Source organism: Pinus tabuliformis, chromosome 9 (assembly GCF_031772625.1).
Source record: "Pinus tabuliformis cultivar Carrire ecotype Pingquan chromosome 9, CPIR1, whole genome shotgun sequence".
Lineage (NCBI taxonomy): Eukaryota > Viridiplantae > Streptophyta > Pinopsida > Pinales > Pinaceae > Pinus > Pinus tabuliformis.
The window spans coordinates 1,404,823,644-1,404,967,822 of NC_142307.1; the positions used below are offsets into that span (position 1 = coordinate 1,404,823,644).

The 144,179-nt window shown below is 36.6% G+C and overlaps 2 protein-coding genes and 1 long non-coding RNA gene across 4 annotated transcripts; 1 reads left to right on the plus strand and 2 right to left on the minus strand.

The window, feature by feature from the left end:
* Positions 1–3,063: 3,063 nt before the first annotated feature.
* On the minus strand, positions 3,064–61,914 carry LOC149153809 (uncharacterized). Of its 2 annotated transcripts, XR_016263693.1 has the most exons (7): positions 61,575–61,894; positions 61,407–61,475; positions 61,118–61,209; positions 40,503–40,829; positions 39,892–39,938; positions 10,878–10,920; positions 3,209–3,223 (listed from the first exon to the last, which is right to left on the minus strand). It is a non-coding gene; the product is annotated as an uncharacterized LOC149153809 (long non-coding RNA). The 2 variants fall into 2 exon arrangements; XR_016263692.1 differs by lacking the exon at positions 10,878–10,920 and having other exon boundaries at positions 3,064–3,223; positions 61,575–61,914.
* Positions 61,915–67,831: 5,917 nt separating this feature from the next.
* LOC149153810 (uncharacterized) lies at positions 67,832–68,838 on the minus strand. Its single transcript, XM_089443935.1, has 3 exons — positions 68,681–68,838; positions 68,544–68,593; positions 67,832–68,076 (listed from the first exon to the last, which is right to left on the minus strand). Exons 1-3 carry the CDS (start codon positions 68,731–68,733, stop codon positions 67,832–67,834), a joined length of 348 nt encoding a protein of 115 aa, XP_089300061.1. The 5' UTR covers positions 68,734–68,838.
* A 39,146-nt stretch (positions 68,839–107,984) lies between these two features.
* Positions 107,985–111,449, plus strand: LOC149153811 (uncharacterized). The gene is made up of 4 exons (XM_089443936.1): positions 107,985–108,315; positions 108,523–109,575; positions 109,773–111,169; positions 111,411–111,449. Exons 1-4 carry the CDS (start codon positions 107,985–107,987, stop codon positions 111,447–111,449), a joined length of 2,820 nt encoding a protein of 939 aa, XP_089300062.1.
* The last annotated feature ends 32,730 nt before the right edge of the window (positions 111,450–144,179 follow it).

The window sequence follows — 144,179 nt, forward strand, 5'->3', positions numbered from 1 at the left end:
GAATGCGAACAAATTGTCAAACATCTGATGATATAACATATATTAATACAACTTGCATGCGCCTTGTACCAAATGATCCAACATTTCCCTATTTATTTTACAAAAACAAGGATGTTGCAATGCATAACAAGACAATGTTAATGCTCATGCCTGGCAATGAAATTTTAATTAATGCAATTGATGAAAATGAGGAGAATAACGGCAATTTTCCAAGACATCAACATACAGCTAATTTGCCTTCACAACTTGTGATAAAGTTGAACATGTTAGTTGAAATGTATGCTTGCAATTATGATGCACCAGATGGGCTAGTAAATGGTGCAGATGGAATAGTTAAATCATATACCCATATAGATAAGGTCGATGTTCTATGGATTAAGTTCCATGACCCTAATATTGGTCATCGACAATCTAGAAAACTGGCTTATTTGTATACTTCAGACATAGCACATAATTGGACACCAATATTGCGAATATCAAAAGCAATGCTTATCACACCAAAGATGGCTCATTTGAAGATACGGAAACAATTCCCAATTCAACTTGCATGTGCACGCACAATACATAGATCACAGGGCTTAACCTTGGATAGGCTTGCATTCGACCCTACTGGAATACAAGTGCATGGCTTAGTATACACAGCACTATCACGTGTCAGAAACATAGAATCATTGTATTTTCTTAATGCTCTTAGAAGCAATAATTTTAAGGTTAAGCAGAAAGTAAATTGTGAAATGCAACGTTTGCAAAGCACTGCAAAATGGCAATTAAAATATGACTATTCATCAATACAATCATTGCGATCCATCTCTATTCTTTCATTGAACACTCGTAATCTTCATGCACATCTTAATGACATATGCAATGATTATGACACAATGCAATCTGATATCTTATGCTTACAAGAAACATATATGTCATTGTGTATGCAAAATGAGTACTTCAAAAATTTCAATTGCATCTCAAGTTGCATTAAGCATGGACTAATGATACTGATAAAAAAACATATCATTATCCTTGAACATATCCATTTTGAAGAGAAACTTGTAGAAGCATTGTTGGCAAAAATAAAAGTTCACGGATCACAAATTGCAGTACTCAATATATATGCATCACCACATGCAAATTTGAACAATATTTTGAATGTCATTGCAAAATCTTTATGCCACTTAGATCTAAACAATATCATAATTATATTGGGGGACTTCAATATTGATATGGTACATTGCAATCAAAAAACAAAAGAGCTAGAAAGCTACATGAAAAACTACAATCTTCATTTTCTTATTAACAAAACTAATAACATGCATAAATCATTCATTGACCATGTTTGGGCAAATCTAACTAATATAAAATATAAAATTTTCATATTAGATACATATTGGTCTGATCATGATACAATATCTCTTGTCCTTCAGCTATGATATACACATGAAACACTTTACAAAATTGCAAATTTTGATACTTTTGAAATATGTCATTGTTTTTGCCATTTCTATTTTACTAAAGCATATTAGCATATTCTCTTTGTAATAAACCAAATAATAAGACCATATATATTATGCATCCTATTGTACATTTACATATATGACCTCATATATTCTTGAATGCAAATTGTGCCAATGAAACCCTTTTCAATTAAGCAAAACAAGCACCCTATTGTAAATTTACACATATGACTTCATATATTCTTGAATGCAGATTGTACTAGTAAAACCCTTTTCAATTAAACAAAACGAACGAGAAAAAAGAACAAGAACATGGAACATGAAGCAAGAAAGTATATTCTTCTTGCTTTTTCTTTTATATGGTTTTTATGTTCTTGTTCACTTTTTACTTTTATATGTTTTTTTAAATTGAACTAAATATATGCTACTATTCTATAACATGGCATAACTCTTGAAAAAGGAAAAGAGAAAACACGTCAAGAAGAACAAAAATTGTTTGGTGACACCAAAGAACAAGCTGAGCAAGAACCTACCAAAGAGTATGCCCATAAGTATCTCCATCATTTCTTTTATTTCAATTTTACTTGTCACAAATTACTTACATTGATGCAGTTAAAATATTTTGTATAACTAATTAGATACAAATAATTTTTAAACATGACATATGTTTTCGTATTTGGAAAATCAAACTTAAAATATGTTTTTGTTCTGTAATTGCAACAGAATAGAAATGACTGAAGAGATAGAGAGCATAAGCCAAATAGAAAATGCAAGCCAACCACTTGTTTTAAAAAGGTATGTCTATGACAACTATACAAATATGCTAATTTGTATTTACAATATTAATGCTTACTATATATGCATTCTGTTTTTACATATGTATAATTAAATGTATATAAACTAGAAAATGTTGGAGAAGTGAAGAAAGCACCACTAGTCAGTCCTTTCAGACAACGCAACAACAATATATGTACAAGAAGATTTTGTATAACTAATTAAATACAAATAATTTTTAAACATGGCATATGTTTTTGTATTTGGAAAATCAAACTCAAAATATGTTCCTATTCTGTAATTGCAACAGGATAGCAACAAGCATAGGCCAAATAGACAATGCAAGCCAACCACTTGTTTTAAAAAGGTATGTCTATGACAACTATACAAATATGCTAATTTGTATTTACAATATTAATGTTTACTATATATGCATTCTGTTTTTACATATGTATAATTAAATGTATATAAATTAGAAAATGTTGGAGAAGTGAAGAAAGCACTAGTAGTAAGTCCTCCCAGACAATGCAGCAACAATATATGTACAGGTTAGATATCATAAACTTTTTATTCATTGCTTATGCAAAATACATGCGATAATATCCAGATCATATTGAAATATGCAATTACTTTTTTTAGTGCAAGTGAAACAGAAACAACAAAAGTTGATTCAACAAATCTACGAAATGATACATTAAAAAGGTATGCATATGAAATGCAACATTGTAATCTATTTATACTTCTACAGTTTATAGAAAAAACATAGCATTGTAGAAATGTTTATAGAAGTATCTAACTAAGCAATTTTTATAGGCAAAAACAGATACTCCTGGTTAAAGTATCAATTGAAGACCTGAACAGTCGTAGAATTGGACAGTTATTTGTTGGAGACATAATGGTTGTGTATAGCACATTTCTTGATAAAGTAAACAAATCACGTCAAATATTACGCGCCGATTTGACAGATGCTAAAGGAATGATGACTATAACATTAACTGTACCTGCACATTTAGTTGAGCGACATGAACAAAAATTTTTGCAAGGCAACAGCATATCAATTACAAATTTCAGAATATTGCCTAAAACTATTTATGATCGCGGTGACTGTGACAAAATAATTTCACTCAATGAATCAAGTATCATAGAAATTGTGCCTGAGGTTTGCAAAGAATATTGTTTCATTCCAGATACAACCATTAAGCATTTTGCAAACAAAAAAGAAATGTACCCAATTGGTACAATTGGTGCAGCCGTTACACTTGCCAAATGGGTTGGATTGCATTACATACTCCATATCAAAGATGGAGATTCTGAAAATGACAATGCAATAGTATGTATTTGCATATTACTTATTCATAATTTTTAATAGATAACATGCATTACTTCATTATATAATTATTGTAATTTGTCTCTTGCAGTTGCAATTGTTTGACACATACGAACAATATTTTATTTCAATGGAACAACAATTGCAAAAAGGAGAGTTCCCCCTGATTATTTTCAAGAATATAACAAAAAGGACAGACGCAAAAGAAAAAATATTCAAAACAACAAAGTCAACATTCATAACTGAACTTAACACAGATGCAGTAAAGAATCTCAGAAAACTAACTACATCTACTTATGTTGTAAGTATAACAATAATGATCTTTTTACTAACTTTGTATTTCATATGTAATAATGTACATTAACATTTGAATATTTTATAAATAGGTCGAAGGTATCCTGATGGCAGCAAATTCATATTCAACTCCTTTTGAACCTGTTTGTGCTATTTGTAACTCTCCAATTAGTTCATCCATACTGATAACCAATGGGACAATCTATTGTTCACAATGCAATAATAATTTCCCTTTCGTCTACAAGCATTGTATAAATGTTGTAATAGAATCTATTACGAATAACATTGTGCATTGCATTATCAGACAGCCTTTACTACATGACTTACTTCCTGATTTAAAACCAATGTCGTATGAAGCATATCTGGAACAAAAAGCTACCACTGTATACATGTTACGTGACCTCAAAATTCACAGCAAGTTCACACTGAATGAAGATAGTGAACTATTACATGTCGGCTGACAAATGGAAGGTACATCAACATATGCCTTAACATCTTTTCTTTCAAATATGTCCTCTGTTCAATTCATAATGTTATCATTTTATTTTAACTAATTATTTGTTGCACAGATCACAAAAACCAGCAACATGGCAACTATTGGAATCCAATAGCTTGTTCAATGTGATTGACTGCCTTCACGTACACAGCAAATGCAAAAGTCATATGAATATGTTTCTTCATATTATGGTCTTATTCTAATAGAACTATTTAACTTGCAGTTTCCACTCATTTACCAAGAAAATGTACTTATGGCACAATACTCTTGTACAATATTTTTTGATTATCATAATGTTCCATAATTTCTGCTGATTATCTAAAAGAAATTGTTCTATTTTTGTCCTACTTCTACCCATAATTTTTACAAAAGTCTCTCTGAAATTCTGAAATTCATTACTCTAGTTTTGAGCATTCACTGCTCCTTTCTTAGTATGCAATAAGTAGATATCCTATATGCTATGAATACTTCTCTTTTATTTCCAAGGATATGCCACTCATGGTACAATACCAATGGCTTTTGATTATACTATGACTGCAAGTATCAATGCATGGGCAGCTGCTATAGCTATGCATGGAGAAAACCTTATTTGCAACAGTCAATTGTATCTCCAACTGAAGTGAGAAGCAACTTTGTAATGTTATCTTATTTCTTGAATATTTGATTTCCTATCAGGGTTTACATTCATAACATGTCTGGAAAATGTCCAACTAAGGTGAGAAGCAACCTTGTAATGTTATCTTATTTCTTGAATATTTGATTTCCTATCTTGTAATAATTGATTCTTACTGCTAGTATTGCCATTTACTTCATGATGTTTATTTTTCATCTTATAATTTATTATCTGCATTTTATGGGAAATTGTAACTCATGAACTCAGGAGTTCTATGCTATCAGAAATTACTGCCCTCTACCCAAGTCAGTGGACACACTATTGGTATATCATGACAGAAATTTAGTTGGGGTTTCCATGTTCAGATCTGCGTTTGCATCAACAGTGTAACTGATTCAAATAGTAAAATCTAGTTGGATGGGCGAACAATAATTCCAATAGATTATTGCATCGGTGAAATAGTTTATTGTGCAATCAGTGATTCAATAATTGCTCACTGTTGATAACTTAGAGCGTTCGTGCAACCCTTACTTTGTAAGGCTGCTAATCGTTCTCCATTTTTATCTCTAACGTAATGGGGCTTGATCTTAGCCCTCTCTCGATGGGGGTGTGGGAATTCCTTGGCCTCACCATTGCAATTAACTTAAACTCTTTTGTTTTCTTCATGAACGAGGTCATATGGCTGACTGTCATTTCCTTTTTTCTGTGCGAGGATTTGTGAAGACCGTTTAAAACCCAGTCACGTGGATTATCTACGTCACGCCAACCCTGACTAGATGAAGTTTCAAGATTGAAATTTTTGCTCTCCCATAGAGTTGTCCTTAATGAATCTGTTTTTTTCATAAATTTTCCATTTGGGTTTTTTCCTCTATTCTTCCAAGTATCTCTCATTTCCTGCGATATTTTCCCTTGTTAAGTGCTCATAAAATGCCCCGGTACTTTTTTTTGCCTTTCAATCTGAGAATTTCTGTGGTCAATAAAATTAATCTGAAGTAATGAGTACTTTCCTCCTTTTATGTCACCCGTTTGAGAGTGGTTCCAGCATTGAGATTCCAACACTTCCACATGTTTGAAAGAAATCTCAATTACATTTCTTTGTTGGGAATTCCTCTATTCCTTTGTTTTTACTTGTTTCCTGAGATATTTTATTTTGAAGAAAAAACATATAAATTTCTTTATAGAACAATTCAATAAATGAATATCAATATATACTCCGATGGACACATTTGTCCCTACTTAATATTCCACTAGTGGAGCTGCTAAATAACCTACCTACCTATTATCCAGCCCACTTGGGAGCACCCACGGTGCCAGATTATAGGTTCCACAAAGGGAAACCTAAAGAGGCGGACCCCATCAAGCTTTGTTCGTAGTCTTTTTACTACGATGTCGTCTTTCCTGAGTTCATATTTCACCTCTCCCTCCCTTGTCCCGTTCGTAGTTTGATGGGAGGTAGTCTATCACAAAGACAGAAATAGAGGTGGGAGCATAACTATCAAATGCAACGGGGAACAAACATTTATGCAAACTGAAACAGAGGTGGGAGAATAGCTGCCAAAGGCAACGGGGACAAACATTTATGCAAACTAACTTGTTGGACTGTCCTTCTTTACAATTCCTGGACTGTCCCGCTTTACAATTCCTCGGTAGGGTAGCTTCAAGGAAAAGTTCACTTTATGCAAACTGGAACAGAGGTGGGAGGATAACTGTCAAAGGCAACTGGGTACAAACATTTATGCAAATTGCCTTGCTTTACAATTCCTCGATAGGGTAGCTTCGAGGAAAAATTATGGTTATCACCTTCTACCTTTCAAATTCGCTCCATACCAATAACCTTTCGGTAATTATCCAAGATATACCAGAAAATCCAGATAGGCTTTTTCCCACAGGATGTGCAACATAACTATTTGGGATGTGTCTCTGAGCTGAACTGTTTTAAGTTGCAACTATGTTACTGTTTACTCTGTATTATAATCTGTTGCAGCATTTCACTACAATCAGTATGTATTTGCAATTTTGATCAGTATGGTGGCATGTATGTTGAATCATAGAGTTTGATTTTGCTAGTTGATTCAAAGTGATACTTGATCATTAGCAAGTGTCATGATCTTTGTTTACAGGGTTCTTAGCCTTTCAATGTTGGTCTTGCCTTTCATGTTTATTTCATGTTTGTAGGATAAGTTATTTATGTTCCTAATCCTTTTCATATTTGTTAATACTGGATTTTCTATTATCTCACATGGAGTAATCTATACTACCATTATCTCCTGTGAGAGTCATTGTTATAATATCTTCATGTAAACTGATATTGTTATTATTTCTTCCTGTAACTTTTTTTTTGGCCTTTTCATTTCCATGTTTTAGTCACTTTTATCAGTCAAGCAAGCAAAGGAACTCAGGATGAATCTCTGGCAGATCGTAAGTAATTCGAAAGGCAAAAGAGCTTTTGATGTTTTATTTATTTTTTGTTGGTTTCTAGGGATTTTATTACGTGAGGCATTGTGATAGCATTATAATAACAAATCTTTTTGAAAATTTGATTGGATTTGATTAAATATTTATCCGTCCTAAAAAAATTTTCTTTTAAAGAAAACCTTGAGGGTTTAATTTTTTAAAAAAACTCATTTTATGGGCAAGATTTTAACGTCATGTCTTCAATGACATTGAGATGCAGGCAGTTCGATTTTTGGAATGAACTTGTATATAGAGCAAAAGAATGGTGTTTGTACTTATTTGCACGACAGACCCATGTTTGAAAGTATTGAGTGGGACTTGACATAATAATTAGAGCACCTTTGGACCCTCCCAACCATCTTCCAGTAGCGCTTATAAAATGGGTATAATTCAATGTTTTAATAGCAAGCAAGCAAATTGACTTGTTGCATCATGTTCTTTTAACTGTAGCCAAGTGTCATGCATGCTTTGGTATATTGATTTTATCAGTCACATTGTGGGCTTTAATGTTTGCAGATTGTTGTGGGCAGCTTTGGTAATGAAATGCTCACAAATGAAGCTGGAGAAGTTACAAGGTAGCTATTACTCATTTTTGGCTTTCATGTAACATTAAACAAATGGAGCAAATGGAGAAGTTACAAGGTAGCTATTAATATTTTTGGCTTTTATGTAATACTAAACAAATGTCAGAAACAAGGTTCTGAAATGTGACTGACTACGAGGATTAAAAATTAGTATCATCATAAAATGGGAAACAAATAAATAACACATTTGAAATTGTATTGTTTGTGCAGCCATTCCCAGGTTATGTTCACTGGGACAATTAGATTATTAAAATCTAGGATTAAGCCAGTGTAAGTCGAAGACGAACTGAAAATTGTTTCATTTGTAATCAGTATTTTTACTATTTGCTTTGAAATTTGATGCTCTTGATATTAAATGGTAGCAATATTTGTGGTTTTTTTTGCATGTCATGTATGTTTTTTATGGAATGGCCCCTGATTTGAGAAAGGAAGAGCTTGCAAAGCGATGAGTGTTTCTTTACTTACAAGTTAAAGTGTAGTTTTGTTGCTTCACTTTTTGGCAAATGCAGACTTGCAAATCTGATATCTCCAGAGTCTCTATATTTCATATAATGTCCTTGAGATGCTTAAATTCTGCAGGCACTGCTGGGTACATAATGCTTGCCTTCCAAATGTCTCTCCCTACCCATTTGGAATCGTGTTTAGCTTGTCTTTTAATAAAAGATAAAATAATCTTCCATGCACTTTAGATTTACTTGAAGTGCTTTGCCTTAGGTAGCTCTTCCTTTCTTTCTTTGCCTATGGCCTTCAGTCTAGCAAGCCCCAAAAAGGCTCGTTCCACGAGGTTCTACAAACTACACCAACCATCAACAAACTAAATTTTATGACACCTTTGCTAATTGTCAAAAGTTCATCATGCTTTCTGCCAGCTAAGCCATTTTTACACAAAGACATCCATTACCCACTATCTTTCAATATTTTCAACTAATTGCCTCTTGCTTACCGTTAAATATTCCCAAAAACTCAGTTCCATTCACACTTAAAACCAGCTTGCAAACACCTTGAACTTTTCTATAAATTGGCAAAAGCAATGCCCAACTTCTCACTTGCCTGGAAGACATAACTTCTTTCTGCACCTATATATTGACATACATCTCTCTGCTTCATATAACATAGCCTCAATCTGAATACCATTTCTGATCAATGTAGTAACAAGCTACATGGAATCCATTAGCATAACCGAACTTACTCAACTGGCAGCGTTGTTTCTTTTAGCGCTTGTTCTCATGACTCTTCTGATTATGGACATCCTAAAAGTAGAAGCACAAAGGAAAAGGAAACCAAGAAACAACCACTAACAATAACATCTCGAATAGGAACCCCAACTATCAATCATGGGGAGCATAGGAATCTACGACAAGTCCTCGGCTATTAGACTATCCATCCAGTGCTTCTGCCTCTACAACATCCATGCCAGGTAATAGAAATCCTCAGAAAATTTCTACATAGTCATCAGCTTTTACCTTAACACAAGTAAATTTATCATGCATTGCACATGGGGGCCAGAACTGCCAGAAAATCATGTAGAATTAGCTAAAGAATCTGTAGGCTGGAGATGCTATTACTGTTGGATTTGGTGTAGTTTATGCTGGTGCAAAATTTGTCATTACTGTAATGAATATTGCCTTGAAGCCTATTAAGAAAAATAATGCCTATCCAACTGTTAATCATATGATGTTGTCCACTGCAACTTCTGATTGATATTATATCACAATCAACTTAACAATTGCAAGGCTGAACTGTTGCATTTGGTGTAGTTTATGCTGCTGCAAAATTTGTCATTACTGTAATGAATATTGCCTTCAAGGTTACCATTGCAACTTCTGATTGATCTTATGTCACAATCAACTTAACAATGGCCAGGCTAGAAAAACCATGGATGAGATTGTTTACTACAACAGAACCAAGAAGTTGAAGCCTATTGGACTGAACCGCTAAACCTGACTGAAAGTCACTACTGTATCTTACACTCTAAAATTGTCCATAGAAGAAATTGTTAACTACAACAGAACCGAGAAGTTGGAGCCTATTGGACTCAACTGCTAAACCTGACAACCGATGTCCTTTATTGTTTTTCCAAGCAGTTAATTGGGTAGATGAAAGTTAGTGAAGGTAGTTGTAACTTTGAAAAAACATCTAATCTAGTCATTTATGATTGGCAGCCAATGAAACTTTTGCAATCTAACACCAGGATTTTATTCGCGATTTGCCTCTGATGTCAGATAGATCATTTAATTCATGATTTTCTTTTGGTGTCACATACATCATTCCTGCACCGATTGCTGACATTCCAAAATTTTGTCAATTTGCATATCGAGTTCCGCAAATCTACAAATCTGATCTAAAAAAACAGTCATTTATCAAGAACCACCCCCAATCTGACAACTCTACCAGTTGGTAGATGTCTCTGGACCAGCTTTTCAAGAAAGCTTCTGCATCTCCCAACTTCTAAAATAGAAACACCCTCGATTTGACAGCTCTACCAGTTGGTAGATGTCTCTGGAGCTTTTCAGCTTTTCGAGAAAGCTTCTGCAATTGTACTGTTCGACTATGGTATGTCTTCTGATCTGTCTCTAGAATTAAATTCTGTTTTCTTTTGATATTTGCATCTATACTGATGTTCAAATTGAATTTTGTACGATTCAGGTCTGCTACATCTACTTTCCTCCTTTATCAATATGTCAACATCAGAAAGAGAATTAATATGTCAACATCAGAAAGAGAATTCTGCTTTGCAAATGAACAGTTCGATCTTCAGGTACATTTTCTTTCAAAATAATTGTCTCTATCTCAACTTAATGCAATGCATACATGTTCATTGTATATGTCTCGCACTAAGCATCTGCCACTGACATATTTTAGTGTGATTGTATAACAGCTACATTACCTGGAATAAAAGCTCTCTCATCAACTCATAAGCACAACATGCCCTGAAACAAAGAACAAGTCAACTATCTTCAGATCTCATGGAGCATCATTTCTGTACGGAAGAAGCAATATGTAGCACTTAATGCTACTCTAAATCTATTTTTGTGATATGTAACACTTAATGCTACTCTAAATCTACTTTTGCTTCTCCTACATGGACTAGTTATACTATTTTCTAGTGTCGGAGGTGGAGAAAGTTCACTACCTCCTGATATTGTGAAAATTGTGAAAGACATATCTAAACTATTGCATTTTCTTAAACCAAAGTTTCCATAAGTACAAATATAAATTATATTTTAAATACCATTTCTTTCAAATATTATTCGCTATAAAAATTTGAGGCCTTATTGCGCAGTTGCCTGAAGGATCTTTTTTAACCAAAGTTCATATTAGCATTAACCAAAGAATTATCGGTTTTAACCAAAGTTCATATGCACATTTCTATTTTAGATTAGCATTAGTCCATTTTACGTTAGCATTAGTCCATAACATAAAATGTTATTACATTTTTCATGAAAAGGAATTTAGATTGCTTTGAAATTATAGACTATGTCTGAATTTTGGATTGCTTTAAAAGCTGTCTTTAGCTTGATACGTTACAATTTGTCTTTACCTCTATACATTACAGTTTCAAAGCAGTGAACTACTACAGCTTTTGAAGTCCAGTTTAATTTGATAGCCTTTGAGGTCCATCTTTATTTGATAGGTATGGTCGTGACATTTTTTGGGCTCAAAGAATTTCTTGGGCTTACACAATCTTGCGGTTTAACATTGTTTAGGATTTCTCTGCACCGTTTTCGCACCGTTTTTGCAGTAATCCTTCAAATGTATATGCATTTCACTTCTGTTAACTACTGATTTCATTGGTGATGCAATGTTTTGCATATATAGACTGCTTGGTATCTGCTCAAAAATGTTAATGGCATATTATGAATTTTGATTTTATAGCTTGAATTGTGCAGCTATTTGTCATTGAGGTGTTAGTTGTGCAAGCATGCAAGCTTCCCGCCTTAATTTCGCTATGCTTGATAGTGTTATGCACGTTCTTTCTTAGACGGCTTGCCCATAAAACAACTATTCTTACAGCTGGATTTTATTTTAAAATCAACATAAATTCTTACAACTGGATTTTATTTTAAAAAGAAATAAATTCTTACAACTGGATTTTAAAAGCAACATAAATTCATACCACTGAATTTTATTTTATAAGCAACAAAAATCTGATTGCTGGATCACCAGTTCACTGATTGTACCTCACAAGATAAATATAAACTACCACAAATCAAGAATACATTTCCTTTTTTGAATTAACTATTCTTGGTTATGTCCTTGGAACTGAAAAGAACTAACTTGGAACAGTGCACATGTTTTTTGAGTACTCTCCAGGCGAGCAGGAACATGGAAAATATGTATAGTCATAGAGAAGACAAGATATACCTATGAAGCCCTGTAAAAGCCATAAGCGAAGCATAACCTAAATTCGTATATGGCAATGTTCATGCTTCTAACACCTTGGCAGGGACTACCACTACGACAATCGCTCCCTTGTTTATATATGAAGATCTTATCATTTCCATTTAGTGGTTTTTTTTAGTACAAAATGGTCACCAGAATGCTGGGCTACTTAAGCCACAATAGGAGTTGCCTCAATGGAATTCACGTCGACAATTGAAAACCCAAAACCTCACAAGTACAGAGTGCAATGGATATTTGCTTGAAAGTTGAAACTACGAAAACCACATTGAATATGCGGACAAGTTTTAGATATATATATATATATAGAAAGAGTTACAGGCATGGTTGGTCGGAGGCTACGCGGTGAAGAAATTGACGTGGAATTATGCTACTAGATTCACGTGAAATAAATGTGTCCCAACAATTTGGATTAATACGCAGTTTTGTTGGTTTTTACATTATCATAATATATTAAAGATGTGAAGGGCCCTCATTTTCAGAGTAATGTCATAAACTAGATTAGGTCATTGTTTTGAGGCTTCTGCGATTAGTGCTTTGTGTGTGGTTTTCTTCCGGAGTTCTCGCATCCATAATTGTTTGAATCGACGTTTTGAGCCATCCACCGTGGCTCATCATCAGGATAGATCAGTAATTGTGTAAGACAGATCTCATTGGAATGAATAAATAGGGTTAAGAGATGTAAAGGGAATGGAAGCCGACCCTGTCATAATTGTTTTATAATGTTTGGATTTAATTTAATTATATAATAATAAAAGTAAAAAGATTTAAATTGAAATATTTAATTATATAATAAGAATTTTAATTGTTTTCAATTTATTGAGAATAAAAATAAATTATTAGGTTCTGACTAGTTTCCTCTAATTGGGAAGCTGGCATAGCATCTTTTTGTGTCACTCTACTTTTTCTCACATTTAACAGTTTTTTAGTTTGATATATTTATATTTATTTAGGGAGTTGTTTTTAGTGCGATTTTTTGAATTTTCCGGTGCTGGAATCAGGCGTATGTGTTATTTAAACTGGTTTTTTTACTGTATATATGGATTCAACACCCTGAAAAATCCCTAGGGCACTACGATTGTGCAGGGGTTACCCATCAAACTTGTGATGGTTTTTGATTGTATATATGGATTCAACACCCTAAAAAACCATTAGGTCACTACGATTGTGCAGGGGTTACCCATCAAACTTATGATTTCAATAAATTCCTGCCGGATTTTAGAGAATATATATGGATTCAACACCTTGAAAAACCCCAAGGGCACTACGATTGTGCAGGAGTTACCCATCAAACTTGTGATTTCAATAAATTTATGCCTGCTTTTAGAGAAATTACACTGGAAAAACCCACCAAAAAAGCTTCCAAAAAGTGGCACTAAAGACAACGTGTTTATTTAGACCTGTCTACCGAGGTCATAATTTTGCCCATAAATTTATTTTTGGCTTCTTCTTTTTTGCAAAAATCTCACCAGAAGAGTGTTTGAATTTTTTTATGGTGGAAATGAATTCAGCATCATCAAAATCTCTAGGTAGCCAAAATCTTAAAAGTTATAGTTGTAATTCAAATTTCCCAAAATTTTTGCCAAATTTTACCTAAATCATGCCAAAATTTCCACTATTTTCCAAGCAAAATTGTAACCCCCTTAACTTAAGGTACATGATGATCTATTGACTTTTTTATTTTTTAATTAACAGCGTAGATTTATTCTCAAGGGAATATGTTCAGCATATGCTTAGTCTTAATGCTTATCAAGGATTATAGTCTGTTACAGAGTTTGTTAGGTTGCATTGACTTTTAATAAATTTAAAAAATTAGATTTGTACCATGGTGGCTCCTTGCCCACCAATTTCCTAGGGATTTGGGATTATTCCAATGATTTGAAATTATTCCAATTCTAATAAGTTCATATTCTAATTAGATTGGGAAATTAATATATAAGCAAATTTTATTTAGCAAAATGGTTCATTTTACATTAAGATGTGTAATTCCTTTTTTTCAAGTTAAAGTTGATCCATAATCTTTTTTATACATAGTTAATTAGGTAAATGTGTACATTGATAAGGCATTCTTCATGTTGCAATAATTTTTTTTGTTATATTTATAAAGTCTTCGGCTATATTATTATTATTATCCGATTTTAAGATCACAACACACCAAATTGGTGTATGGGACCCTTTTGTTTGTGGGACAAGGGACCCACCTCTGTGCAGCGATTTGACTTCTAAGTCTACAAAGGCATACATACTCTACCCCTCTAATTTTGAACCTGTGATCTCTTAAGAGGAAACACATGCTCTTAACCCTTAGACTCACTCAAGTTGCATCATTAGACAAATGAAGAGTCCAAAAAACATTTTAATGTATGTGATAATCAAATTGAACAATACATTATCTATAATGTGCCCAATTGATTAATATTTTTAATGTAATTATATTATAGTATATATATAAAAACATTGAGCGTCCATCAAATATACTTTCCACGTCCGAATTGATTAATATTTTTAATGTAATTATATTATAGTATATATATAAAAACATTGAGCGTCCATCAAATATACTTTCCACGTCATATTTAATAATAACGGCACGTGGAAGTCACTCGGAGAGATAATGTGAAAGGGCTATCCCCTGGAATGAGACACGTTATAACATAAAAGAGGCCAACCACATGTAGAAAGAGAATCTTATCATATCTAGCTTTACGAGATTCGTTAAACATGGTTGGTGGACATTATTCAAACTCATTTATAATTTTGGAGGCTTGCTAATTCCCGAATAAATGTTAATGGAAAGAATAATCTAATGGCTTTGTTAGTTGTCTTGGTTGTGATTGGTTTTTAAATATGATAATTTTTTTTATGTTTAATATTTTAATATTTTTGTTATATTTTTTATTTGAATTGTTTTTAGTGTGATTGTTTAGAAGTTTTTTTAGTTTAATTTCTCTAAAATTTGACAATAATTTATTGAAATCACAAGTTTGATGGGTAATCCTTGCACAATGGAAGTGCCCTAAGGATTTATCAGGGTGTTGAGTCAAAAACCCAGTTTAAATAACACAAATCTATTAAATTAAGGCTTATGTGATCCATATCCAATTTTTGAGACAAGTTTTCGGCGATAATCACATCGAAATTCATTTGTGGACGCGTTTCGAACCAGGAAATTAATTTGTGGACACGTTTCGAACCAACAAGTGTGGTTCATCATTAGGTAGTGATGATGAACCACACTTGCTGGTTCGAAACGCGTCCACAAATGAATTTCGATGTGATTATCGCCAAAACCTGTCTCAAAAACACAAATCTAGATTTCACCTCAAATTTTTCAGCTGATTTTTGACACCTGAAAGTCCAAAAAATTGTAATAAAAACAACTCCCTTTTTATTTATATTTATATAAATAATCATTTTTAAATATATATATTTAAATATTTAAAAATAGAGTTTAATGTTTTATTTTAGATATTCAAATTTATTTATTATTTTTATAAATAAAAATTGTTATTATAATCAATAATACATATATAATAATTTAATAATATTAAATATTTATTAATAAATAATTTTTTATTTCGTTATTATAATAAGTAATATATATATATATATATATATATATATAATTTTAATATTATTAATAAATAATTAAATATTTATAATTAACGGCTAATTTTATAACAGCTAGTTTTTTTATTGGAATTTAAAAAAAAATATATTAATTTATTAATTAAATAAGTAGGTTCTAATGGCTAATTCTGGACTCTAATGCATCCTTGCTATTTATTCATTAGGATATATGGATGAACCACATTAGCTGGTTCCAAACGTCATCCTTACTATATTATTTTTATTAGTTATTAATTGATTTATGTTCAAAACTCTAAGTATAATAGTTGAGTATTTTATTAAGATAGTTTTTGTGTGAAGTTTATAGGTACAAAAAAATCTAGCCATGTTAAAGATTAGAATGGCATTTTATCTATTTAGATGTCCCTTGGTTGCAATTTCTTAGCCAAAGTCTAGGTTATGTTTCATAGCGAGAGGCTAGTCTCAGAAGTCACAAACAAACTAGTAGACCACAAGTTATGTTTAGACCAACTTAGATCCATATTAATTCTAGATCTTCGGAGCGTCAAGAGGGATCAAATCTCTTTGCATCTTAAGATATTTCTATCTCAGGGGATTTTATCTCTTTCGTCTCTTGGTATATCCAGAGTTAAGATGGATCTAGGTTAGTTTAATTTCCCCCTTTAAATAGGGTATATTCCACATGAATACCATTTGTAATACCATGGGTTCTCATAAACCTGTTACCGAAAACTTAACCAAGTCAAGTTTACCTCAACAACTCAACAAAAAATAATAATAATAACATAGAATTCTTATTTTAAGATAAGATTTATTTTATTTTATTTTGGTGGAGTTAAAATGTTTACATTAATCTTTTTATTTATTTTATTTTTATTTTTATGTATTTTGACCGAGTCAAAATATTTACATGACAGGGCATTACAACATCTCTTGCATACTGGGTTGGAGAGCGCCTCTCGATGCAACTAGTGCAGTGATATAAATTAAATGGTCGGTAAACATGGATAGGGTTTAGTTCATGGTGGGTTGGAGAGCGCCTCTCGATGCAACTAGTGTAGTGATATAAATTAAATGGTCGGTAAAAGTGGATAGGGTTTAGTTCATGGTAAGCATCAAAACACATACTTCATAATACATCTTACATTGCCAAGATTTAAAAAAAAAATCATTAAAATTAACTAAATTATATTAATATTATTTACAAAAAGAATTAATATATAAATGAAAGATATATACATTAAAAACACATGTAATAATATTCTTAACCATGGAAATACTCCCCCACTTTACCATAGAGATTCTTAATTTGTAAATAGTATTTGTTACAATACTATGGGTCAATACATGGCTATCAATACCACATGCACAAAAAAAATATAACTCATTTCGCTTATCAATATCACATGCCTAAAAAATTATAACTCATTTCATATGACATCTATTTTTTTAATTAATTAATTTAATTAAAGGGGAAGAAAGGGCATAACTACCTTTTAGATAAATCTTAGTTTTTTATTCCCTCGGATGAGATGATGTGCATAAAAGAAAGGGGGGGTGAGATACCACATCCTCACCTGGCTAATGGGCCATGAATCAGCAGTCATCATGCAAAAGATAATATAGAGGGAATGTCATTAGGAGGAGATGAGTAGGTTAGCCAAGAAGTTTAAGTGTGCGATGAGAGTTATGGAAGATGTTTTAAGCATGATGTTGGGTACAGGGAATGTTTCGAGATTGCATCTGAGGGAATTGAGGGTTGAAATCCATTGACAGGAGGTTAGCCTAGGGAGGAAAACACTTGCGAAGGGTAGTGGAATGTTGGCAGAACGAGTAGTTGTGCTACTAAAGAAATTACAACAACCTAACTGCGAGTGTTTCTGGTGGAGAGAAGGTGGAAACTACAAGCCTCAAGGAACGACAACAACCGAAGTGAGACAAACCTAAGTCAATTAACAGTCACCATTGTAGTTGAATCTAGTCCCACACTCTAGTGGACACTGCAATTCACTGAGAAAACAAGAAGATCCTTTAGCTTCCTTTGCCAAATTGGGAAAATTTTGAATTTTTAAAGGCTTACACTGAGCAGGAGAATTTATGGCGACATCACTACTAGTGTTTTATAGCTCGTTACCCTCCTCGCTAGATTTTATGTTGGATTTGTTCATGTTTTGTGATGTATGCAGAGTGGTATATTCTTTTGTTTCTAATTTCTGTTAATATTCGTAGTAGTTGTTTCCTTTATGAATCCTGGGGAATTTGTTATGCTGGGAGTGTTTTTTCTAGGGTGGTATATTGGGTGTGGATTTTATTTTTCTATGTTCTCACTCAGTCCTGTGATATCTTTTCGGCTCGGGAAGGTTTAATTAGCCACCTAAAAGGGCTAACCCTGCCTTAGTCTCTCTCAGTTCCTCCTCGTGTTTCTTGTTTAAGTGGTGTCTCTCGGGCAGCTTTCTAATGGGTTGAGCACGCTTGGGGTTGACGGGATTTTGTGGCAAGGGCGGGGGAAATTTCACATTGGCCTTGATATTGTAACAATCCCGGAAGGGTGGGTGTCTGATAAAGTTAATAAAGGAAAAATAATAACCAAGGTTATGGGACATGTATTCTAAGCTGGGGCAAAACATAGTGATCGAGATCACTTGTGATTAATTAATGGCTATGGAAATTGGCAAAGGCAATGACAAAGGATTTGGAAAGGTATGAGGCATTAATTGGCATTTTATTTATGAAAATAATGGTAAATAGGAAAAAATGAAGGTGAAAGGTCACATGTTGCATGTGAGGAGGAAATTGAAGGAAAATAATGGAAAATTGAAGAAAATAGAGGCTTCAATGATAAAAAGGCTTATGAGATCAGTTCACAGTTTTTTTTTTCAGTGTTGGTTTTTTGTCAGTTTTAGCTTAGAGCTCTCTCTTTTATTCTCTCTCTCATACTCTTTGACACTTAGAGTTTTCTTCGAGCACTCTTGGAGGAGTGTGGGATACTTGGGATTTGGAGCAAGGAATCAAAGGAAAAGAAGGGAAGCGAAAGAGGACAGCAGGATCAGCAGCTATAACGGGTTTTGCTTGCAGGTATCGAATTGCATGTCTGATTTCCTTGCTAGTTTTGGCATGCATGGCACATGCATGTGGTTTCTTGGTTATGATTTGTCGTTGGCATGGAGGATTGCCTGGATTGATAGTAGTTTTTCCTAGCCTTGCCATTTTATGGATAGTCATGGTGTTGTGGGTTTCTTTCCTTTTGTTTTCTGGTTGGTTCTCATGCTCCTTATGGTTGTGGGTTGAGTTACTAGTTACTGGAGCCTTGGTTGGAAAAATTCTATGGAAACCCTATAACAACTTGGGTTGAGTTACTAGTCTTGGAAGCCTTGGTTGGACAAATGATTTCGAGCCCTTGGTGGGTTGAGTTACTAGTCCTAGAAGCCCTGGCTGGACAAACGCTTTAGAGCCTGACAACTGTTATGGGTTGAGTTACTAGTCCTGGAAGCCTTGGTTGGAACAACTGCTCTGGAGCCTTAGATAGCTTGGGTAGAGACCGATTTGGTGATGGTTAATGATGTTCGACTGTGAGGTGGAATCATTGGTTTAGGGTTGAGGTGGTTTTGCCTCTAGAAGCCCTGGTTTGGTTTTGTTTGATTTGTTTCATGAGATCCCACATTCATGCTTGGAATATGGCGTGAGGGTGATTGGTTGAAAGAGAGATTTGGTAAGTCCCTGACTTGGTTGGTACGTGGAAGTCCCTGACTTGGTTGGATTTTCATATGTTAATAAGAGTTCATTTTCCTTTGGTATTTTCATGAGAAAATGTGCTTGTCATTATGTGGCTTTAATAGTTGTTTCATCATTGATATATCTATGGTTATTTGTTGGTTATGAGCATGTTTTATGATAATCTTTATGTATGGCTCTCATCATGTTTTGGTTAGTAGATGAAATAATAATGAATGAATGACCTAATAGATAACAATGCAGCTATTTGGAGGAGATATCAATCCTCCTTGACAATTCTCAGATAAGTATGAGATCCCTATGTTCATATTTGTTGTTATGACCTATAGATTTCATGTTTACGATATGTTTAACGAAATGTCTGTCAAGGCTAGTAGGGGTCGGATCAAGTTCTTGGTCAAATGTTTGCATTCGTAACCTTATCTTAGTGTCAATTATCTTTTTTGGAAGTTCCCTTGATGTTTTGGGTAGTGGCCTAAGTCTTGGCCTTGAAAAAGTGGCACGGAATATGGGGTCGTTAGCACAGAATTGCTTGAAAAAGGCCATAGTCTCATGCATGCCTTGTTGTGGGAGAAATTGGAGGGTCTTAGTCACATGAATGGATTTTCATGGGAGTGACTTGGGGTCTAGATCAACAAAACATCAAGTTGTCTCAGGGGTTTGGCACCTGGAAGGGTTGGTTGTCTCCTGAAGGTTTTGTATCTCTTGATGAAGGTCAGATTCGTCTTGTCTTGTCAGTTCCACTTCCTTAATTGTACTTGGGGAGTTGAATCACATCATAGTAACTCTTCATCACATGTTTACCCCAGTGGACTAGTTCGCTTGGGTAAATGTGGGAGGAAGGTGTGACAGAGTGGTATCATAGCATGGTTTTGTTCTCCTTGGGTGATGTCTAGTTTCCGTTCTCCTTGGATTAATGTGTTTTCATGTGTACATGTTGGTTGCATATGTGTCTTTATTCTTGTGGTCTATGTGTTTGTTATGTATGCATGGTACTGGTCATTGTTTTCGTTGTGATGTCATGCAAAAGATGATGATGTTTTTGTTAAGATGTGTTGTCATGAATGTATGTCGATTGTGTATGTATTGTTATGCATGTGTGTCATCCATATGTTTGTTATGCATAGTACCTAATCAGTGTTATAATTATGGTATTATGCATGGTAACTGGATGACAATTAAGATGATGTCTATATACTGTGATGATTATGATTATACATGTATTGTGCTAATCTGGTTGATCTTGCAGATGAGAGATCCTCCCCTGAACTACACTGAGGTATGTTGGTTTGTTTATAATTTGGTTTAGCTGACATGATATACCTTGCAGGAAGAGAAGATCAAAGATGACTAGAAATATGGTAGACTATAGCTCACGAGATTCTCCCTATATATCAAATGAGCAGCATGGTGAGGGATATTCTCCTAACATAACAGACACTCTGAGAAGTTTGAAGGCAAAAATAAGAAGTTGCAAAGAAGATAATGACTAAATCATTCAATCACAAGAGATACTTTCTAGGGCACAGGAGAAACAATTATAGGTCATTGTGGTGATTCTTCAGATATTTTCAGGCTTGCAGAAATAAGAACCACTTAGAATCAGTCATGGGTAGGAGGATAGGACTAATGGAGCATATGGTAGCAGGTCACATGGTGGGCACAGGTTGGATAGAGATGACATAGTTAGAGATGGCAGATTCTTGGATACACCTGATAGACGAGGTAGTGGACATGGGTTTTACTGTATTTCTGGTTCAGACAAGTATCATGGTCATCATCATTATCATCCTTATAGGATGAGTGATAGAGGATATTTTCCGGATGAGTTCAAGAAAGAAAAGGCACCTACATTTGATGGGGAAATGAAGAAGTCACAAGATGCATAAGCGTGGTTGCTTGGGATGAATAAGTTCTTCAAATTGAATGATTACTCAAATAACATGAAAGTCAAAACAACTACATTCAGTATTAAAGGTAAAGCAGACATCTGGTGGGAAGATGTAAATAATGTCATAGGTATTCATGAAGATGGGTTGACTTGGAGTGAGTTTGAGGGAATTTTCAAGAAGAATTATATATTAGAGAGATATTATGATGACAGGGAAAAGGAGTTCTATGAGTTGAAGATGGGATCTATGACTGATGAGGAGTACATTAACAGATTCTTGGAGTTGTTGAGGTATGTGCCTTATCTTAAGGAGGAGAAAGTGAATATTCAAAGATTCATCAGTGGGTTGTTGGTAGCATTCAAGGACAGGATTGAGTTTGATGAGCCTAGATCATTGGAGGAAGCCATTAGGAAGCTAAAGCATTGTTATGAGAAATCAAAGCACAGATATGAGACTAAGTAGGTTTGGAAAGGTAATGAGAAGAATAAAGGAAAATGGGATAAGAAGTGAACAAGACCTCAGGACACAGGTAAAAAAGAGAATGTAGCACGACCTAAGAAGTTTAATGCATCTTACAGAAGACATGGATTTCAGACTCAGGAGTAGAACAAGGGTGATGGTAGGAAGCCCTTGCAATGTTGGACTTCTAGAGGAGAGATTCACAGAAGAGATTGTCCACAACATCACGGTGGTAGACCGTAGTGTTGATCCCCAAACTTGCATCTTTCCTATACACCTTTCTAGACTTTTTCCATTTACCAGGACCTCCTAAGCTGTCAACATCATTGCATATTGAGTTTAAAAGAGCACATAAAGTGGTTTCCTAACTATGTTTTGTGTCTGCTGTTTGAATTAGATTTTTTCTCATTGAGCTGCGGAATCTTGTCACTTTCTGCAGCCAGTTCAACTTTCCGCGGCCTTTTTGTTAAAGTCTATATTGCAGGTGTCTTCAGGCAAATCGAGCCACATGGGCAAGTTGGAAATGACGTGGACATGGACCGAGTCCTATTGGCTCAGTCAAATTCATCAAAGAAGGCAATAGTCAACGGTGGTCAAGCGGTGGTCAACAGAAGAGTCCTACGGTGACAGAACTCTGTTTCTAAGCACGTGAAGACTTGCGTGGTCGTTCCTAGATCTCTGGGGACATATCAACACCTGTGGACTACTCCATAAGCCGAATCCAACAGCCACCCTCAATAGATTTAATCATCACGGCAGCCATGATGCTAGATCCATGGACATTTTCATTCACATGTCCTCTATCAACGCAGTTTCTAGGAAATTAGTTATGTAACCTTCTGTTATAAATAATGTGTTCCCATACGCATAATAGTTAGTCTTTGTAATGTAATTTTGCTGTTAAGAAAGCCCACTGTGTCGTGACACTGTTTCATTGTTCTGACTGTATTTTGAATATATGAGAAGACTTTGTTTATAAGCATAATTCGTGGTTGATAGCTATTGCCCGAGGTTGTGCAAAGTGCCCCTGCACACGCCGAGGTTTTGTTTCATACTGTTGTACATTTTCACGATGTGTTTCTTTACGTTCATTATGCCATAATTATTCATTTGTATATATTGTATTTCTTATGGTATTAACGTGTCATTTCTATCCATAATTTTACATGCTTTATTCTATTGTTAACTGATCAGTGTATTTGTTCCAGATTACAGTAGGCAGCCCGAGCATTTGCATATAGTTTCCACGATGACTAATGACATGGAATCAGTCTTGTCTTTCTGCTTATTTATTTTTCTTAGTTTTTTTAATTCCAGCACTGTTTTGTTTATTTCAGTTATGTTCATTGGCTTTATTAGTTAGATTAGATATTAAATTACTCATATCATTGTCAGTTACCTCCGAAAGCCGTAGCGAGACTAATGGTGAGGGATTGAAGTATGAGTGTGTAATTTGATATTAGTTTATTTTTCTATTAGATATTAAATTGCTCATGTCATTATCAGTTACCTCCGAAATCCATAGCGAGACTAATGGTGAGGGATTGAAGTATGAGTGTGTAATTTGATATTAGTTTATTTTTCTGCAAATTAGATATTAAATTGCTCATGTCATTATCAGTTACCTTCGAAAGCCATAGCGAGACTAATGGTGAGGGATTGAAGTATGAGTGTGTAATTTGATATTAGTTTATTTTTCTTCAAATTAGATATTAAATTGCTCAGGTCATTATCAGTTACCTCCAAAAGAAATGGCGAGACTAATGGTGAGGGATTGAAGTATGAGTGTGTAATTTGATATTAGTTTATGTTTCTGCAAATTAGATATTAAATTTCTCATGTCATTATCAATTACCTCCGAAAGCCATAGCGAGACTAATGGTGAGGGATTGAAGTATGAGTGTGTAATTTGATATTAGTTTATTTTTCTGCAAATTAGAAATCAGATTGCTCAAGTTGTTTATGATTACCTCCGAAAGCCATAGCGAGACTAATGGTGAGGGGTCAGAATATGAGTTGATGTAATTTGACTTTAGCTTTACTTTGCTTGCAATTTTTGGATTTCTTTGAGTACAGTTTCTTTTGTATTTAGACAGCAGCAAGGATAAGGGTTTCATGATCAATAGTTCACTGTTTGTTTAATTAGAATAGTGGTACATTTTCATTCTCTTTTAGGAATTAATTTCATCATTGCATGTTTTAAAACCTTTTTGAAAAGTTTGAAGTTTTGGAAATTATTTTAAAGGACATCATTGCCTTGAACATTTATATCCATACTTGTCTTTTAGAATTTCCATCTCACATTAGGAAATCAACGAAGATAAACCCAAAAACAAAATAAAAACCAAAAACGACAAAAAGTAAGAAATAGGTTATCTTGCACATATAGTGCGTCGCACTTCAATAGTTTACGACTCCCGGATTCACAATTAATATAGCAATTTAGGACACTCTAAATTGACCAAACACGTAGACCTACAGTGCTCAGGAGGCACAAACAGTGGGGGATGTTGGACAGAGTATTCCTCATATTTATGCAGTGTTGGATAACAAGCAGGCAAATCACCATGCATCTATTATCGAGATGGACGGTAAGATTTGTGATCAAGTTGTTTCTATTTTGATTGACCTTGGATCTAATTATAGTTATGTTAATCCTAACCTTGTGGATAAATGTGGTTTGAATAAAGAAGTGCATGCAGAGTCTTGGTTAGTGTAGTTGGTTGCAGGTACTAAGAAGAGAGTTCATCACTGGGTAATATCTTTTGCATTTTAGTTGAATGGCATGTCTACATTAGCACAATAAAATGTGCTTCCATTTGGATCATACAGTATGTTGTTGGGTATGGATTGGTTGTATCTTCATATGACCAAGGTGGATTGTTATGACAAGGCTATTGAGTGCTTGGATGATAATGGAGAACCGATAATTTTGCAGGGTGAGAAGAAGGAAAAATCAATTAGAGTGGTTACAACTATGCAAGCCAAGCGTAGTCGCAGAAAATGGTGTGTGTTATTTGCAATGCATATTTCTAGTGACAAAGGTAAGGAAGTTGAGGACGCAAATGTCTTGAGAAGGTACCCGGTTTTACAACTTTTTCAAGATGTATTTCCTACAAAGATTTTAGAGATGCAACCTCACAGAGAAGTAGATTTTTCTATTGAGTTGGTACCAGGGGATGCACCAACATCAAATGATTGGAATCTGGATTAGGAGCAAAAATTTGCTCAAAAATAAAAGTGCTCAGAATTGCTCAAAACCTAAATGAATGTGTTTGTCTCAGCGATACGATCCAAACACAACTCGTTTCACTCAAAACGGAGCTCGTATGAGAAGATAGAGACTTATGTCCACTTTGCCAAATAGAAGAATTTTGGGTACGAGGTTGACTGGGATGTTGACTAGGCATCCATTCAGCCTAGTCAGCAAAAATAATATTCCAGGGAATATTCCCAAAATATTCCCATAGGTATCTCAATTGGGTTGTGACAAGTGTCGACATTGGATTGGTCAAAGGAATTTTGGAGGACCAATGAGAGATTGACACGTGGCAAGCGCAGATGCCACCACATGCTCTCTCAAAGGTCGGTTAAAATTATAGTTGGCAGGACGGGGAATCGAACTCTTAACCTCACCTAGACAAGCGCAATGCCTCACCGTATACCACAATGTGTTACTTAACATATAAGGGTTGCGCTTTTTATTTAAGAATTAAACTTTGGCACTTAAGGAAAGAGAGGGCTAGCCCCAAAGGCCAGCCCTCTACAAATATGACCATACCCCGTAACCAAGAACCATTACCAGTGCTAAGTGGAGATTAGTTTTAATTAAACACATGTTTATCCATTAATTAATGGTGGTTTAACTTGGCGAAATTTTGGCAGGTCTGATAAATTCGGCATTTGCTCCATTTTTAGCGGGGTTAACTGGAGTTTCTCCAGATTTGGTGGAGTTCTCCAAGGGAAAATTGAAGAGACTATAAGTTCTTCAATTTTCGAACAATTTTGGCTTAGAAAGAGTCATTCCTAGATGATTTGGATGCTCTAAACACAATGGAATAGGTTGCAGAGAAAGAAAGGCACTTCTGTACGTGTTTTTTCTACGTTGAAGTTTAAGGAAGCCTAGGGCCACCTAGAGAGGAGGTCAAGCCTAGATCAGTTGAAGTCCAATTTCAGATCTTGGAAAGTCATTTTTGGGGTTTTTGGGTTTTTTGAATCCAATGGAACAGGTTGCAAATCCATTGGAGTATTGTAGGTGCATGTAATCATATATTTGGCCATTAATCCAAAGAGGGCCTAGCCATTGAAGTAGGTCTAAGGAGATGTAGCCCAAGAGGGGTGAACTCCTTTATCAGCTTTGTGTTATGAGTTTGTTGTGTTTTATTTCTCTGCAATTTACTTGTTGTATATGTGTTTTAAACAGCTAATTAATCTCATAAATTGCTCATAAAAGACACTCAACACTTGACACATAATTCCTCACATTTTGGTTAATTTGAGATGATCCTAAACACATTTTTTAATATTGATGAGGGAGCTTGCATAGCATTAAAAAGTTTGCCCAAAATTCAAATCAAGTTGGTATCAGAGCATTGTTAGCTCATTTTAACCCTGAGATGGTTTGCCAAGGTTAGCTAGAAAATTAGCTATTGGTTTTGTATTTGTGCAAGGAGAATTTAACTGTGTGAAAGTTTATGTGTGTAAGCTGAAGAAGGGAGATTCTTCTTTGTTGAGAAACTTTTTGAAGCTTTATGAAGATTTTTGATGCATTACAAGTGTAATGGCGGCTTCAACAAGTGATGTTTCTAATCCATCTTCCTTAGCAAGACTCTTTGATGAAGAGATGTTGCATGAGATTATCATTATGAGAGATTTGGTGCAAGAGTTGTATGAAGATAGGAAGGAGGACACTATACTTCAAGAGGAGTTGCTGGCCATGAAGGAGGAAAAGAAAGAGCTTCTTGAAAAGATGCATGAGATGGAGATTCAACTCCATGATGCCAAGGAAACCCTAGCCAAGTATGTGCATGAAAATGAGGTATGCAATTCAAGTTTATCTTCAATTTCCTCTAAAAATGAATTTTTGTGTGCTTTTGAAAGACACGCTAGAGGAATAGGGTCCAAATTATTGATGAAGATGGGCTATGGAGGTAAAGAGTTAGGAAAACATGCACAAGGCATAGTTGAGCCAATTGTTGTTGAGGAAAGGCTAGGTATTTGGGTCTTGGTTATGGACAACATGATGGAGAATGCTCCAAAGCCAAGGAGGCACATGAAGGTGTTCCAAGAAGGACTTTAATTACATGTTCATTACCTCAATCTTGTGAAGTTTGTGTTCATGAGGAATGCAAAAGTTTTATATCCACTTTGTAAGAAGATGCTCATAAGCATGCAACTAGTGGAAATGGCAAACAAGAGGATGTTGAAAGCTCTAAGGTCATTGAAACCATTGTTGGTATTCCAAAGAGAGCCACTACCTCATCAAATTCACCTCCTCAAGAAGGTGACAAAGGTGAATGTGCAAGGTATAAATCTTCCTTTAATCAAGTTTCTTTTGATTATGATAAACATGGTAAATATTCACATAAGATTTGGATAAAATTTACATGTTCCTTTTGTGGTTTGAATAACCATATTGTTTTGAGGTGTTGGAAGAGGATATCCATACACAGGAAACTTTCAAAACAAAAGAGACAGAAAGCCAAAGGTCCATTGGATAATGGAAACCATGTTGAAAAGAAGATGCAATTATTTTGCACTCATTGCCATAAGTAGGGTCATCTTGTAGACAAGTGTTGGACTTTGCATCCAACAAGTCATCCACGACATTTGAAGAAGGTGGAGAGAGATTTTGGAAAGAATGGAAAAGAGGATTCCATAATTGATGTGGGTCAGGATGATACACATGATGAAGTGTAGCTGAAAGAAGCGCCATTGAAATGGTTTGGAAAGAGATGGTTAGATTTCTTAACCAATTAAGGCCTTGCATTTCTTTTGATAATTGATGCAAATCTTGCCTTATTGATGCATTTCCTTGTTATTTGGATGCATTTCTTTTCTCCTGAAAGTATGTTGCATATTGCATGAAGCAAGATGTTGGAAAAGTAGAGTTATGTTGACTCACTTAGATGTAGAAAAGATGGCAATTTGCAACTACAAATTTGCATGCATGTTGCATTCTTGAACTTGCATGTTTACACCAGGAAGGTGTTCGAAAGTGGAGTATGTTGACTCACTTTATTGTAGCAAATTTGGTCATTTCAACTCTTTAAGTACTCGTACATACCAATGGGATTCTTGTACTTGTGAGAGAGTTGAGAATTGTTATACATGCATGAGAGTTTGTGTGTGTGAATAGTGGAATTTTGTATAGTTTCATTATGCTTGAACATGCATGAGTGATTGACTTGTGTTGGTTGATTGCTTCGTTAACATTTATGTTGTCAACTTGAGAATGTTTATGATTTGCACATGCATGAGTGTCGGCTTATGTGGTCAATTAATTGTTACGTGTATATTATGTTGACTTGGAAGAGTTGATTTTGTCTCCAAAAATGAAAGGGAGATGTGACGAATCATTTCATGAGAATGTGGAATTCTTGTTGTAAATCATCAAGTTGTTGTACATGCTTTTGCTTGACTTGAAAGTTAGTTGCTTTGAAGAAGCATATTTTTTCGACTTGTGTTTAGTCGATGGTTTATGCACCAATATTTAAGAGTACATGGCGATGTTCACATGATGTGACATTTTTTGCTTTGAAGAAGCAAAAGGAAGAGATCGTCAAGTTATATTCTTGCATAAGTGTTTTTCAAGGTTAATGGTGTTTCTTGTGACAAGATCTCGTGGGATTTTGGAAGGTCCGCGCTTGAGCAAGAGGCTTATGATTAGGCTTCATTCTCAAATCATGACATGAGCAGAAAGTTAATACTGGACGATGATGGAATCAAGAAGCGAAAGTGGACAAAAATGCCAAAAAAAATTGTAGCCATTGTAGACCATTTAATGTGTTGACGCCAAGAAGCGAAAGAGATGGCGAATGCATTCTTCTAGATGTGGAATTTGGAACCGTGGAAGTAAAAGAATGGTCATTTCTTTTCTTGTTATCACTGATATTGGAACTCATTGTTGTAGTTCACTCAGACGAACTTAACTTGGAAAAGTGGTTTCCAAGGAGAAGCTTGCATCGAATGCATTTGTTGCAAAGGAGGAACATGATTCTCAGTGGAAACGAAATCAGTCAGCTTTCCAAGCACCGAGGGATCGGTTTGGTACAACACAGTGTTAAATCAGCAAGCATCCAGCAAGTGTTGGATTGGGTCAGTAGCAAAAGAAGAACATTGGTTGAAGTGCCAAGCCATTTGCAAGGCAAGGCATGTCAGTGAACCCAAGTGGTTCTCATGGAGATTTTTCCAAGTAGAATCAATTGATAGAACTTGGGAAGGAGAATAGTATTCAGCTCTCATTAGATAACAAGCTTTTGTGGGTCCAAAATCCTGTCAGTGGGAAGGAGTGATCAGAATCTGGATTAGGGGCAAAAATTTGCTCAAAAATCAAAGTGCTCAGAATTGCTTAAAACCATGAACGACGCATCCGTCTCGGCAATACGATCCCAACACAACTCGGTTCACTCAAAACAGATTTCATATGAGAAAGATAGAGACTTTTGTCCACTTTGCCAAAAAGAAGAATTTTGGGTACAAGGCTGACTAGGATGTTGACTAAGCATCCGTTCAACCTAGTCAGCAAAAAGAATATTCTAGGGAATATTCCTTGGAATATTCCCACAGGTAGCTCAATTGGGTTGTGACAAGTGTTGGCATCGTATTTGTCAAAGGCATTTTGGAGGACCAATGAGAGGTTGACACATGGCAAGCCCGGAGGCCGCCACGTACCCTCTCAAAGGTCGAGTAAAATTATAGTTGGCAGGCCAGGGAATCAAAATCATGACCTCGCCCACATAAGTGCAATGACTTACCGCTATACCACAATGTGTTACTTAACATATATGGGTTGCACTTTTTATTTAAATAATTAAACTTTGGCACTTGGGGAAAGAGAGAGCCAGCCCTCTCCGCATATGACCATACCTCATAACCAAGAACCAGCGCCAGCACTAAGTGGATATTAGTGTTAATTAAACACATCATGTTTATCCATTAATTAATGGTGGTTTAACTTGGCGGAAGTTTGGCAGGTCCGATAAATTTGGCATTTGCTCCATTTTTGGCAGGGTTAACTGGAGTTTCTCCATATTTGGTGGAGTTTTCCTAGGGAAAAATAAAGAGACCATAACTTCTTCAATTTTTTACCAATTTTGGCTCAGAAAGAGTCATTCCTAGATTATTTGGATGCTCTGAACACAATGGAACAGGTTGCAGAGACAGAAAGGCACTTTTGTATGTGATTTTTCTACATTTAAGTTTAAGGAAGCCTAGGGCCACCGGAGAGGAGGTCAAGCGTAGATTAGTTGAAGTCCAATTGCAGAGCTTGGAAAGTCATTTTTGGGCTTTTTGGGTCTTCTGAATCCAATGGAGTAGGTTTCAAATCCATTGGAGCATTGTAGGTGCATGTAATCAGATATTTGACCATTAATCCAAAGAGGGTCTAGCCATTGAAGCAGGTCCAAGGAGATGTAGCCCAGGAGGGGTGAACTCCTTTCTCAGCTTTGTGTTATGAGTTTGTTGTGTTTTATTTCTCTACACTTTACTTGTTGTATATGTGTTTGAAATGGCTAATTAATCTCATAAATTTCTCATAAAAGACACTCAACACTTGACACATAATTCCTCACATTTTGGTTAATTTGAGTTGATCCTAAACACATTTTTTAACAATGATGAGGGAGCTTGCATAGAATTAATAAGTTTGCCTAGCATTCAGATCATCAAAGGCGCCATACATGATGAGCGCACCAGAGTTAGTAGAGTTGAAGATGCAGTTAAAGGAAATGCTTGACAAGGGATACATTAGGCCAAGTGTGTCGCCTTGGGTTGCACCAGTGTTGTTTGTGAAGAAGAAGGAGGGTACTCTCAGGTTATGCATTGATTAAAAACATTTGAACAAATTTACCATCAAGAACAGGTATCTATTGCCAAGGATTGATGATTTGTTTGACTAGTTGAAGGGAGCAGCAGTGTTCTCGAATATTGATCTGAGATCAGGATACCTTCAGGTACACATTAAGGAAGAAGACATCTACAAGACTTATTTCCATACCAGGTTTGGGCATTATGACTTGTTGTAGTTCCATTTGGTTTTACTAATGCTTTAGCTAATTTTATGTGCTTGACGAAAGTGTGTTGCGTCCTTATCTAGACAAGTTAGGTATTGTATTCATTAATGATATATTGGTATATTCCAAGAATGAGAAAGAACATGTTGAACACTTAGAAACAGTATTGAGATTGCTAAGAGAGCATCAGTTGTATGTAAAGCTTAGTAAATGCAATTTCTTTTAGACATAGGTACATTACTTGAGACGTGTTATTTCCAAGGAAGGCATAGCAGTGGATCCGAAAAAGATGAGAGCTATCATGGAATAGGAAACTCCTAGAAATGTGGATGAGGTAAGATCATTCATGGGGTTAGAAGGTTATTATAGGAGGTTCATCAAGAACTTCTCTTGGATTGCCTATCCTATTACATCATTGTAGAGGAAAGGTAAAATATTTGAATGGACAAAGGAATGTGCAGCCAGTTGTGAGCAATTGATATAGTTGTTGACAAATGCTCTAGTTTTAAAGATTGCAATTCCGAACAAAGAATTTGTGGTATGTATGGATGCTTACAAGAGAGGACTTGGTGGATTCATGATGCATGAAGGATAGGTATTGTGATATGAATCAAGGAAACTGAACGAGCACGAGAAGAATTATCCAACACATGATCTTGAGTTGGTAGTGATCATCCATGCATTGAAGATGTGGAGACACTATCTTCTTGGTAGAAGGTTTGTATTGATGAGCGAGCACAGTGGACTGAGGTATCTATTTGACCAACCAAACTTGAATGTTAGACAAGCTATATGGTTGGCCTTGATCAATGAGTTCGAATTTGAGATCAGGTATATTAAAGGTAAAGAGAACAAGGTTGAAGATGCTCTTAGAAAGAGAGTGCAAGTAAATCATATAGCAGCTATGAGTTCTTATGGGACATACTTACAAGATCAGTTTTTACAGGAAATATAGCAGGATGGCGGGTACATGGGGCTTGTGCACAGGTTATAATAGGGTACAGGTGATTAGGATGTGGACTACCATCTCATAGCAGATGATTTGGTCAGATTTAGGGACAAGATATATGTGTCAGAAAATAGCGATCTCAAGAAGCTTATCTTGAGGGAATTTCATGCTAAGCCATATTCAAGTCACCCAAGATATCAGAAGATATTGATAGTGGAAAATAAGTTCTAGTATTGGATGAATTTGAAGAAGGAAGTGGCAGAGTTTGTGGCTAGATGCTTGGATTGTCAACAGGTAAAGGAAAAATGTAAGCACCCAAGTGGATTACTACAGCCAATTCTGATTCCATAGTGGAAATGGGAGGTCATTTCCATGTATTTAATTATAGTTTTTTCAAGGACATGTAGACAACATGATTCGATTATGATTGTGGTGGAAAAGTTGACAAAGGTAGCGCACTTCATTCCAGTGAACTCTACCTATTCATCTAATGATGTAGCACGGATCTTCATCTGAGATGTAATGAGGCTGCGTGGAGTTCCAAGGAATATTGTGTCATATAGGGATGCTAAATTCACTTCTAGATTCTAGAAGGAGTTGTTTGCAGGTTTGGGCACAAAGTTGGCCTTCAGCACAACTTATCATCCGTAGACAAATAGAGAGTGTCAACATGATATTGGAGGAGATGTTGAGGATGTATGTGATGCCTCAACAGAGGAGATGGGAGGAGTACCAACCATTGGTTGATATTTCTTACAACAATGGGTATCAGCAGTCACTGAGGATGAGTCTGTTCGAGGAACTGTATGGTTGAAATTGTAATACTCCCACCAATTGGAGTGATCTAGTGAATAGGGTGTTGATAGGACCGAACATGTTGGTAGAGATGGAATAGGAAATGCAGGTAATCAAGAAGAATCTAAAGGGAGTGCATGATAGATATAAGAGTTATGTAGATCAGAACATGATGTTTAAGGAGTTTCAGGTTGGGGAAGAAGTGTACTTGTGCATCAAGCCCAAGAAGAGTTCCTTGAGGACTGGATCATGTGTGAAGTTGGCACCTCGGTATTGTGGACCTTTCAAGATTCTTGAGAGGATTGGACAAGTAGCCTATCAACTTGCACTGCCTCCAACAGTGAAAGTCCATGATGTTTTCCATGTGTCATTTCTTAAGAAGTATGTTAAAGATGTTGATCACGTGATTGACTAGTATGTATTGCAAGTGGAGCCAGAAGGATAATTCCAGCCAGAACCTTAGTGAATTTTGCAGAGAAATATGTTCATGCTTCAGAACCGAGCAATCGAGCAGATTAAAGTGCATTGGAAGCACTTTGGGCCGGATGAAGCTACATAGGAGATGGATGATTATATGCAAGCTATGTCTCCTTCTCTATTCGCTAGTTGAGCGGATGTCTTTTGGTATACGTTTTGGTGTGGTGTTTTGGTATATGTATATATGTATATGTATATATGTATATTTATGTAAATACCTCCATGAGCTATGTTATAAATTTCCAATAAGCAGTATGGTTTTCATGTCGTTATGATTGTCATGTTGTTTATGTTGGTTTGTTTCTCAGCAGGTTGATCATTGTCAATACTGCAACAAGTTAAGTTATAAATCTCCATGGGCAGTATGTTTTGCTTTTCAGTAGTCTTGTTGGTTGTAGGTATCATTGAACACCGAGGACGGTGTTCCCAAAAGGGGGAGGGTTATGTAAGAACCCTGGTCAAAAATCCATGTAATAAAGTTAATAAAGGAAAATTATCAACCAAGGTCATGGGACACGTATTCCAAGCTGAATGTTGGGAAAAACATAGTGATGGGGATCACTTTTGATTAATTAATAGATATGGAAATTGGCAAAGGACATGGAAAAGGCTTTGGAAAGGCGTGAGACATTAATTCGCATTTTATTTATGAGAATAAAGGAAAATAGGAGAAAAGGAAGGTGAAAGGTCACAGGTTGATGGTGAGGAGGAAATTGAAGAAAAATAATGGAAAATTGAAGAAAATAGAGGCCTCAATGATAAAAAGGTTTATGAGGATTAGTTCATAGTTTTTTTTTATTGTTGGCTTTTTGTTAGTTTTAGGTTGGAGCTCCCTCTTCTATTATGTCTTCCATAATCTTGGACACTTAGAGTTTTCTTGTAGCACTCTTGGAGGAGTGCATCATACTTGGGATTTGGATCAAGAAGGCAAAGGAAAAGTAGGCAAGTGCAAGGGGATAATGGGATCAACATCTACAGAGGTTTTTTCTTTCAAGTATTGAATTGGATGTATGATTTCCTTACTAGTTTTGGCATGCATGGCACATGTATGTGGTTTCTTGGTTATGATCTATCATTAGCATGCAAGATTGCCTGGATTAACAATGGTTTTTCCTAGCCTTGCCTTTTTTGGATAGCCATGGTGTTGTGGGTTTCTTTCCTCTCTCTTTTTTGGTTTGTTTTCATGCTCCTTACGGTTGTGGATTGAGTTACTAGTTCTTGGATCCTTCTTTGGACAAACGCTCTTGAAGCCATGTAATAGCTTGGGTTGAGTTACTAGTCCTTGAAGCCTTGGTTTGACAAACACTTTGGATCCCTTGCTGGGTTGAGTTACTAGTCCTAGAAGCCCTGGTTGGAAAAACACTCGGGAGCCCGACAACAGTTGTGGGTTGAATTACTATTCTTGAAAGCCTTGGTTGGAAAAAATGCTCTGGAGCCCTGGACAGCTTGGGTAGAGACCGACCTGGTGATGATTAGTGATGTCCAACCATGAGGTGGAATCATTGGTTGAGGGTTGAGGTGGTTTTTCCTCTGGAAGCCCTAGTTTGGTTTTGTTTGATTTGTTTCATGATATCCCACATTCATGCTTGGAATATGAGGAATGGATGATTGGTTGAAAGAGAGATTTAGTTCAGCTCAATCTATGGTCAGGTGGTACGTGGAAGTCCCTGACTTGGTTAGATTTGTAAATGTTGAAAAGAGCTCCTTTTCCTTTAATATTTTCATGAGAAACTATGCTTGTCATTATGTGGTTTTAATATTTGTTTCATCATTGATATATCTCTGTTATTTGTTGGTTATGAGCATGTTTTATGATAATCTTGATGTATGGATCTCATCATGTTTTGGTTAGTATATGAAATAATAATGAATGAATGCCCTAATAGATAACAATGCAGTTATTGGGAGGAGATATCAATCCTCCCTGAAGATTCTCAAATAATTATGAGATCCCAATGTTCATAATTGTTGCTATGACCTATAGATTTCATGTTTACGATATATTTGATTAAATTCTTGTCAGGGCTAGTAGGGTTCAGATCAAGTTCTTGGTCAAGTGTTTACATTAGTAACCTTATCTTAGTGTCAATTATCTTTTCTAGAAGTTCCATGAAATTCTAAGCAGTACCCTGAGTCTTGGCCCTGAAAAAGTGGCACAGAATTTTGGGTCGTTGGCATAGAACTGCTTGAAAAAGGCCACAGTCGCATGCATTCCTTGTTGTGGGAGTGAATGGAGGGTCTCAGTCACATGCATTTACCAAGAGTTTATATATAATTTAGAAAGAGGTTGGATGTTTTCATATATTTTGTGAATAATTTGAAAAGAGATTTGCAAATTCATTTACCAAGTTATATCTTAAATCAATACCACCGGATCATATGATGAAAATAAGACATTCCTAAATCAACTTTTAAAATGCCTAAAGAGCATTATGAATTCTTGGTCATGCCTTTTAGGTTTACTAATACTCATTTTAATTTTCAAAGACTTATGAACAAATTCCTTTGACCCCATTCTAGAACATTCATGTTTGTTTCCTTTATTGATATACTTATTGATAGTAAATCATGGAAAGACCAAATTAAACATGTGATTAAATTCCTATAAATTCTCACCCCCGAGGGTATAAATCAGTTGGCAATAGAGTCTATGGTAAAGGCATTCCTTGCAACATCATTCGTACAAAGCGTCAAGTATCCCTATGTGCCACTTGAGGGGTTGCATTGGTATGCCTAGAGGTTATAGTGGTAGTAGTAGAGATCTACCTTGTGTCATGAAAGTACAAGCTCGAGCCATTTGTTGATTTTACTAGTGTACAAAAAAAAAGTCCTACAAATGCTCAAGAACAATCAATTGTATGTAAAAGGATCCAAATGTGTTTTCAGGAAGCAGGTAAAATATTTAGGTCGTGTTGTTTCAAAGGAAGTGGTTAAGGTGAATGTTCAAAATACCCAAGCTATTATAAAATGGCCTATTCCTAAGAACTGCAAGGGTCTTAGAGGATTTTGGGGACTTGCAAGATATCATTGGAATTTTTTTAAGAATTACATGTGCATTATATGCCCACTAACATCTCTCTTGAATAAAAATTGATTTGTATGGAATGACAAGTCTACTTTGACTTTCTCTCTTTTAAAGGATTCTGTGTCTTATACACTAGTACTAAAAAACACCTGATTTTACTAAATTATTCATAGTCTAATGTGATGAATCATGAAAAGGAATTAGAATCACCATTGACACAAGAAGGGATACCATCGGATTTATAAAGTAAGCAACTTAATGGAAAGGAGTTAGTAAAATATACATATAAAAAATAAATAGAAACAATTTTACATGCGTTACAAAAATGACAACATTATCTCTTATTAGGAAGGCACTTTAAAGTCAAGATGAACAATGATAGCCTAAAGTATTTTTTTGGAGTAAAAATTGTCATCAAAAAAGAAACAATATGGATAGTAAAAGCAAGGGTTAGATTTTGTTAATATACACAAAGGAAAAGGGAAATGTGGTAATAAAAAGATTTTCTAGAATAAAAGAATCCTCAAGTTTATATTCGATTACATCTTTTATTTTTGAGTGGTTAGATGGAGCTTGCCATGAATGGAAAAATGACAATAGTACTAATAGAAATGTTGGAATGTGTCACTTTGGAAGGTAATAATGTCTAGGTCATGATCGAAGAAAATGTGATCTTATGTAAAAGAAATGTATCCCACATTCATCATTGAGTAAAATTCTCTTGTAATAATTTAACATATAGTTAAGTGAAATTACATTATCCCACATGTATTTTTGGGATGTAATTCCTCCATATCTCTTGGTATGTAATAGAGGTTAGGGAATACCATGAAACACAACATAAGAATATCAAAGTATTATCTTTGTAAAGGGTGAAGTATTTGTGGAGGTGCTCTCCATGTAAGATTGGATATTTTTGAAGATAATAAAGATGTTATTATCTTCCCATGGTGGTTATTTGATTGGGGTTTTACCACATATATCTGGTGTGCTCTTTCTTTTGTCTCTTGTATATTTTCTTATATTTATTAATTGTTGTTCTATATGTAGGAGGTTAGAATTGTAAGATTTTGTGTTTGATTTATATTGTTGCACTGTTATTCATATTCTCTATATTCTAACATGGTATTAGAGTTGGTTACTATTTTCTAACTCCTTCAATAATTATACAACAAGATTCTCTTCAAAAAAATTAGTACACAAAATATATGTGGTAAAACCCTAATTCGGAAATCATCCATGGAAAGGTAATAGCATATTTATTATCTTCATAAATCTCCAATCTTACATAGAGTGCACCTCCACAAATATCGCACCCTTTACAAAGATAATACTTTGATATTCTCATGTTTTGTTTCATGGGACTCCCTAACCTTATGTTGAACATGAACAATATCTTCCAGGAACTTCAACATTACTAGAACCTACTACTAAAGTTGTTTACCATCTCCAATAAAAACTTTATGTGATGTGTGATTGTGAATGTCAGAAGAAAAAAATAGTGAAGCAATACAAGCATATGATTAGAAGCACTAGAACCCATAATCCATTCCACATAAGAAGATGCACTTGGTTTACCTCATATTTTTTTTATTGAAAGCCTGTGATTGTTGTGTGCTTGGTAAACATCAAATGAAAATGTTCGATAAAGGTAAAGCTTGGCGTGCTAAAGAAAAATTTCAATTAGTGCATAGTGATATTTGTGGGCCTCTTGAAAATCCTTCTTTGTCTCATGCAATCTATTTTCTTACTTTTATTGATGATTATAGTATAAACTCTTGGGTTTATTTTTTGAAACATAAAAGTGAAACCTTTGGTAAATTTCAGGAATTTAAACCCATGGTTGAAAATGAATTAGATAAAAGTATTAAGATATTGAGAATTGATAATGGGGGGGGGATTCACTAAAAGGGAATTTATTGCATATTTATCTAAACATGGTAGTCAACATCAAAAGATTGGTCCTTGTACACTTCAACGAAATGGAGTAGTTGAAAGGAAAAATGGAACTTTGTTTGAAATGGCTAGATGTATGTTTTATTCTAAATGATTACATAAAAGTTTTTGGGTTGAAGCTATTTGTTGTGCTAACTATATTTTAAATCGATTTTTTGCTACAAAAATTTTGCAGTTACTCCTCACAGGAAATGGAATGGAAGAAAACCCAATATAAGTAACTTTTATATATTTGGTAGCAAATGTTGGGCCCATATTCTTGATGATAGAGGAAAAAAATAGAGCCCAAGTCTCACAAATGCATTTTCATTGGTTGTAATGAGTAAGGAAAACTTTGTGGATGTGATATTTATCATAGTTTATAAAAAGAGGCGAATATTGGTTCAATGTCCATTTTAAGGTAGGTGAATCCTTTAATCTTGTCATGGAAAAGTATGCCAACTCTGCAAATAATTCCTTACTAAAAAAAGTTATTTGTGAAATTTTATAATTAAGTTATTTACATTAAATAAATATTTATGAAAAAATAGTAAATATAAATCCCAAGCGCGTATCAAATTTAAAGGGGAGGGTTATATTTCAAATTGAAGGATTAACTTCATTTTAACCTACGACCTTACTTGAAAAAGATTTGTTCTATAGGTTTTTTGTCTTAGTCTGTGTAGATTCCTATACAGACAAACACTAAAATCTAGATGATGAACTATGATTTTCGGATCAGAGTGCAAATAATGTGATGGATGGGGGTCCCACTCCTACCCGTCTCTATTTAATAAAATAAAATAAAAATAAAAACTTCATTTTAACTCTTCAAAGTTTTTAAAATAAGTTATTCTTTCATATGCAAATGAAAAATAATTTAAATTTCACATATAAAATTATTATTTTATAATAATTCATTGTAAAAAAACACTCTTAATTTATCATTTTCCAAATGTAACTCCTTAATTATCAAATTAAATTCTAACAATTTGACACAACTAAATTCATATAATGATAATATTTTTACATATAGACATAAAATACTCATTTAAATATATTACTCAAGATATTGGACTCTACATATTACCATTAAAGCATGCACTTACTATTTATTTATTTTTGTAAAAAAAATGGCAAAATATACTCAAGAGGTTTATGTATTTGTTAAGTGAAATGATAAATTATTGTGGCAAATATTCAAATCTCTAAATCACTAATGACATGGAAAATATAAAATTAATTATGTAAAATCAAGCTCATTGTGAGGTTACAAAATTTTATTCCATAATTGCAAACATTTTCATGACATCGTTTTCTTTATAATTTTTGAACTAAAACTTAAGAAGTTTTGTACCTTGTATACTTGAATGGACATACAATAAAAATATTTAAAGTTGCTTTGGTGTTACCTTCACATTTCAAAGCTATAAAAGGATTTCGATGGTAGCTAAACAACCTGCACCTAATATGTTTTACAATAAAAAATCACATGAGGAAAATATCAATTTGTCAAATCCTGCTTTATAGTATTTTTACAAACATATATTACAATGAAAATGAATTAAATTAAGTTCTTGTTGAAGGGAGAATCTGAGGGGATCTTCAATTAAAATAAGTTCTTGCCATGCAAAGGAAGACAAGTAAGTAGATCATATGTATAAAATGAAAATGAATATATCCCAGTCGTAAATCCAAGTGAATTAATTAAATTAAGCTCCCAACATGCAAAAGAATACATGCAAGATTATCTTCAGTCAAATTTCTTTTCACCATGCACAAAAAGACAAGTAAGTGGATCTATAGAATATGGGTAGATATTGCCTCACCATATGTCATGGAGTTACACTAGTATTAAATCAAAGATTAACAATTCATGTAATTTTACCAACCTCTTTAACAATAGGATTCAACAACTCTACCTCATTTCTACAAATATTGATGGTTTAACTATAAAATGAAGCTTATAAATAATTAAATATTAGCATGTAAGCAGAAACATAAAGAGTGGATGAGAATATACCCAATGTTGTATTCATGCGAGGGCCAACCAAAGAGACAAACTATTGTATCGAGATCGACGCTCATTCTTCAATTTCTCATTGCTTATGTCTCATGGTTTTCATGCTCTTCAAATGTCTCAAAAAATGAAGATTTGATTGACATTTATTGAACCTATGGGTTTTGTTGGTATGACATCAAAACCAAAAAAGTGGAAGAGAACACACCAATATCAACCCTAATTTTTAATTCCTTGTTGGTTATATGTCTTATGACTTTCATGCTCCTCGAATGCCTCAACAAATGAATATTGATGTACATGTTGAACTGGTTAGTTGTGATGGAAAACCTGTGAGCCATTAGAAACAAAAAAAGGGTAAGAGAACTTATTCCAATTAGTATTTGATCCTCCATGTCCACTATGAAGTTTTAGTTTTAATAAATAGGTTATACATGCATGCATGAACTACAAGAAAATAAGATTGATTGTACATGATAATAATTCTATTTTTTGTCTGTGGGGCAGCGTAATTGGTGATCAAAGTAATGTGAGTCGTGAGAAAAATAAGAGATCCAAGATTCAGATCCCCTAGGTTGTGACCCGGTTTATTTTGAATTGACATGATATAATGAAAATTGTAAACATTCCCAATTTTCTTGAATTGTTTCAATGGATAATAGAAGAAAAAACTCATAAACATAGTGATAAGTAGAATATTTATGAAAATTTTCCTTACCCTTCAATTGAGAAAATTTAAAATATTTTTCATTTCAAATTTAACAAACTTCTTTTCATTCTAATTTTATTTGTAAAAATTCCATGCCCTTCTATGACAAGTAAAATAGATGAATAACATGGGCCACTCAATACCATGGACTTGAAAACTATGCATGGTTTAACCTTTAATTATTGTTCATCACAACAAATACCATGGGCCACCCAAAAAGCATGGTTTAACCTTTAAACAGTATTCATCACATCAAATACCATGGAATAATACCATGGTCCACCCAATACCATGGACTTGAAAACTATATATGGTGAAACTTTTCCCTCTTTCCTCGAAAATAGGGGAATGTGATTCTGAATTTCTCTTGCCACCTTAAAAATAGGTGAATATGATTCCTTACTTTTTTTCTTTTTGAATATAGGTGAATATGATATGTTATGAGATATATTGTGTGACTATTTATACCTTAAAAATGTAATAGGGTTTTGAAATATGACAAACTATGAGATATTTAAATAATATAAAATATTAGCCAATCTCAAAATATTATCTTGAAAATTCACCTTTTGGTGACATTTCACCACTAAAATGTACCTTGATAGTGATCATTTTGAAGCCCATAACTTGTTTGATCCATCTACCCCATGTGTCATCATTAGTCGAGATGTTCATTTTAATGAACTTTCTCCTTCCCATGGGCCTTTTACACTCATGTTACCTTAAATTTCCTTCATCTCATGGTACTTCCATATCAATTGCCCCTTCTTCTAGCTCTATGCCTAATCTTGATCCTAGTTCACCTACCTCTTCAAGTGATCCTCTTGAATGTTTCAAAGATAATAGAGTGATTCCTAACACTATCCCTCTGCTTGTTTGGGCCCAAAAAAACTCTTGAATGCAGAGATTTTGGTATCGTTATTCCTTTTAATACTTGTCGAACTAGATATGGCTTCGTTGTTATGACTAAAGTTTTGGATACAAATATTCCTTCCACTTATACTCAAGCTAAGGACAAACCCGAATGGGAAAAAACAATGGATGTAGAGTATAACTCATTAATGACGAACAAGAGTTGGACTCTTGTTCCTCTTCCTCTTGGACAAAATTTAATTGGCTATAAATGGATATATAAGACGAAGTTTACTTAAAATGGACATATTGAAAAACATAAAGCTTAGTTAGGGGCAAGAGATTTATCTCAGCAAGAAAGTGTTGATTATATTGAAACTTTTGCTCCAGTTACTAGCATGAACACTATAAAAACTATTATTTCTCTTACCGCATCTTATCAATGGAAACTACACCAAATGGATATCAAAATAAATGGTGATCTTCTCCTTGATGACATTTATATGCAACAACCACCTAGTTTATCACTACTGAAACTTTAATTTTGGCATGCAAATTAAATAAGTCTTCATACAGTCTTAAGAAAGAACCTAGAGCTTGGTATGAGAAAAATGATATTTTCTGAAGAACGGTTTGAAACGATGTATATCTTATCTGAATATGTATTTAAAGCACTTAGATGATGAATTCATCACTATTGTATTATATGTGGATGATCTTATCCTTACTTGCAGCTAGCTTACATCTATACAAGAATTTAAGAATAAACTTAAGAATCAATTTGAAATGACAGATTTAGGCATTGTGCACTATTTTTTGGGTCTTCAAATTTGGCATATGTCCAATGGTATATTTCTTTCATAGCACAAGTATGGGATGGATTTACTAGACTATTTTTGTATGAGTGACTGTAAGCCTTCACTAACGTCATTTTAGTTTGGTGTAAACTTAACTATTGATTGTACTACTCCTCTTGTTGATGCTACTCTTTACCATCAACTTGTGGGAAGTTTATTATATTTGACACACAAAAAATGTGATATTTCTTTTTTCGTTAATATGGTTTTAATATTTATGCATAAGCCTCATGAAATTCATTGGCATACAACAAAGAGAATTTTCAGATATGTACAAGGGACAATGAATTATGGTGTTTTTCAATTCGAGTGGGGCTATGATTTATCTTCTTGGTTATACAAATTATAGTTTTTTAGGTGACAATCCAAATAAACGATCTACTACAAGGTACATCTTTCAACTTGGTTCAGATCCGATTTCATGGTCCACTAAGAGGTTGATAACTCTTTCTATATTTTCTTTTGAAACAAAGCACAAGGAGAATAGGAAGAGCTAAATAATTAGTTTGGTCACCACATGTTTTCATTGAGCTTGGACTAGTTCATAAATCAAATGTAGAGTTAAAATGTGAAAATCAGATTGCAATTCAAATTGCATATAATCTAATGTATCATTCCAAAACTAAATGTATTGACGTAGATACTCACTACATTCAAGATCATGTTGTGGATGTTGTTATTTCTTTGGTTCTTTTCCCACAGAACAAAAAGTGATCAATATAGCCACCAAATCCATGATGGAGGCAAAGTTTGTGCAACTTCAAAAGTTGTTGGGAATGTGGGAAGTTATCATCAAGGGTGAGTGTTGATGTAATGTCAACTTCCTCCCTAAAGTTCCATCTCTTTAGACATCATTAAGGGGGAGCATTGGAATGTGTCCCTTTGGAAAGTAGTAATGTCTAGGTTATGTCAAAAGAAATGATAATCTTATGTAAAATAGGTATATCCCACTTTCATGCTAAAGTAAAATATCCTTGTAATCATGTAGTATATAAAGAGGTGAAATTGCATTATCCTACATATATTATTGGGATGTAATTCCTCTATCTCTTGGTATATAATAGAGGTTATGGATTCCCATGAAACATAACATAAGAATATCAAATTATTATCTTTGTAAAGTTTGAAGTATTTGTGAATGTGCTCTCTATGTAAGATTCGATATCTCTAAAGGTCATGAAAAATGTCATTACCTTAACGTGGATGTTTCCCCAATTGGGGTTTTACCATGTATATATGGTGTGCTCTTTGTTTTGACTCTCGTCTCTTTTATCATTTGATTAAATATCATTTTGTGCATTGGTGGTTAGATTAGAAAAGTTTCATATTTGTTTTATATTGTTGTACGATTATTCGTATTCTCAATACTCTAACAGAAAATACAATGTATAAAGGTAAAAAAAAAATCATGCCCTCAATCAATGTTTAAGCAACAACTATTACGATATTCCCATTACTCTCCATTGGTAGGACATTAAGGGTTCCTTAAAACATATCAAAGTAAAAAAAAGGGGAAGGAATTAAGAAATGTATTCAAAAAATTGTAAAAGAATGTTAGGTTTGCTAAATAAATAAATGAGAGAAAATAAAATCTCCAAGGTTTTTTTAGCCATTAGGCATACCCAATCAAATATGAGAAGATAAGTTATTGGATTTCATTACAAGTTTACCAATATGTAAATGTAGGATGTATTTTTTGTGGTCATGTATAGACTCACAAAATATTCACATTTTTGTTAAATTCAAAGTACATATATAACAATCCAAGTGGCAGAAGTGTTCATGAAGGTAATTAATAGATTTTGTGTATTCCCCAAAGTAATAGTAAGTGGCAGAGATCTAAAATTCCTAGAAATTTTTGGAAAGAATTATGGAGGGTGAATGGACAACATTAATTATGAGTTCAATATATCATCCACAAACATATGATCAAATAGGAAGAGTTAAAAAAAGTTCATAGGGTTATCTATGATGTTAGTCTTGAAACAAGTGATCTCAATGGATGAAGTAGATTCCTATAACATAATGGTGGTATGATACCACCTATCGAACATATACAAAAGTGTCCCCATTTGAGACCTTTTATGGATATACAACTCCTAGTATCTCATATTTTTTGCAAGAGGATTCCAAAGTAAATGAAATAGAGTCACATATGGAGAAGACTAAATAAATTTTGACAATTCTTAAGGAAAACCTTCAAATGGCACAAAATAGGATGAAGTAGAAAGCATATCAACATCCTAATGAAAGACAAGTTGAGGAGGGTAATTACACATTTTTGAAACTACAACCTTCTAAGAATATAAACTCAAGCAAAAGAAGAATAAAAAATTAGATACAAAACTTTATAGACCCTATAATATTATTCAAAAGATTGGACAAGTGGCATATGAACTAGATCTACCTCCTTCTCGCATTCATAAGTTTTTTCATATATCTTTCATGAAAATAGTTATGGGATAAACTATGCCATATCCAACATAAATTCTAGAATTAGATGATTCTTGAACTATAAAAAAGTTACAGATAGGCATTCTCTATCTCTTCAAAATAGAACTATTACAGATTTGTTAATCAAGTGGAAGAATATGCCTCTAGAAGAGCGATATGGTAAAATTAGTTCATGAATACTCACCCTCAATTACAAGCTTCGATGAAAAATATTTTTAAAAGAGGAGGGCTATGTTAAGGCCTTGGAAATCATTCATTATAAGTTTATTAGCCATGGTGAGGTTAGCCTAGTGATAGGTTACATCACATCATTATTATCTCCAATTTATGATAAAGAAGACTCATTTGTATTGGAATCATATCTTGTCTTGTGCATTGGATTCACTACCAAAGGAGGTTTCCCCCGCAAAGTGGATTGTTACCATTGACTTTTTATCATTTCAAGGTGCTTTGTTCGTAATAGGCTTTGAACCATACATGCATGACCCATAATGAAAATGAGGAGAACTTTGATATTCCAAATAAAAATATTGAGACTATAGATAATAGATATTACTTAGATATATTATAGAAAGAGATAGAATTGCAAACACAATAGGCAATATGAACCAGAATATTATATGTTTATTGATATGGAATAAATGTTCACTTACCTCTTGAAGAGGTTAACTTCTAAGAAAGCAAAGATCATATTACAGATGATTTCCAAGACATTTTTACAATGCTTCTACAGCTTCATATCATATTTTCTATCCCTTAACAACATTCTAGAGATGGAAATTTCTAGTATAAAAAACCTTGTAGTAAGTATTCTTACAATAATCGTGCTCACACTACTATACGGGACTTATTTACTAGTGGACTCCATGCATTGCAATAAATAGTAATCTATCTATTTAGGGGGTTAGGGAGGTTAGAACCCTGACAAGAACTCTCTATAGACCATTCCCTAAAAGCTCAAAATTAAATCCAACAACCCAAAAATAGAAGATAAATGATGAATAACTATCATTGCCTAAATTAAAATCCAAGATCAATAGACATAGGATGAACTGAAGTTAATAATAACAATTTATTACCTAGGAACCAAGGATGATCACACAAAGTAGCCAATTAAATAAATAAATCTACTTCCAAAGAGAAAAAACCAAAACTTTCAGCCTAGACACTAGTTCTTAGAATTTCAAATTTGAAATCAATGTACCCATAAACAAAGAGAATATAGATAAGAACATCCATATTTTGTGCATGAATTAAACTCAATATTTTGTGCACAATCATCAACCCTCTTCCTTGTCTTCCAGGAACCTGCACTGCTCTAAGACCCTGGTCTACACTATTCCCCAAAATTGCGCAGACATGTCGAGTTGGTAATTTGTTGCCTTGCTCTGCATTATTCACAAAATTTGCGCAGATATTCCCAGATGACCCTTGTTACATTTCTCTACCCTACCTCTAGAAATTGCGCAAACATGTCTAGCAATTCCCCTGTTGACTGTCTTGCATTGTTCCCATAAATTGCGCAGTCATGACCAGTATTCCCTCTGCAACATTGTTCTATCCTCCCTCTAGAAACTGCACAGAACTAACCAGCAGACCCTCAACAACCCTATTTTGTCTTCCCTTTAAAAACTGCGAAAAAGTTGCCCCCGTCAAGGTCCCACCTTGCAGTTGACACTAGTGACTCTCACTACACAATCCTGCCTCCCAGTGATCACTGCACAGTTTCTCCCAATAGTGCAGGTTGTCCTCCCAGAATGCCTCATTCCATCCTTAGTTGCGCTCTGTGTTGTCTCAATGAGTTTCCCTCCCTCCTTGTCACCTGGAACATGGGAACAATGCATCATGCTAGACTAGGAGGTTTTATATTTGATGTCGTCCCGTCATGAGTGAATTGTAGGAACAGGTGCACTAGTAGATCATGGCAAGACGACGAACGGGATGAAGAAGGAGCACACATGCTAGAAGACTTGCTTCTAGATGGACGAACGTACCAAGCATACCAAGCAACAAGCGAAAGGGAACACATGCATTGAACCATCAAGCAAGACCAAGACCATCGAAGACCCCGCAGCACTATGCCATGCGGAGGAGAATACAAAGCACACCGAGACTACATCCATCACTCTGGAGTGCAGCATCTCGACATGGACACCACAGTTAGCGAGTGCATGTAAGCAGTGTCCTATCGAGTTGTGTCATGAGTTGTCTCGGCCACATCACCATTATGGGCCATATCTGTTGTAACTAAATGTAATGTAAAGTGAAGTCCAATGGACACACACAAAAGTCGAAGAGTCATGTCAATTGAAAATTCATAGGAAGTTGAACAGTCACGAGGGTAGTCCAAGAGTCACAAGGGTCAAGCATCACCCTTGGTTATATATACCCCTCCCATTGTATGAGCAAGGGACTTTTCACCTTGGCTCCTCCCACATAACCTTGAGAGTCTGTAGTATGTTCTTTGAGGAGCGAGGAGTGGCTCCAATGCCCCACTACTAAGACTAGTGATGTATAGTGTATAGATGTGTCTTGGGACTTTTGGTTAATTCAGAAGCCTGCTTCAGGCGAGCACATTTTCACGCATGTTTTATAGATGTTTGTAAGACTACTCTTTAAACATTTGTAATGCATGTTTGCTTAACCTGTACTAAGATAGTTGAACTACTTTAGTTATTTTAGTACTTACATTGTTGAAGATGTGTTGTATTGTTTATCACTGTTATCTCGTCTATGTGTACTACTCCGCATGACATTAGACAGACCATTCTCGTTTTCTTGGTTATAACAACTGTCACCTTTGTGTGGACTATTCTGTTGGATGGTGTATGTGTTTTCCCTTGCACTTTGGTTTTATTGATTGTTGCATCCGTTGTGGACTACTTTGTTCGATGTTGGATAGACCCTTGTTGTTCTCGCATGTGTCTCTCCCTGGGTGGTACTACTACCTCTCATCTAGAGGCTCACTTTTACCCTCTCCTTTACAGTAAGAGAACCTGGACACAAGTTACATTACGCACTCACCAGGCATACTCACCTCACTTTTTGAAGTTACAAGCATAACACTCTCATGTGCTGAACAGAAAGAGCTAAGGAAAATCTCTAAGATAATGGCAATCGGGCCATCGTACCAGATGGGACTCCTACACCAAACAGTGTGAGGTCTAGTTGGGACTTCATACCAGGGAGATACCCTTTGTTGGCGAGTCCAGCACCGTCAACAAAATGGCGCTAGAAGGAGGGCCATACAACAAGTTGTGTCCGTAGAGTCTGGTTTGAATCTCTTATTTAAAAATGGCTCTTCCTAACATCATAATCCAAGGATGTATTTCTACAAATTTCGAATGTACCATCCCTGCGGAAGTTATTCATGACCTGTCCAAGTTGAAGTTCAGTGGTGAGGGCGAACCATATTTTTGTGTGCATGTGCGTCAATTTATTAATTTTTACAAGCGTTGTGGAATAAATTTTGGAGATGTCTAAGTTGCATACTCACCTTCACATTCGAAGGTCATGCTCAATGCTGGTGTCACACATTACCCTTTGACTCTATCGATTCATTTGGTCAGCTTGCCGAAATTATGACTAAAACGTTCGATGAGTATAGCCACCAGGATTTCCGTGAAAAAATATGTCGTTTAAGAATGGAGCCCGACGAATCACTTGAGGACTTTGTTGATCTCTTCTTTCACCTCTGTTACAAAATTCCTGATCAATCTGTTCCACCGGCCAGTTGTTCACATTCTCTTAATTCTCAAGTTGCTGGCTCAAATTCTGATCAGGCACAAGGCAGTCATGTTACACAGGCAGAGGAGAAAAAATGTGGGGATACTATCAATCTTCCCTCTCTGATTCAAAATTGTGTGCATCAAAACAACAAGCTTCCATTCTTGAACGATTATTAATCTGCTAATCTCAGTGGAACATCCTGTACAATTAATTCTTTCGATCAACCCCCAGTCTTGGGAAGTCATCACTCCCTTGCTTCCATATGTTGTGATGAATGCCCAAGCACATCATGTGATCTTTTGTTTTATCATGAACACTCTAACTCAGATTTAGAATTTTCTCTAGTCAAAGAAGACATGCATATCGAAATTTCATCTTCACCTCACTTTCCCTTGCGTCCTATCATTCATGATGCATCTACATGCAGCGAAGATACTCCATGTTCTCTTTATTCTCCATCTAATAAGTTATCTCCTTGATTGACACAAGGCAGTGAGTCTATCCTTGATGAAGTTGAAAATAGTCTAATCACAGAGTGTTCTTCCCATTCCCTATCATCTCTTTGTGTGCAAGAAGACAACTCTTCAAATCAGCTTGTTGAAGCTGAAAAATCTGGTGAAACCTGTGACAGAGATGGTTTCCATCCTAAGAGCAGTTTTGAAATCAGCAACAATATCCATCCTCAATCCATGCATGATCCGGTTCACGCTTCAGAAGATGATTATGTAATTCTGGAAAGTTCTGGGACGAACCAGGGAATCAAGGCACTTCAACATCCGTTGATGGTTTTATTAGCACCTCGCGACTCTGGTAAGACCCCCAAACTAAATTAGATCTAGTTTCTCACACACAATCTGTCTTTATGCATGGTTTCATTTAGTGTGGATCCCCGTGTAGAAAATGTTTGGTATTTCGGGTGTGATTTTTCAAATTTTCAAAATTTTACTCATGACCGAATCCAAAAATTTGTTACAGCATGTCCGTCTTCATGCACATATCTTACATCAAACTTGGGTTGGGAATGTTTGTCTCTCATGAAATCATGGAATGGTGAAGTTCAAAGACTGTGTTTGCTCGCAATCATACTTATCGAATTTCCCTCTTCATGATTAGCTCCTCGGCCTTCTTGTGATCATTGCACTACAAATATGTCTGTTCATCACACCAGAAATATCCCTGGGTGATGATGAGCGCACAAGCTATCACACGAATCAAGTTCCTCCCATTTCACCACTCCCCAACTAGTTTCATGCATTCACAGTGCTTGCATCCTTTTTAAATTCCTATGATGGCCATGCTACCTGCGCAATTTTTGACCAGTTGTAGGAAGGTGGTTCGTCATGTCTAGCTCACAGGAAACTTGGTTCCATTATTCAAAGCATTCGCAATATTGTTCAAATGGATTTTTCTTTTTCATTTCAAATTGGGAATCTTGCGTTTCAACCAGCGCCTCTGACCATTCCTCTATCCTGGGTGACTGTCATTTAGCTTATCATTTCCCCAACAGCACATCCGATGACAGTTGCTTCATGCTCTATGGTATTCATTATTTAGCATATTTTTCCTCAGATTTCTCTGATGCGAGGCACTTCAACCTGTGTTGATGGTTATGGCAGGTCCTCACTGTCTTGGCATGACTATTGAGAATGATCAGATTTATTTTTCCTTACAAGATTCCCATCATGATCTCATCTGTCAAATCGAGAATTCACCCTTTCACAGATCACGAGGTTGTCCAAATAGCCATTATGAATTCCATGACCCAATCGTTGAATGGCTGGAACAATCTTACTTGGAAAGCCATGTTGCAGGTAACAAGCTTCAATCCTTCCTCGCGCTTGCTAAGAAGCTTGGTGCAAATAAGGACACACTCGCAAGAAGCTTTTGAGGTTTGTTTAAAAATGGTATCCATCATAGAGGAAAGCATGTGTATTGGGTGGTTGTGACACATCTTTCGGGAGCGACTACGGTGGCTTCACTGGAAATTTCATTTCACGTAACCTCGATCATTTCGCTATTAGGATAGGAGTAGGATTAGTTTCATCTTAGTTTTCATTTCCTTGCACTCGTTTTGCACTTGTAGTTCATCATGGTTTTTTTTATTTTGGTTTTACATCCTATTTTCTTTGACCATTTTTATTTCTTATCCTCTAGTTGTTGTTGTCTACTCCTTTCCTCTCATCTTTCTTTTCCCTTTCGTGTTGAGTTTTTTGTTTGTTTGCGCTACGTAAATAAGTGTTTTCCCGCACCGTCTTTTGGCTTCTGAATGTGTATGTGGCTGAATTTTAAAGAGTCTTGTGACACTGCATCACTTGGCTAGTACTATGCCCATCTTCTTTGTGCTTGGTTGTAACTTTTGGCCGATGAAGTCGTGATGGAAAATATGATGCGTCTGTAAGGAAATTTTTGGTCAGACCATGAACCTGTGTCCAATATGGGAAACCTCAGGCCTATGCTCAGTTTTCTTCTTTGTGTGTTCAAGCTTATCCAACTAGTATAAACGGAGAAGGGGAAAATCTAAACAAGCAACCCCGAATCATAGGTATTTACATGCTTCTCTGAAGTAATAACCTCTTCTGATCTCAATAAGTTAGGATCCCTCTTCCGCCCCAAAAATAAATAAGTGCCTATGCACAGTCCTCTTAAAAAAAATAATGAAGGTGAAAGAAGAGAAAGGCTTCCTGCGCAGAGAGGTGAAGCAAGAAACTCCACCAGGGTATTTTCCTGTTTGTGTTCCTACGTGACTCCTCCGAGGTACTGTCCAGGCCTGCTGGCAGTGGAGAAACACCAGAGATTAAAACTTATACTTTGAAAATCTTAAGCTCGTGAGCCAAATTACCTTTCCCGATTTGAAACGCTGTGATCTGGATAATTTTTGTGTTGCGTTCAACTGAGTTGATAATGGTAAATCGTGTATGTCCGCAGGGTAAGTGGGGAAAACAAATTGATCTACACAACAAATCAATACTACCCAAAGGGCCAAGGTCTTGCGCTAAAAATGAACCAAAATAGAGAAGCTAGTATTCAACAAGTGTGTCACCAAATGTTGTAGCGGCTGCAACACCCTCCAAAATTTTGGCTTGCATCCAAATTTCGGAGCCTTCCTTGGTTTTTCCTTTGATGGTTGCAAACACTTGAGCTCACCCCATGAGCTCTTGTGAAGTCTTTTTCACCTTTTTCTTGTTTAACCAGCAGTCGTCTTTCGGCATGTTGATTTCTTTTTCATGCTTGTGATCCAATTCTTGTGAGTTTGAAGGTTTGTATTTGTGTATTTGGGTTGTCTTCACGAACACTCGTCGCATTAACACACAAAGTTATAAGCATTGTCGCGCAAGTGTCATTACGGTCGTCCGAAGGTCTATCACAAGTGTCGCGCTTGTCACTCTCAACTCCAAGAAAGTCTCACCGAGGGCATGTTTTGTCTTGTTGTCATGGTGGCATATTTTGTCTCGTCATCAAGTATGCTAAGTGTATGAACACAATCTCAGTCTGCATAAGTTCACATGCTTTCAACACTTAGCCATTTTCCTGAAAATATGCCCGACTGGAAAACCCTCTTCCGTCGGATCCTTACTAAGTTGCACTGTGCAATATCAGCCCTCAGTGACCCTGCTGTGCTACCCAGAACTGCATAGTGCTTAAGGTTGTCCTCCAGGTCAGTTGCACTGTGCAATCCTAGAGGTGAGCAGCCTATTTTCCTCCCATAATTGCACAGAAACTACCTCCCTGTCTTACTGAACTGTGCATTTCTCAAGCACAATCATCAACCCTCCTCCTTGCTTGTCGAGGGCCTACACTGCTCTAAGCCTTGGATTTGCACTATTCCCCAAAAATTATATAGACATGCCAAGATGCTCATCTGCTACCTTTCTCTGCACTGTTCCCAAAAATTGTGTAGAGTTGCCCAGATGACCCTTGCTGCCTTGCTCTACCCTGGCTCTAGAAATTGAGCGGACATGTCTTGTAGTTCCCCTGCTAACTCTCCTACATTGTTCCTAGAAATTCTGCAGTCATGACCAGCAGTCCCTCTGCATCACTGCTTTGTCCTCCCTCTGGACACTGCACAAAACTGACCAACAGTCCCTTTGCAACTCCACTTTATCTTCCCTCTAAAAACTGCACAGAAGTTGCCCCCCTCAAGGTCCCACATTGCAGCTGACATTGGTGACTCTCACTGTGCAATCCTGCCTCCCAGTGATCACTACACAGTTTCTCCCGATAGTGTAAGTTGTCCTCCTGGAATGCCTCATTCCAACCTCTGTTGCGCTCTGTGTTGTCTCAGTGAGTTGTCCTCCCTCCCTGTCACCCGGAACACGAGAACAATGCATCATGCTAGACTAGGACATTTTGGATTTGATTTTGCCCCGTCATGAGTGAATTGCAGAAACAGGTGCACTGTTAGATCATGGTGAGATGACGAATGGGATGAAGAAGGAGCACACATGTTAGAAGACTTGCTTGCAGCTAGATGGACGTACCAAGCATGCCAAACAACAAGTGAAAGGGAACACATGCATTGAACCATCAAGAAAGACCAAGACCATCGAAGAGTCATGCCAGTTGAAAAGTCATGGGAAGTTGAACAGTCACGAGGGTAGTCCAAGAGTCACAAGGATCAAGCATCACCCTTGGCTATATATACCCCTCCCATTGTATGAGCAAGGGAATTTTCACCTCGACTCCTCCCACATAGCCTTGAGAGTCTGTAGTCTGTTCTTTAAGGAGCGAGGAGTGGCTCCAATGCCCCACTACTAGGACTAGTGATGTATGGTGTACAGATGTGTCTTGGGACTTTTTCTTAATTTAGAAGCTTGTTTTAGGCCAGCAGATTTACACGCATGTTTTATATATCTTTGTAAGACTACTCTTTAAACATTTGTAATGCATGTTTGCTTAACGTGTACTAATATACTTGAACTACTTTGGTTATTTTAGTACTTACATTGTTGAAGATGTGTTGTATTGTTTGTCAGTGTTGTCTCATCTGTGTGTACTACTCAGCATGACATTAGACAGACCAGTCTCGTTTTCTTGGTTATAACGACTGTCACCTCCGTGTGGACTACTCTGTTGGATGGTGTATGTGTTTTCCCCTGCACTTTGGTTTTAACGATTGCCGCATCCGCTATGGACTACTCTGTTGGATGTTGGACAGACCCTTTTTGTTCTCACGTGTGTCTCTCCCTGGGTGGTACTACTACCTCTCATCTAGAGGCTCACTTTTACCCTCTCCTTTATAGTAAGAGAACCCGGACACAAGTTACATTACACACTCACCAGGCATACTCACCTCGATTTTTCAAGTTACAAGCATAACACTCTCATGTGTTGAACAACAAGAGCTAAGGAAAATATCTAAGATAATGGAAATCGGGCCATCGTACCGGATGGGACTCGCACACCAAACAATGTGAGGTCTAGTTGGGACTTCATACAGGGGAGATCCCCTTTGTTGGTGGGTCCACCATCATCAACACAGAGCCACTCTAGTCTCTAAATCCCCTTATAGGATGAGTATTCCTGAGTTGACGGAATTAAATATGCAGCTCCAAGAGCTATTGGACAAAGGTTACATTCGTCCCAGCGTGTCCCCTTAGGGAGCCTCGGTTTTGTTTGTAAGAAAAAAATATGGTACTCTACGTTTGTGCATAGGCTATAGGAAATTGAATAAGTTAACAATAAAAAATAAGTATCCATTACCCTAATTAATGATATGTTTGTTTAGGTAAAGGGTGTTGTTGTGTTTTCAAAAATTGAGTTGCGATCTGGATATCACCAGATACGGATTAAAGATGAAGACATACATAAAACAACATTTCAGACATGCTATGGACATTATGAGTTCGTTTCCTACCATTCGGACTCACCAACGCTCAAGCAACATTCATGATTATGATGAACGAGATTTTCACCCTTTCCTATATAAGTTTGTTCTCATTTTTATTGATGATATCTTGGTCTATTCTAGGAGCATCGAAGAGCATAAGGAACACCTTCAGCTAGTATTGCAAACTCTAAGAGAAAATCAACTTTATGTTAAATTTATAAAATGTGATTTCTTTAAGGATCAAATTTAGTACCTAGGGCACATTATCTCCTTTGAAGGTATAACAGTGGATCTGGAAAAATAAATGGAGTGACATGTTCCAACAAGTGTAGCATATATATGCTACTTTATGGATATGGCCAGATATTATCCCTTATTTATAAAGGGGTTTTCTAAAGTTGCTTACCCTATCACCTCCTTGCAGAAAAAAAGTGAAAAGTTTCAGGTGGTCCAAGGACTGCCAAGAGAGTTACTACTGCAACCGTGTTGAAATCTACAAATCCGGAAAAATAATTCGTAGTTTGTACAGATGCCTACCAAGAGGGTGTAGGGGGAGTCTTAATGCAAGAAAATAAAGTGATTTCTTATGAATCTCATAAGTTAAAAGAACATGAGCAAAGGTACTATGCTTATTATTTGGAGCTAATAGTTGTAGTCCACACCTTGAAGGTGTGGTGACATTATTTGTTGGGAAAAATATTTCTGCTAATGATGGATGTTGAGTCTTGAAAATGTCATTCATTTCCATTACACTTTCACTATTATGTCCATTGTATCACCTCCATTTCACTACTATGTCACCACATTCATCCCACTTTCATTATCATTAGGGTCACATTTATGTTTTTCCAATCTTTATTAATTATAAGTCTTTTAAGTGAATTTGTGGTTAAAAATTAGAAAATAATGTGTATATGCTTATACCTAACAAATGGGTTGAGATTGTTGACATGTCTAAGTTGAAAGGAGGCTTCTAGAAGACCCTTATGTGGCACTCTAAGGCCAAATTCTAATTTGAGTGGAAAGAATCATGGGATCATGAGGATATGTGTCACATCTCCTAATTGTATTGTAACTCTAAGAAGACATGTGTCTTATCAGTTCCTATTTTGATTAGGACTCTAGAGGTAGAGGGAGAGATTCATGGACTCTCATTAATGAGATGACTTCTCATCTTTTTGTATAAATAGGAGATCTCTCTCCTTCATTTGTTAGTCTTTTAGCTTGTGAGTTCTTTAGCTTGGAGTTTGTCGTTCTTCCTTGATGGCTTTTGAAAGCTTTGGAGAACTTTGTTGTACTTTGTAATTTTGAAGAATTTGAATAAAGCTTTGATGTTCTCAACATGGAAGGAAATGTGAAGTAGATGTCATGGAGCATATTAGAATGTAAGGTAGAGTAGATTTCATTTTGTAAATTCTGCTTTGATTTCATTATGTCATTTGATTGCTTTCAAGTTTGATAGATTAGATTTTTCATTCATCCAATTTTAATTCATGCAAGTGTGTTCAACCGGTTGATTGTAGATTAGTAATGCACATAGATTTTTAATGACTAATGACATGATGGAATCATCTTGTCCTTCTTCTGATTTATTTTCTGAGTTCTAATTCCAGCGTTGTTTATTTCTTTCAGTTTTGTTTTGTTCATTTACTTTTCTGCAAGATAGATATTAGACTGCTCATGTCATTTTCAGTTACCTCCTATAGCAAGAGCGACTCAAATGGTGAGGGATTGAAGTATGAATGCGTAGTTTGATATTAGTTTATTTTTCTGCAAGTTAGTTATTGAATTGCTCATGTCATTTTCAGTTACCTCCTATAGCCAGAGCGACTCAAATGGTGAGGGATTGAAGTATAAATGCGTAGTTTGATATTAGTTTATTTTTCTGCAAGTTAATTATTGAATTTCTCATGTCATTTTCAGTTACCTCCTATAGCCAGAGCGAGTCGAATGGTGAGGGATTGAAGTATGAATGTGTAGTTTAATATTAGTTTCATTTTATGCAAATTAGGTATCAGATTGCTCAATTTGTTTATGATTACCTCCTATAGCCAGAGCGAGTCGAATGGTGAGGGGTCAGAATATGAGTTGATGTAATATGATTTAGTTTACTTTGCTTACAGTTTTTGAATTGCTTTAAGTTCAGTTTTCTTTTTATACAGTAGCAAGGATACTGGGTTTCATAGTCACTAGCTCATTGATTGGTTGTTGCATTCTATTTTGATTGAAGTAGCTACATATTTACAGTTTTGTTTAAGTACTAATTCCATCAATAACATGTTTAAGATCTTTTGAAATGCTAAGTTTTGGAAGTTACTATTAGGGACATAGACTTTGTCTTGAAATTTACATCCATACTTGACCTTTAAAAGTATTCTTAAGACCTTAGAATAGGATTTCCATTTGCATTAGGTACTTTAGGAAACCAACAAAAACAAAACCCCAAAACAAAATAAAATCTATAAAACAACGAAGAAAGAAAAAGGTTAACTAAGCACATATGGTGCACCACACTTTATCAGTTTACGATACCCGGATTGATAATTTATGTAAAGCAATTTAAGATGTTAAATTGACTAAACAATGGATCACAGTAGTTTAACGAGCCTCTTTAAGCAGCCCAACTTGAATGCGCATCAAGCCAGGTGGACTGCATTTTTTAGTGAGTTTGAATTTGAAATCAAACATCTAAAGGGGGACGAAAACTATGGCAGACGCGTTAAGTAGAATATTTTATTATATATATGAGATTTCATATAGCCAAGTGTAGTTTAATTTTTCTAAGCAAATTAAAGAAGTTGTCCTCAAAGACCCAGAATATGAATACCTATGGCAACAAGAGAAACTTGCACAAAATTTTGGAAAGCAAACTGAGTATGGTATTAATCACGAAAATTTGCTAATGTTTAGAGGAAGGATGTATGTCCCTATCCAGCTATCAATAAAATAATTTATACTAGATGAATTCTACAGAAGTCCTTATACCGCTCATCTAGGATATTAAAAACTATTTTTTGCAATTAAAATAAATTATTATTGGCCTCGTATGAGAAAAGATATTGCAAAATATTTAGCCAAATTCCTAGAATGTCATCAGGTTAAGTTGATCGTCAGCATCCTGTTGGTTTGTTGCATCCTTTACCCATTCCTGAATGGAAGTGGGACACAATTACCTTGGATTTCATAACTGTGTTACCCAGATCGAAGAGACAAAATGACTCTATCATGTTAATGGTAGATAATTTGAGAAAAGCAACTCATTTCATCCATGTTAAGTCAACATAACAGACGGCAGAAGTAGCAGACATATTTATGAGAGAAATATTTAGGTTGCATCGAATGCCTAGAGTTATAATTTCTTACCAGGATGTGAAATTCACCTTCACCTTTTGGAGGGCACTATTCACAGGGTTGGGTACTCAAATTCACTTTAGTATCACCTATCACCCACAGACATATGGGCATACTGAGTGAGTCAATCAAGTTGTCTAAGATATGCTACGTATGTACGTAATGCAACAACCGGGCAAATGAGAGGAATATCTTCAACTAGTGGAAGTTGCTTATAATAATGGTTACCATGAATCATTAAAAATGAGTCCCTTTAAGGTACTTTATGGAAGGAAATGTCAAATACATGCAAACTGGAATAGTCCTGAGAATAAATTGATCTTAGGACATGATATGTTAGAAAAAATGGAAAGAACGGTGACAAAGGTTCGACAAAATTTAAAAGTTTCTCAGGATAGACAAAAGGCTTATGCAGATAAGAAAAGAACCTACCAAGAATTCCATGTCCGTGATCATGTTTATGTGTGGGTTAAGCCTAAAATGAGTACTCTCAGATGGGGAAACTGTGCAAAGCTAGCACCCTGGTTCTGTGGACCTTTTCAGATCTTAGAAAGGGTAGGACCAGTTGCATACCAACTTACACTACCCAGCCACATTCAGGTTCATAATATATTCCACGTCTCTCTTTTAAAGAAGTATATATATATGATTCCAAACACATTATAAATTAGCAAGATATATAGGTAAAGGATACTGAAAGTGGTGAATATAAACCTCTTTATCTATATATGTGTGTGTGTGTATGTGTGTGTGTCAGAACAATGACTAAATTTTGATTGTGGCAAGTTGAACCAGACAAAGAATTTCTAGTAGAACCTTTACATAGACTCAACTAGAGAGAAATAATGTTGCAGAAGCGAGCTATCATCCAAGTTAAAGTGTAGTGGAAGCACTTTAGCCTAGAGGAAGCCACTTGGGAAGATAAATAATTTATGCAGGAGGCATATCCTGAGTTATTCTATCAGCAATCAGTAAGATAAACATTGTGGACGGTGTTTCGCTAAAGGGGGTAGAGATGTGAAATCCCTTGGTGTTTTAATTAGTTACTTTATTGTTGTGAACTTAGTAATTTACTAAGTAGAGTAAAAGATGGATTCTGGACTAATTTGAAAATGGTAATTAGTTATTTGTTTTGTTTCTTTAAAAAACACACGCACACATGGTCTCTATGAGAAGTCCTGGAATTTACGGATGGGGCCTCAGTAATTCTCTTTTACTGGACACTTAACAGTTAGGAGCAGTTATCTCTTTTTTTTTCTCTTCTTTTTTTCCGAAAGGAGGAAGAGAGAAGGGGGAGAAGGCAGGACGCTTCCTGGAAGTGAATTCCTTGAGCTGGACCAGAACCAGTGGGAAAAGACTTCAATAAACATATTTCCTTGTGGAAGGAAAGAAAAAATTTTAGGTTGGACTTGGAGGTCCCGATGCCAGTGAATTCAAACTGTTATCTAAATGACTACTCTGGAATATGATGAGCTTGGGGGGAAAAGATTGGATGTAATAACCAATTTCTCATTAGAAGGGTGGCGTGGTCCGGCCTGTAAATTCTTGTTCATTGAATAGCAAATAAGTGTATAATTGGTTAAGGGATTGGTTTTCCTATTTTGTTGTTTCTCAATATAAATATTTAAAAAAAACAAAACAAAACAAAAACAAAAAACAAAAACAAAAACAAAACAAAAAAACAAAAAACAAAAACAAAAAATAAAAAACAAAACAAAACAAAAACAAAAAAGCAAAAAAAAAAAAACAGAAAAACAGAAAACAAAACAAAACAAAAAAAACACTATTGTGAGTATTTGAGCTTGAGAGCCATTGTTAATTGTATATATTACAAAACAAGGATTGAAAGTTGTTTATATGATTTGAATAAATTGCAAAATTGGAAAATTGAAAGCCATCGTTGCTTGATTGTATTCCAAATTGGAACTAGCATTCACTGTTAATTATTGGTTTAATTGCAAATAGAACCAATCGCAAACCACTGTATTATTTATTAACTTGTACAAATGCAATATGTTGGCAAACAACAGAATTGTCATGAAAATATGTAACTAAACAGTAATGGTTGACATAGAGCAGTGTAACTTAATGTACTTATATAAAAAGTTAAAGGAAAACAATACTTAAATTTTGGGTTCGCAAAATGGAAGATGGGTAAGAAAATATTCTTTAAGAGAAGTTAAATAAAAAATGTAAGTTTAAAATATGCAGACCCATACGGGGTTACGTGGAAATGTTTTCTAATATCTCCTCGTACCAATTCGAGGAGGGTCATACTTTAAAATTGTATAAAAAAAATTATCTGAACTGAGGAGTGGCGGCATCATTCTGATTTATTCTTCACGACCAGCCATATTGGCACAGCCCGACGAAATGGTTCTGAGGGATGACCGATAGGGTTTAAGAGTCCCATTTTTTCTCCTTCCGTTTGTATATAAAACAACAAGAAAATCCTGAGTCCACGACGGGCATCAAAAAGGGCTAAGCAATTTAAAGATAATTGGCCGATAACCGACAAACATTACTTACAAACAATACATATAAAAGCACATACTGGAGCTCAGACCATATACGAACTAACAAGAATCGAATTCAAGAAAATTTACAGTTGGAACTGAAGGAAAGATATAATTTATTGTTGCTTAAATGTTTGCAAAACAAGGTGTCGAATCCTCTGTCCAAGAAAAATAATAATAATAATTGTGATATTTTTGACTGTATAATATTTATCAAGGCTATGCCTTCAAATGATTCTTAGCTCAGGAAAAACAGTCAAATTAAGGGGTTGAAACCCCACAATACATTACAAAGCTCTTTAGATAGTGAAGACCATTCAAACCTGATTTATGGCAGAACAAAGACCAGTAGTAAGTGTCATGCCGCCGTGACCCGCAATTCATCAAAAGAATAAGGGTTTGGGTGTAACCTGACCTGCTTTCAAGATAGGAATTTCGTTAGCTTAAAAGAATGTGTGCGCTTTAGTTGTCCAAAACAATTACCTCTGAAGAGCCTTTTGCGTCGCGCCATGCAAAAAATTGTGCAAAAATAAGGGTCGGTAATGAAAAACTTGCAAAACAACTCCACCCTTAACCGGAACTGACCGAATGCAACATTGTGATTAAGCTTACCTAAAAACCAGTTCTGGGTATGGCCTCTTCTACATTGGGGAATGAGTATCTGAGATTTGGCAAAGGTACCTGCACGATCAGGGCAGAGAGTTGGGGTAAATGAATTTTTCATCGAGCTGCAACCAAAAAACGTTAAAGATCGACGAAAAGCTAATGCAATTAAGTTACCTGGAGGTAGAAAGAATTCTAGTGGTGGAAACCCCCTTCCATTAACGCCATGGCTCAGAGTGTTCAAACCCTAGCATAATCGACAGAATGAATTCTCAGCTCAGGACCAGGAATGGGATTTTGTTACCTCAACTTACCCTCAACAATTCTTGACCGTCAGATCCACTTACATCTGATCGCACGACGGATGAATGCCCAGATGTTCGGGCTGGAGGACCCTTCTAGAACTCCGTATGGAGGTGATAGGATTCATTAAGAATGGTTTTTAATTCATACCAATAACATGTAATGTTTAATTAAAAACTACAGCAAAGTGCCTACGAAATTGTTCAGGGCTTGTATGCCTAGAAAAATAAGTATCAATGAACCTTTGTGTTACATGAAGTTGCAATAACTCTTGTACATTATTTAACCAATGTAACATTTATACGCAAACACTTTTCCATGAATAGACTTTGGAAAAGCCCAAAACATTATCTTAAATGCTTTTTAAGAAAAATCAACACCAAGGTTCAAACGCATAAGTACATGCAAGCTATTGAAGAATCAAAACCGTAATATTTAAAATTTGAGTGCTCAGAAAAAGACAAATCTGTGTAATTTTACTAAGGATATAATATTATGAGCAAAGATTTATGAAATGTTTAGGTCCACGGTAAAAAATAAATAAATAAATAAAAATTACAGTTATTAAATATTCTTAGTTTGTTGTTAGTTTGGGGATTATTGAATGTTACACTTTGTCATGTAAACATTTTGACTTGGTCAAAATATATTAAAAAAATAAAAAAATTAATGTAAACATTTTAACTCCATCCAGATAAGATAAAATAAAATAAAAAACTTTATCTTAAAATAAAAATTCAACATTATTCATCTTTTTTATTAATTTTTGTTGAGTAGTTAAGGTAAACTTGATTTGATTAAGTTATCAGTTTTTTAGCTTCACGTTTATGAGAACCCATGGTATTACCAATGGTATTCAAGTGGAATATAGCCTATTTAAAGAGGGGAATTAAATCAACCTAGATCCACCTTAACTCTAGATCTACCAAGCGCTTAAAGGGATCAAATCTCTTGATGCAAAGAGATTTGATCTCTCTCGGCGTATGGTAGATCTGGAGTTAAGATGGATCTAGGTTGGTCTAAACATAACTTGTGGTTTACTAATTTGTTTGTGACTTGTGAAACTAGCCTCTAACTATGAAACATAACATAGCCTTTGACTAAGAAATTACACCCAATAGACATCTAAATCTACAAAATATCATACCAGTGCTTGACATCGCTAAAAATTTACACAATTTTTTTTTAAGTAAAACACTCAATTATTATACTTTTAAAAATTATGAACATAAATCAATTAATAAATAATAAAAATAATAAATAAATTTGAATATCTAAAATGAAACATCAATCTTTTTATTTATATATATTAAAAATTATTAATTTATATAAATAACAATAAAAATATTATGAATAAAAAAATATCATATTTAAAAACCAATCACAACCAAGACAACTAACAAAGCCATTATATTATTATTTCCATTAACATTTATTCGGGAATGAACAAGCCTCCAAAATTACAAATGAGTTTGAATAATGTCCACCCACCATGTTTAACGAATCTCGTAAAGCTAGAGATGATAAGATTCTCTTTCTCTATCTCAAGTGTAACATTATCTCTGCAAGTGACTTTACGCGTTGTTACTATTAAATATGACGTGGCAAGTATATTCGATGGATGCTTAATGTTTTATATATAGATGATGCCGAATGTTATATATATATTAGTTTAAGTTTGTTTAAAAAATAGTGGAAATTTCAGTGTTTTTTTTGTTAAAATTTGGTAGAAATTTTGGGAAATTTGGATTACCACTGTCAAATTTTAGGATTTTACGTCAGGGTTTCTGATAGTGTTGAATTCATTTACATCATAAAAAAAAATTCAAACTCTCTTATGATGGGATTTTTTGAAAAAAATAATAGCCAAATTCTAACATAAAATGTCTTTTCCAAGCAAAATCTTGACCTCAATAGACAATGTAAATTGTCACCTTGAAAAACGACGTTTAAATAAATTTAAATATCAATATAAAAAGTTGCTAAATGTCAGCCAAAAAAAATGGAGTAACACAAAAAAATGTGGTGCCAAATTCCCAATTAGAGGAAACTAGTGAGCACCCATCTAGATTATGACATGACTTTGAAAATGAGGGCCCTTCACATCTTTAATATATTATGATGATGTTGCACCATATTAATGTAAAAACCAACAAAATTGTGTACGATGTAAGCTTTTTACATACAGATTGTTAGGACACATTTATTTCACGTGAATCTAGGAGCAGGATTCCACGTCGATTCCTTCATCGTGTAGCCTCTGCCCAACCGTGCCTGTAACTCTTTATATATATATATATATATATATATATATATATATATAATTTCTCCGCATATTCAATGTGGTTTTCGTAGTCTTAGAGCAAATATCCATTGCATTCTGTACTTGCGAGTTTTTTTTTTCACGGGAAGAAATAACGCTTATAGCATTTACAGTAACTCTGCAGTGCACATAGTTTTTATAGTAACTCTGAACTGCACATAGTCTTGCTTATGATTGGATCAGTAGCATCGACTTTCAGTCAAAATTGCATCTGGAAAGTTGGTAATCAAAACTAAGCTGTGAAAATTACTAGTTAAGTGTGCTAGCTACCTCTAGTACGATATCTACATTAGTTTTTCTTTGTTTCTTAGTCCTTTAGGCCTTTGCGTTAACCATTTTCCTTGAGCCTTTAGTATTCTTGGGTTTCTTGGAGCTTGTGGACTCCTCCCTGTTTATAATCAGGTCTTTCTGAGTGGTTATGTCTACATCAATGACCTCCTTTTCCAAACCCTCATCATTCTTCAACCCTGATGATGGATCCCACTTGGGATTTGAAACGTTGGTACAAAGATGTTAAAACTGTGGATTCTCCGATCACTTATTCAAAATACACTAGCCACAGATCTCTTAAAAATCAATGACCTCCTTTTCCAACTCAGGGTTTTACTTCAATTTAACCTTCAATCTTAGTTTATTCGCCGATCTTGTATGAGGCCTTTTTCCACCTCTGAAAAAATATACAAAGGTGGGTTCTTTGACATTTTGTGTCTGCTTTGTCTTGGGCTCAATCTTTTTTCCCTTTCCCTTCTCTGTTTGTTTATTGACTTATGTTTTTGTAAAAAGAGGTACACTGGGAGAAGGGGTGTCTTTTGTTTTTCTCAGCCTCTCACTCTTCCTTGTATAAACCTTTGGTAACTCGGGAACTAAAGGAGGAATTGGTTCTACTTTTTGCTGACTCTTGGTTTGCACTGATGAGGTCCCCTGTTCTAGGTTTTGGGGTTGTTTGATTTTCTTCTTACTTCCTTTCTTTCTGCCCCTTTTGGTTTTACAATTTCTTCAAACCCTCCCCAAAACAGAAAATGTTCCCAAGTCTTACCTACTTTTCTCAAGTGGTTTTCAATCAATAGTTTAATCAGACCTTTATGATATATGAAATGAGAAGAGGCATTGGGTCTTTCCCTAACCCTAGCAGACATATGCTTCAAACTCATCAACAGAAAATAGGGAGTGTTCATCCTGACCTGACCTGCGATGTGGGCAAGAAACTGAAAATGGTACAAATTCACTCAGTTGAAGTGTCCCTCGCATGTGAAGTAAGATTGTGTGATATGTAGGAGATAATTCCATTCGTCCTTTAACGAGGACCTCTGAATTTATGAACGCCAACTCCTTTCCTTAAACTCGTCCTTAAAGAAAAATGGCACATCAATTCCGTCCAACACATGACTTTTTTATTTGTATGTGAAAACTTGAAGATTTTTAATAATTTGCAAGTTAAATTTATATGTGTTTTGGGTTGAGGATCAGTTTACTAAACACATAAACAAGTAAATTTTAAACACAATTTACAGCCAAATAGAGACAAAATAAACATATCTTAAACACATAACACAAACCATAATAGTTCACCCCTCTCCTAGGCTACATCTCTTGGTCTAGCTTCCAATGCAGGGCCTCTTTCATTAAAATGCTAAAAAGTGTGTTTACATGTTTTAAAAAGCTCAAACAACAGAACTGAAGTCCCCAATGGATCGAGTACTGTAAAAAAACCCCATTTTGATTCTTTTTGCACCTCATTTGGCCAAAAATTGATAAAGTTATCCTTGTTTCTTCATTTCTCCCATTTTCTGACTAGTGATCCTACAATTCGCCCCAAACCTGGCTTGAGCACCCAAACGCAGAAATGACGCGCAAACCTGGCCTACATTCCCGCTCGGCGGGCAAAATTGTAGGACGATTAAATTCTCCATTAAGCTCCCAGTTCCGAATTTTATGGTCATGTGGCACCATGCAACCGTGTTGGGTGCTGAAGATTCTGGATTGAGGGCTAACGAATATCCACACCCCTTTCCTTCCGTCGGTGGTCATATCATGGGTCATACGACTCGGGGCTGGCCCCCCATTTCCTCTGCCTTTGGTCGTTGGTGCTAGCTCCGACTGTGTGGAGTGGCTTGGGCCATGGTCGTGGTTTGGGATAACACCTAGCCCCTTAGCCCCCCCCCGCCTGCGGTCACGTGGCGCTGGGGTGGCCAATGGCTAGGGCTTAGCCCGACCCCCTTTCCCCAACAACGCATAACTTAAACTTTAAATACGGTCATCACCCATAGTTTAACAAGAACTAATGTAGGCAGGCAGGTGGAGGGCTTGGCTGGCATGTGGTAGATCGCACGTTTGAACCTTACGGAGGCAGTTTTGCCTCAAAAAAATTTTACATGACCAATAGGAGGCCACGTGGCAGCCAGGGATTGGCCCACATGGCATCTCCTGATTGGTCCACCCAATCACACTTAAACCAATAATATGCCACCAAATAGAACCAATAACAACATGCCACTTGTCCTCATCCCATTAGCTAATGGGATGCACAGTCGCCTTGTCCAATCATTGCCCAATCAGCATACGGACCGCTAATTGGGCATCCCTGCAAACTCATTTTTAAAATTTTAGTTGTTTAGCATATCGATCAGAATGCGATATCTGGAGCATCCAATATCAGTTTTGAGTGAAATGAGTTGTGTTGGATTCAGATCGTTGAGATCTACCCAATATTACAAGTTTCGAGTATTTTTTAGCACTTTGAATTTTGAGCACTAAACTAATCCGTTGGATCACTCCTCCCCATTGGAATTTTTTGGACCTCCAAAAGACTACTTTCAATCAACAAATAAATGAGGTTATAGTTCCATCACCCTTCCCTTCTCAATCCACTTAGCTTTGCTTGAATTTGTATGTTTGAGACCAACACGAAGGCACTCCACATTCCCTCATTTTGAAGTTCTTGTCCTTCTAACAATGTAACTTTGAAACGGGAACTGATATTGTTACTCATTTCGTAGAGATAGCAAAAAAGTGTCACGATTTTGAAAAGGGGTGATGCAGAACTCACATGTTTTTTTAGAGCATAATTTTTGGCACTTTAAATTTTTTTATGTACATTGTGTTTTAAAATGATAGTGATTTTCATGTTGATTTTAAAAAGTGGTAATTCTGCATCAAGCCCTTTTTTTAAAGCCCTATTTTTTGACTTTAAATTTTCTAATATATGAAATGTAAATAATTATTTTCTAAATTTAATAATTTTTGAAGTGGTCTTCTTTTTCATATTTTATTGTTTTTATTTTAATTTTTTTTTTGTAGTGAGGTTTTTATTGTTTTGTGTATTTAAAGAAAAATGTTGATATTTTGAATTTTCATTATTCTACTTATTTATACATCATTAATTAATTTTTCAATCCACATGAAATAATTGTCTCTAAAAACAATAATTTTTAACAATTGACATAAAAATAACCATTTTCAACATAAATATAACTAAAAAACTACACGTTTTGATAATTTTTTGTAATGTTTTGCTAGAAATGACATGTCAAAATCACAAATTTTATAGGGAAATTTTAACTAAAAATGGTTAAATAATAATTTTTTTTTATGAATTTCATGTCAAAAAAATAATAATAATCACTGTTTTTTTCAAAAAATAATGATTAACATAAAAATTAATACGAAAATCACATAATACAAATATTGAACGCATAACAACCTTAATTGAGTGCTTATTCTTCTCATAAAATGTCAAAGTCAAAACATTACAAGTATAACTAATTAATAATTACAAAAAATGAGCTTCATTTCCAAGTATAACTTAAATTTAATCAACAATGTCATGTAATCCAAACTCTTCATCCTCTAGAGTTTCATCATTGTCTTCTTCCACAATATTTTTTGCTTCATTTTGCTCATTTTCCTCTTCTAATGGATCTTTGATGTCTGCAAATCTCCCAATGTATGCCTTTCCAATCATTCCGTGTAATGGTGGTTGGGGTTCTTTTGGCTTTTTTGCCACAGGTGATTCACTAAAGTCCCCTTTCTTCAACCCAATTTCTTGCATTGCATCTAGAAGAAATTGAAGAGCATTAATTCTTTGATGAATAAAATTGCTCTATATTGGATCTTTTTCAATAGCAATGCAATTTCTTCCTTTTTGAAGGCAACATGCTAGTGTTGTACTTAATTATCAAGCACAAAATAAATAATGAAGTAAATTAGTACAATGACATAAAAAATAAGAAATAACATATTGAAATTCAATTCCATATAATAAAACTTACCTGAGCCAGAAAATAAATCCAGAACCCAATCTCCTTCATTTGAACATATGTTTATAAGATAGTTAATCAATAACTGTTGTTTTTTATAAATATTAATTATCTCTCATTTTGCTTCTTTGTCTTCATATGTTAGTTTTCTTACAACAGCATCATAAGTCAGTATTTGGCTATAACTCTTTCCATCTACCCGATTAAAAATCATAGACATATAGCTATCATCTTTTACCCACCTATCAATATGGATGAACTTACAATCAATTATAAATGGTTGATCTTCACGGTTAAGAAGATTTGGCTTTTGCCTGTAACATGAAATAGTAAAAGTTCAATTAACTTGTACATAAATGAATTTTTTAACATTAATCAAATATACATTTTAAACGTCTTACCATGTAAGCTGCATCCTTGAATTTGTTTTCCCCTTGAAGCTTGACAATAACATTGTCAATTGTGTGTCTGAATGAAATGTCACAAATCTCCATAATGGTGATGACGTGACTTCTAGAAATCCTGCAATCACTTTACTAAGATCTTGATAAGTATAAGGGTCACTATCATAGTCAATGTTTGGAATATTGAAACCATGGGGAATATCTGCAATAACTAGGGCACAATCCCTTTTAGGTATGAGTTTAGCAATGTCTTCACAGTCACCTTGTATTACTTGATATTGAATAGTGTCAAGCCCATTCCAAATTAAATGAGTAAAAGTTGGATCAAGTTCAACATTCTTAAGATGTTGCTTCTTCAGTCTTTCGATCTTAATTTTTTCAATAAAGGTTATGAAACTATCTGGTGCTCCATTTGCATCCTTCTTCATCTTTTATAAAATAAACAAATATATGTGTAAGCTATAAATTAAAAATAGTATACAAATAAATAAAAATGAATGTATAAATCAACATACCTTTTAAATGCAAAAAAAAAAAATTTAAATTAATGTTGATGTAGAACTTAAATCTGGATAGTTGCGTACAACATCATCCCAACTATCTTCATTCAACAATTTAACCATTTGTTCTTGAATTTTCATGTAAACTTTGTGACTGTATAGATAAAGTAAAAAAATTAATATAATGATATGTATAATAAAAACTACCAAGAACAATATGTTATATTTCAAAGAAAATTATAATCTAGAAATAAATAAAAATAATTCAACAAACTTACTTTTGAAATTCCTCAGACATTTCCTCCAATGCTAATTCCTCTGACCTCACACGAGATAATATTGCATTGACAAGTTTTTCATCCTTCACTCCTTGCAATGCTCTCCAAGGTGTGATAGTCATATCTTATGGAAGCTACTTCATTTCAGGACCTGATTTACTATTGCTACATATCAATGGTTTAGACCTTTTAACCTTTTGGTTTTTAATGCCAATGTTCTCCCACGTGCTAAAAATCTCATTAATCAACTCCCATATCTCTCCAGTTCTAAATGCAAACTGGAAAATGTTATCAACGCCTCTGAATAAATCACAAACTTTGCCGCCTTTGCAGTCTTTTGAACTGATTTTCTCTTCAATTTGATAGCTTATTTCCATACAACATTCCCTTCGGAAATCTACAGTAACATTTATCTTATCGCCACCACATTTTTCTTCAAATTCACTATGAGTAAATCTAACCCTTTGGATGAAAGTCATAGACATCCTATATTCATTATCTGAATTATGATCCCATGCTACTAATTTTGCTTCTTTATCTGATAAACCATCATAAATGATACATTTCATTGTTTCAAAACATGGGTTATTGGGATATTCCTCCATCAATTGTCTTTGAGCTTCTACAGAATGGTTCCCCCCAAGCACATAATAATTGTATCCACAACATTTTGACTTATCAAATGCTTCTTTGTTGGGAACTTGCACTAGATCAACAAGAAGCACATAATTAACCAAATGAGCATATGGATTGTACCTCATCAATGTCTTCAAGTTGTGAACATGCAGATGGTGTGGCTTTCTGATTTGATATTTAAATTGTCCTTCACTTGCCTTATAGATTTGTCTGACATTAATCTGAAATGTACGACCACCCTCAATTAAGTTTCTCTTTTTCAAGTTCTGTCGAATGGCATTTTGTTTTGTTTTGATAATGCCATCCTCTAAATCAACTCCTAGTGTAATGATTTCTTTGCTTTCTTTTGAAGTTTCACTAGGTTCTTGACTGATGGTAATGACTACTTCAAAATGTTCAACTTTCCTTTTCTTCCTCATAACATTCTCATCATTAACTGGAACAGATTATTCTTAGGCATTGTTACTTTTAGTCTTTTATGGCTTTTCTCAGTTCCAATGTCATCCTCAGTAACGACAACATATTCTTCACTGCCAATCTCAACTTCCTCGTCTTCAAAAGTAACTTGTCTCCCTTTGCTAGATTTATCCACTAGATACTTTTTTTTTTTTTCTGATCCCTTGGATGTAGTTTTGTAACATCATGAATTACTATATTTTGCTTATTTGTCATATCTCCTTCTAACACTGAGTAGAAACTGCTGACAACTTTCATAATATCATGCTCTATGAAATGAATGTCTCCCAACCTAATTGAACAACTTTCAACAAAATTCTGCCAAACAAAATATCATATGTCAATAAAAACAAAGTTATAAAAATATAGTGAGACAGTTACAAGAACGCAAAACACAAATATAAATAACAATACTTACGATATTTTATGTCATCTCATTTACAATTTGTTTACACAACTTTGTAGATACCTCTCTCGTGTCATACAATGAATATGATAACTGGTATTTAATCATTTCATGTGACTTGGGCGGTTTTGTAAGTATGTAAACAACTTCACTGTCTGGTACCGAACACATGTCTATGACCTTTCCCATCACCTCATAAATTCCATTATCATTAGGTATATCAACATATAGATATATCTGCACATTTTGGCTTTCTCTTTCTTTCACATACCAGACATTTGATGGAAGTTTCACTTCTTTTGATTTCTTTCAGTATGAAATCATCTTCTTATCGTTTGAGGCACTTGAAAGATTTGTAGCCATCAACTCAGGTGGGGTTCGTTCACCAATGTTTTTTGAAGATCCACCTTTAAGAGTCTTTGGTCCAGAAAAATTCACAGAAATCTTCTTTGATGCCATTTTCCTGAAGAAGAAAAAAGACACATATAAATCAGTAAATCACAAAAAAATAATAACTTAAATTAACAATGAAAATGATAAATGATAATTAATTTTATAAACCATAACAATTTAAAAAAAATAGAAATTTAAAAAATACATCGCCCTGCCGCCGCACCATGAAAATCGGCCAGCCAACCTAGCCGGTTGTTGGGTTAGGCCCCCCTAGCTGACCCTGGTGGCCCAATGACTGCCCCCCACCCCGAACTCCAGCCCCACCCCACCCCAGCAGCACAAAAAATCGGCCGCCACCCCCGGGGGCCGTTAGGCCGCCGAGGTGGGGCGGGGCCGTCTGCAACCCCCTCCCCACCCCGGCGACCCAACGGCCCGCGGGGGTGGCAGGGTGATTCCAGGAATCAATCCATTAGTTAGGCTAGGTCTTAACACCTCCTGCCTAAGTTGTATTCTGGACTCCAGACATAATGATTTCAATGATGCATTAATAGGAGGATTTCAAAGTCCATTAAATAATGGACCTGTATGATCATCTGTGGTTCCCAGATATCAAATCTCTCTCACTCATCCATACATAAATCAGTTTCTCCAAGCATATATTCAGGTCAATGGTTTTGATGTGGCCCCAAGCACTCATATTGCTCAGTGACATACTTCAGTCTGTTTTCGATTTGTAACTACATCTATGCCTACCATAAATCCAAAATTGACAAAAAGAGCTTTGAAAGAAGGTGTTGTTGTTGGACCAGGAAATACTACCCCTCTCCAATTAGGTTTCACAGAGGTATCTTTGCCTAATGAATGGGATAGTCAGTATACACCTATTGCTCAAAAGTATCCTCAGTTAGCCTCTACCTCAAATCAGTTGGAAAAAGTCATTGCTCCTGATGGATCTAGCAAACTTAGATTTGGTAAAGCCAAATATACAAATGGAAGCAAGTCCATTCCTTCAGTAAGACTCCATCCAAATATATCATTGCCTAAACAACCAGAGTCCTCCATGAATCGTTCATATAGTATGAAGATTCTGGTTTCTCCTTATCAAAAACATGTGCAAAACCATAATGCTACTACTTCTGCAGATTGTATTTTTTGCCATAAACAACTAGAAGAACGAAGGAAAATTTTTGCCCTAACCAATGAAGAAATTGGTCTTTCTTCTGTGGATCATAAAGGCCAACATCCTGACTGCAAATATTTCATAGAAATCTTTTTACCTCTTAAAGATTCTAAGATGTACATTCTTCGAGGGAAAAGACTGGAACATCACCTGTTTTGCCAGAAAGACATCTAAATCTAGGTAACAACACTCAAAAGTTCAAAAATGGAACTTTGCAAGGAGATCTACAATTTATTCATTTAAGAAATCCTGCAGACCCAGAGCCGGCTGAACAAATCAAGATGCAAAATTATTCAAATTACCAATCTGTTTGTCTCTCTCAAAACCTAGATGATATTGCTAAAGATGTTCTTGAATTAAAAGAGCATATCAAAAGGTTGCATCAAACAACAAATAGTTTACAAGATGGATATGATAAGAAATTAACTGAAATCTAGACACAGTTAGATACCATTAGCCGTGTTGTAACAAATTTTCATAATGCTCTTCCTAAACCACACTCTCCTCCAGACTTCGAGGCAATAGACCAAGAAGGACCAAAATTCGCTTACCATATACATAAATCTGATTCATTATTTCTTAAGGCAATTATGAAAGAAGAAGAAGAAACAGTAGGAAAAATCAAGAAGGGATCAGATTTAGCTAGAGAGAAATTTACACTAGTAAGTTATAAATTATCTAGTTTGATTCTAGATATCGAAGGAAAAAAGACTTCCCATAGAGAATCAGGTGAAGGATCTTCTAAGTCAAAAAGAGAAGAGTCTTTTCAATTTTCAAATAAAAATGCCAAGTTCCCAGAAGGAGATGTATCATCCCAGAATCAATCCAATCCTTTCACTAGATGGACACAACATCTAGCAGAGACTGATGAAAAATCAGATCCAGAATCTTTTCAAAGTATTAGAAATGCTCTATTTATAAACTTTGATTGTTTAAATAGAGATCAGACATTGATTCCCCTCCAAAGGATTAACACTTGGGCATTAATCGGAAATGCTTGACTATGGTGGGAACATCTAGATAAATCTGAACAGATTGACATATTAAACAAACATGATCCTTTAGAAGCCATACTCTTAGGATTATCACTTAAATTCCTTGGAATTATACCTTCAGATGAGTCTCATTATGCTCAGTTATTCATGAGTCAAAGATTGTGTGATCTTGACTTACTCACTGAGTATTATTGCATTATGTATGGGCTTTATTATAAGATTCTAGATCATGAGAATGTAGCATATTTGCAACATTATATTGCTTCTATGCCAGGAAGAATTTCAGAGCTAGTCACATAAGAACTAGCTAAGCAAAATATTTCTATTGATTCTCTTTCTTTGGCAGCACTTCATCAGCATATCCTCACCATCCTTAGAAATGAATGTGCAACATAGAAGAACAAAAGAAATCTTAAAAAGTAGTTAGCTTTCAGTCCTCAGCTTTGTGATATGTTTTCATAGACATATAGATTTTGTTATGAAACCAGCTCACAAAAAGATAGAAAAGATAGTTGAACGCCTTAGAATTCAGCCTCTTTGAGGGGGCAACCTCCTTTACATTACACAAATGAATAATTCTTGGATGATTCAAATGACAAAACCTCCTTTCTATATATAGGATTCTAAGGAGTCACAATATAACCCAGCCGACCTAACAATAATAATATAAAGCCACAAAAATAACAATAGAGGGATTCTATGGGGCACAGTAATAAAAATATGGGGACAATAGGGGCACAACAATATTATACAACTACAATAGTAATGGGCTAATCACTAGTATTATAGGGACCTAACATGCCCATCTCCTTCAAAAAAGTGTTGTCCTCAACGCTTGAGTAGTTCTGGATGCTTTTGTATAAAATTCTCATCCTCCCATGTGGAATCTTCAGCGGATAAGTTCTTCCACTTGATGAGATACTCTGAAATTGATCGATTTCGTAGCTATCGAGTTCTTGTTTCTGTGACTGCTTCTGGTTCCAATATAATTTTTCCTTCCTCGTCAAGTTCTGGCAATATAGTTTGAATTAGGATCTTGTCGCCTATAACCTTCTTTAAACATGAAACATGGAAAACTGGGTGCACTCGAGACGCTGCAGGAAGCTCCAATTTGTATGCCATAGTACCAATCTTTTACAACACCTTGTACGGACCATAATACTTTGGTAATAATTTATTATCCTTCTTAGCTTGCTTGAGGGACATTTGTTTATATGGTTGTAGCCGTAGGAATACCTAATCACCTACATCAAAACTTCTTTCGTTGCGATGTTGATATGCCTGTTGTTTCATTCTATTATGTGCCAACACGAGGTTATCCTTTAAGAGTTGGAGGACTTGTTGTTGATGTTCGATGTGATGTTCCACTGCTTGAACCTTAGAAATTTATCTTAAATATGATGTGATGGATGGTGGCTGATATCCATAAAGTGCCATAAATGGGGTCATTTTTGTTATTTTATGGAAGTGTTATACCACCATTCAGCCAGAGGCAACCATTTGACCCATTGTGTCTATTTATCATATATAAAGCAACGAAGATATCCTTCCAAACATTTGTTTACTATCTCAGTTTGCCCATCAGATTGAGGATGATAAGATGAGCTATGAGTTAACTGACTACCAAGACAAGAAAATAATTTTGTCCAAAAATTTCCAGTGAAAATGGGATCTCTGTCACTTACAATAATCTTTGGGTTTCCATGTAGCTTTTGAATTGTTTCCATAAATGCAATAGAAACTGTACTAGCTTTAAATGGATGTGGTAATGCACAAAAGTGTGCATACTTGGTAAGTCTGTCAACTACCACCATGATGACACTCTTTCCCTCAGACTCGGGTAAACCTGTGATAAAATCCATTGAAACCTCCTCCCAACGTTGCCTTAGAATGGATAAAGGTTGTAATAGACCCGGGGTCTTAATTGTTTCAACTTTATTTTGTTGGAAAACCAAACATTCCACCACAAACTTTTGAATATCCGATTTAAGGCCATCCCAAAAAAATTCCTTCTTAACCTTGTGGTAAGTTTTTAAAAATCCTGAGTGCCCTCCTAAGGGAGAAGTGTGCAATTCCATAAGAATCTTTTGTTTGAGTTGCGAATTCTTACAAAGGTATAAGCGATCTTTGTACCATAACGAATCATTTTGCCAGCTAAATGTATCAGATGTACTGGAACCTTGTTGTAACTTTCGAATAATTTCCCACACTTCTTCATCATTCTTCCATTCCTCCCTTGCTTCGTTTATCCAATCTGGTTGAATAATATAAATGGCGCAAAACAATGCTTCCACATCCTCATCCTTTCTTGAGAGTGCATTTGCCACCACATTTTGCTTCCCTTTTTTGTAGATGATTTTAAAGTCATAACCCAACATCTTTGTGACCCACTTTTGTTGCTCTTGAGAGGATAATATTTGTTCTAAAAACTATTTAAGGCTATCATGATCTGTTTTTACCTTGAAGTGTCTTCCCATTAGTAGGATCGCCATTTCTTAAGTGCATGTAGTATTGCCAACATTTCCTTCTCATAAATAGCTTTGTGTAAAAACTTTCCCTTGATTGAACGACTTTCAAAAACAATGGGTCTTTCATCTTGCATTAAAACAACACCAATTCCATTTCCTGAAGCATCACATTCCACAATAAAGGTTTTTGTGAAGTCCGGTGTAGCTAAGGCCGGTGCTTGGCACATTGCCTCTTTAAGATGTTCGAAGGCCTTTGTTGCTTATGGAGTCCATGAAAATGCATCTTTCTTCAATAATGTTGTTATAGGTGTTGTTATTTTCCCATAATTCTTAACAAACTTGCGATAATACCCTGTCAACCCGAGAAATCCTCGCAAATGCTTTATGGATGTGGGGATTTTCCATTCCTTAATGGCTTTAATTTTGCTAGGGCCTACCTTAACTCCTTCATGAGATACAATATGACCCAGATATTCCACCTCAACATTTGGATCTTTTTGCATATAATTGTTTCTCCTCCAATAGTTGTAGCACCCTGTCAACATGTTCAACATGATCCTTCCAAGACTTGCTGTAGATTAGTATATCATCAAAAAATACTAACACAAATTTTCTAAGGAAGGGTTTGAAAATGGAATTCATCAAACCTTCAAATGTAGAAGGTGCATTGGTAAGGCCAAAAGGCATGACCAAAAATTCATAATGACCCTCATGAGTTCTAAATGTTGTTTTCGGAATGTCTTCAGTCTTCATTTTGATTTGATGATATCCTGAACGAAGATCCAACTTGGTGAAGTAAATTGATCCATGCAATTCATCCAGTAATTCATCAATGACAGGAATGGGAAACTTATCTTTAATAGTGAGCTTGTTGAGCTCCCTATAATCTGGACACATGTGCCATGATCCATCCTTCTTGTGCACCAATACTACTGGAGCAGAGAAAGAACTTTGACTAGGTTGAATTATACCAGCCTCTAGCATTTCTGCAACTATACATTCAATTTCACTCTTTTGGGCATAGGGATATCTGTACAGCCTGATGTTTGGAGGAACACTTCTTGGAATCAGGTGAATAGCATGATCATGATCACGAATAGGTGGGAGACCTTTGGGAGTCTCAAATACCTTGGAATGATTGTCCAAGACTTTTTGGAGATCTGGAGAAATAGATGATTCCAATGTGGAAACATCTAGCGAACATAATTGTGCAATTACACCTCTTTGTTCCTTTTTTAGAAGCTTTTTCATACCGTTAGAGTTGATTATCTTTCCCGGTTTCCCTGCAATACCCCTTAATTCAAATTCCTTTCCTTCCGCGGAAAATTTCATGAAAAGTTCTTGAAAATTAAAAGCTATCGTACCAAGGACTATAGCCATTGGACTCCTAGTACAACATCAGCACCTCCCACTGGAATTGAAAGCATTGGGCTCATCAATACATATTCTCCCATGGATAGCTTGATAATATGGCACTTTCCAGAGCAATTTATCGTTCCTCCATTTGCAACCATCACTTGACACTCTGGTGCTGAATATAGGAAGCAATTCAATTCTTTTGCTACCTTACAATGAATAAAATTGTCGATACTTCCTGAATCAATCAACACTATTACCTTTTTCTTCTTGATTTGTCCTTCTATCTTGATGGTTTGAGGAGTGGTAATTCCAGCCAATGCATTACAGGATATGGTCGTATTCATTTCTTATTTATCTAGGCTTTGTTCCTGGAGTATATCCTCTTCTTTTGACCTTTCTTGCTCCTTTTCTTCTTCCTCTTCACAATCTATGTAGAATAGTTTCTTCTCAGCACACTTATGACCTTTGGTGTATTTGCTATCACAACTGTAACAAAGCCCTTTTTCTTTTTTTTCTTCCAATTGTTGTGGTGTCAACCCTAGGGGTAACAACACTTCCATCTTTATAGTTGTGACTGGTATGCTGCCTGGTTGCCATAATTTTGCTTTCCATTTTTCTTGCTAACCTGAATGCCTTCTCTAATGAATCAGGTTCCCAAAGGCAAACATCATGTTGGATATTATCCTTTAAATTCCCTATGAACACATCAATCCTATGCTCCTCTGGAATATTTTTTACTCTTATGTTCAATTTTTGGAACTCCTCAATGTGCTCCATTATTGAACCCTTTTGTTTGAGACTTATCAATTGGCTAAAAAAAGTGTTGCTTTTTGTGTCCTCATAATGTGCTGTCAATTCTTCCGTAAAAATTGCCCAAGTGATAATTTGTTTACGAGAGCAAAGCCATTGATACCATACAAACTGATTTGGTTCCAAATATAAAGTTGCAATACGTACCTTTTGTGTGTTTTGCACATTATTGAGATCGAAAAATTGTTCCATCTGTAATATCCATGTTGCGGGTCCTTGCCATCAAACTTCCTCATATCGATTTTTGGAATATGGTGGGTCTTCGATCCAACATTAGAGTCTATGCAATCATGATTAACATTTCTTTTGTTCTCATCATGAGTTTCCTTTACTACCCTTTCACCATTAGTGACCATTTCTTGCAGCAACTTATTCATATTTATCTTCAATTCTTTCATGTTTGTCTTCAAATCTCTCTTCAAATCGTCCATCTTAGCTTCCATGCCATTCATCTTAGCTTCCACGCCCTTTATCTTAGATTCCACGCCGTTTATCTTAGCTTCTGTTAGATTTTGTGAGGGTGACATTTGTTGCACTTGGTCTCGTAATTTTGATATATCATGTAGAATTTCTTCCTCTTCTTCATGAGTCATGCTAGCGCTTTCAGGTTTCTTACTAGGTGTTTGCATTTTCTTTCCTCGAGGCATCATTTAAAGATAATAATGCTCTGTTATGCCTTTTGAATTCTTCAAAATAATTTTTCAAACCAAGGTTAAGAAAAAATTTAAAAAAATCTACACACCTTTTTTCACTTTGAAGGAGCTTGATATTGCCTCTGATGTATCTCTATAATTTCGGATCATCTAGTTCTGAAATTGTGATCTGCAGTAGCCCTCTGTGTCCTCTTTCCAATGCCACCAGTCTGATCCAAATTGGATTCTCCAAGGAATATTTATGTCAAATCTTCCACAGTGACCTGATTATAGACTACTTCAGTAGAGCGAACTTGTACGACATGCCACGTGTCCCTGTTTCGACCTTTGGATATGAAAAATATATACAAGAAACTACAGTTCGTCCTCTTTCTGTAGCTTCTTACGAAACTTCAATCCGATGCCCAGAGAGAAAGTTACGATTATTTTCCCTAGGTCACCTATTTGGAATGTAATTCAGGAGTCTGTAAAAAGACCAACTTCCTCAAATCATATCTCCACAAATATAGTGCGAAAAGCCCTGAAATTTGGACTCGAGGTTTAGTGCAATTTCTTCTAAAATGGGTTTTTTTTTCGCTTCTAAAACATTGCAAAAAAAAAAATTATAGTGAAAATGCCACGATGACCTATTTGGAGCAACAAAACCCTAGAATCCAAAGCTCTGATACCAAATGTTATGAAACCAACTCACAAAAAGATAGAAAAGATAGTTGAATGCCTTAGAATTCAGCCTCTTCGAGGGGGCAACCTCCTGTACATTACACAAATGAATAATTCTTGGATGATTCAAATGACAAAACCTCCTTTCTATATATAGGAGTTTAAGGAGTCACAATAACCCAGCCGACCTAACAATAATAATATAAAGCCACAAAAATAAAAATAGAGGGATTCTATGGGGCACAGTAATAAAAATATGGAGACAATAGGGGCGCAACAATATTAATAAGGGATACAAATACAAAAGTAATGGGGTAATCACTAGTATTATAGGGACCTAACAGATTTGGGTGTTACAAAACTCCGAAAAGAAATCCTCAGCAAAAATCTCAGCATTGTAATTGCTCCAAACCCAAATGGAAAGGTAAGAAGAAACAATTCATGCCATCATCTGAAAAAAGAAGATCCAGATATATTTTTAGAAAGAAAAGAAGACCTGCTACTGCTGATAAAAGAAAATGTTTTATATGCGGACAAAGAGGCCATTGGGCTAACAAATGTCCATCCAGAAAGAAAAAGACGCAAGTCAAACTTTTTAACTTGTTTTCTTCATCATATAATCTGGCCGAATGGGAAATAGTTTCAGACTATGATTCTTCAGCAAAATGTTTTTTAGTATAAAGTTCCAGTTCAGATGATGAGGATTTAACACACCACTTTCAGATATTAGATGTAAATATTAATGATGATGAAAATAGTGATTGTACATTCATAGCGGATTGTAAAATGTTCTCGGCATATAACATTTCAAATGAAATTAGCCATATTCAACAACAGATTGGTAAATTGTCTCCCAACCTAGTTGTCCCAAGAAGCAGGCTTTAGAAAAGAATAAATGAATTACAAAAGAATGTTCCTCTTGTCAGGACCCTTTTACCAGTTGAAGAAAGAGAATATTTACCTCCTAATTATACTTCTCTTAGAGGGACTCTAGAAGACCAAATCAATCAGGTTGAGAATAGGATCAGAAAAAACAAAAATTTAATAGCCACAACAGCCAATGATATTAAGCAAGATATCCAATTGCTTGATGAATTGAACTCCCAGTTTGTCACCATGATGACTAAAGCAGTAGAACTTCCACTTGAACCCAATTATGAAATTGAATATCTGAAAAACTCAGATTCAGAAAAAGAATTTTAAGAATCGGAATTAAAAGACATTAGTGGAATTGGAGATAGATTAGTCATCCAAATTGGCATCAAAATACCAGGCTATAAACTTTATCATCTAGATGCTCAAATCGACACAGGTGCAATGAGCAGTTGCTGCAAATACAAAGAAATTCCATCATACTATTGGCAGCCAACACAAATCCAATTCAGAGTGGTCAACCAACAAATCATGAAGGTCTATTTTGTTGCTCCAGATTTTCCTATTCTGTTGAATAATCTGGTAACATATGTTACATTATACAATTATGATGCAGGTGTTGATATTTTGTTAGGACAGGATTTTGTACAGAAATATATGCCAATTATTGTAGATAAGAGCAGTATAACTTTTACAATCCAGCTTTCAAAAGTTCAGGTTGCAGCCAAAAGCAGTTTTATCATAAAAATTGATCCTAACAAAAAAGCAGAAGATATGGAAGTTTCTCTTAAAGATCTCACAAAAATTCAGAAAATCATCAAAAATGCAGATCTCCATGCACCTGAGGTCTTAAAAGAAGTGCTTGAGAAACTCAAATAGAATTGCATGTCAGAACACCCTGATGCATTCTGGTTCAGAGAAAAATATTTCATCACACTCCCATATAAAGAAGGTATGAGACAAACTCCACAAAAGGCATCAGCAAATCATATGAGCCCTTCTGAACAAGAGTTATGCAGACAAGAAATTCAACAATTGCTTGACAGAGGTCTTATTGAACCATAAAAAATCCCATGGGCATGCCCAGCCTTCTATGTCAACAAGCATTTAGAACAAAAATGAGGAAAGAAGAGGTTAGTCATAAACTATAAAGCTCTAAATGATGCCCTTTCTCCTATCAGGTATCCTCTTCCAAACAAAGAAATCTTGTTAGCTAGAATTTCTCAAGCTAACATTTTTAGCAAATTTGATCTAAAGAGTGGATTTTGGCAAATAGGAATTGTTCCAAGTGACAGATTCAAAACAACATTTGTTGTCCCAAACGGACAATATCAATGGACAGTTCTACCCTTTGGTTTAAAGAATGCACCGTCTGAATTTCAGAAAAGAATGGAAGATATATTCAAACATTTAAATTTTGTCATTGTATATATAGATGATTTATTAATTTTCAGCAAATATCTCCAAGAACATAAAATCCATCTTGAAGCCTTCTATGAGCTTGTGTATAAGCATGGTTTAGTATTGTCCTTCGGACCAGACAAATTTGTCATTGCTCAAACCAAGATAAACTATCTTGGTCTTGTCATTTCACAGGGAAAGATAATGTTATAGGATCATGTTTTGTAGAATTTATTAAAATTCCCAGACCAGTTTCCAGATATCAAGACAACTCAACGGTTCCTTGGATGTTTGAACTATATCAGAAATTTCTATGAAAAATAGTCAGAAGATACAAAGGTCATACAACAAAGGCTTAAGAAGAATGCAGTATGAATAGATGCCATGACAAAAGTAGTCAAAGCTATCAAGGATAAAATTAAAATTCTTCCTCCTCTTGCATTACCACAAGATAATTTGCCTTTCATTTTAGAAACAGATGCTTCTAATCATGTATGGGTTGCAGTTTTGTTACAGAAACAACATAAAAAGGAAGAAGTTTGTGCCTACACATCAGGGACATTTTCAGATACTGAATTAAAATATCCCTCCTCACACAAAGAAATTCTGGCAGTCAAGAGAGGCATCAAGAGATTCCATCTCTTCTTGAAAAGTGTCCATTTTACGGTAAAAACAGATCTCAAGCATATGAAAGGAATGCTTGGAAACAAACGTCTGTTAGAACAAGGAAATTCAAGAATTTTATGATGGGCATTATGGTTTGATGGATTTGATTTTGAAATCATATACAAATCAGGTAAAGAAAACTACCTTGCAGATATGCTCACCAGAGAAGGTAGCAATCCTACCCAAGAAATCAAAGTCTTCGAAACAGGGGAAAGCTCTAATTCCAGGAAACAAAGGTTCCAAATTGAGCTCTGTTCAGATTGCAGGCATGAATTTTGTTGGGAATGTCTAGTCACTAAAATCAAATTACTTCCCATTGAGGTTCAACAAATGATTTTGTTCAAATGGTATAATTCTCAGAATGGAAGACTTGCATATGACATCAACTGGAACTTAATAAATAATATCCATATTTATTTTGGCCACACTAGAAATTTGCACATTGCTTATATTTATGACCCTGCTATCACATGGTATGAATATTATGGCATACTCCAGTTTGCTCGGACACACAAGGAAATCCATGTTTATATGTATTGTGAAGATATAATGAGCAATTACAGGTCTTGGAGCCCCTGGCTAGAAGTTTTGTTCTATATGTTTTCTCCCAGAACTTCTGAGATCAAAAATCTTTCTGCAAAAGCTATGATCAATCTTCTCATAATTGAATTACAGGAAGGGGCATTGGCTTACAACATCTTTGCATTTAGTTTATCTCACCGAGTTACAACAGTCAACCTCACTTCTCAGAATGAGTTCCATTTGGCTGTAGAATTTTTTGGAGATACCTATCTTCTAGCTGATCAGCTAGATCATCATTTCATGTACAGTCCTTTCTACGCTTGTCTTAGACAATTTGCTCCTCACTGGCTTGATCAAGTTATTCCTGGGGTCCACCCAGCCATCCATGAAGACTCCTTAGAAAAGGACGATTATTCTCCTCCAAGTGGATATGACTCTTACCGTAGTCCGAAAGGATATTATTAAGAGCATCTCTCTTTTCTCTTGTACAAATTTTACTTTCAGTGTTTAGTGGGTTCTCTCCGTAAAATAATCTCCACTGTGTAATAACTTTAAGGACAATAATGATCCTTACTTTTGGTGTTTAGTGGGTTCTCTCCATAAAGAATCTCCACTATGTAAAATTATAAGGACAATAATGATCCTTACTTTTGGTGTTTGGTGGGTTCTCTCCATAAATAATCTCCACTGTGTAAATCTTAGGTTAACTATCCGGACGAATATCTGAAACTCAGAGCACTTCTCCGACTTTTGGTGGGACTTGACCCACATTTCAGAGAATCTACAGAAAAGTTTAGATTTGAGATCTATTGTCTTATGTAGTCATAGATCAGATTTCGAGAAGAGACTAGATGCTCTCTTGAAATCCTATAAATGAAGAAAATCTATTTCCATTCGGGGAATTCAAGTCGTTAGAGCTCTCTCTCTTTCTACAAGCTCTTTGTCATTCTATCTTAGGTCAAGTTCGACAAGCCTGCGCATGTGCACTTTTATGCATATGTGAACCTAAAGTGGTGGGACTCTTAGGAAGCATTGAGTCTGAGACTTTGCTAAAGTCGATCCGCATTCTCTGTGCTATTCGATCCGCACTCTCTGCGCTATGCTACAAAGTCTGTAATTCTGGTATTAGAGCCATTCAAATGTTATGTATTTGGAAAATAATTTAGTGAAATCTATTGTTATTGTGATTTGTGATAAGTCCCTCATGTTGGGCGTCGTTGAAGCTGAGGAAGGTGTGGAGTGCGCTGTTAGGGCGTGAATTATGATTAATCAAGTTATTCTACTACAAGAATTTTCCAGGTGCATAAGTTATTATGTTCTTCTAATGGCTAATAATTCTTATAGTTTGACAGACAATTCAGAGCGTAAAGCTGCTCATGAAAAACGTTGGGCTTTCTTGAAATATTTCAATAAGAAAGAATCAGATCCTATTTATAATGCAAGAATAGTCTCACAGGAATTTGACCCTCAGCCAAATTGGTAACTACCCAATATAGATGTCAAAAAAATCTAACTTCCTATGTTCAAATTTAAAGCTGCAAGTTTGTTTCGATTTACTTCTATAAACGTTCCAATTTCAGTAGGACAATTTGTTTATCAAGTACCACTGCTGAGTATAGAAGACATTGAATGGGGAATAGAAAATGGATTTAAATATGTTCATCTGGGCTTGATTCAATTTGGAATCAATCCATTAGTTAGGCTAGGTCTTAACACCTCCTGCCTAAGTTGTGTTCTGGACTCTAGACATAATGATTTCAATGATGCATTAATAGGAGGGTTTCAAAGTCCATTAAATAATGGACCTGTATGGTCATCTGTGGTTCCTAGATATCAGATCTCTCTCATTGATCCATACATAAATCAGTTTCTCCAAGCATATATTCAGTTTAATGGTTTTGATGTGGCCCAGGGCACTCATATTGCTCAGTTACATACTTCAATCTGTCTGTGATTCGTAACTACATCTATGCCTGCCATAAATCCAAAATTGACAAAAAGAGCTTTGAAAGAAGGTGTTGTTGTTGGACCAGGAAATACTACCCCTCTCCAATTAGGTTTCACAGAGGTATCTTTGCCTAATGAATGGGATAGTCAGTATACACCTATTGCTCAAAAGTATCCCCAGTTAGCCTCTGCCTCAAATCAGTTGGAAAAAGTCATTACTCCTGATGGATCTAGCAAACTTAGATTTGGTAAAGCCAAATATACAAATGGAAGCAAGTCCATTCCTTCAATAAGACTCCATCCAAATGTATCATTGTCTAAACAACCAGAGTCCTCCATGAATCATTCATATAGACTGAAGATTCAGGTTTCTCCTTATCAAAAACATGTGCAAAACCATAATGCTACTACTTCTGCAGATTGTATTTTTTGCTATAAACAACTAGAAGAACGAAGGAAAATTTTTGCCCTAACCAATGAAGAAATTGGTCTTTCTTCTGTGGATCATAAAGGCCAACATCCTGACTGCAAAGATTGCATACAAATATTTGTACCTCTTAAAGATTTTAAGATGTACATTCTTCCGAGGGAAAATACTGGAACATCACCTATTTTGCCAGAAAGACATCTAAATCTAGGTAATAACACTCAAAAGTTCAAAAATGGAACTTTGCGAGGAGATCTACAATTTATTCATTTAAGAAATCCTGCAAACCCGAAGCTGGCTGAACAAATCGAGATGCAAATTTATTCAAATTACCAATCTGTTTGTCTCTCTCAAAACCTAGATGATATTGCTAAAGATGTTCTTGAATTAAAAGAGCATATCAAAAGGTTGCATCAAACAATAGATAGTTTACAAGATGGATATGATAAGAAATTAACTGAAATCTCGACACAATTAGATACCATTAGCCATGCTGTAACAAATTTTCATAATGCTCTTCCTAGACCACACTCTCCTCCAGACTTCGAGGCAGTAGACCAAGAAGGACCAAAATTCACTTACCATAGACATAAATCTGATTCATTGTTTCTTAAGGCAATTATGAAAGAAGAAGAAGAAACAATAGGAAAAATCAAGAAGGGATCAAATTTAGCTAGAGAGAAATTTACACTAGTAAGTGATAAATTATCTAGTTTGATTCTAGATATCAAAGGAAAAGAGACCTCCCACAGAGAATCAAGTGAAGGATCTTCTAAGTCAAATAGAGAAGAGTCTTTTCAATTTTCAAATAAAAATTCCAAGTTCGCAGAAGGAGATGTATCATCCCATAATCAATCTGATCCTTTCACTAGATGGACACAACATCTAGCAGATACTAATGAAACATTAGATCCAAAATCTTTTCAAAGTATTGGAAATGCTCTATTTATAAACTTTTATTGTTTAAATAGAGATCAGACATTGATTCTCCTCCAAAGGATTAACACTTGGGCATCGCTGAAAAAAGTTGAAACCAAACAGCCTTGGAAAGATGTAGTGATCCAAATTACTTGGGAATAAACAGGAAATGCTCGACTATGGTGGGAAAATCTAGATAAATCTGAACATATTGACATATTGAATAAAGATGATCCTTTAGAAGCCATACTCTTAGCATTATCACATGAATTCCTTGGAATTATACCTTCAGATGAGTCTCATTATGCTCAGTTATTCATGACTCAAAGATTGTGTGATCTTGACTTACTCACTGAGTATTATTTCATTATGCAAGGGCTTTATTATAAGATTCTAGATCATGAGAATGTAGCATATTTGCGACATTATATTGCTTCTATGCCAGGAAGAATTCCAGAGCTAGTCACACAAGAACTAGCTAAGCAAAAGATTTCTATTGATTCTCTTTCTTTGGCAACACTTCATCAGCATATCCTCACCATCCTTAGAAATGAATGTGCAGCATATAAGAACAAAATAAATATTAAAAAGTAGTTAGCTTTCAGTCCTCAACTTTGTGATATGTTTTTAGAGACATATAGATTTGGGTGTTACAAAACTCCGAAAAGAAATCCTCAACAAAAATCTCAGCATTGTAATTGCTCCAAACCCAAATGGAAAGGTAAGAAGAAACAATTCATGCCATCATCTGAAAAAAGAAGATCCAGATATATTTTTAGAAAGAAAAGAAGACCTGCTACTGCTGATAAAATCAAATGTTTTATATGCAGACAAAGAGGCCATTGGGCTAACAAATGTCCATCCAGAAAGCAAAAGACACAAGTCAAACTTTTTAACTTGTTTTCTTCATCATATAATCCAGCCGAATGGGAACTAGTTTCAGACTATGATTCTTCAGCAGAATGTTTTTCAGTATATAGTTCTAGTTCAAATGATGAAGATTTAACACAACATTTTCAGAGATTAGATGTAAATATTAGTGATGATGAAAACAGTGATTGTACATTCATAGCAGATTGTAAAATGTTCTCGGGATATAACATTTCAAATGAAATCAGCCATCTTCAACAACAGATTGATAAATTGTCTCCCAACCTAGTTGTCCCAAGAAGCAGGCTTCAGAAAAGAATAAATGAATTACAAAAGAATGTTCCTCCTGTCAGGACCCTTTTACCAGTTGAAGAAAGAGAAGATTTACCTCCTAATTATACTTCTCTTAGAGGGACTCTAGAAGACCAAATCAGTCAGGTTGAGAATAGGATCAGAAAAAACAGAAATTTAATAGCCACAGCAGCCAATGATATTAAGCAAGATATCCAATTGCTTGATGAATTGAACTCCTAGTTTGTCACCATGATGACTAAAGCAGCAGAACTTCCACTTGAACCCAATTATGAAATTGAATATCTGAAAAACTCAGATTCAGAAAAAGAATTTGAAGAATCTGAATTAAAAGACATTAGTGGAATTGGAGATAGATTAGTCATCCAAATTGGCATCAAAATACCAAGTTATAAACTTTATCATCTAGATGCTCAAATCGACACGGGTGAAATGAGAAGTTGCTGCAAATACAAAGCATTTCCATCATACTATCGGCAGTCAACACAAATCCAATTCAGAGCGGTCAACCAACAAATCATGAAGGTCTATTTTGTTGCTCTAGATTTTCCTATTCTGTTGAATAATCTGGTAACATATGTTACATTATACAATTATGTTGCGGGTGTTGATATTTTGTTAGGATGGGATTTTGTACAGAAATATATGTCAATTATTGTAGATAAGAGCAGTATAACTTTTACAATCTAGCTTTCAAAAGTTCAGGTTGCAGCCAAAAGCAGTTTTATCATAAAAAATGATCCTGACAAAAAAGCAGAAGATATGGAAGTTTCTCTTAAAGTTCTCACAAAAATTTAGAAAATCATCAAAAATGTAAATCTCCATCCACCTAAGGTTTTAAAAGAAGTTCTTGAGAAACTAAAACAGAATAGCATGCCAGAACACCCCAATGCATTTTGGTTCAGAGAAAAATATTTCATCACACTCCCATATAAAGAAGGTATGAGACAAACTCCACAAAAGACATCAACAAATCATATGAGCCCTTCCGAACAGGAGTTATGCAGACAAGAAATTCAACAATTGCTTGATAGAGGTCTTATTGAACCATCAAAAAGCCCATGGGCATGCCCAGCCTTCTATGTCAATAAGCATTCAGAACAAAAACGAGGAAAGAAGAGGTTAGTCATAAACTATAAAGCTCTAAATGATGTCCTTTCTCCTATCAGGTATCCTCTTCCAAACAAAGAAATCTTGTTAGCTAGAATTTCTCAAGCTAACATTTTTAGCAAATTTGATCTGAAGAGTGGATTTTGGCAAATAGGAATTGTTCCAAGTGACAGATTCAAAACAACATTTGTTGTCCCAAATGGACAATATCAGTGGACAGTTCTACCCTTTGGTTTAAAGAATGCACCGTCTGAATTTCAGAAAAGAATGGAAGATATATTCAGACATTTAAATTTTGTCATTGTATATATAGATGATTTATTAATTTTCAGCAAAGATCTCCAAGAACATAAAATCCATCTTGAAGCCTTCTATGAGCTTGTGTATAAGCATGGTTTAGTATTGTCCTCCGGACCAGACAAATTTGTCATCGCTCAAACCAAGATAAACTATCTTGGTCTTGTCATTTCACAGGGAAAGATAAGGTTATAGGATCATGTTTTGTAGAATTTATTAAAATTCCTAGACCAGTTTCCAAATATCAAGACAACTCAGCGGTTCCTTGGATGTTTGAACTATATCAGAAATTTCTATGAAAAACAATCAGCAGATACAAAGGTCATACAACAAAGGCTTAAGAAGAATGCAGTATGGATAGATGCCATGACAAAAGCAGTCAGAGCAATCAAGGATAAAATTAAAACTCTTCCTCCTCTTGCATTACCACAAGATAATTTGCCTTTCATTTTAGAAACAGATGCTTCTAATCATGTATGGGCTGCAATTTTGTTACAGAAACAACATAAAAAGGAAGAAGTTTGTGCCTACAAATCAAGGACATTTTCCGATACTGAATTAAAATATCCCTCCTCACACAAATAAATTCTAGCAATCAAGAGAGGCATCAAGAGATTCCATCTCTTCTTGAAAAGTGTCCATTTCACGGTAAAAACAGATCTCAAGCATATGAAAGGAATGCTTGGAAACAAATGTCTGTTAGAACAACGAAATTCAAGAATTTTACGATGGGCATTATGGTTTAATGGATTTGATTTTGAAATCATATACAAATCAGGGAAAGAAAAATACCTTGCAGATATGCTTACCAGAGAATGCAGCAATCCTACCCAAGAAATCAAAGTCTTCGAAACAGGGGAAAGCTCTAATTCCAGGAAACAAAGGTTCCAAATTGAGCTCTGTTCAGATTGCAGGCATGAATTTTGTTGGGAATGTCTAGTCACTAAAATCAAATTACTTCCCATTGAGGTTCAACAAATGATTTTGTTCAAATGGTATAATTCTTAGAATGGAAGACTTGCATATGACATCAACTGGAACTTAATAAATAATATCCATATTTATTTTGGCCACACTAGAAATTTGCACATTGCTTATATTTATGACCCTACTATCACATGGTATGAATATTATGGCATACTCCAGTTTGCTCAGACACACAAGGAAATCCATGTTTATATATATTTTGAAGATATAATGAGCAGTTACAGGTCTTGGAGCCCCTGGCTAGAAGTTTTTTTCTATATGTTTTCTCCCAGAACTTCTGAGATCAAAAATATTTCTACAAAATATATGATCAATCTTCTCAGAATTGAATTACAGGAAGGGGCATTGGCTTACAACATCTTTGCATTTAGTTTATCTCACCAAGTTACAACATTCAACCTCACTTCTCAGAATGAGTTCCGTTTGGCTGTAGAATTTTTTGGAGATACCTGTCTTCTAGCTGATCAGCTAGATCATCATTTCATGTACAGTCCTTTCTACGCTTTTCTTGGACAATTTGCTCCTCACTGGCTTGATCAAGTTATTCCTGGGGCCCATCCAGCCCTCCATGAAGACTCTTCAGAAAAAGACGATTATTCTCCTCCAAGTGGATATGACTCTGACCGTAGTACGAAAGGATATTATTAAGAGCATCTCTCTTTTCTCTTGTACAAATTTTACTTTCGGTGTTTAGTGGGTTCTCTCCATAAAAGAATCTCCACTGTGTAATAACTTTAAGGACAATAATGATCCTTACTTTTGGTGTTTAGTGGGTTCTCTCCATAAAGAATCTCCACTATGTAAAACTTTAAGGACAATAATGATCCTTACTTTTGGTGTTTAGTGGGTTCTCTCCATAAAGAATCTCCATTGTGTAAATCATAGGTTAACTATCTGGATGAATATCTGAAACTCGGAGCACTTCTCTAAATCTTGGTGGGACTTGACCCACACTTCAGAGAATCTATGGAAAAGTTTAGATTTGAGATCTATTGGTTTATGTAGACAGAGATCAGATTTCGAGAAGAGACTAGATGCTCTCTTGAAATCCTATAAATGAAGAAAATGTATTTCCATTCGAGGCATTCGAGTCGCTAGAGCTCTCTCTCTTTCTACAAGCTCTCTGTCATTTTGTCTTAGGTTGAGTTCGACAAGCCTGCACATGTGCACTTTGATGTATATGTGAACCTAAAGTGGCGGGACTCTTAGGAAGCATTGAGTCTGAGACTTTGCTAAGGTCGATCCGCACTCTCTGCGTTATGCTACAAAGTCTATAATTCTGGTATCAAAGCCATTCAAATGTTATGTATTTGGAAAAGAATTTAGTGAAATCTCTTGTTATCGTGATTTGTGATAAGTCCCTCTTGTTGGGCACCATTGAAGCCGAGGAAGGCGTGGAGTGCGCTGTTAGGGCGTGAAGAGTTACGACTAATCAAGTTATTCTGCTACAAGAATTTTCCAGGTGCATAAGTTATTATGTTCTTCTAATGGATAATAATTCTTATAGTTTGACAAACAATTCAGAGCATAAAGCTTCTCATGAAAAACGTTGGGCTTTCTTGAAATATTTCAAAAAGAAAGCATCAGATCCTATTTATAATGCAAGAATAGGCTCGCAGGAATTTGACCCTCGGCCAAATTGGTCACTACCCAATATAGATGTCGAAAAAATCTATGAACTTCCTATGTTCAAATTTAAAGTTGCAAGTTTGTTTCGATTTACTTCTGTAAATGTTCCAATTTCAGTAGGACAATCTGTTTCTCAAGTACCACTGCTAAGTAGAGAAGACATTGAATGGGGAATAGAAAATGGAGTTAAATGTGTTCATCTGGGCATGATTCAATTTGGAATCAATCCATTAGTTAGGCCAGGTCATAACACCTCCTGCCTAAGTTGTGTTCTGGACTCTAGAAATTATTATTTCAATGATTCATTAATAGGAGGGTTTCAAAGTCCATTAAATAATGGACCTGGTCATTTGTGGTTCCCAGATATCAGATCTCTCTCATTGATCCATACATAAATCAATTTCTCCAAGCATATATTTAGTTCAATGTTTTCGATGTGGCCCCAGGCACTCATATTGCTAAGTTACATACTTCAGCCTGTTTGTGATTTGTAACTACATCTATGCCTACCATAAAACCAAAATTGACAGAAAGAGCTTTGAAATAAGGTTTGTTTTGGACTAGGAAATACTACCCCTCTCCAATTAGGTTTCACAGAGGTATATTTTCCTAATGAATGGGATAGTCGATATACACCTATTGCTCAAAATTATCCTCTATTAGCCTCTACCTCAAATCAGCTGGAAAAAGTCATTGCTCCTAATGGATCTAGCAAACATAGATTTGGTAAAGCCAAATATACAAATGGAAGCAAGTTCATTCCTTTAGTAAGACTCCATCCAAATATATCATTGCCTAAACAACCAAAGTCCTCCAAGAATCATTCATATAGTATGAAGATTCTGGTTTTTCCTTATCAAAAACATGTGCAAAACCATAATGCTATTACTTCTGCAAATTGTATTTTTTGCCATAAACAACCAGAAGAACGAAGGAAAAGTTTTCCCCTAACCAATGAAGAAAATGGTCTTTCTTTTGTGGATCATAAAGACCAACATCCTGACTGCAAAGATTGCATACAAATTTTTGTACCTCTTAAAGGTTTTAAGATGTACATTCTTCCAAGGGAAAAGACTAGAACATCACCTGTTTTGCTAGAAAGACATCTAAATCCACGTAACAACAAATGGAACTTTGAAAGGAGATCTACAATTTATTCATTTAAGAAATCCTGCAGACCCAGAGCCGGCTGAACAAATCAAGATGCAAAATTATTCAAATTACCAATCTATTTGTCTCTCTCAAAACCTAGATGACATTGCTAAAGATGTTCTTGAATTAAAAGAGCATATCAAAAGGTTGCATCAAACAACAGATAGTTTACAAGACTTCGAGGCAGTAGACCAAGAAGGACCAAAATTCACTTACCATAAACATAAATCTGATTCATTGATTCTTAAGGAAATTATGAAAGAAGAAGAAGAAACAATAGGAAAAATCAAGAAGGGATCAGATTTAGCTAGAGAGAAATATACACTAGTAAGTGATAAACTATCTAGTTTGATTCTAGATATCAAAGGAAAAGAGACTTCCCACAGAGAATCAGGTGAAGGATCTTCTAAGTAAAAAAGAGAAGAGTCTTTTCAATTTTCAAATAAAAATGCCAAGTTCGCAGAAGGAGATGTATCATCCCAGAATCAATCCAATCCTTTCACTAGATGGACACAACGTCTAGCAGAGACTGATGAAAAATCAGATCCAGAATCTTTTCAAAGTATTGGAAATGCTCTATTTATAAACTTTGATTGTTTAAATAGAGATCAGACATTGATTCTCCTCCAAAGGATTAACACTTGGGCATCACAGAAAAAAGTTGAAACCAAACAGCCTTGGAAAGATGTAGTGATCCAAATCACTTGGGCATTAACAGGAAATGCTCGACTATGGTGGGAACATCTAGATAAATCTGAACAGATTGACATCTTGAACAAAGATGATCCTTTAGAAGCCATACTCTTAGCATTATCACATGAATTCCTTGGAATTATACCTTCAGATGAGTCTCATTATGCTCAGTTATTCATGAGTCAAAGATTGTGTGATCTTGACTTACTCACTGAGTATTATTGCATTATGCAAGGGCTTTATTATAAGATTCTAGATCATGAGAATGTAGCATATTTGCGACATTATATTGCTTCTATGCCAGGAAGAATTCCAGAGCTAGTCACACAAGAACTAGCTAAGCAAAAGATTTCTATTGATTCTCTTTCTTTGGCAGCACTTCATGAGCATATCCTCACCATCCTTAGAAATGAATGTGCAGCATATAAGAACAAAAGAAATATTAAAAAGTAGTTAGCTTTTAGTCCTAAAATTTGTGATATGTTTTCAGTCTTCCAGCTGATCAGCTAGATCATCATTTCATGTACAGTCCTTTCTACGCTTGTCTTGGACAATTTTCTCCTCATTGGCTTGATCAAGTTATTCCTAGGGTCTAGCCAACCCTCCCTGAAGACTCTTTGGAAAAAGACGATTATTCTCCTCCAAGTGGATATGACTCTGACTGTAGTCCGAAAGGATATTATTAAGAGCATCTCTCTTTTCTCTTGTACAAATTTTACTTTCGGTGTTTAGTGGGTTCTCTCCGTAAAAGAATCTCCATTGTGTAATAACTTTAAGGACAATAATGATGCGTACTTTTGGTGTTTAGTGGGTTCTCTCCATAAAGAATCTCCACTATGTAAAACTTTAAGGACAATAATGATCCTTACTTTTGGTGTTTAATGGGTTCTCTCCATAAAGAATCTCCACTGTGTAAATCTTAGGTTAACTATCTAGACGAATATCTAAAACTCAGAGCACTTCTCCGACTTTTGGTGGGACTTGACCCACATTTCAGAGAATCTACGGAAAATTTTAGATTTGAGATCTATTGTTTTATGTAGATAGAGATCAAATTTCAAGAAGAGACTAGATGCTCTCTTGAAATCCTATAAATGAAGAAAATGTATTGCCATGCGGGGCATTCGAGTCGCTAGAGCTCTCTCTCTATCTACAAGCTCTTTGTCATTCTGTCTTAGGTTGAGTTTGACAAGCCTGCGTATGTGCACTTTGATGGATATGTCAACCTAAAGTGGCGGGATTCTTAGGAAGCATTGAGTCTGAGACTTTGCTAAGGTCGATCCACACTCTTTGCGCTAGACGATACGCACTCTCTGCGCTATGCTACAAAGTCTGTAATTCTGGTATCAGAGCCATTCAAATGTTATGTATTTGGAAAAGAATTTAGTGAAATCCCTTGTTATTGTGATTTGTGATAAGTCCCTCTTGTTGGGCGTCGTTGAAGCCGAGGAAGGCGTGGAGTGCGCTGTTAGGGCGTGAAGAGTTACAACTAATCAAGTTATTCTGCTACAAGAATTTTCCAGGTGCATAAGTTATTATGTTCTTCTAATGGCTAATAATTCTTATAGTTTGACAAACAATTCAGAGCATAAAGCTGCTCATGAAAAACATTGGGCTTTCTTGAAATATTTCAATAAGAAAGAATCAGATCCTATTTATAATGCAAGAATAGTCTCGCAGGAATTTGACCCTCAGCCAAATTGGTCACTACCCAATATAGATGTCGAAAAAATCTATGAACTTCCTATGTTCAAATTTAAAGCTGCAAGTTTGTTTCGATTTACTTCTGTAAATGTTCCAATTTCAGTAGGACAATTTGTTTATCAAGTACCACTGCTGAGTAGAGAAGACATTGAATGGGGAATAGAAAATGGATTTAAATATGTTCATCTGGGCATGATTCAATTTGGAATCAATCCATTAGTTAGGCCAGGCCTTAACACCTCCTGCCTAAGTTGTGTTCTGGACTCTAGACATAATGATTTCAATGATGCATTAATAGGAGGGTTTCAAAGTCCATTAAATAATGGACCTGTATGGTCATCTGTGGTTCCTAGATATCAGATCTCTCTCACTGATCCATACATAAATCAGTTTCTCCAAGCATATATTCAGTTCAATGGTTTTGATGTGGCCCCAGGCACTCATATTGCTCAGTTACATACTTCAGTCTGTTTGCGATTCGTAACTACATCTATGCCTGCCATAAATCCAAAATTGACAAAAAGAGCTTTGAAAGAAGGTGTTGTTGTTGGACCAGGAAATACTACCCCTCTCCAATTAGGTTTCACAGAGGTATCTTTGCCTAATGAATGGGATAGTCAATATACACCTATTGCTCAAAAGTATCCTTAGTTAGCCTCTACCTCAAATCAGTTGGAAAAAGTCATTTCTCCTAATGGATCTAGCAAACTTAGATTTGGTAAAGCCAAATATACAAATGGAAGCAAGTCCATTCCTTCAGTAAGACTCCATCCAAATATATCATTGCCTAAACAACCAGAGTCCTCCATGAATCGTTCATATACTATGAATATTTTGGTTTCTCCTTATCAAAAACATGTGCAAAACCATAATGCTACTACTTCTACAGATTGTATTTTTTGCCATAAACAACTAGAAGAACGAAGGAAAATTTTTGCCCTAACCAATGAAGAAATTGGTCTTTCTTCTGTGGATCATAAAGGCCAACATCCTGACTGCAAAGATTGCATACAAATCTTTGTACCTCTTAAAGATTTTAAGATGTATATTCTTCCAAGGGAAAAGACTGGAACATCACCTGTTTTGCCAGAAAGACATCTAAATCCAGGTAACAACACTCAAAAGTTCAAAAATGGAACTTTGCAAGGAGATCTACAATTTATTCATTTAAGAAATCCCGTAGACCTAGAGCCAGTTGAACAAATCAAGATGCAAAATTATTCAAATTACCAATCCGTTTGTCTCTTTCAAAACCTAGATGCTATTGCTAAAGATGTTCTTGAATTAAAAGAGCATATCAAAAGGTTGCATCAAACAACTGATAGCTTACAAGATGGATATGATAAGAAATTAACTGAAATCTAGACACCGTTAGATATCGTTAGCCGTGTTGTAACAAATTTTCATAAGGCTCTTCCTAGACCACACTCTCCTCTAGACTTCGAGGCAGTAGACCAAGAAGGACCAAAATTCACTTACCATAGACATAAATCTGATTCATTGTTTCTTAAGGCAATTATGAAAGAAGAAGAAGAAACAATAGGAAAAATCAAGAAGGGATCAAATTTAGCTAGAGAGAAATTTACACTAGTAAGTGATAAATTATCTAGTTTGATTCTAGATATCAAAGGAAAAGAGACTTCCCACAGAGAATCAGGTGAAGCATCTTCTAAGTCAAAAAGAGAAGAGTCTTTTCAATTTTCAAATAAAAATGCCAAGTTCACAGAATGAGATGTATCATCCCAAAATCAATCCAATCCTTTCACCAGATGGACACGACGTCTAGCAGAGACTGATGAAAAATCATATCCAGAATCTTTTCAAAGTATTGGAAATTCTCTATTTATAAACTTTGATTGTTTAAATAGAGATCAGACATTGATTCTCCTCCAAAGGATTAACACCTGGGTATCACAGAAAAAAGTTGAAACCAAACAGCCTTGGAAAGATGTAGTGTTCCAAATCACTTGGGCATTAACAGGAAATGCTCGACTATGGTGGGAACATCTAGATAAATCTGAACAGATTGACATATTGAACAAAGATGATCCTTTAGAAGCCATACTCTTAGCATTATCACATGAATTCCTTAGAATTATACCTTCAGATGAGTCTCATTATGCTCAGTTATTCATGAGTCAAAGATTGTGTGATCTTGACTTACTCACTGAGTATTATTGCATTATGCAAGGGCTTTATTATAAGATTCCAGATCATGAGAATGTAGCATATTTGCGACATTATATTGCTTCTATGTGAGGAAGAATTCCAGAGCTAGTCACATAAGAACTAGCTAAGCAAAAGATTTCTATTGATTCTCTTTCTTTGGCAGCACTTCATCGGCATATCCTCACCATCCTTAGAAATGAATGTGCGGAATATAAGAACAAAAGAAATCTTAAAAAGAAGTTAGCTTTCAGTCCTCAGCTTTGTGATATGTTTTCAAAGACATATAGATTTGGGTGTTACAAAACTCCAAAAAGAAATCCTCAGCAAAAATCTCAGCATTGTAATTGCTCCAAACCCAAATGGAAAGGTAAGAAGAAACAATTCATGCCATCATATGAAAAAAGAAGATCCAGATATATTTTTAGAAAGAAAAGAAGACCTGCTACTGCTGATAAAAGCAAATGTTTTATATGCAGACAAAGAGGCCATTGGGCTAACAAATGTCCATCCAGAAAGAAAAAGACACAAGTCAAACTTTTTAACTTGTTTTCTTCATCATATAATCCAGTCGAATGGGAACTAGTTTCAGACTATGATTCTTCAACATAATGTTTTTCAGTATATAGTTCCAGTTCAGATGATGAAGATTTAACACATCATTTTCAGAGATTATATGTAAATATTAGTGATGATGAAAATAATGATTGTACATTCATAACAGATTGTAAAATGTTCTCGGGATATAACATTTCAAATGAAATCAACCATCTTCAACAACAGATTGATAAATTGTCTCCCAACCTAGTTGTCCCAAGAAGCAAGCTTCAGAAAAGAATAAATGAATTACAAAAGAATGTTCCTCATGTCAGGACCCTTTTACTAGTTGAAGAAAGAGAAGATTTACCTCCTAATTACACTTCTCTTAGAGGGACTCTAGAAGACCAAATCAATCAGGTTGAGAATAGGATCAGAAAAAAAAAAGAAATTTAATAGCCATAGCAGCCAATGATATTAAGCAAGATATCCAATTTCTTGATGAATTGAACTCCCAGTTTGTCACCATGATGACTAAAGCAGCAGAACTTCCACTTGAACCCAATTATGAAATTGAATATCTGAAAAACTCAGATTCAGAAAAAGAATTTGAAGAATCTGAATTAAAAGACATTAGTGGAATTGGAGATAGATTAGTCATCCAAATTGGCATCAAAATACCAGGCTATAAACTTTATCATCTAGATGCTCAAATCGACACAGGTGCAATGAGCAGTTGCTGCAAATACAAAGCAATTCCATCATACTATTGGCAGCCAACACAAATCCAATTCAGAGCGGTCAACCAACAAATCATGAAGGTCTATTTTGTTGCTCCAGATTTTCCTATTCTGTTGAATAATCTGGTAACATATGTTACATTATACAATTATGATGCAGGTGTTGATATTTTGTTAGGACGGGATTTTGTACAAAAATATATGCCAATTATTGTAGATAAGAGTAGTATAACTTTTACAATCCAGCGTTCAGAAGTTGAGGTTGCAGCCAAAAGCAGTTTTATCATAAAAATTGATCCTGACAAAAAAGCAGAAGATATGGAAGTTTCTCTTAAAGATCTCACAAAAATTCAAAAAATCATCAAAAATGCAGATCTCCATGCACCTGAGGTCTTAAAAGAAGTGCTTGAGAAACTCAAACAGAATTGCATGTCAGAACACCCTGATGCATTCTAGTTCAGAGAAAAATATTTCATCACACTCCCATATAAAGAAGGTATGAGACAAACTCCACAAAAGGCATCAGCAAATCATATGAGCCCTTCCGAATAGGAGTTATGCAGACAAGAAATTCAACAATTGCTTGACAGAGGTCTTATTGAACCATCAAAAAGCCCATGGGCATGCCCAGCCTTCTATGTCAACAAGCATTCAGAACAAAAAAGAGGAAAGAAGAGGTTAGTCATAAACTATAAAGCTCTAAATGATTCAAATCTCCTATCAGATATCCTCTTCCAAACAAAGAAATCTTTTTAGCTAGAATTTCTCAAGCTAACATTTTTAGCAAATTTGATCTGAAGAGTGGATTTTGGCGAATAGGAATTGTTCCAAGTGACAGATTCAAACGAGCATATGTTGTCCCAAACGGACGATATCAGTGGACAGCTCTACCCTTTGCTTTAAAGAATGCACCGTCTGAATTTCATAAAAGAATGGAAGATATATTCAGACATTTAAATTTTTTCATTGTATATATAGATGATTTATTAATTTTCAGCAAAGATCTCCAAGAACATAAAATCCATCTTGAAGCCTTCTATGAGCTTGTGTATAAGCATGGTTTAGTATTGTCCTCCGGACCAGACAAATTTGTCATTGCTCAAACCAAGATAAACTATCTTGGTCTTGTCATTTCACAGGGAAAGATAATGTTACAGGATCATGTTTTGCAGAATTTATTAAAATTCCCAAACCAGTTTCCAGATATCAAGACAACTCAACGGTTCCTTGGATGTTTGAACTATATCAGAAATTTCTATGAAAAATAGTCAGCAGATACAAAGGTCATACAACAAAGGCTTAAGAAGAATGCAGTATGGATAGATGCCATGACAAAAGCAGTTAGAGCAATCAAGGATAAAATTAAAACTCTTCCTCCTCTTGCATTACCACAAGATAATTTGCCTTTCATTTTAGAAACAGATGCTTCTAATCATGTATGGGCTGCAGTTTTGTTACAGAAACAACATAAAAAGGAAGAAGTTTGTGCCTACACATCAGGGACATTTTCAGATACTGAATTAAAATATCCCTCCTCACAAAAATAAATTCTAGCAATCAGGAGAGGCATCAAGAGATTCCATCTCTTCTTGAAAAGTGTCCATTTTACGGTAAAAACAGATCTCAAGCATATGAAAGGAATGCTTGGAAACAAACGTCTGTTAGAACAAGGAAATTCAAGAATTTTATGATGGGCATTATGGTTTGATGGATTTGATTTTGAAATCATATACAAATCAGGTAAAGAAAACTACCTTGCAGATATGCTCACCAGAGAAGGTAGCAATCCTACCCAAGAAATCAAAGTCTTCGAAACAGGCGAAACCTCTAATTCCAGGAAACAAAGGTTCCAAATTGAGCTCTGTTCAGATTGCAGGAATGAATTTTGTTGGGAATGTCTAGTCACTAAAATCAAATTACTTCCCATTGAGGTTCAACAAATGATTTTGTTCAAATGGTATAATTCTCAGAATGGAAGACTTGCATATGACATCAACTGGAACTTAATAAATAATATCCATATTTATTTTGGCCACACTAGAAATTTTCACATTGCTTATATTTATGACCCTACTATCACATGGTATGAATATTATGGCATACTCCAGTTTGCTCGAACACACAAGGAAATCCATGTTTATATGTATTGTGAAGATATAATGAGCAATTACAGGTCTTGCAACCCTTGGCTAGAAGTTTTGTTCTATATGTTTTCTCCCAGAACTTCTAAGATCAAAAATCTTTCTGCAAAAGATATGATCAATCTTCTCATAATTGAATTACAGGAAGGGGCATTCACTTACAACATCTTTGCATTTAGTTTATCTCACCGAGTTACAATAGTCAACCTCACTTCTTAGAATGAGTTCTGTTTGGCTGTAGAATTTTTTGGAGATACCTGTCTTCCAGCTGATCAGCTAGATCATCATTTCATGTACAGTCCTTTCTACGCTTGTCTTGGACAATTTTCTCCTCACTGGCTTGATCAAGTTATTCCTGGGGTCCAGCCAGCCCTCCATGAAGACTCTTTAGAAAAATACGATTATTCTCCTCCAAGTGGATATGACTCTGACCGTAGTCCGAAAGGATATTATTAAGAGCATCTCTCTTTTCTCTTGTACAAATTTTACTTTCGGTGTTTAGTGGGTTCTCTCCATAAAAGAATCTCCATTGTGTAATAACTTTAAGGACAATAATGATCCTTACTTTTGGTGTTTAGTGGGTTCTCTCCATAAAGAATATCCACTATGTAAAATTATAAGGACAATAATGATCCTTACTTTTGGTGTTTAGTGGGTTCTCTCCATAAAGAATCTCCACTGTGTAAATTTTAGGTTAACTATCCGGATGAATATATGAAACTCGGAGCACTTCTCAAACTTTTGGTGGGACTTGACCGACATTTCAAAGAATCTACAGAAAAGTTTAGATTTGAGATCTATTGTTTTATGTAGACAGATCAGATTTCGAGAAGAGACTAGATGCTCTCTTGAAATCCTATAAATGAAGAAAATGTATTGCCATTCGGGGCATTCAAGTCGCTAGAGCTCTCTCTCTTTCTACAAGCTCTCTATCATTCTGTCTTAGGTTGAGTTCGACAAGCCTGCGCATGTGCACTTTGATGCATATGTGAACCTAAAGTGGTGGGACTCTTAGGAAGCATTGAGTCTGAGACTTTTCTAAGGTCGATCTGCACTCTCTATGCTAGTCGATCCGCACTCTCTGCGCTATGTTACAAAGTCTATAATTCTGGTATCAGAGCCATTCAAATGTTATGTATTTGGAAAAGAATTTAGTGAAATCTCTTGTTATCGTGATTTGTGATAAGTCCCTCTCGTTAGGCGTGGAGTGCACTGTTAGGGCATGAAGAGTTACGACTAATCAAGTTATTTTGCTACAAGAATTTTCCAGGTGCATAAGTTATTATGTTCTTCTAATGGCTAATAATTCTTATAGTTTGACAGAAAATTCAGAGCGTAAAGCTGCTCATGAAAAACGTTGGGCTTTCTTGAAATATTTCAATAAGAAAGAATCAGATCCTATTTATAATGCAAGAATAGTCTCGAAGGAATTTGACAGTCAGCCAAATTGGTCACTACCCAATATAGATGTCGAAAAAATATATGAACTTCCTATGTTCAAATTTAAAGTTGCAAGTTTGTTTTGGTTTATTTCTATAAATGTTCCAATTTCAGTAGGACAATTTGTTTTTCAAGTACCACTGCTGAGTAGAGAAGACATTGAATGGGGAATAGAAAATGGATTTAAATATGTTCATCTAGGCATGATTCAATTTGGAATCAATCCATTAGTTAGGCCAGGTCTTAACACCTCCTGCCTAAGTTGTGTTCTGGACTCTAGACATAATGATTTCAATGATGCATTAATAGGAGGGTTTCAAAGTCCATTAAATAATGGACTTGTATGGTCATCTGTGGTTCATAGATATCAGATCTCTCTCACTGATCCATACATAAATCAGTTTCTCCAAGCATATATTCAGTTCAATGGTTTTGATGTGGCCCTAGACACTCATATTGCTCAGTTACATACTTCAGTCTTTTTGCAATTCGTAACTACATCTATGCCTGCCATAAATCCAAAATTGACAAAAAGAGCTTTGAACAAAGGTGTTGTTGTTGGACCAGGAAATACTACCCCTCTCCAATTAGGTTTCACAAAGTTATCTTTGCCTAATGAATGGGATAGTTAGTATACACCTATTGCTCAAAAGTATCCTCAGTTAGCCTCTTCCTCAAATCAGTTGGAAAAAGTCATTGCTCTTGATGGATCTAGCAAACTTAGATTTGGTAAAGCCAAATATACAAATTGAAGCAAGTCCATTCCTTCAGTAAGACTCCATCCAAATATATCATTGCCTAAACAACCAGAGTCCTCCATGAATCGTTCGTTATTTAATTTTAAAATTTGCTAAGAAGAAAAATTAACTAACCTTTCAAATGCGAGAATCCTCCGTTGAATATGTTGTTGATAGTAATGTAGTTGCTCCACAAATTCGCTCCAAGTCTTTTAACGAACCTCGGAAAACCTTGATGTGATGTGAATAATAGTGACAATGAAATTTTTTATATAGGTGAAATTACGGAAATGTTTTACCGTACTGTTAATGTGGGATTAATTTGTGTTAGAAGGTATTATAAAAAATAAAAACAAAAAAACAAAAAACAAAAAAAAACATTCAATTGTCTAGTAAATATTATATAGTTTAACTATTAAATTAATTTAGGTAAAAGATTTAGTTTACAATTTTAAATTTAAAGATTTATTTCAAAAAAAAAAAGTTAAAATTTTTCGATAAGTTGTAGAATAAAATAATGGAGGGAAATACGCGAAACGAAATTTTTGGAGGGAAAATTTCATTCTTTAAGCTATATAATATCATTAGGAGAGTCTGCATTTGTATCATTCAACCTCTTCTATTTGAAAGGGATGGATTCTTCTTATAATCAAGTTTTGCTTTGTGAAGTATCAACATCTTTGTCGCGTAACAACTCTATTCATATTGATGAATATAACGGAAATTCTTCCACTATGAATAGGGAGTCAATTCTTTCACTTAGTCCTAATCCTAAGGACTATGAGAGCAGCACTTATGAAAGAGGGGATGAAGAATTTCAAATAAATAAAGAGTTACGATTTCCACTTAGTCCTAATCCTAAGGATTAAGAGAGTAATGGTGATGAGGAGCGTGATGAAGAATTTCAAAAGAATGGAGTGTCACGATGTCCACTTAGTCCTAATCCTATGGACTATGAGAGCAATAGTGATGAAGAGCATGATGACGAATTTAAAAATAATGGAGTGTCACGGTGTCCACTTAGTCCTAATCCTATGGACTATGAGAGCAGCAGTGATGAAGAGCATGATGACGAATTTCAAAAGAATGGAGTGTCACGGTGTCCACTTAGTCCTAATCCTATGGACTATGAGAGCAGCAATGATGAAGAGCATGATGAAAAATTTCAAAAGAATGGAGTGTCACGATGTCCTCTTAGTCCTAATCCTATGGACTATGAGAGCAGCAGTGATGAAGAGCATGATGACGAATTTCAAAAGAATGGAGTGTCACGGTGTCCACTTAGTCCTAATCCTATGGACTATGAGAGCAGCAGTGATGAAGAGCATGATGAAAAATTTCAAAAGAATGGAGTGTCACGATGTCCTCTTAGTCCTAATCCTATGGACTATGAGAGCAACAGTGATGAAGAATTTCAACTGAATAGAGTGTCACAGTGTCCACTTAGTCCTAATCCTATGGACTATGAAAGCAGTAGTGATGAAGAACATGATGAAGAATTTCAAAAGAATGAAGTGTCACGGTGTCCACTTAGTCCTAATCCTATGGACTATGAGAGCAGCAGTGATGAAGAGCATGATGAAAAATTTCAAAAGAATGGAGTGTCACGGTGTCCTCTTAGTCCTAATCCAATGGACTATGAGAGCAGCAATGATGAAGAGCATGATGACGAATTTCAAAAGAATGGAGTGTCACGGTGTCCACTTAGTCCTAATCCTATGGACTATGAGAGCAGCAGTGATGAAGAGCATGATGAAAAAATTCAAAGGAATGGGGTGTCACGGTGTTCTCTTAGTCCTAATCCTATGGACTATTAGAGCAGTAGTGATGAAGGACAAGATGAAGCACTTAGTCCTAATCCTAAGGACTATGAGAGTAGCAGTGACAAAGGATAGGATGTAGCATTTTCAGTAAGTAAACAGTCACATTTTCGACGTAGTCCTAATTCTATGGACTATGAGAGCAGCACTGACAATGCACATGAGGAAGAATATCCAATAAACATCAAGTCAAATTTTCCATTTAGTCCCAATTCTAAGGATTATGACAGTAGCACTGAAAAAGGGGAAGATGAAGAATATCCTCCAAGTTAGTATTTGAAAAGCATAGCTGATCATAGTGTGGATAACATTCCTCAGAATGATGATGAAAATGCTTATACAAATGATGATCCAATGATGGAGATGTTGCCAAGAAATATTATATCGAGTAGGAGCAGACATTTTCGTATCAATGCAAGATGTTCTAGTTATAAAAGGGGTAGAGTAGAATATCTAACAAGAAGAAGTTCTATTAGTGCTCTCACTTCAAGTGAATGTTGTCAAAAAGATTGCTTGAAACATATGGATTTCAAATTTGCATTAGAGAAAAGGAAGAGATATTTGTCAATGAATAAAAGCATGCAAAATTCATATTTAGTTGGGTGCATGCAATCTACATTGTCAGGTTATGATTATCATATTGGGTTTTTATTTATCTGTAGAAAGGCTTTCAAAATGTTTCATTCAATGGGTAATTTTCATCTCTCGAGAATCCAAGAAAATTTGGAAAAGGATCCCACATTTTATTCAGAAGTACATCATAAACGACAGTTTGGGCCATTATCAAATACTGCAATGTCATGGATGAAAGATTTCTTTTCAAAGCATGGAGAGTGTATTCCAAATAGAGAGACAACACATATTCCAGATAATATTTCAAGACGAGAAATCTACAACTTATACAAAGAATATGTAGAAGGTTCTGAGGGACATGGTCAGTTTATTACATATCAATATTTTGTGAAGGTATGGAAGAAAGAATTCAACAATGTCCGTATTCCTAAGAAGACAAGGATGGGGATTTGCAGTACATGTTCTTATCTTAAATAAAAAAGGGACAAATGTAAAGGGTCAAAAAGAGGTAAGCATTCATAACTTTAGCTTTTAAAATTGTATAGTCATCAACTATGAAAACGTATTTCTTAATGGCTTTCTTTTATGTTGTGTAGATTCAATTTTCAAAGAACTTCAGGAGCATCGCGAACAATAAACAAGTGAAAGGAAAAAGTTGTACAAGCATCGAAAGAAGTGTTATGATAATCCGAATAAATATTTGGGTTTGATAATTGATGGTATGGACCAGAAGAAAACACTTTTACCACATTTTGTTCGCACACATAAAAATTTACAAGAGGAAAATTTTATTCAATATCACTTGGTCGGTTGTATGGTCTTCAATGGGAAAATGTTGCCAAGGGTGTACTTCACAGCTCCAAATATTCATAATGATGCAAATTTGACAATAACCATAATTCATGATGTGCTTTCTCATTGGTTTGGTAATCTTCCTGAAGTTTTGTATCTACAATTGGACAACACTTGCCGTGAAAACAAAAATCAGGTTGTTTTTGGATATCTAAACATGCTTGTTGAATTGAGAATTTTTCATAAGGTAAAGGTTGGTTTCCTTCTTGTTGGGCACACTCATGACCATATTGATCAGATGTTCAGTTGTTTTTCAGTCACATTGAGGAGGAAGGAATTTGGGAGCTTGCCATCATTAATTGAATGTATTAAGAAATCATACATGCCAGAGCCTACTTTTGATGTGTTGGAAGAAACTGTTGACATGCGAAGGTTTATTCTGGGATCGCATGGTGAGGAGAAATGCATTGAACAACTTAATGACATTAGCTTCCAACATCAATTTCGTATCAAAAAAATTGATGGGAAAACACTAATATGGGGCAAGAAGTATTCAACTACTGCAGAATGGGCACCGTCATCAGGTTTGGAATTTTTGAAGTTCATTCCAAATCATCCAATATTTGCATCAAAAATATTGTTATTACAATCAGTTGGTGAAGTTCATAATGCATGCAGATATAATAGAGATATAAATTATTCTAATTGCCTAGAAGAAATTTAAAAATGTATTAAATATACATATGAGTACTTTGACATTGCTGATTCAGTTTGGTGGGAGTCATTTTTCAATCATCAAAGTGATATCATTTCAACAACAACAAATGAAGATACACCTTTGAAAAATCCATTTATTTAGCCAAAAAATGTGTCAAATGAACATGAGGAAATAAACATTGTTGAACAACAACAATCTCAAGGTATTATTAATTCTTCACAGGCAGAGGAAAGAGAGATGTCTATTGGTTCTAGAAGATCTCGTGCACAACGTGAAGCCATGGGAGACCTTTACAGGGGTTTAGTACAGGATATTAAGGAGGGTTGGATGATCGCAGTGCTAGCAGATGGAGATCCCAATGGATATGCATTCTGGGTTGCTAAGGTTATAAAGGTCTTTAAAGAAAATGAGGATGTTACAGGTGTTGAAGTACATTGGTATGCCACAAATACACACCCATTCAATGGTGTGTATAAGCCAGAGATGGTAGTTGACAAAAAAAATGGCGGAAAGAGAAAAAGAAAGGGTACAAATATAAATCGCCGCCGCACAGACCTCTTAAAATTGGAGGATGTTGACATACTTGTTTATGACTTCAATTTAACAAAGAGAGGAACTCTTCGCTTCAAGACGATAGAGATTCTAAAAAGGTTGTTACCAGAAGGAACAGTGTTGAGATGGGAGTCTGCTGAAACCAATCGTAGATCCAGAAGAATTTTGAAACCTGAAATGGTGGGCATGCATGTGGACTCGGAATGGGGCACTAGTTGACGAAAGAGAAGAATATGGAACATCTTCGTCTGCATCCAGCCATTCATCTCAAGATGTGAATCCTGATGGTGTGCAAGAAAATATGAGTGATTTTGAATAATTGTCTAAAACAATTTATATAACTGATGTTTGCATCGTATCTTGAAATAAAAAATTTGATTTCCATATGGTGTTAAATCAGAAGTTATGAGTCATTTTTATGTTGTTGGATTATATGTCTTAATTATGATGATTTTTATTGTTTAGAATATCTACAATGCAACATTAAATTAGAGATATAATGTATGTTTCATTCAATATACAAATAATGACATTTTGATTAATTTAGTCATGTAATTTGTTCATAATGTCATGGTTTTTTAATTTTATGGTTGAAAAAATTCCTTTTTTTGTATCTTTAATGTTATGGTTGAAAACGAATATGGAGAAGATGGGAAACTAATCAAGACAACTGCTCTGCAACCTTGGTGATGCTTCCGCTGCTAGGGTTATTGCATAATCCCGTTGCCCCTTTCCCTTGCGCCCTCGGCTTCTCCAGCCTTCGGCGCCGCTGATCTCCACCACATGGCCCTGCAGTCAGGAGGGGTGGGCTCTGCCCCCCCTCCCTCTTCAGATCCCTCTCCTGACAAGCCCGTAAACGTAGAAGTTTCAGTCGGTCAAGGCCCTGACCCAACTGACGGCCCTCATTCAGATCCGGTTACGGACAACAATGGAAATGCTGCTGCAGGTCAGACAGCAGACATAGACAAAGGAACAGACCAGATCAGCTCAACGTCACGGCCAAAAGCGTTCTCTGCAACATGCATCCCCAGATCTGCAGAGAGAATAAAAATAGATCTTCCCAGTGATCGTATTAACGCCCAAATCCAATACATGAGTGATCATGCACTCATAGGTAAGTTCCTCGAATTCTGGCCAACTGAAAAGGCCTTGTATGGATGGATAGCCTCCAAATGGAAGCCTAAGGGTCAAGTCTCCCTGCAGCTAGGCCCTAAAGGTTTTTTCACTGCTATCTTCACCTGCCTGGAAGACAAAACCTGCATCTTCGAAGGAGGTCCGTATTTCTTCAACTCTGCAGGCCTATATCTCTGACAATGGAAAGCGAGGTTCGATCCAGACAAAGAGGACTTCACCTGGGCTCCAGTATGGATACGCTTGTATTCTCTTCCAGTGGAATATTGGAACGAGGAGACTTTAAAGGACATTGGCAACAGCCTAGGAGCTTTCATCAAAGTCGTTGAGGAGACCAAATACCGAAGATACACATCCTATGCCAGGATCTGTGTACACATGCATCTAACCAAAGAACTCACGGATTCGGTAAGTTTATTTCATGATGATTATGAATGGGTACAAACATTAGACTACGAGCACATTCCTTTTCGCTGTAGAAAGTGTCATGAGCATGGCCATCTCTTCAGGGATTGCCCTCTGAATCTTCAGTCGAAAGCTTCCGCTTCTGAAACCAACAAAGACGCTGAAGGATTCACGAAAGTTCCTAGCTGCAGAAAGCAAACCAAGAAACCTCCAGTTGCTCCTGCAAATCCCAAGAAGCTGGAAACTCGGAATAGCTTTGGAATCTTGTCCTCTCCAAGCTTCATGGAGGACCATGCTCTCATCCCGCCTCCAGATCCGTCCTCTTCCTCCCCTGTGCCTCCCCCCAATCCCTCAGCTCTGCCCTCTAAGTCCGCTCAATTCAGCACTCCCGCCTCAACCTCTACTGACAAACATCTCGCCTCAGATCTAGCCATACCTTCTTCAGCCATGGAGGTCGACGCTTCTCTAGCCCAGAACATTACTCAAAGGTCAGATGAGGAGGACCAGGACAAACCATCATTCATGGAGGAGGGCCCCGAAAGTGAAGATATAGGAGGTCTGGATCTACTCAAACTGGAAGCAGCATGTCGACAGAAAGATTTCAGTGATATTCCCCCAAGGGAAATCGACAGACTAGAAGGAGTTCTGATCAAAGCACAGCAAAACAAATACCTTGGCATTCAGGTAGGTAGTCCTTGGGATGGCAAAAAAAAATTGAAAGACACGAAAAAACGAGGGCGCAAAACAGATCTGCAAAGGACTATCATTATTGGAGAAATGTTGGTGGATTCTGGAGAATTCCCCAAGCTGACCAAGTTCTTTAAAGCTCTTCCCCATGGTTCCTCATGAAGCTAATCTCTTGGAATGTGCGAGGGCTCAACAGCCCTGCAAAACATAGTATGTTAAAAAACATGATTCAGCAAGAAAAGCCTACATTAGTCTTTCTACAAGAAACCAAAAGCAATAGCACTTTATTGGAGAAAATTCTAAATAAAGTCTGGACAGGCTGTCGTTCTGTCTCTGTGGATGCATCAGGCGCTTCTGGAGGGCTGGCAATCTTATGGAATCCTCAAATTCTCTCCCTTCAAGATTTCCATGCCTCTCACTTCTTCATTCAAGCCAATTTCCACCTCACTGGCACCAGTATCCATGGACTTCTCACTAATGTGTATTTTCCTCAAGATCTTCAAAAAAAGCTGGATCTGCTGAATACTCTCTCAGCTCTCAGCTCTAGCCGATGCCATCCCCTATGGATAAGTGGTGGCGACTTCAACATAATTACAGCGCTGGAGGAAAAATCTGGAGGTCGAGCAAGACTGGAAGGGGACAGTATTGGCTTCAAAGACTTCATATCTAGGAATCAGCTCATGGATCTTCAGACCTCGAATGGTATGTTCACATGGACCAACAAACGAAGAGGTTCTCAGCACATAGCTTCCAGACTCGATCGCTTCCTCCTGTCAGACAATGCCATCCATCTGGGCAGAGATTTCCATGCTTCCATTTTACCACAAGCAGGCTCAGACCACTGGCCTATAATGCTTCAGTGGTCGCGTCCAGAGTCAAAGAGTAACAGACCCTTCCGATTCGAATCCTTCTGGTTCTCTCATCCCAACTTCAAAGATGTAGTAATAGCTGCCTGGAAATCCTTCACTCCCCCTGCAGGAGCCAAGATGTTTCAATTTCAACAAAAGTTAAAATACCTTAAGCAAGTGCTGAAAACTTGGAATCGCACTCAGTTTGGCAACATATTCGACCAAAGGAAAGCGTTGGAGCAGCAAATGAACATGCTGCAACAATGCATCATATCAGAGGGTCGAACGGAGGATTACGCTCAACAAGAGCAGGTACTCCTTAATCAGATTGAAACGCGCAGGCAGCAAGAAGAGACTCTCTGGCGACAAAAATCTAGGATCAGATGGCTCAAGGACGGGGAGAAAAATACTAAGTTCTTTCATAAGTCAACCATTCAAAGGAGAATGCATAATAACATTGCATTCATCAACAATCAACAAGGGGAGCGCCTGGAGAAGCATGAAGACATCGTACAGGAATTCCAAGATTACTTTCAGGACACTCTTAGAGAACCGCCGGGTAGCAGAAATCAAGCCATACAAAACATAGTGCAGCACATTCCTAAAATTATTAATGAGGATCACAACAATAGGCTTCTCCAGCCTATCTCCATGCAGGAAGTGGAGGACGCAATGGCCCAGCTCAAGGATGGTAAGGCGCCCGGTCCTGACGGATTCACAGCCAACTTCTTTCATGCTTTCTGGGAACACATCAAAACAGAAGTCTGGGAGCTCGTGGATGAATCTCGATCGATGCACTGGGTTCTACCTTCCCTAAATACGACCTTCATAGCGCTCGTTCCTAAAATGGAAGATTCCAAGACTCCTGATAAATTTCGGCCGATTGCATTGTGCAATGTCATCTACAAGCTAATATCCAAAGTAGTGGCAAACAGACTCAAACCTCTTCTCCCTCTCCTTATCTCGCCAGAGCAGACAGGCTATGTAGAAGGGCGCCAGATTCTGGATGGTATCATTCTCTCCCACGAAGTGATCCACTCACTCAAAATTCTGAAGAAACCAGGTATGATTCTCAAACTAGATCTCTCCAAAGCTTTCGACAAACTCAACTGGACATATATTAAACACATCTTATTAGCATTCGGCTTCAATGCCACCTGGACTCGATGGATCATGAATCTCATTTCTTCCCCCTGCTTCTCCATCCTGCTCAATGGATCCCCTTCCCCTCCTTTTCATCCTTCTCGGGGAATCCGTCAAGGAGATCCTCTTTCCCCTTTCATTTTTGTTCTCATGGCTGAAGGATTAAGCCGCCTTCTTCACTCTGCCACTGCCTCTCAATCTTTAAAGGGTATTTCTCTGCATGGCCAATCCCCCATTACTCACCAACAGTTTGTTGATGATAATATGCTTTTTGGCCATCCTTCAGTTCAAGAAGCCTCTGCCTTCAATCGCCTGCTAAATCTTTTCTCTGATGCCTCTGGCACTTCCATTAATGCCTCCAAATCCCAACTCTTTTTTTTCAACACTCCCATTCATACCCAAAGAAATATAGCTCGGATCATGGGCTTTTCGATAGCCAAACTTCCTTCGAAATACTTGGGGGCTCCCCTGTTTGACTCTGCCATCAAACATGCCGCTTGGAGGACCCTTCTTGACAACCTAGAAGCCAGGCTTTCCTCCTGGACCTTCCGCTCTCTCAACATTGCAAGCAGAATCATCCTCATCAAATCTGTCCTCCAAGCCATGCCTTTGTACTTGTTCTCAATCTTGGCTGCCCCGAAATGGGTTCTCAAAAACATTCGCAATCTTCAAAGAAATTTTCTTTGGGGCTCCTCAGGCCACAATAGAAAATGGGCCCTGGTTAAATGGTCGGAGGTGTGTCTCCCGAAATCAGCTGGGGGTTTAGGCCTAAGGGATCCCCTCCACAGCAACAGCATCATGGGGGCGCGTATATGGTGGAATTGGCTCTCCAAACCGCTTACTCCCTGGGGTCGACTATGGCATGCCAAATATGCTCCAGGCAGTCCTGTGGAGGAGCTAATCAGATTCTCATCTACCACTCCTGGCTCCTTAATCTGGAACGCTGCCAAAACTCATAGCGCCTTCATTCAAGCGCACAGCTTTTGGGAAATCCACTCAGGCAACACTGCCAGATTCTGGGAAGATTCTTGGCAACAACTTCCCAAACTTGCCTCTCTTTTTCACAAACCCAAGTGGCAAATTACCATGCAGCAAAATGAGAAAATTTATGTACAGCAATTCTGGCAACAACATTCTTCCCACGGATTTCAGCTTTGGAGATCGGCGAACACTTGGCAAGCCAACTGGCAGGAGGAAACCTATGATGAGATTGATAACGAGCTTAAACTCAGGAAAATCAAACTATCAGATCAGAAAGATCGTCTGAGATGGGGATACACCACCAAGGGCCTGTTCACTACCAAGGAGGCCTATCAAATCCTCTATCATCCTCTGCAGATTATAAAAGACTCTCTTTGGGACCAAGTCTGGCAACCAAACATTTGGCCTAAGGTTTCTACCTTCCTTTGGCTGCTAAGCAAACAAAGGATCCTTACCTGGGATAACCTGCAAAAGCGTGGATTCATCGGGCCATCCAGATGCTCTAACTGCAATCTACATTCAGAGGACATTAATCATCTCTTGGACACTTGCCCTTTAGCAGCTCAGTGCAATAGAAGATCAGGCAGAAAAGAGGGAGACACAGTAAACACCATCAGAAATTGGCCTCGGAGTCCTTTCCAAAGTTCTCTTCTTAATGCCCTCTGGCACCTCCTTCCAGGCTTCATCTATTGGATCATCTGGAAGGAAAGAAACAATAGGATCTTCAAAAATCATAACTCGCCTCTTGATACCCTCTGGTCTCTTCTCAGGCAGAATCTTCAAGAAACATTGGCTCTAAAACTTTGGCAAGATTCAGATATGCCAGTCTTACCCCAGGAGTGTCTCATTCTCGCCAATTGGAACCTTGATCTCACCTCAGTAGATCATATCAATCCCAGCACCTCAATTCACTCGGAGTCAGCTCACTCTTGGACACCTCCTTCCATCCACCCCTACAAGCTGAACTTTGATGGTGCGGCTAAGGGAAACCCCGGGCCAGCTGGCTATGGAGGTATCTTCAGAAACGAGGCAGGCACAGTGTTGCACATCTATCATGGATCATTAGGCAGAGACACCAACAACGCTGTTGAGCTGGAAAGCTTATGGCAAGGTTTACGTATAGCAGAAACTGAACATTTGCTCCCTCTAGAGGTCGAAGGCGATTCACAAATCCTAATAGAGGCTGCAAACAGGATACAATCAGGATCCCCAGCAGCGAAAATTGCTTCAAGTTGGAGGCTTCTAAGCAGATTGGAACAAATTGAAGACTGGCTCAAAATTCCTCGCAGCATATCCTTCAAGCACATCAGGCGCACAACTAATAAGGCAGCAGACAGACTGGCCAACCAAGGGGCCGATCAACAGCTCCCATTTTTCTCTGGTCCGTTGAACAATTCCAATGACTCACAACTCAAGCGCGACTGTAATCTCCTGGTGCAACAAGATCTATCCCACCCGGATGCGGGTGTATAAGGTGGATTGCAGCTCGAAGGCGGCGAGGAAGGACGGCGCGTGGCTCTTCATTTACGCCAGCCGGCCTCGCATGAGCATTGTTTTAATGATGCAGGACCTCAAAGTAAATGCTGCATTAACGCATCTTCCCTCGATCCTTCAGCCCATCAGTTTATTTGTAATGGCGCTCGGTTGGCTCTCCATTCTAGCTCCTCCCCTGTGCTTAAGCAGTTCCAGTGAGATTCATGCTCCTGGCACTCGTAACAAGGTATTAATCTGTCATGCTTGGGTTCCCTATGCCGCCCTTCATCATAGCTTCCATCCTCCTGTGATTCAATCCAGCTCCATCTCCGATTATTCCCTCTCTGTCTCCTCTGCCACTGTCTGTTCCGCCCCTCCTGCGATCCTTATCATGCCCAGAGTTCGCCCCAAGATGAGCAGCAGGAGAGGCAGCTCTCGTGGCCAAGTCTCCCGCCAGCCATCCTCCACGACTTCAGAACCCTTGTCTGATGCTTCGGATTTCAGCTTTAACAGATACCCTGTCACCAGAAGTGGTCGTGGCAGAGGAAGAGGGCAAACTATCCCCGAAGCTTGCTCTTCCCACTCCCATTCCCATATGGCTCGCTTCCGCTTCCCCTGCTCCCTAGGCAACTCCTCCTTCATAGCGTCAGTCACAGTTGAGTTATGTGAAGACATTGCTGGTTCGGGAGCTGTTGGTTTGGGGGATGTTGTTCCTGACTCTCCCTTGGAGCCGAAGACAACAGCCAAGATAGCTTCCACGCAGAATGAAGATTCTCAGCGAAAGGATCCAAGCGACGCAGCAATTCCGGAGTCCACCACTCTTGCAGAACCCAGCGCTCCAGTAAGGGGTGGTTCATCAGGTAAAGAAGATCTTCCCTCAGATTCGGATGGTCCTGACCATTTCGGCTGCTGCATCATTGAGGAATCGCCTCCAACCTCGCCTGATGTTTGAACAGGTCTGCTCTTTATGTTTTGCTCTGCAGTGGCCAGAAAACGTTTTACATTCTCAGAATCCAAAATCATTTCTGGCCTCACAATCCTCAGTATCAGATCTTTTGTCAACATTGTCTTGTCGGTTTCCCCTGCGTGGGAGGTATTCAACGATTTTTTTGGTTACTATCATAAACACTGTCTTAAGGTCTCTGTCCTCTTGGATTTTGTTCTGGGTTAAAATGTTTCTGGGTCATCCTCCGGTTATGGAGAGGCCGCACGGTTTTGAGTTTTTGATTGGAACCAAACACTCTGTCCCAGCTTTCGGTTTCAGTCTACAGACACATCATGTTTCAAAGCAGGTCACCATGAAGGTTTTCTGGACTGGTTTTCAAGGGATTTTTGTAAGCATGCCCTCTCTGAGGCTAGAACTCTAGAGGCTTCAGCCTCCATGTAATTATATCTTGTATCAATATAGAAGTAGCTAAATTGAAAAAATAAAAAAATAAAAAAATAAAAAAATAAAATAAAAAATAAAAAATGTTATGGTTGAAAACAATTAGAATTTTAGCAATCTTTAGTGTGATGTTATTATATGTTTAACAACATGGATGAAAACTAATAGAATTTTAATGTATTTCAGATCCCATTATTTTATCTTTATGGTCATTACTAAAACATGTTGAATTTATACTTAGGAAAGAAAAATGTTATTCTACCAAAAACATTAGTGTGTTTTTTTCCTCATAAACAACTGTTTTTTTGCACATAAAAATTTGGTTTTACTAGCATTTTTTAAAAATGTTGAAAATTGACCCTAAAAAAAAAATCATCGTTCCAGTATCAACACTTCTTGTTTTTAGGGTGTTTTTTGCACGAAAATTTCGTTTTCACTGCCATTTTTAAAACATGTTCAAAATTGACCCTAAAAAAAAACCATCGTTCCAGTATACACACTTTTCGTTTTTAGCACTGTTTTTGATGTTTTTTCGGGGTTTTTTTGCCAGAGTTCCCGTTTTGAGTTTATAGTTCCCGTTTCAAAGTTTACATTGTTTTATGTCAAGGATGGTATCTTGTTGCAATTCTTCAATAAATTATGGCGAGAAATATTATATTGAAGGAACTTGAACATGCTCTCCTTGATCATCAATCAAAGGAGGCTCATATAGTCTCAAATTCTCAACATTAAAAACTGCATACATTTTCATATAATGAGGCAAATCCAAATGGAAGGCATTGTTACCAATCTTTTATAGAATCTTAAAAGGTCCATACATTATTGGTTTCAGCTTTTTACCTTCTCCTTTAAGCCTCTCTTTACTAGTGTAAAGCCAAACTTCATCTCCAACTTGGAAATTGTGGTCAACACGATGCTTATCATGCCTTGTCTTGTACTTGGCTTGGCTCTTTCCAACTGTTCTTGGACCATTTGATGCACCAATTGAACTTTCTCAATGAACCGCTTGGCCTTATCAATTTCATTATGACCATCAATAGCAACATCCTTCCCAAAGATAAAATCTAAAGGAGATTTTGGTAAGTAACCAAAGCATAACTCAAATGGGGATGTTTGATTCGATGAATGCTTAGCCCGGTTATAAGCATGTTGAATGTAGTGTAAGTGTTCATCCCAAAGCTTGGGATGTTTACTGCAATAACCATGAAGAAGATGTACCACCATTCTATTCACCACTTCTATTTGACCATCGATTTGTGGATGGAATGTTGTGCTCTTTTTCAACTTGGTGTCCATGAGTCCCCATAAGCTTGACCAAAAGTTCCCGACAAATCAAGAATCTCGATAAAAAATAATGGATTTGGGCAATCCAAAATGTACCCATACATGTTGAAAGAACATTTGTGCAGTCTGTTCAATTGTAACTTGCTTCTTACAAGGCATCAAAATACACATCTTGCTGAAACAATCCACCACAACATAAATATAATCATGATTTCTTTTAGACATAGGCAGTCCTCCTACAAAGTCCATAGAAACACTTTCCCAAGGACGAGAAGGAACTGGAAGTGGAGTATACAATCCTAACTTTCTATTTCTAGGCTTACTTGTAGCACATAAAGAACATCCTCTTACATATCGTGATACACTTTCATTCATTCTAGGCCAATAACAATACCTTTGTAATTGTGCCACCGTCTTGCCTACACCAAAATGGCCAGCAATAAGAGAAGTATGTGCTTCCCTTATGATGTTGACTCTTTCACCCTGTGGAATGCATAACTTGCCAAGATGATACAAAAGTTTATCATGCACATGGTAATCCAATTCCTCTACTTGGTTTCCTTGACACAAAGTTGCATATACATCTTTAAAGTCTTCATCTAAAGCATATTGTTCAACATAGCTCTCATGCATGATAGAATTATGCTTAAGAATAACTTAAGCACTAAAAATTGGTCTAGAAAGCATGTCAGCAACCTTGTTATAGATACCTTTATTATACCTTATCACCAAGTGGAATTGTTGCAAGAAACCCATCCATCTAAAGTGCCTCGCTTGTTGCAGTTTAGTTTGTGATTGCAAGTATTGCAATGCTTGATGATCAATGTGAATGATAGTTTACTTTCCCATCAAATAGTGTTTCCACTTTTTTCACACTTTGCACCAATGCATACAGTTCCTTGTCATAAGTAGGATAGTTAACTACTGCACCATTAAAAGTTTCAGAATGGTAACATATGGGCTTACCATGTTGCATCAAGACCACTCCCATGGCATAGTCACTTGCATCTGTTTGTATCTCAAATGGTTGTCTTAAATCAGGAAGTGCAAGAACTAGAGTTGTACTAATTCTCTCCTTCAATGCATCAAAAGCTTTTTGTTGCTTGCCTCCCCATTGAAAAACCTTCTTAATGCTTGTCAAGGCATGTAATGGAGCTGCAATTGAAGAAAGTTAGAAATAAACTTTCTCCAATATTGGGTTTCTCCCAAAAAGCTTCTCACCTCAGTTACATTAGTGGGCTTAGGCCAATCAACAATGACTTTGACCTTTGAGGGATCTATCTTCAATTCACCCCCTCCAACAATATGTCCCAAATAAACTAATGAGGTCTTTCCAAACTCACATTTAGACATCTTTAAAAACAAATTTTCTTTCTTCAAGACATCTAAGACTTGTTTCACATGCCTGACATGTTCTTCATGAGACTTGTTAAATATCAATATGTCATCTAAGTAGACAATTACAAAATCATCAAGAAAAGGCCTTAAGACATCATTCATAACTCACATGAATGTTGCAGGAGCATTACAAAGCCCAAATGGCATAACCAACCATTCAAACAAACCTTGCTTTATTTTGAAAGTTGTCTTTCATGTGTCTTCTTCAACAATCCTAATATGATGATAACCACTTCTCAAGTCCAACTTAGTGAAATTACACATCATCTTTCAATTGATCAAGCAAATCATCAATTCGAGGAAGAGGGTAACGATTCTTTACCGTTATCTTGTTCAAGGCTCTGAAATCTACACACATGCGCCATGTACCATCTTTCTTTGGTACTAACATAATTGGTGATCCGCATGGCGATGTGCTTGGTTTGATGACCCCTTTGTTAAGAAAATATTTTATTTGTCTTTTAATCTATACATTCTCCAAACCTGATATCTTTTACATGCCAATATATGGAAGAGGACAATGTTGTTGCAATTGGATCTCATGTTGGATACCTCTTTTAGGAGGCAATCCTTTGGGCTCTTGAAACATATCATCATATGTGTTAACAACCTCATACAAATCAGATTTTAACTTTGCATCACATCCTTGGAAAGCTTCATTTTCAACATTCTCTTTGGGTTTGATCATCAAGAGTATAAAGTTATTACTAGCATTGACTAACCTCTTCATTTGTCCAACATTTACAAGTGACAAATTCAACTTCTTGTTATGTGCTCTAACAATGTACTCAACTCCATTTTTAAACAAGTGATATTTGTTCTCATGGCGGTGAAATATGGCTCTCCTATCATATAGATATGGGCTTCCCAAAACAATACCACAAATATCAAGTGGAATGACATCAAGTTCTACCTCATCTATAAAGTTTGCAGTGATGGCAAATCTTAATTTACATCTTTTTGTCACATGCAATTTTGCATTGTCACATATCCAACCTAAAGGATATGGTTTAGGATGAGGATTTGTTTCCAAATTCAATTTCTTGACAGTGTCTTCAAAAATGAGGTTTGCTTGTGAACCACTATCAAACAGTGTATCTATCTTGGTATGTTTTGAAATGACTCTAATGTGGAAAAGCTCTATTCTTTCCTTTTCATGTTGAGTTTCATTAAGGCTACTACTTGAAGAACTAGTACTTGCAATAGAGTCCTTACCTTTGAATCCCATGGTTGTGATATTTGTTTCATCCCCAGAGTCAGATCCTAAATCATGTTGTGTAGTTGCAACAGTCTTTTGTTTCCCTTTGTTGTTAAACTTTTTGGGTCTCATTTCAGGATGAAGTTTCCAACAGTGGTCTTCATCATGTCCTTCTTTTGAACAATGTTTATAGGTGAGATTTTCTCCCTCTTTCTTGACTGAAGCATTTTTCTTGCCTTTGCCTTTGAATTTCCCCTTTCCTTTGTCACCATTCTTGAATGGATTTTTTCTACCCTCTTGAGGAACATTCTTCCCTCTTGCTTCTAAATGAGTTGCCTGTACACAAACTTCATCTAGTTTTGTAGGGTTAAACATGAGAATTGTGTGTCTCAAATAACTATGCAATCCTCCAATGTATTTGAGAAAAGTATCTTGTGAGGACAAATCTATACCCAAAATCAAAGCCCTTTTTCTAAATTCTTGAGTATAAGATTGCACATTTTGCCCCTTAGCTTGTCTAAAGTTTTTCCAATCCATAATAGTTTTCTGCATGTATGCTAATGGATAAAATTTCCTTCTTATTGCAACAACAAAATCATTCCAAGAGGATAAAACCTTACCATGTTTCTTCATGTCCTCTTGAGTTTTGGCTTCCCACCAAATTAGTGTTGCACCTTCCAATCTAAGAGAAGAAAGTTGAATCTTGGTTTCATCATCTTTGATTCTTTGTATCCTGCAATACACTTCAATCTGATGAACCTAATTATCTAATCTCTCTGCATTTACCTCTCCATTGTACATAAGCAACTCAAACTTAATATCAAGCTTAAGCAAAGGAGTTTTACCATAACCCCTTGGGGAATTTGGAGGTGTTTGTGAAAGGGTAGAAGAAGCTGAAGATGAGGATGAAGATGAGGAGGAGAATGGAGGTGAAGGTGGTGGTTTGTCACCATTCCCTCCATTCCCTTTTGGAGGCTTGTCTCCTTTTCCTCCATCTCCTTTTGGAGGCTTTGAGCTCTCTCCATACAGTCTGGAATTCCTCTCCTCATACAAAACCTTAACCATCTCAGACATCTCAAAGATATATATATATATATATATATATATATATATATAATTTTTTTTTCTCTGAAAGTTTTCTCATCTTCAGACATCCCTTCAAGACCTTCTTCATGTGCCATGACTATTGAAGCTTGAGGTGTGTTTGTTCTCCTTGAAACAATTTGAGATCTTGGCTCCACAAGTTCTCCTTATCCTCTTTTGAGCTTCAACCTTGTAAGCATCATAAAAAACACTTGCAAACAAATCAAATCTTCACAATAACCTGTGCTCTGATACCAAAATGATTTGTATGTGTAAACTTGAATATTTTTAACAATTTGCAAGTTAAATTTATATGTGTTTTGGGTAGAGGATCAATTTACTAAACACATAAACAAGTAAAATTTAACCACAATTTACAGCCAAACAGAGACAAAATAAGCATATTTGAAACACATAACACAAAGCATGATAAAGGAGTTCACCCCTCTCTTGGGCTACATCTCCTGGTCCAACTTCCAATGCAGGGCCTCTTTCATTAAAATGCTCAAAAAGTGTGTTTACATGCTTTACAAAGCTCAAACAGTAGAACTAATGTCTCCAATGGATCCAACACTGTCAAAAACCCCCATTTTGGTTCTTTCTGCACCTCATTTGGCCAAAAATTGAGAAAGTTATCCTTGTTTCTTCATTTCTCCCATTTTCTGACTAGTGATCCTATAATTCGCCCCAAACCTGGCTTGAGTGCCCCAAATGCGGAAATGGTGCGCAAACCTGGCCTACATTCCCGCTCAGCGGGTGAAATTGTAGGATGATTAACTCCACCATTAAGCCCCCAATTTTGAATTTTATGGTCATGTGGCGCCATGTGACTGTGTTGGGTTTCGAATATTCCGAGTAGAGGGATAACAGATCTTCACGCCCCTTTCCTTCTGCTAGTGGTCATATCATGGGTCATACGACCCAGAGCTGGCCCCCCATTTCCTCTACCTTTGGTAGTTGGTGTTAGCTCTGGTTATGTGGAGTGACTTGGGCCATGGTCGTGGGCTAGGAAAAGACCTAGCCCCTTGGCCCCCCACCTGTGGTCACATGTCGTTAGGGTGGACAGGGGCTAGGGCTTAGCCCGACCCCCTTTCCCTAATGACGCATAACTTAAACTTTAAATACGGTCATCGCCCATAGTTTAACAAGAACCAACGTAAGCAGCCTAGTAGAGGGCTTGGCTGGCATGTGGTAGGACGCGCGCTCGAACCTTGTAGAGGTAGTTCTACCTCAAACAAATTTTACATTGCCAATAGGAGGCCACGTGGTAGCCAGCGATTGTCCCACGTGCCATCTCTTGATTGGTCCACCCAATCACACTAAAACCAATAATATGCCACCAAATCAAACCTATAACAACACGTCACTTGTCCTCATCCCCTTGGCTAATGGGAAGCACAGTCACCCTGTCTAATAATTGCCCAGTCAACGTATGGATTGCTGAATGGGCATCCCTGCAAACCCATTTTTAAAGTTTTAGTTATTTAGCAAATCAATCAGAAAATGATATCGGGAGCATCTGATATTGGTTTTGAGTGAAACGAGTTGTGTTGGATTCAGATCGTCAAGATCTATCCAATCGTACGGGTTTCTAGCATTTTTTAGAACTTTTAATTTTGAGCACTAAATTGATACCTTGTATCACTTTTGAAGCTTGTTTCTTCATCTGTAGGGAGGCCTGTGACTTATGCAATTACCTCTTCGGTAACAGGAAAGGAGATTCCCTCGACATTAACTTGTTGACCATCGAAACCCTTTGCAAAAGCTCTGACAACTCCATCGTGATATCCTGTATAGCAGAAGAAGAATTGTTCCCACCCTATCTCTCAGAAATGTTGATGAATCTATGGGTAGATTTAAAGCAGGTTCATACCTTTAGGCTCTCCTCTATGTAGTTTTCCACTCTTTCCCATAGCTCTCACTGTCAAACAGTAGCACAAGAAATGGGAGTGGGATTCGATCTGGGGTTTTCGGGATAACTTAACAACTTGTCCTCTTTTGGCGTAAAACATACAATTGGTTAATCATTCATTATACGAGTTTTACCATTTGAAGCAAATTATTTCATAGCGTGGCAATTGGTAAATTGTATAACGAACCTGACAAGTGAATACAAAAAATCTTAACGTGCAATCATGACTTCTTTAATCGAACATTACCTCTTGGCGGCGGAACCTGGAAACCCATCATGTCACATGACCATCTAACTTATCAGTGCTCTCTTGATAGATGATTGTTCATTTGCTAACGTGTGCTCCATCAACACATTATTTTGGACACAAAACAAAATTTGAATTTTTCCTTTGGCACTGATACTTCAGTGGTTAAAGTTTAATTGACCATTTTTACACAATATGCACTACTACTCTGAATGTCAGCGCATTTTTATTTTCACAACTTAAAATAATGTTGGTATTCTATCTATCAACATTTAAACTTTGTTTTTTACAAATCGACGCTAACACTGAATTGCCAACGCTTTAAAATTATTTTTACAGATCGATGCTCACACTGAAACCGTCGACGCTTTAAAACTATTGACTAAAATTGTGATAACCCCATCAAATCCCTTTATATTTTTCTTTTTTTCTTCCTTTTATTCATGGGATGGTTTTGGCATCATTCCTAATCCCATTACATACCTAAAGTGAAAGTTCACCATCCATAAGAGTAGCCCTTACATTGATCATAATGTCTACCTCTTTGTTAAGCAAATCATTCACTAGGAATAGCCTAATTCTTTGCAATCATTGGGTCATTAACATCATTCTCTTTTTAATTATTTTGACACTAGGAAAGGAGGGTTATTTACCTTGCTTCAATGTATTGAATTTTTCCCCATGTTACCATGCATGGGAAAACCTATATTTTTCATCATCATTGATACGCGGTAATCAAGGTAAATTGTCATTGTAGACTATGGTATGTATCTTAACCCAACAATGACATCAATCTAACACATTCATAAATCTGGTTCAATTGCTTGACCTAAAGACCTCTTATTAATATTCTCAACATCCAACCACTTAAGCTAACCCACCAAGCTACGATGTCTTAATCATAAAATGGAGCCACTAATGATTGTGAGTTCAACATGGTTTGATCACTCAACTGTAGGAGGCCTTGATAAGCTAAAGGGCCTCCACCTTAGTATTTGAGGTGATTCCTATTCCTACAAAAATCCCAAATTTTTTTGTCTTTTAGGATCAAGAATGACACACAAACCTCCCCACTCCCCACCCCTCCCTCAACCACCCACCACCCTTGACTAGAGTTATTTGACATTACTAGTGATTAGTGTACACTAATAATTTCTAAAGGAAATGGATACTTCTAATTTATCATTACCTATTTATAATGTTATAACAACACATTCAATTCTTTTATCTGCACTTTTAAAGAAATTGAGCACTTGTATCTCAAACACTTATTTATAAATATTTTGTTTCACATTGTATATGTTCTCTTTGTAAAATATCTTACTAGCATTTGCACCTTATGTTGCAAAGGAAACGTCGTAAGGCATAGAGTGGTAAGGCATAGAGTGGGGAAGAATAGCGACATGTGAATGGGCATTGTTGAAAGCAAGGGTGGACGATAATGTGTATTCTGAAAATGGATATTTTGTTATGGTCAACCTAATGCATTCATTAATTAGATGACAACAAAAAAGTTTCGAGCCCAGGTTGAACCAACACAAATCTTTTCTACAAGACTGAAATTGCCTAAATGATTCCTCAATTAATGGAAATAACCATTTCCCTCCTCTAATACCTAAAATACATTGTAGGAGACCGATTTTTCAAGTAACTTAATATAACTAGCAATTGCCCCAAAAAGTGCAAAGAGAGGTCGATTACAAACAAGTTTTTTTATGTATAAAGTGTTGAGAATGGAGGATCTCGGATTAGACTTTAGTTGGACTCTGTTGGTTTGGGAGATGTATCATGTGTTACCATTTGTGCATATTATGGGCATAAAGTTGGTTATCATGATGGAGATTATTTTCAACCAATTGTGTGTTGGCAACAACTTTTGTGAATTCCTTGGGTAAGATTCGATCTTCTGGATAACGGAAATTCCAGTGTCCATTTAGTCTATACTAGAGTACAATGATTGTTGGCAAAGCTAAAGAAACTGCCATCAATGTATAGAGCCAATGTAACTGGTAGTCATCATTTTTATCCATACAGGGCTATGATTATAGGTACCAACCATTTGAGCAGGCAGGGGGTGTATTTGCTAAATAGGGATCATGTTATCCTCGTGGAGTTATTGGTTGCACTTAGAAAATATAAAGTAGGATTGAGCATCGACTATTTGGCTGGATGGAATTTTTGATAAGCGCTGGCCAATTTTATCTATTGTGTAATCATTTCCTTGATTTAAAGGCTTGCTCTGAGTTACTAATAGAGACGGTTCTAAAAGATAAGGCTTCGAGAACCTTACTTTAGTTGGTGGAGGCTTAGTACATTTTCTTCTGAAGCTTTGGCCTCAAACTCGAAAGCTACTTGTAAAGCATTCTCCAAAGCATTTATACTAAGCAGGTCCATTTTTCTTTGGATATTTTGGTTGAGAGTCCTCTGAGAAGTGAGTCGAGGAACTTCCAATTCGTCACCATGGACTTGAAGCCATCAAAAATATTGTTTGATGCCTTTGACTAGGTACTTGCCTTACATGAATCCACTGCTTCATGATTTCCTCTGCTTTCCCCTTCAGGTATAACCTATCTTGTATTTCTTGCTTGAAGCATATCAAAGTTTGTGTAGGAGGTGAATTTGAGTTGACTAAGTCTCGTACAAGAGCCCACCGCCATGTTAAGGGTTGGTCGCTCCATACTGACTTCTTTTAGTATCAACTTCTATGCATCATTCAGTTGTTATATTTGAAAGAAGGCTTCTCGTACAAGAGCCCACCACCATGTTATGGGTTGGTCACTCCATACGGACTTCTATTAGCATCAACTTATGTGCATCATCCAATTGTTACATTTGAAAGAAGACTTCTAGGCTTTGTAATGAAGCATCCATCACTTATATTTTAGGATTAAAAGCTTGATATATAGTTCATATATCAGTGATGTTATTGTCCCATAATACCATAAGACTGAAAGATTCATATCTGGTTGGAATTTCGATGATAATGACGGCCTCACATTCTGCTAGACTCCACATTTTCTGAAAGGCCGGGAACATATTTTTCATTTTAGATGCAATTGTTGGTTGTCAAATATGTCTTATACATTATTTTTATTGGACTTCATGCCTGTAGAGATATTTACTCTTGGCTACTTCCCCAGCCATGATAGAGAAAAGGAGCCCAAACACTTGTGAAGCTTCTTCCTCTGCATAGGTGGTGTGTCAAAATGGGTTCTCTTTTTGGCAGACATTTGAGTAACGGTCTTCCGCCAATATAAGATTCTGGTATGCAAGTATAATTTCAACATAGAATTGCCTACATGAACTTAGACCTGAACATTGCCTGAGAATAGAGACTTCAAAGCTAGTTCTTCAAGCGCATGTAATGTAGATTCATTTAGAAAAAGGATGCGTGAAGACAATTGTAATGTTGAAGACAGACTTTGATCACCATATTGAGGAACTAACATTGTGCCCGAGCCGTACTGGCTTGAGAGTTTTGACAGGGTTTGTGTTCGACTAATATAGTCAACGAAGGTGAGTATTGAATAGGTTCTGATTGGACCACAAAACCATGATGAGTCTCAATGATTCCTCAGCAAGGCATCAACCAAAACAAAGCAGGAATTACACAAGCCTTTCGGGATGCTCTCTAAAGAAGCATGAAACTTCTCATTGTATTCAGCAACATTTCTATTGAAGGTCAAGTTGGCTCATGTAAAGCAAGGGAAGTTTTGCATCTTCCACAACTTCACATTGTCAAAGACAGTCGTATTCTCTTGTCCAATGTAAGAAGAGAGAACACTTACAATGCAATATATTCATAAAAACATACTAAGAAATGATAGTTATCAAGATAGAATCTGAATTCAAATGTGGATACCGTACAATACAGAAAACAATTGGCCCACAAAACTACAGTTCAGAAAATTTTAGGAGTACTCAGTGTACATATTATTAAAGCAAAAACATGCACTTCAAATTTATTGAAAAAAATAGGCATGTGGATAGTCCAGACTAATTTTATCAAAAATTTTAATGATTGTATAACATAAACCCCTACAAAAATGCTCAAAGGTCCGTTGAGCCTTCTGATGCAATCCCTTCAAGAAATGTATTTCCTTATGATACACTATAAACTGTACGAAACCCAACAAAAACTAGAGTAGCAGGTCTTCTCTAAAGAACATTAGATTTATTATTGAGATTATTACAAGTTTGATTTAAAAAAGTTGATAGCCATCACACTATTTTCTTGTGCTTGGTGGGCGTATGTATTTGTTTGCGTGTGTTGTGATTCTACTTTTGATAATGCAAATGATGTAACCTATTCTAGGTGTTCTGGAAGTAAGAAGGATATGCACAGACATTAGGTACACCCTTTCAAGTTGAAAAATAAAAAATAAATAAGCACATATCAAACAGAGAATATATGACTAAATACCTAGTGGAAGCTACTTATTTAGTATGTTGGCTCGGTTGGCATGCTTCATTTGAATGTAACTTTGTTTATGAAGGTCTAAGCAGGCCTTTAAGGTGCAGGCAACAGTGTCCCAACTACAAATGCAGTCTCCTCGAGACTTCACACATGAACAAAATAGACAAACCTCTCTAGGCATCAGCAGCAGCATAGTCTTCTGAAATCTCCCATGGCTAGCTCCTAAAACGTCGTTAAACCATGCACTGAATCATTGTAAACGCTCACTGTATCTTAAAAAATTATTATTACTTGTAAAATTTGTCATTGAAAACAGAATTTTTGTGCGACAGGATAAACAAATTAGTGCAGCACGGACAATCAAGTGAGGATCCGCAGGTTGTTAAAAGGCGAGCCCGTTCGAAAATGCACCTCCCCTTTGAACTTTCTCATTAAATAATTTTAGGTCGAGGGGACCCATGTGAAGGCTTCATAGCAGCACGGATTAAGAGCATATGGATGCTGGTTATATGGATCTTTCAATTTTTGTAACATGTCAAAGGCTGTACTTGAATGGAGTGGTGTTCATTTTTTATGAAATGAAATAAAGTGCGAGGTTGAACTGCAGGGAAAATGGACACCATTTTTTCCAATAGAATTAATTTAGATTTATTTTAAATATAAATCTAACATGAGTTTAGAGGGATTTAATTTATTTAACAAATATTATTTTAATGTTTTGTGTGGTTATTTTTTTTTATTTTTGTTTTTGTAAAGTTTTATTTTTTATTTTATTTTGGTGGATATGAGCAAAATTTCAACTTTGATGATGGAGGGACACCCTTACACATCATACTCGATCGGTTTAATGAGACAAGTAAGAAACTTGCAAACTAATGACACTAAGTAAGTTAAAAGACAGGAGAATGGAAAAAAGGGATGCATGGAAGGTGTTGAGTATGAAATGATATAGCCACTCTATTTTAATTTATTTAGGCTTATTATTCTTAATGAGGTTGGACAAATCCCTATATGGTTACACTTCACTAGAAGGAGGATATAACCACAAAAATGAAATAATGCAACAAGTATAAGTTCCAAGCATCATGATTCATTTCCAACTTCAACCCACAATCTTTACATCCCAATATACTAAATGAAAAATATTCTTATGAATAAATGACTAATGTACCTCATGCGTGTTGAGTCTCCATCATTGGATGAGTACACTTATTTCAAAAAATGACCTGAGCATATGAGAAAGATGCATCACAAGAGTTGTGTATGTGGATAATGTCAATTATTATTTCTATAATGTGAATCATGGAGGGATGATGATTATTATCTCATGATGCCCATGGCTTCTTTCAGCCTGCCCTTCACCAGGTATCACCGCGGGGACTCCCAAATGAATGGCAGAACGAAGATGCAATACACGGCCGAGGGGATCGAACCCGCGACGTACATATATCTCCAGTTGCTGGAAAAGTAGGACAGAGCCGGCAGCACTGCTATGCCGAGAGAAAAGAAGTAGAAAGTCGACATGCCAACCGGTGCTCTCTTGGACGGTCCGACGGCTTCCGTCGCCAAGACGAACGACGACAACCCCAGGCCACCATTGCTAATTCTCGTCAATAGACGGAGAATTAAATAAACCCAGAAATTCGGCGACATTGCCGTCAAGAAACCAAAAAATGGCATTGCAGATGCAGACCAACTTCAGGACACCCTCACGCCCCAGCGAAGAATCCGATAGATGCCCAGATATCCCTGCACCTGTATCAAAAAATAAATCAGAAACTGAAAGAAAATCTTAATGGCGATCAGCCGTCAGATATAAAAGCGCACAGGGGCTGAAAATATCAATTACCGAGCAAACACCCGACAAAGAACGCATACTGCAAAAACCCAACTTTGTATTTCTGGCCGCAGACGAGATCCCATCCGCAGACCGTCGAAACCCCGGGGCCTCCATCCCAGTCCCATGAGGCCGGGTCCATGGAGCATATAGATCCCGTCGGGCTGCAGGATTCGAACCTTGGCTTCACGGAAAGGAAATCCTCTGGAGTTTTCCCTCCATTGCAATGCCAATGGGGTTCATAGTCGGTGAAAATCATGACCATCGTAGGAAAGGCCTCCAGTGTCCGTGTGAGGCTCGACAGCAAGAAATGCTTAATCTGCCACCGCCCGAACAATAACTCAGAAGACACAGAGGCCATTAGGTTGGGAGACAAAAGGACAGTGTGAGGATCAACGACCAAACTTCCTTCAATCGTCTAACACCACAAATCTACGGTCAACAATAAGACACGGCATCGGCTGGGGCAATTCATTTCAAAGGGAAATGCCTTACGGCGTAATGAATTGAATTTTGTATCCCAAACTCGGTCAACAATAAGACACGGCATCGGCTGGGGCAATTCATTTCAAAGGGAAACGCCTTACGGCGTAATGAATTGAATTTTGTATCCCAAACTGTTTTTGAAATTATATCCATATGGATTAACTGTTAATAGTTGTTGTGAAGATCTATGATAAACACTTCACTGTTTTGTGGAGATCTATGATAAAGATCTATGATAAACACTTCACTGTTTTTGTGGAGATCTATGATAAACACTTGCACTAGTGGATCACTTTGAAGAATACCTGCAACCAGGGCAAAGCCATGTCCAAATGACTTGGTCAGCTAGCCAAATAATGCTAGAACATAAATTATAAACTAATGAATATATTCTCTATTCTCAGGAATCCTCTGCTTTTTATATTCGGATCATATAGATAATGAGATCAACATATATGAATCAGAATAAGTGATTAATAAACCAACACAAATCCACAATACAACGAAAGTCACCTTCCTGATCTTAAAATGACCTTGCATTCTGCCACCAACCAGCATTTTCTATTAATTAATTTAACAAGAGTTCTCTCTTGTTTATTTAAACTGCATGACTCCATTCCATTAGGCCTGCACAAAATTTAATTTGAATATTATTAAATGCAGGCCTGCTAGAATTCCTTCCATGAGTTTACACTGCCTGTAGATGAAGATGATTTTTCATTGATTAGTTCTCCCGCTAATACTTGCAAAGAAGAAAGCTTCGAACTTGTTTTAGATGACAATGGGGCTTATACTATAGACCCTTACATTGGGCCTTGTGATCATAAAACTTTAAGGGAGGAAAATCTGCAAAACAACATCGACATACAAAGAAATGTTGAAGAGTTTGGGGGTTGTCAAACAATTTCAAGAAATGGATGCAGACTTCCTTGGTCCTGGTCTGGAAGGCGAAATGGTAGAGGTAAAAAATTGAAGGGCATCAGAGGGAAGAGGTTTTCATGTGGTGTGCTGGTTGCCAATAGGAGAAAATCACTCTCTGATTCTGCTAGTACTCTGCACTATCAAGAACCTATTCAATTTGAATATGTTACAGATTTTTCTTCCTCGGATTGCTCATATTCAAAGGATGAAACCCCATTGGTCAGATCCCCCCCCACACGAATGTTTTAACCTTGGACTCGCCTCTGGACGATTATGGTGATTCTCCCCATGTAAACAACAGACGTTTCAGTGAGCTAGATCTCCATCCTCTCATCAAAACTCATCACAGGACCAGAAAGTCAGGGATTAGTGAATATGAGACAGAGGAGGAATCCTTACAGATGAGGACTAACGAAAACATGTTAGTGAATAGAAGCTTGAGTCAAAAGTACAGTCCCAAGTCTTTCGAGGAACTGGTTGGGCAGAGCATTATTGCTCAAGCTCTTTCCAGTGCAATTAACAAAGATAAGATTGCACCCTTTTATCTTTTTCATGGGCCCAGAGGTACAGGGAAGACATCTGCTACAAGAATATTTGGTTTTTCTTTGAATTGCATGGCTGATTGCAATGCAAAGCCCTGTGGAAATTGCAACGGGGGAAAGAATAAGAATAAAGAATAAGAAAGCTTTCGCCAACAGAGAACGAGAATGCCGAGGAGCCATGAAATGAGTGACCACAAAGTAGAGCGATCAAGTGAAGAACTGGTGTGAACTGGTGTGAATATTCGGCTCACTGTGTACCATGGGTTTTCTGTCACCTTCTTCACCGCCGAATGGATGGACGGCTCTCCTCACCACACCCTGCCATCTTCGTCAAGGGACATGATCCGCTTCATAGAGCTCCCTGATGTTCAGATCGAAGGGGATCTAGGCGCCTCAGATTGTTGTCCTCTCTCATCCATCCACAGACGCTTGGCCTCTCTTCGGTGACGCTTGGTTTCTAAAAAGGCCGATGATCTAATGGTTGGAGTTTATTCCATCGTCTAACAATCGATCTAAGGGCCCATAACCAGACACCGCGGCACGGAGGGGAGTTCCTCTCAGAGGGAACGCCTTACGGCGTAATTACGGTATTCCAACCACTATTTTCTGCCATTTTGGCTCCGAAAAATGACATTTCCTAAATTTAAGATCAATTTTCTTTCCTGATTAAAAAATTGAATGATATAAATCAAGTACATTGTTGTAATAATTATTTGCCATTGGTATAAATTTAAATAGTCTAAAAGGTTTGGAGACTAATTGAATCCTATGAACTTGGAGTTTGACTATTAAAGATAACACATGAATGAACTGCCAATGAACTGTGTTCAGAATCTTCCTTTTAACCTCTGAAAAGTAAAGAAACTTTACACTGCCAGGAAACAACACGGGTCCCAAGAGATTTCGAAATTTCCAAAAAGAATAAAATGATAACTCTATAATATGACATTTGGCTGTCAGCGACCTGAAGTTGAAAAAAAAATGTTATTTAAAATGCATTTATGTTACAAATATCCATCAAAGACGCTAAGCGAGATGAATATGCTAACATTACAGATAAAATTAACAAGATCCAACCATCCGCCAAAATGTAGAGAGACCAAAAATACAATTCGCAATATTTTAGTATATATTTCAGTTGTGCTGTAGGGATCTCCCTCAATACATAAAGAACCAGCCCAGAGATGCTGCATAAAGCTACACTCGCTTAACAAGTTGATATTCCAGATTCTCCTGTAATGTACACTTTTGAGAAAAGCACAACCTTTCTCTAAAATCTATATACAGCTTCTAGCCATCACAACTTGACGACATGGCTCTCTAAAACTGATAAACTGAGATCTTCTCTTGATTGTGATCGTCGACTCTGCAACCTCATTTGACCTCTGTGAGGCGTCCACAAGGGTCCAGTATCAATTTGTATTTGCCCCAAATTGCTTGGAAAACACAATCCAACTGACACAGTTGACTGGTGCTTGAGAGAATCAGCATGTTGCACACTTCCACCCGCAAGGCTTTGCGCAAGTCCAAATGGTTGCTGACACCCTGAATTTGAAGGGCTAAGTGGTATCTTTGCTCTTCCATCCCCTGAAAATAATGAAGAAAAATAATTCCAGTTACATTACAGAATATGATGCTTGGGAAAACACAGACAGAAATCATATACAATTTGCAACATCATGATTCATAACTGTTTTAATTTCATTTCAAGGAAGAATAAACAACATTATTAGAATTACATGACAAATGAATTTGGAAGGTTTCCTATGATGAGATCAATAAAGTAGATACAAAATCCTTCTTGTAAAGTAAAACTAAACAATAGAAATCTTAATGGCGACCACATGAATTTCTATCCCATCCAATCAGGATTAGTAGACTGAGCATGTTATTAAAAGAAGCAAAGCTTCTCCCCCGAACCACTTATAGGGAAGGCAGTTTCACAACACATGAGACAGAATAAAATGGGGGAAACTAGTTGAAGGATCAAAGCACCAAAGACAATAGAAACAGATCTACAAACTGTAGTCCTGGACTTAAATTTCAGTTCAATGATAATACATGAGAAGAGTAGAACATGCAGCCTACCTCCTACAATGGATGTCAGCCCATCCCCTAGAATTGCCTTATTTGATCCTTTTTTAGTTTTTTATAGTAGCTTCAACCACACCAGTTAGCAATTCTGGAAATGAGTTCAAACAACTTTAGGAAAATGGAAAAGAAGAGATGAAATTCCTCATTGTAAATAAATGTCAGTTGCATCAGAACCAAGCCCATAAAAAAAGAAATCCAATCAGATCCAAAACGTATCCATGTTTACAGTATGTGTAAACAAAGCTAAAGCTTTTGGAGAGATGCAAAAGTGGTGAACTTCTATTCGATCCTTGCTAATTCTGTCCATGATATGAACAACTTCCCCATATAACTCCGTTTGTCAAGAATAACTTAGAGCAATGCCTTTGGAGAAAAAAGGAAATGATAAGCAAATAATGAGCATGTAAGAGGTTGCGGAAAGTTAAGCCTAGATCACACGGGAAACACATTCAACTTGAGTTTGTCACCATGTTGATGGTTATCCCCTGGATTAACTACCTACGAAGGTGCACTGTCTTCGATATCTCTTGCATGTAAAATTTTCCCTCAATTTCCAGGATCGAAGAAGTATGCATTGTATTAAATTATAACCAAAATTGGAATCAAACTATTCTAATGTTAAAAACTTCTTCTGAATGTCACTCATCAGAAAAGGAATGCATTGCCATGGATCAGTGGCCAATGAAGAGGAGCATAAAAAAAATAGTGACAAGCATGATCTGCAATGTTACAATTGATGTTATAGCTCAGATCTTTTTGACACATTTCACAAGCAGGGAACAAGGAAAGAATCCTGAGCATATGACCAGAAACAAGGGTCAACTAAGATGCCCTAAGGCACATGCCAAGAAACGTGTTGGTGTGAAAACAGAACTAGAGAGGACACTCCTTTGTGACCAGATGCTGAAAAGAGTCATGGCTATGCAGGTTAGCCCAGTAGCAAATTTAGGCACTATGGATCTGGTCTTGAATAGAAAAAACGAAATAACTAATTGCTAGATTCCTGTTTGCATATTAAATACAAGGGGTGAAAAACATATCATTAATAATTTCTCAGTACTACAAGGTACCTCCAGGGAAATACACTTGCTGTTTCTTCAATTTGGTCGCTTCTTTAACATAGTTACGACACATACTAATGACCACACAACATTTCAAATTCAAGTTAGCCTCTTTTCCTAAATGACTATCTCGTCCGTAGAAAAGATCAGCTCTATAAACTCTATTATAAGGTTTATTAAGGAACACACACATGGTATGACTTCTACATTTGAGAAATATATGTGTTTTATAATTAAACAAGCTTTGGGAAGTATCCTGTGTACAGTGTTAAATCTTTTATATTTGCTTTAAGGAAGGCATGCTTTTTGAAATTCATGGAATCTCCAAATGTTTCATTGTCCACTTTGACTGTTTGACATAATCCAACAACGTCAACGATATCATGTAGAATGTCATCGAGTATCCCATTCTTCATATCCACAGTTCTTGACTCAAGCAAATGGTGCATCAAAGGCACTTGGTTTCATCCTTGTGAACAAAGCATCCAGGAAGGGAGGCACCTCAGCTCACTTGGAATCCCAGAAACCTGATTATGAGGAAACATTAGATGCAGCCACAATGCCACATTATAATATACCCATTTTCCACACAATACTGCCATAGGTGTTCCCAATCATCTGAAACACTTCATAGACTTCAACCACCCACCACCCTTGACTAGAGTTATTTGACATTACTAGTGATTAGTGTACACTAATAATTTCTAAAGGAAATGGATACTTCTAATTTATCATTACCTATTTATAATGTTATAAAAACACATTCAATTCTTTTATCTGCACTTTTAAAGAAATTGAGCACTTGTATCTCAAACACTTATTTATAAATATTTTGTTTCACATTGTATATGTTCTCTTTGTAAAATATCTTAATATCATAACGAAAACATGAAACGCCATCACATACAAATAAATTATTAAATTCATAATTTATGCACATGATTGCAAATCAAGCATGAATAATTAACAAAATGCTTGTGATATATAGCAAGTAACACTCATAAGGAAGTGTTGTAGCCGCTACAACAACACCCAAAACTTCTAACTAGTATATCTAATTTTTGGGTCCCCCTGTGCTTTTCAAAGTCTTAATGAATATCCATGTTGATTATAATGATCAAAACCTTTTAATAACTTGGTCATCATCAAAGCTAAAATTGTTGTATGGTTTATGAGGCGCATTGTCTAATCTTACATGTCCTCCTTCATCTTCAACACTAGAGTTTAGGGCATTTTCATTGCCAAGGATGTTGCAACAATATTCCTCCATGTTTATTTATTTGAGTGGAAAGTATCTTGTTTCGGTACTTATGTGTGCCTTTTGTATGTCTAGGGTTTTGAACAAAATTGAAATCATTATTCAAGGCTCATTACCATTAGAAGAAAATCTTAAGGGGAATCAAATATCATTATGTCAAGGTTTACAAGATGAACCATAAGTCACCTATGGTTCAATGTTGGCATACTATCACAGGGATCAACTAAGCTTCATACACACCTGAGTCCACATGCAATAATGAATTTGAAATCCCCTCCATTTGGAATATCCCTAGACTCCTTTCTATATGATCTCTTAGGGAGTGTGTTGGGTCCTTCATTTTGAGGGCTAAGTTTTGACATGTTTTGATGTTCACCACATTTTGACCAAAGATGACCATTGGGAAGTCACAGAGAAGACAATTGTAGAAGGAGAAGGGACCCTATTATAGGTCTTTTTGTCACATTTGACCAATAGACCTCCTAATGGGATCAATCAACATCTTATTCCCCTTTTACATCACCATTTCATAAATCCCTATGCATGACTCTCTCATTCCCTAGAGTTTCCGCCCTAAACTACATCATATGAGTCAGTTTTAGGACCAACGAACCCTGGCCTCTTGCTGGATAGTATTCACCTACAGGTTTCTCCATTGTGGCCTGCGTTGATCACCTATAGGTTGCTCCTCTTTGCACCTGCGTTGGTTCAAGAAATTCGTGAAAAGGAGAGAGAATCCCGAAGCCTCCATTTCTAGAACCTTCAAGGATCTGTTGTAACCATTTACCTCAGATAAAACAAACAGATCCTATCCTATCCTACCTTGTGTTGTTGGGAAAAGTATCCAATACGGAATGACCCTATCCCACTCTAAGGGTGATAGTACCTCAGCAACAATCAAAGCAAAGCTATTCGAGATTACTTCTTTATGAGATGTAAGAGAGGAGAGAAAGAGATCCACTAACCGTTGTCTTCCGCTAATGATTGATCCAATCTTCTCTCTTTGCTGCTTACTCCCAGCTCCTTGCTCTTTCACTGGCCCAGCTACACTAAGATCCTGCAAAATAACAAGAAAGGGAAACTACAAGAAGCATACATTCATAATTGATTCAAGGATTAGAATAAACCAAATATACAAGTATCAATACGCCATTGAGACACATGCATATAGAAGAACCTCAAATGCTTTATTAATGGAAGAAGTAAAGTTCAGGAAGTGATACAACCATAAAAGGCCCAATCCAGCATCACCTCCCAGCAGAAAGAAATCTCCTCTTCACCTCCTTCAAGCAAATCACCCAATAGTTCTATACTCAAACCAACAGCACTTCCTTACATTCACAATATTCCAGCCCCCTTAGACCTCATGAGAGAGCTCTATATATAGGAGTTTTGGAGAAAGGATGAGTCAGCTTGAGGCTGGCATGAAGCTGACTAGTGTCCTCTCCCACTTCAGTTATTCTTCAGTTCTTGAGTCCACTTGGAGGTTCTTGCTTCCACTTGGAGATCTAGACCCTCTTACTCATCACAAGGCGAATTCCCTGATCCAAGTGTCATTTTGGAAGCTTCCTGGGCATTGACACCTTGAGGAATGACTGTGCCACTTGGCCAAACTCGCCCAGCGCAGGTAGCCTTCTTTGGAGTTGACACTCAGCGCAGGTATAGAGTGGAGCAGTTGACATTCAGCGCAAATGCTTAGTGGAGCAGTTGACATGATCCAGAATTAGCTTGTTTTTGAGTGTTTTCAGGTGGAGAACTGATATTTAGTGCTGTGGTTTGCTGACCTTGTTCCTCTAGGGGTAGGAACAACATGTTTAGGGACTTTGGATCCCTTAGATTATTGACATTTCATGCTTCATGCTGTAAGGCACAAAAATGTCTATAACAGTTGCCCCCTAAAGTATGAGGTCGTTTATCAGGTGAAATACTTTATCAGGAGGATCCGAAGTTCATTCAATCGCTGAGAGGTGACCTGTAATAAAATAAAATACAATACAATACATTATTTTTCATTCTGCTTTCATGATCTAGCTGAGGCGGGCATTCCCATGCTCAGCTTTATAAATTCATTTTAGTACATAGAACAGACGATCGTCTGATGGTAGACCGATAATTCTCTGCTGAAATTATCATCCTTTGAGTAGGATGATCATCTGCTGCAATGATGTACATGTCAAATGTCTTTATATCCTGAATATATATCGCAGCCCGGATGGATGAAACTAGATCCGGGGTCTTCAAACTCGTTCGATCTTCACTCTAAGTACAAGTCGATCCATGTGAGAATTGCGCTGAAGTCGAACATGGAAAGACATCGCCTGATTACTGGTCAATAATGTAAACCGTTAACAAGCGCGAGAGGAATCACCGATAATGATAATGACCCTCAAGGTACTGCAGTACAATTCACGTGGTGTGAATAAAGGATTTGGCGTCGAACACCACGCAAAATCTTCTGGTCGAAGGTCATTGATGTATACCTGTCGCCGGAAGTGAGAAACTTGCCATTGAGGCATGCAAGCTTCAAAGTACTGAAGGGGGGTGTTCCTAGATCGACTTCTTGGATAATGAGCTGAAGTCGACAAAAAGCGATCCGTCAAAGGAGGGCCTTAATGAATCCCACATCAGTGACACGGAACGGAGCTAATGATTTCAGTGGAGGTGAAAACAATCTGTGAAATATGATTCAGGGTGGCGATCATGGGTGGATGAAGGATAATGTATGGCAGTGGATGGGACACGGTTGACTCTTTCTGAACAACATCTCTTGAACATATAACGACACTGATGCGATGGATCGGTAGCATTACCCCAAATGTGGATGGTTTGGCGAAGACCATGGTGATGAGACCGGTGAATGAAACAACCCAACCCAATGTGATACGGAGGAAAAGTGTCATGTTCAAGAGCGACTTGCTACCATTAAAGCTTTGAGGTTCTCCCAATTTTTCCCCAGTCATCTCTGACCAGTATCTCTTTATTTTTGTCAAGCTTGAGGAGGATAACATATGCTTGTTCTATAACCTGCCCTTCGGGCAAGCCCATCGCTATGTTTTAACGAGCCTAGCGATAGGGAAACTCGTTCTCGTCTAAAGACAAGTTTGTCGCTATTTAATCATTTTAACGAGTCTAACGACAAGGAAAACTCAGTCCTTTTCATTTTTAGAGAGTCTGAAAAGGTACAGAAAGTTAACTCCAAAATTCCTTTTTCGTCATCTAATCCCTTAAGTCCGAAAAAGTATAAAACAATACAGAAGGGATGAGTTTTCGATAACTTTAACGAGCCGAATAAAACAAGCGCTCGACCTTTTTGTGTAATAATCCCTCAGGTCCAAAAAGATTAAAATCTAGAGGAGGGATAGCTCTTCCGGTCACTTTAACGAGCTGGAAGGCCAAAACTCGGCAAACTTTTCATATTTTACGAGTCAGATGAAAAGAGCTCAAAGAAGACTCGTCTTTTGAGGAACAAGTGATAAACAGGGATAGCAGCAGATTCCAGGTACAGGTTGGAATTTTCCAATCATGGCAGTGTCACAAGGATGGCTAAGTGAAATCACTCTTCGCAGCTGTTCCTCAAAATAGGTAAACAATCATATGGAGGTGACCGATTGGCCAAATGGAATGGAGGTGGCGGGTGCAAACACGACCAAGGCTTTTTATGGCTAATAAATTTACGATCACAATGGTTATTTACCGGAATAGGTTCATTTTTTAATGAGCTTAAACTCTGGAGGAAACTCTTGCTCAATCTTATGTTTATTTTTTAACGAGCATGAACTATGTGCTAAAACTGCTCGGATCTCACTTTTCTATTTTTTAACGAGCATAAATTCCGCGGTAAAACTGCTCGAAATACTAGTCATAAGATAAGAATGTCTCCTGCAAGATTCCATTTTTTATAGAGCTCGCACCTCACATAAGCTATGCTCCCTCTCATCCTTTCTTTATGCAAGTTCAGAAACGGCTAATCTAAAAAACAGATAAATAACCGCTCTTAGCTTGCACTCCAAAAGGTTTGCATGCCCCCAGGTATAAAATACAATTTCAAGGCTGCCCCTCCTCTCCCCCACCTCTGCTTTTCTTTGGGTGTTCACAGCTACTTGTCGTCTTGCTAGTCTAATGTTAACGATACTTGTCTTCTCGTTATTTTTAACGGGTCTTACGCGGTACTTGTCTTCCCGTCGGCCCAACTTTTGACAGCTCTTTTGCAAGATCGCAAGAGAAACTACTTGCGACAAGAGAGCAGCTACTTGCGACAAGAGAAGAACACTACTCAAAGACAAAACATTAATGTTATTGAGGGAGGCTTGCCTCTTTCTGGTTACCCAAAGATTGTTTTGTTAACACCATCAAACGAAAACATCTCCTCGGCACTGTCTACCGAAGTAGACAATGGTGAATGACCTTTGTCAAACAAGTAACCTTAACAAAAGAATCTTGTTCCAGAACAACCCCTCTTCCTTCTTTCGGACGGGGTATGGACTAGTCATATTCTTCGCGGAAATTCTACCTTATACCCAAGGTTTCCTCTGCCCGAAGCAGACCAGGATGCATGCCCCCTGGGTTCCAGTCCCATCTTTCCGAATCACTCGCACTCATCAGGAAGGAGGACTGGGGGTGGAGACATTTCTTGAGTGAATAGACCATTGAGGGTTGGTATGTGACTATTTGCGATGCGTGATCCCGGAAATGAAAGTTGGTCTACGAGCTTGACCATTCTTCCTTCGTGTGGAAAACACATTACTCTAAAGAGTGAGGAGACTATAGCTCCCATGCAATATATATAGTCTCGTCCAAGGAGTAGGTTATAATCCAAGGGTCCTTGAACGACCATCACGTTCATTTGAACGATCTTCCCTTTCAATGTAACAGGTACATTGGGGAGGATCCCTAATGGTCGACTGGTTCCTTTATCAAAACCCGAGAGATTTCTTATCTCAGGCAAAAGCTCCGGGGAACCCAGTGCTTTCCAAGCAATAGAGGAAAGGATACTCACAGATGCCCCTTCATCAATGATAGTTCCAGCCATTACCATTCTGTAAATTTGGACTATGATTCTGAATGGTATACTGGCTGGCAACCGGGGTCTGCCTAGTTGGTTCCAATCAAAGGACACAACCAGGTTGCTTGGTGGTGGGACCGAATACACGGCCGGATATGACCCTGACGATGTTCCTTCCTGCGATAAAGGAATGGGCGCATTGCCCTGATGCTCATCAGAGTCGGTGTTGATGAAAAGAATCTGGATGGTGTCATCCTTATTCTCTTCAGTGAGGGTGTCATTTGAAGATGAATCTTCAGTGACGATGTCATTTGAGGATGAAACCTCTGAAGGAAGAACCGGGTCAACTGCCATATCGACCTTTAGACTTTCCTCTGGTCTGGATTCAGTAGGTTCATTTGCAATAACTGACGCTTCAGTTGACCACTTGAGCGGGCCAGCTGTATTTTCAACCAACGAAGGACTTGGCACGAGTTTTTTTGTATCCAGGAGGAAGTCTCAACGGTGAAACCGGGCGATCTTCCAAAACTCTCTTCGCTTCGTCTAAGAAGGGACAACGGTGGATGGCGTGATCGCCTTCACACAGTCTGCAAGGGGATCTTGCTCCCCCTCTTGGTCTTGAACCTTCACTTTCGCTGGTTGACGGTAAGCAATCAACATGGCTATCAGAGGTTGATGCTCCCGAATTGTGCAAACGAGGGGACCAGTCCTTTAGTATCCGGGGAATATAGGGACAATCTCTATGGAAGTGGTCTCCTCTACATATGACACATGGCGATTTAGGCCCGGTCTGTGCTGTGTGTGGATTTTTGTCAGATGTCTTTTGCTTGCCCCCAGTCGCCTTAGGCTCCTTCTTCTTCTTCTCTCTCTTCTTCTTCTCCTTCTTCTCCATGGGAGCTTGGCTTTTGCTGGCTCTACCTTGCGAAGATGAAGGATTGGAGGAAGAGTTATAGGAAGTTGAAGGCTGGTGGGCAGCTCTAGACTCATCTAACTGTTGACTCGACTGTTCAGGAACCATGGTGTTCTGAACTACATTAGTTGAGAATAGCCAAATTGGCAAGCCAATTGTCAGTCCTGGAAGCGACAATGTGGCCATGTGGGGCGCACCAACTTCTCCCCAAGAGGAGAAAGGACTAGGATTTCCATCATGTGGACTTCCTTGGTTGGGGCGTTCCATGTTCTCAACCTACAGATCAACGTAGGAATAGGAGGTGATTATGTTCCGTTTAAAATAAATTTTATAACGACGCTTTAGACACAACTTGCTTTTTCACTTTTTAAGAGTCGAGAAAAAGCTAAAGATGACTCTAGTCTCCTTCGATGTTTTAACGAGCCCGAAGTGACAAATGCTCGGATGGACTTTTTCAGTTATAGAGTTTGAAAAAGGCCAAAAGAAACTACTCTGGAGATCTAGGCAGAGGGTGTGCCAAACTTTTCGCAAAACCACAGAATACGTTTTACGGTACGAGTGGTCGATCTTCATGAATGCTGTGTTCACTACATTGCGATCAGTAGGGCGGCCGACACGGCTTCCTATGGGTAAAGGCTTTGTTCCTATAGGGGTCTCCCAATATATACGCGACGGTACGTGGGAGCACAAGTCCGTATTGATACTTATCGCTTCACCGTGGAGGAATCACCCAACCACTCAACGCTAAGTTATCACGTTTAACGACGCCGGAACACGTCTTTAGCTTAGACCTCTATGTGTTTGCGTTATGTTTCAAAGCGTTGTTATGTAAATTCAATTTATTTTAAGGTTGATCTTGTTTAGCAGTTTGCCTTTATGGATCACCACAAGATGTATAGTAACACTCCTAAATGCAATCTAAGATGATAAGCAAGCTTTTCAATCTTTCAACTTTGAAAATCTTAACTACTGACGGAAAAGAAAGACAACATCTTTTCACACAGATCATAGAGCACACACTAATGCACTTTTTCCTAAATCAACCTGCAAACTGTCATAATGCACATGCACAATGCAGGTATTTCTTTTCTCTTTCTTAATGTTTGTGCGATACAAAGCTGTTGTATAACTTTGAATTCAATTTCAAGTGAAAGCAAACAAGTTTGTCCAAAATCAAAAGACACCTTAAGATTTACTTGTTTCGACACTAGAAATATATAAATTCAAACCATATGACGAAAGCAAAAGCTCAATCAGCTATGAACAGCAAACAAACTAACTCTTAAGATCAAAACGACACTTATCACAGGTCTAGATCTAAGAGGCCACAGCAAGACTAGTTCACTTTCGTTATGGGAAACTGCAAATGATGTAAGAAATACACAAAGAACAAATACAGTTTCTTTATACAACCGAGGCGGAATAGTGGCAAGGAAAGTTGGTTTCAGATAGGTACATTGACTGGTAACAGGCTGCAAAAACAAGGGTGAAAACAGGGCAAGAAACAGCAGGAAACCCCAGTAGCACAAGGCAAGACTGGTTCAGCGCAGGTAGTACACTGTCAGTTTGACATTCAGCGCAGGTAGCCCCTTCGGGAACTGCGCTGAAATGCAGACAGCCTTCACACAGCTTGCACTGAAGAACGAAACTTTTGTTTCTCTTGGTTTCCGGGTCACAGATTGCTAAAAAATTCACAGTTTTTGGCCAAATCAGAAGCTATCAGTCAAGTACACACTAAGGGATGAAAAGGAGGATGAAAAGCTATCACTAAGAGCTGTTCAGAGTCCTTGTGGATCAGCTCTTCAAATCATAAACTTGCCCAGAAACTGAGCTAGAGTAGTTGCCCTCTACTTTGCATTTGAAAGATCCAAATGCAGTTCGATTCGGTACTCCCTGTGTTTATGAAATGAATAGCAAAAACACAAACAACCAACAAGATACGATCCCCAGCGGAGTCGCCAATTTGTTGTTGGGAAAAGTATCCAATATGGAATGACCCTATCCCACTCTAAGGGTGATAGTACCTCAGCAACAATCAAAGCAAAGGTATTCAAGATTACTTCTTTATGAGATGTAAGAGAGGGGAGAAAGAGATCCACTAACCGTTGTCTTCCGCTAATGATTGATCCAATCTTCTCTCTTTGCTGCTTGCTCCCAGCTCCTTGCTCTTTCACTGGCCCAGCTACACCAAGATCCTGCAAAATAACAAGAAAGGGAAACTACAAGAAGCATACATTCATAATTGATTCAAGGATTAGAATAAACCAAATATACAAGTATCAATACGCCATTGAGACACATGCATATAGAAGAACCTCAAATGCTTTATTAATGGAAGAAGTAAAGTTCAGGAAGTGATACAACCATAAAAGGCCCAATCCAGCATCACCTCCCAGCAGAAAGAAATCTCCTCTTCACCTCCTTCAAGCAAATCACCCAATAGTTCTATACTCAAACCAACAGCACTTCCTTACATTCACAATATTCCAGCCCCCTTAGACCTCATGAGAGAGCTCTATATATAGGAGTTTTGGAGAAAGGATGAGTCAGGTTGAGGCTGGCATGAAGCTGACTAGTGTCCTCTCCCACTTCAGTTATTCTTCAGTTCTTGAGTCCACTTGGAGGTTCTTGCTTCCACTTGGAGATCTAGACCCTCTTACTCATCACAAGGCGAATTCCCTGATCCAAGTGTCATTTTGGAAGCTTCCTGGGCATTGACACCTTGAGGAATGACTGTGCCACTTGGCCAAACTCGCCCAGCGCAGGTAGCCTTCTTTGGAGTTGACATTCAGCACAGGTACAGAGTGGAGCAGTTGACATTCAGCGCAGATGCTCAGTGGAGCAGTTGACATGATCCAGAATTAGCTTGTTTTTGAGTGTTTTCAGGTGGAGAACTGATATTTAGTGCTGTGGTTTGCTGACCTTGTTCCTCTAGGGGTAGGAACAACATGTTTAGGGACTTTGGATCCCTTAGATTATTGACATTTCATGCTTCATGCTGTAAGGCACAAAAATGTCTATAACACCTTGGAGTTTCCATCCCTTATCCTTAGATCTCATCCTCCCATCAAGAGTGGATCTTAATCCCAATATTGGTAAAAGGATAAGAACTCCCAACTTACCCCACTCCTCTATATATTTATCGCCTTCCATATGCAAGAGGTGGGATTTTGGAGAGTGATTGTACCCTTATGTTGTTTTTGCGAGAGTGATATTTTCATTAATTTGGGGTGATTAGAGGTACACTTTGTGACAAAGGAAGGACAAGTCAAC

Bases quoted from the DNA above. Each gene is read 5' to 3' on its own strand.
- LOC149153810 (XM_089443935.1), bottom strand. From the start codon at position 68,733: ATGTTATTGTCAAGCTTCAAGGGGAAAACAAATTCAAGGATGCAGCTT. The intron at 68,594-68,680 runs GTAAGACGTTTA...TTCATGTTACAG, and splicing joins TCAAGGATGCAGCTTACATG to GCAAAAGCCAAATCTTCTTA. The intron at 68,077-68,543 runs GTAAGTTCATCC...AATTTCTTCTAG, and splicing joins TCAACCATTTATAATTGATT to ATGCAATGCAAGAAATTGGG.
- LOC149153811 (XM_089443936.1), top strand. From the start codon at position 107,985: ATGGCCCTGCAGTCAGGAGGGGTGGGCTCTGCCCCCCCTCCCTCTTCA. The intron at 108,316-108,522 runs GTAAGTTCCTCG...GACAATGGAAAG, and splicing joins GAGTGATCATGCACTCATAG to CGAGGTTCGATCCAGACAAA. The intron at 111,170-111,410 runs GTCATCTACAAG...ACATCTTATTAG, and splicing joins GGCCGATTGCATTGTGCAAT to CATTCGGCTTCAATGCCACC.